Source organism: Myodes glareolus, chromosome 17 (assembly GCF_982192425.1).
Source record: "Myodes glareolus chromosome 17, mMyoGla1.1, whole genome shotgun sequence".
Taxonomy (NCBI): domain Eukaryota; kingdom Metazoa; phylum Chordata; class Mammalia; order Rodentia; family Cricetidae; genus Myodes; species Myodes glareolus.
Window position 1 is genome coordinate 13,465,597 of NC_142042.1, and position 144,179 is coordinate 13,609,775.

The 144,179-nt window shown below is 41.7% G+C and overlaps 3 protein-coding genes, 3 long non-coding RNA genes and 1 pseudogene across 11 annotated transcripts; 3 read left to right on the forward strand and 4 right to left on the reverse strand.

Annotated features, from left to right (window-relative positions):
- Positions 1–15,445: 15,445 nt before the first annotated feature.
- LOC148119321 (uncharacterized) lies at positions 15,446–20,096 on the reverse strand. Its single transcript, XR_015735289.1, has 2 exons — positions 18,738–20,096; positions 15,446–16,914 (listed from the first exon to the last, which is right to left on the reverse strand). It is a non-coding gene; the product is annotated as an uncharacterized LOC148119321 (long non-coding RNA).
- A 4,342-nt stretch (positions 20,097–24,438) lies between these two features.
- Positions 24,439–58,307, reverse strand: Odf2l (outer dense fiber of sperm tails 2 like). 5 transcript variants are annotated; one of them, XM_048453671.3, is made up of 17 exons: positions 58,168–58,307; positions 54,847–55,008; positions 53,261–53,393; positions 52,344–52,472; positions 49,404–49,463; positions 49,210–49,281; positions 48,263–48,379; positions 44,160–44,345; positions 41,096–41,205; positions 40,145–40,280; positions 36,855–36,965; positions 34,718–34,822; positions 32,856–33,014; positions 31,194–31,279; positions 30,909–31,071; positions 27,922–28,047; positions 24,439–25,089 (listed from the first exon to the last, which is right to left on the reverse strand). In XM_048453671.3, exons 2-17 carry the CDS (start codon positions 54,951–54,953, stop codon positions 24,961–24,963), a joined length of 1,929 nt encoding a protein of 642 aa, XP_048309628.3. In that variant the 5' UTR covers positions 54,954–55,008; positions 58,168–58,307; the 3' UTR covers positions 24,439–24,960. The 5 variants fall into 5 exon arrangements, with proteins under 5 accessions (XP_048309628.3, XP_048309631.3, XP_087753601.1 ...); XM_048453674.3 differs by lacking the exon at positions 32,856–33,014; XM_087897475.1 differs by lacking the exon at positions 32,856–33,014 and having other exon boundaries at positions 54,847–55,055.
- On the forward strand, positions 46,965–57,177 carry LOC125412817 (uncharacterized). Of its 2 annotated transcripts, none has more exons than XR_014997521.2 (3): positions 46,965–47,199; positions 48,438–48,531; positions 56,755–57,177. It is a non-coding gene; the product is annotated as an uncharacterized LOC125412817 (long non-coding RNA). The 2 variants fall into 2 exon arrangements; XR_014997520.2 differs by lacking the exon at positions 56,755–57,177 and adding an exon at positions 53,989–54,581.
- Positions 58,308–59,364: 1,057 nt separating the features above from the next.
- On the reverse strand, positions 59,365–61,764 carry LOC146891163 (uncharacterized). Its single transcript, XR_015735290.1, has 2 exons — positions 61,533–61,764; positions 59,365–59,551 (listed from the first exon to the last, which is right to left on the reverse strand). It is a non-coding gene; the product is annotated as an uncharacterized LOC146891163 (long non-coding RNA).
- Positions 61,765–67,627: 5,863 nt separating this feature from the next.
- Positions 67,628–68,296, forward strand: LOC148119322 (large ribosomal subunit protein eL18 pseudogene; annotated as a pseudogene).
- Positions 68,297–72,510: 4,214 nt separating this feature from the next.
- Clca2 (chloride channel accessory 2) lies at positions 72,511–99,559 on the forward strand. The gene is made up of 14 exons (XM_048453744.3): positions 72,511–73,104; positions 73,919–74,056; positions 75,938–76,088; positions 78,246–78,354; positions 80,034–80,193; positions 82,715–82,942; positions 84,651–84,881; positions 86,535–86,712; positions 87,620–87,726; positions 90,578–90,802; positions 91,663–91,933; positions 93,939–94,109; positions 96,991–97,221; positions 98,371–99,559. Exons 1-14 carry the CDS (start codon positions 72,919–72,921, stop codon positions 98,811–98,813), a joined length of 2,829 nt encoding a protein of 942 aa, XP_048309701.3. The 5' UTR covers positions 72,511–72,918; the 3' UTR covers positions 98,814–99,559.
- Positions 99,560–106,473: 6,914 nt separating this feature from the next.
- On the reverse strand, positions 106,474–128,198 carry LOC146891164 (calcium-activated chloride channel regulator 4A-like). Its single transcript, XM_087897478.1, has 14 exons — positions 127,997–128,198; positions 124,278–124,418; positions 123,939–124,086; positions 122,726–122,834; positions 121,153–121,330; positions 119,194–119,412; positions 116,837–117,064; positions 115,771–115,948; positions 114,535–114,641; positions 112,319–112,534; positions 111,499–111,766; positions 108,667–108,837; positions 107,457–107,687; positions 106,474–107,118 (listed from the first exon to the last, which is right to left on the reverse strand). Exons 1-14 carry the CDS (start codon positions 128,156–128,158, stop codon positions 106,661–106,663), a joined length of 2,814 nt encoding a protein of 937 aa, XP_087753604.1. The 5' UTR covers positions 128,159–128,198; the 3' UTR covers positions 106,474–106,660.
- Between the last annotated feature and the right edge of the window lie 15,981 nt (positions 128,199–144,179).

Below are 144,179 nucleotides of genomic sequence, written 5' to 3' on the forward strand. Positions count from 1 at the left end.
GTAGATTTCACATATTTTTGCTCCTCCATCCACTATATTTTTATATGTGAATTTTCTGCTAGTAATGATCACCAGCTAGTGAGAACTTTGGGTATATATCACATGCTATTAAATATACGTTAGGAGCCAGACTATGTTGTGATTGCGATTATACTCAGTGGCAGGCCTTCTGTCCTGAGTATGGGGACAGAGGAGTGAATGAGCCCCGTCCAGTCTTAAGTGGTCAGTTTAGGATACCAATCTTCTGTCGGAGCCATGATGGGAGTTATTACGGACACAAAGTTGGTTGTCTTTTTCAGTGTTGTAGCTTGAATGTGGACTACGCCCATAGACTCCCACATTTGTTCCCAGTGGCGGTGCTGTTTGGGAAGAGAATGGAACCTCTACGAGGTGGGGCTTTCCTCTAAGAAGTGGTCCACTGCAGGGGGGCCTTGAGACTTTACAGCAGGGCCCCTCTTCCAACTTGGTTGCTCTACTTCTTCAATGTGGATGCAATGTGACCAGCCAGCCCCTCTCCTTACTTCAGCCACTGAGGCTTCCCTGCCTGCTGCCATGTCTGCCTCGGTGTGGTGTACTGGAATCCTCTGGAACCATAAGCTAAAAAATCAACGCTTCTCCCCTTAAGTTGCTTTGGTTGGGTTACTCTATTCCAACTACAAGAAGACAAATCCCATGTCCGCACAGCTCCCTTCCTGTACTGCTGAGCTGGGCAGCTAGCGGACTGCGAGGAACCATGGCTTGGAGCAGCGCTAAGGGAAGGGGCGGGTTTCACTGGAAGTGTTTGGAAACCTAGCATTTCATTGGCCACAGCCTCTTAGATCCATTTCCACCTCCCTGGACTTCCCTCGCCATTTCAGGGAAGAGAGAAATTGTCATATGCCTGTCTTCTCTACACATTCTTCTCGGCTGTTTCTCGGAGACAATGAGCTGGTAGGAAGTTGTCAGAGATGAGAGTGAAGGAGACTCCCTTCTGGAAGTGGCTTGACATAGACAGCAGCAGCCAGTGTGAACGTTCTGTGGAACAAACAACATGGGGACAGCAGCCAGTAAGCTGGACTCCAGGACTCTGGGTGCCTGTGAGAGAGCGTTTACTTCCCACTTCCTGTTGGAGTCACAGTGAGTTCCAGACGCACACAAGGATGGACTCTGGGTAGCAAGCTTGCTCTTGCTTTCTGAATCTCCAGGGATCGCATAACCTTGACTTCTGGACATCACTGTTACAGATGAACACACCCAACCTTTTTTGGCTCCCCAATCCCTCCCAACAATGTGGAGCCAGTTTTCAGCCAGAGACACTGCCTCTGTTGGTTCTGATTGGCGGGGTGGACAGATAGACAGTGGCCCTTGATGATGTTCGGCACTGTTGTAGGTACTGTAAAGTCATAAGAGCGTTGCTATCTAAGGAACTGACCTGTTGTGCTAAAATTAAATAAAACCATGCATTACAGATATGTTGTGTCTGTAGAGAGGAGGCTAAGAGTCCATATGCTGGGGAAATATGATTAGTGCTTCTTTCTGGTCAAGACTGCAGGCTAACATTAAGTGGTGAGGCTTCACAAATGTCAGAATCGGGCTCCGTTAATGGGTCTGTGAGTAAACTTGTTCAAATAGCCCCATCTCAGTAAAATCCTTCAGATTGATTCATTGTTTATTTCAGGGCCTGTTATTTTCAGTTTGCTCTAAATTGGGGTAGGGAGATAAAAGTACACTGCCCCTTAAAGGGCAGCATCTTAAATGTTAAAATGTCCAAGAATAATATTTTAATTTAGACCTAAGCCAAGGGGCTCTGGCAAGAGCCCATGAGTGCCCATGTAAATGTAAATGGGCAGGGGAGGGGATGAGATATTGATTTTTCACTAAGCTTTTGTTAAGACGGGTTCTCATGTGTATCCCAAGTTGGCCTTGAATGCTCTATGCAGGTAAGGATAACCCTGAACCTTTGGTCTTCCTGTGTCTACAGTCCTTGGATTGCAGATGTGCACTGCCAGCCCTGGCTTTTGCAGGGCCTGATGCATACTAGCTCAGCCCTCTACCGGCTGAGCTGCCTCCCCGGTTCTGCTTTCACTAACTTCTAACTAACATCCAGCTTGTCCTACAATCTTGGATGTCAGTTGAAGATCACATTACAGTGGACAGAACAAGTGATTCTGTCACCAATAATAGCTGCCTGCTTTCAGTTGCTGCTGCAAGTGTGTCTGATTCCATGTGTACTCGTCACTGTTTTGAAACCATTCTTGTCATTCTCCTGCACATGGTGGCAGCTTCTCTTGCCTGTGCACATGGACAAGGTAGCTGGCTGCCGTCCTCTAACTGTATCCCAGGAGGGCTTCACCTCCAGTCACTGAAGTCCTCTCTTCTCAGCAGGCGGCCCAGACACCGACGACATCTTCCATAAACAGCCTATTTTCATTGCTACCGTTGTGCAAAACCAAATATCTTAAATAAGGATTCCTAATTCCGCAAAGAGCGTGAAAGAGGGACAAGCAGAAGAGCCGTGTGCAGACAGGCCAAGTACACAGGCACTCGAGGCTTCACCTCGCACCTGCCGTGAGCAGCAGCTCCCTGTTGCCAACAGATCCCGACCAGGCAGGGTTGGAAGGCTAGAGCAGCAGAATACCTTCATCTACTTCTCTCCCTTGTGCTTTGACTGGACCAAGAACTAAAAGTGTGCAAGTGCAGGGTGTTGGTGCAAAAACAGTGCTTTTGCACCAGTCTTTCATGAACACACCAACAGTTGAAAACCAACTGCAGCTGAGCTGCCGCGAGAGCTCAGCTGAGAATGCACTCCCTTGTGCAAGCCTGAAAACCTGGGTTTGGTTCCTGGAACTCACTATGGAAGCAGGATATGCTCCCTAAGGTTGTCATCTGAGCTACACACACACACACACACACACACACACACACACACGCACACACACACATCCATACTCACATATACTCATATTCACGGTAAAAATTTTAATTTAAAATCATAAAGCCAGGCACAGACTTGGAGATGAGAGGTGGCCATTCTCAGAGGCATGGAAAGCCATGTGGTTCTGATGCTGGCCAGAGTGCTGAGCCAAAATGAATCTGAGGCCCAGAGCTGTATCAACTTACTTGAAAAAAGAGAGAAAGCGCTGCTCTGCAGCACAGGCGAGCTGTTCAAAGCTGTTCCCAGGGCAACCCGTGCGTAGTTGACAAGTTAGAGCATCGTCCTGGGGTGCTTTGCAGCACGCCGGAGCTAGACATGGTTAGTCCTGGGAGCTTCTCTGAATCTGTGTAATTCATATCAGTTATGGTGGTTCTCCTCAGCTTGACATAACAGAACATTAATTTGATTTTGAGAGTCTGTGATAAACTAGTCAACACTATGAATCCCAGAAATCTGTAGCCGCTCCTGAATTACTTCTTCTGCCCTGGCTTCTCTTAGAAGCAAGGCGGACAAATCCCAGCTCCGTTTTCTGAACAGTTTTCACTAAAAGCATCACAGACCTGTCTTTCTAGACTAGCAGGGGCTCTTCTCTCCCAAATACTTTCTCTTTAGCTGCTCCTAGCCCAGCTTAAGAATACAAACTCCTCATCTACTCGGTTTCTCAGATAGGGGTGGTGGGAGTTCTTCCTTGAGGACTGTGTGTCATCGAAGTTTCAGGTGCTCAGGCCTAATCCATCAACGATTGTTTCGACTTATGTTCAAGTTGTTCGCTCTTTGCTGTGAGCAAACACCCGACAAGAGTCAACTTAAAGAGGAGGATTTTCCTTGACTCGGGGTTTGAGAGGATACAAACTTTCCTGGTGGGGAAGGCATGTTGTGGAGAGCCTTCTGGCAGGAGCATGTGGTGACTGCCTGTTTACATCTCTGCAGACTGAAAACAGAGGAAAAACGGAACAGGAAGCTGCCAGTAACCTACTTCCTGAAGCTAGACCGATTCCTAAAGGCTCCACATCCTCCCAAACACAAGCAGCAGCCAGAGACTAAGTGTTCAAATGCACAAAGCTGAAGGGGCATTTCACATCCAAATCTTAACAACTTGTAGAAAAAAGGGAACATGTGTCCCAATGATTTTATCTCACTGGCCATCACACTGACCCAAGCATGTCAGTTCTCTGTTTTATTTTGCCACAGTGAACAGCCCCAGCCCCGGGAGAAGCTGCCTTGCTTGTTAATGTGCTCGGTGATTTGCCTCCCACATTAGAGCAGCGGTCTGGGGAAGTGTGGAACTTTCTCACCTGAACAAGGAGCAAGCAATGAGCGCACGTGCTGGGAGATCTCTAGGCCTTCAGCACTGAGCCAGGGGTAGGTGTTGGCATCAGTGTGTCAAGTCATGCATGGTAGTATGAACAAGAACATCTTCAGGTGCACAGGACACAGCCATTTCCTGAGCCTCCCCATGATGTCCTGTGGGAGCGTTCTCACCCAATATTTATCAATTGATGCCTTAACAGTATGCTCTGTAAAGCGCAGTAAAGAAGCCATCCCTTTAGTAGTTCCCTAGTGGTAAGTAATAAAGTCGCCCTTATGCTTGGCAGCTCATGACACAAACTTATTTACCATGTCACAGGGAAGGAGCGTCAAGAACCTGAGCGAGGTCAGCTGGGTGGTCCTGCTTCACAGTCTCTAGGTCTCTCCCAAGGCCGAGGCATCGGAAAGGACCACAGAACCAGTTCTCCCAGCCAGCTTTGGCAGGAGGCTCCAGCTTCTCCTTATGGGATCCCTCCATGATGGCAGACATTAGGGGGTGCTCACAAAGATGGCTGGTTTCTCCTGAGTGAAGGATGAAGAGGGAGAGAGGGGAGTCCAGGAGAGAGTGAACTGTAGAGTTTTGTAACGAGATCAATGAGAAGTCACACACCCTCATCGCTGTTGTATTCTATTGGCCTACAAGCTGCAAGAGGAACCACACTGGTATACAGGAGACAGAGGTCCTTGTGTGCTGTCTTGGAGATGTCACCACAAACTGAAGTATGATCTAGAATTATACCTACTACCATTTGATTATATTTTCTCACCAGTGCTCTGCTTAATCTATGCATCGAGAAATCCCGAAGTGGGCAAGACACAGATGCTGTGGTGGGGTCATGGGCACCTCTGAGGTCCCAGGTCTCTCTCACTCCTTGCTCTAACAGCCTCAGCACTTCCAAACACACTGGAAAGAGATGGTGTGACATCAATGTCCTTATCTCTACCTATTCATAAAGTATTTATTCGCAAGGGACTATGGAGAAATTGAATATTTAGCTAATACAACACCTGTAATAGATGAAGACAAGGAGAAACAATCCAGCCTGTGTATTACACAAAGTTAGGAAAAACAGGCATTGACAATGATAACAGTGTCTACTTCTGTTCTAAATTAAGGAGAGAGCCTTAAACATCATAGGTGCTAATTAACTATTTTTCAAATGAACATATTTGTTGTGGAATATTATTTTAAGATGTGTTACATTTATTTATGCTATGAAACATTTGCTTAATGATGCAAAGGTGTGTTGCATCCTTTTATGTTATATTTATTTAACTCTGTGAAGCTGTGTTATTGTGCCTGCCTAAAACACCTGATTGGTCTACTAAAGAGCTGAACGGTCATTAGCAAGGCAGGAGAAAGATAGACAGGGCTGGCAGGCAGAGAGAATAAATAGGAGGAGAAATCTGGGAAAGATTGAGGACTAAGATAAAGAGGCAAACTTCAGGGCCAGGAAACCAGTTACACAGCAAGCCACAGAGTAAGAAGTAAAGAAAGGTATACAGAAATAGAAAAAGATAAAAGCCCAGAGGCAAAAGATAAACAGGATAATTTAAGTTAAGAAAAGCTGGTTAGAAACAAGCCAGGCTAAGGCTGGGCATTCATAAGAAAGAATAAGGCTCTCCGTGGTTTATTTGGGAGCTGGGTGGTGGGTCCCCCTAAAGAGTAAAGAGCAGAGAGTCAAAGAGTTAAAACAACAACAACAACACGTACGACTCAAGGTCACATGCCTTGTGCATCTGCAATTAGCATTTCCCTGGTGCAAATAGTTCCCCCAGCTTTGCATGCTACACATTTGTATTAAAGGGGAAAACAGAATGTTGTCCCATTACTGAGAGTTAAATATAGTAAACAGAAACAGTAATTCTGTGTGATATATTTTCCTCTTATCTTTTCAGTTTGTACTTATGTTTTTGTCAGTATGTGAAATGCTGAGCCTACTTCCTTTCCAGTAAGATGTTTCTCGAACCATAGCTGAATCTCCTAACTTCCTCCCTCTCCCCTACATTCCTGCCCTATGAATATTTTTTTTTAAAAAGATATGTTTTTCTTTGATGGTCGCAAGGTTGAGGCTGTTGCTTTATCATCGAGTCAGGGTCTCATGAAACCCAGAATGACTTCTGACATACTAAGTAACTGAAGATGGCTTTGAACTTCCCAATCACCTTTCCTCTGCCTCCCAGGTGCTAGTATTTCAGGTCTTCCAGTTCCTTAAACATATATTCTTTTCCTATTATTTTATTTGCTCAGAATTTGTTTTGCAAAAAAAAATAATTCAAAAACAAAAAGGGATCAGGCAAATCAATTAAATATATCCACTTTAGGACAAAGAAAAGCACGCTCTAAGAAACTACCTAAGTTCTGTGAAAGGGACCCAAACAACTCAATGCATCCCCCAAACACCCTGAAAAGCTAGCATAGCATTTCTGTACAAAAAAACGAAGCAAAAAAAAAAAACTTTAATTTTTATACCAAAATTGACTTTAAAATTGAAGCTGTTAAAAATACACACTTAATTTAGTAGCTTTTAATTAACTGAGCTTTTTTCATGGGTGGGGTGGCTAAGTGGTGAGTTGATTCCTGCCACAGAGAAATATCCTGCCTCTGTGAAAGGCGTGCTGTTGACTAAGAATAGATGTGTGGGATACGGGATAATTAAAAAGCACTTGGCATAATTGAGGCTCTGGTGAGGAAATAATTAAAGTTGTGGCCTTGCATGCTGGGTGTACACAAACTACTTTAAGACTTCAGTACTGGAATGCATGGCCTTAAAAGGATTTTATTAAGATGAAAACGCCTTAAAACACCACTGATAAACCATACTTTCAGTCTTTAAATAGACTGGGATCACTAAAATTACACATTCTATGCATAGAAAGCCCTGTCGTGCCTACTGGAGATATAGAAAATCGCCCCTTAAACTCTGGGTTTCTGCTCTTATTTAAAAGAAACAATGGACTTTTTTGTTGTTGTTATTGTTGTTTTTTTAAAGTGATCACTTGGCATGTCATCTCCCGTCAGTCTCTCTGCTGCAGGAGTTCATCATTTCAAATGTAAGTGACTGAAGTTTCTCCTCACTTATAAGAGTCTAAATAGCTCTCCCCCTCAGCGGATTATCCAGAGAATTGGACTTTCTTTCAAGATTAGGGAAACACAAATGGCAGCTAATTAGGGAGTGGAATCCAGATGAGAAGCAGCTGAGGTCTACTTTCCAGACTCAGCATTGTTTCCATTTATTTTCAAGTTAAAAAAAAAAAAGTAACTTTCATAACCGTTAACAGCAAATGAAGTTGGAAGCTTTGTGAGAGCCGAACACTGCTGAAGAAATGGAAATGAGTGAAGAAAGGGGGAGCTGCCTGTTTCGAAACTTGAACAATCGCTACTCATGGAACACAAATAAACACGTCTCAAAAGAAATCCAACCCCAAGATGTGATTAGATTCAAACGAGAAAACGCTGGGATATTACTGCTGTTTGGAGTATCTGTTGGTTGTAATGTAAATATACCCAAGTGGATCTGTATCTGCTCCTTGTCCTGTGGAAATTCACCAGAATAAAACAAAGGAAAAACAAAGACTGCCTCGGTGGTGGACGCTCATTCTTCATTGCTGACTCAAGCAGCCATCTTACTTTCCTCCCGCAGTCCTTAGGTCAGGATAAATAACCAGTCGCAGAAGGAACTTTCCACATTTGACTAAGCACAATGAATAAATGTAGACAAATAATAGGATAAACCATTTTTACTACTTTTACTATGTTTTACTACTCCTTAATGGAATAATGGATTTGGGCGAGAATCAAGAGCTGCTTAAAGGCGTTAGGTAAAAAAGCTGACCTAATTCCCTTAATGGACTGGTCAGTCTGACGTCACTGAAACATAACCATTTTAACATTAGTGGATGTGACAAGCAAACATCGCGGGGCCCTAAGTGATGCTGCAGGGACTGAAGGCACAGCCGCTCAGAGAGTAGTTATGCCAAAAAGAAAAAAAAGTAAAACCTGAATTCAATCAAGGTCTTGGCCCTTATTGCTAGTTTACAGGAAATAGAGATGAGGAGACATATTTAATAATGTCAGGAGAGTAAAATAACCAAATTCAGAGTATGGGAATTATATATGGTGAATGATCCTGCGAGTGTCTTGAAAATAAAGGCAAGGATGATTACAGATGACAAGGACTCTTCTACCAAGACAGCGTGTTAGGTCCTGATCTGAACAAACCCCTTTATAAGGACATTCGGAGCTGATGTTGAACAATGGTGCAACATTAATGACAATCTGGACAGTCTATCTGTTTGTTTGTTTGTTTGTAGAGCCAGGGTTTCTCTGTGTAGCCTTGGCTGTCCTGTAACTCACTATGTAGTCTAGGCTGGCTTCGAACCCACAGAGCTCTGCCTGTTTCTGCCTCCCGACTGCTGGGATTAAAGGTGTGTGCTACCACCACCTGGTTGGACAGCCAATTTGTAAAAGTCACAAAAAGCCTGTCAGAAGACTGGCAAAATGAATCAGTACTATGCCTATATCCAAGGTAAGAATCGCATCTTCCGTAAATTTTAGGAACTATGAGGAACTGTGAGTTAGAAATAAACACTGCCTCCACAAAAGCACGAAAGGCTGAAGACAGCTCTACCAACAAGTAGCTGTGAGGAGATGGAATGAATGAAACTAAGAAAATATACTTATCTGTCAGTGGTGCGGGAGAATTGTCTGTATTCTGTCAATCATATTTTAATAAAACGCTGATTGGCCAGGCAGGCAGTATAGGCGGGAAAATCAGACAGGAAGTAGAGGTGATGCAATGAGAACAGGAGAATTCTGGGAAGTGGGGAGGTTCCTCAGCCACTCCTGCCCAGACCACCGGAGAGGAAACATGTAAGCTGCCCAGCTGAGAAAGGTACCAAGCCATATGTGCTAACATAGATAATGATAATGGGTTAATATAAGTTATAAGAGCTAATAAGAAGCCTGACCTAATGGGCCAATCAGTTTATAATCTTATGGAGTCCTGTGTGTGATTTTCCTTGGGGTATGCCTGTTGTGGGGTACCGGGAGGGACAGATACCCCAACAAGCCGGCCCTCATGTTACATGTCAGTATAACAGAGTATCATCAGGAATCATTGCATTGACATTTTTTATTTTATTTTATTTATTTATTTATTTGACAAGCTGTGTTTGGTTCTACTGTAAGTCTCTGAGCCATTCAGCCTCCAGTTCCTGGCGATCCAAGCAATGCTGGGCCTGAGCTCCCACTTGCAGCTTGGGCCTTAAGATGGGTTTGCCTTTCTCACAAGCTCTGAGCCACCACTCTTTCCTTTGCCTCTTGCTGGGTTGCTTCCTTCAGCGGTGATGTGAGAGTTTGGGACCAGTCTTAGCGCATCTTGTTATGCCATGGACAGCTGCTGTCACTGGGAAGCCTGCCCTTTTATCAAGGGGAAAAGATCTGGGGGAGAGGGGAGGCGAAGGGGTCTGGGAGGGGTGGTAGGAGGAGAGGCTGCAGTCATGATGTAAATAAAAAGAGAAAAGAATGGCTAACCAATGACTGGTCACAGCTCAGACCCATGCCAAGAGGGTGAGCCCATACCTGCCACTCACTGCCTGGAGCGCCAGGACCCAGAGGCTGATGGCACAGACCAAACACGACTGGAGGTGAAACTTCCATGGAACAATGCCTAGACATATTCTGTAGGTACCCAGATCTTTCCCCCTTTTCTTCCTGGCGATTTGCAGGGCTGTTTGACCTCTGGCTCCCTGGCTCTCCTGCACCTGCACTGGCCTGAGGGTATAGCTTAGAAAGAACTTGGCTCTCTTTTGTTATGGTAATTCCACCTGTGAACAAGGTTCCAGCTGCAGGCCCTACACGCCTGCCACGCCTGCCTCCCCCCCCCCCCCCCCCCCCCCCCCCCCCCCCCCCCCCCCCGCAGCTGATTCTGCCTGAGGCACCTGTCATCTTCTCCCACTGCTCCTGATGGGAGGGGGCCGTGCCCTTTTGCCCCCTTTGCCCACTAATATAAATACCCGACTTGAGTTTAAAAAAGTTGCCATTTACTCTTTGGTAAATGAGCAGGTCTCTTTGTGTCTGTGTGCTTAAACCCTTAGGACAGTCGTCCATTCTCATGGACTTGAGTCAGAAAAGCGTGCGCCTGTTTTGAGGTCTGGGTATTCACAGAAAAGTGCAGAGGCTAACAATATTCTGCTCTACTCATAGACAGGTGACCACCCCAATTATCATCAGAGCCTACGTCCAATAACTGATGGAAACAGATGCAGAGACCACAGCAAAGCAGTGGACCAAGCTCAGGGGATACCACTAAAGAGAGGGGAAAAAGGCTGTGTGAGCCAGGGGAGCCAAGGACATCACAAGGGAACCCACAGAAAGAGCTAACCTGGCCTTGCTTATCGGCACTCAGAGTCTGAACCAGGAAGCTTGCGTGGCATCAACCTAGGCCCTCTTTATGTGTGTAACAGTTGTAAAGCCGAATCCACTGGTGGGGCTCTTAGCAGTGGAAACAGGGCCTGTCCCTAACACTTTGTCTGGCTTTTGGGAACCTATTCCTTATAATGGGTTACCTTGCCCAGCCCTTAATACAAGGGAGGAGACTAGTCTTAAGGTAACTTGATATGCCATGCTTTGCTGATATCCACGGGAGGTCTGTCCTTTCTGCACAGAAACAGGGGAAACAGACTGTGGGGGATGGGAGGGTAGAGAAAGGGGGCGGGGGGGAATGGGAGAAGAGGGGAAACTGTGGTTGGGGTGTAAAATAAATGAATAAATTTAATTTAAAAAGAAAGTATACTAATAAATATTTAATAAACCTGATTTTACACTTTTTCCTCCAATTGTCTTAAAAATCATTAGACATGAGCGAGGCTGGAGGAATTTGCACAGTGGTTAAGACACGTGCTACTCTTGCAAAAGAGCCAAATTCACTTCTCTGCACCCACAATTGTCTATAATTCCAGCTCCAGGCGACCTATGGGCCTCGGCAGTCACCCACACTCATGTGCACAGACGCTACTTATATGTATATACACACACATATGTCTGATTAAAAATAATAAAAATGAATCTTAAAAATACCATGTAACATTAAATAAATTTTGTTCATCTTATACTTAAATCGGTGCCAGTTTATGAATGTGATTACTCTCTGCAACTTAATTTTTTGTTTTGGTAACTATAACTCTCCCTATGAACCCCAAAGCCATATACTGAAGTGTGTGGCTATACAATCACCTAATGACAGGAGGCTGGAGAGTCGCAACCCAGATCCTTTCACCTTTGATGGGTTCAGGGTTGCCAATTCATTTGTGGCACTGGGATTACAGTCATAGCAGCCTTGTAAAGTTTTATATGGGAATCAGCCTTTACCACGTCCTGTGGCCTTGCCTTCAAACAGCGTTAGCTTGGCTCAGGCTTGCTCCTAGCATACCCATGCAGCCCATCACTGGTGAGGCTCCCTTCAGCACCAGCCCTGCAGACTTGCTGTGAGGCCTTACTACCTCAGCCATCCCAGTTTCTCAATGGACGTGTTTGTATGATTGTGTTGTCAGCTATAATCTAATCCCACCAAGATTCAATTCTATAAAAGGAAATTACTTTCCCTACCTATTTATCTTACAAGAGATATCACATCACATCAAATAGACTTCTCATATACGAATACATGCCGTCAGCCTTGCGTATCATCCCTCAGTGAAGTATCACAGTAATATTCTAATATTCACAGTTTATTATTGGTTCAGCAGAGTCGGGAGGTTGTGGATGGTGTGTATGTGTGTGTCTACATGTGAGTATACGAGTGCACTCACTTATGCCTGCACCTGTGGAGGTCAGAGGTCTATATTGTGTCATCCTCTACCACTGTCTACTAGCCCAGTAGCCAGCAAGGACCAGCGATCTGCCTGGTTTTAGCCTCTAGGACTGGGGTTATAGTGCTGCTGCATTTTCTGTGGGTGCTGGTGATCTGAACTCATGTCTCCAAAATTGGACAGTAATCAATTTACCCTATGCATAAAATGAGCTCAGGTCTCCAAAACTGTACAGTAAGCAATTTCCCTAATGCATGAGCTCTCCAGTCCAGCTCCAACATCTAGTTTCAATATGGCTTCTGTGGAGAGGGAAAAGACAGGGCTTAGGCAAAAACAGCCTGCTAAGAACCTGTTTTCTGCTTCTGTGCAACTAAGTGTTCAAAAAGTGCTATAGAACAGGAGACCAGATTGACAACAGATGTGAAGGGATCAGGCTTATTGGGGGGTGGCTGGGGAGTGTGGGGGTGTGGGTGAGTGGGTGGATGGGTGGGTGAGAGACAAAGGAGAGGAGTGAGGGATAGAGAGAAGAGAGAGACAGAGAGAGAGAGGAGAGAGGATGGGTAGAGGGAGATAAAGAAAAGGAGGAGAGAGACACACAGAGAGAGGGAGAGAACAAATATGCATGTATGATTTCAGGCCCAAAGCCCTCTATGCACCAAAGCTATGGATTGGTACCATGCTTCCCCTAGGGACATGAGACTATGCTCACAGGGTCCTTGCTAAGGAAATCCTAGAACATAAGAGCAAAGGTCAGTGATGGATTCAGACACAAATGGGTTAAAATGTGGAAGGCCCTACTCTCAAAAGGAATACAAAATGGCCTGGATCACATCAACCTATACTGACCAGAAAGAGAACTGGGCCAGAATGCCTAACTATAAACAACCATATGGACTTTTTAAAGCAAGTTTTTCATATATATATAAATATTTAGAACTCTGCCTAATGTTTGCTGTTAGGCTGTATCTGCGTCCATCAGTTGTTGGATGAAGCCTCTCTGATGACAACTGGGCTAGAAACCAGTCTGGTCACAGGAGATGGCCAGTGCAGGTTATCTGAACTGGTTAGGAGTCTTAGCTGGGTTATCCTTGTAGGTTTCTGGAGATTCCCTTGTGCCAGGTTTTTACCTGACTTCAGAATGCTCCCCTCTTTCCAGTTGTCTCTTTCCGTACTCCCACTCTGTGGCCCCCAACCTGTTTGCTCATGGGAGCAGGGGCTGTCTCTGACTTGTTTTGCTGCCTTCGGGGACCCTATTCCTCATACTGGGTTGCCTTGCCCAGCCTTCATACAAGGGGAGGTGCTTAGTCTTACTTCAACTTGATGTGACATGTTTTTATGATATCCATGGGAGACCTGCCCTTTTCTGAATAGAAATGATGGAAAAGTGGATGGAGGGGCAAAGAGGAGAATTGGGGACGGAACTGGGAGGAGAAGAGGAAGGGGAAACTGCAGCCTGGATTTTACACACACAACACACACACACACATACACTGTTTTTTTTTATTTTCCTCAATGGCTTTCAAAAGGTTAAGAAACTTCATCATATGTCACAGAAAGAGGCCTGAAGCATCTTCCTGTGTTCAGGATCAAATCCAGCCCTTGACACATAAGGTTGTTTGCGAGTTTGCCCACTTCCTTATTCCCCTTCTGCCTTCTGCCTGACGACACAGAACACAAAGGACTCGCCACTCCTTCCTGTGGCGTAAAGGCCACATCTGTAGCTGGAAGTAGGATTTAAGCCAGCAACACGCCCACTTGGCCTATTTTTTAGCATACCCAACCATGACAAGTTCACAGGCGTGGATACAGCACAGAATAGCTAGTTTAGTGTGAGCCTTCTCATCAGAGCTGTATTCTGTGGAAACTGCCATTCCTTCTTGTTGTTTAACAGTATGGGAAAGCAGGAGTGTTTTTCCTAATGCTGGTTAGTTAATCCATGATAATTATGCCTCCCGTTCTGAGTAGGGACAAAGAGCTTTGCAACCATTCAGACTTCTTGCAGATCTTTAGCTCCTCCAACAATCCTGGTTTCTCCAAAGTACTCCCAGTTTTGACACTGAAAGTCCTCTATCCCAACATATCTCACTCACAAGCAATCTTGGATAGGTTGCCACTCCATGATAGCAAGAAAGCCCAAATAAAGTGTACAGATCTTTTTAAAAGGCAATGCAGAGCCATGGAAGCTAAGATGACTGAAGGAACTCATTTTCAGAGGTAAGCTAAGGATTCTCAGCCGCGTTTTCCCAGAAAGGTCACAGGCTAAGAATTTCAGCTTGGCCAGGCACAGAGCCGCAGCTGGTGTTCAGCACACTGGCAAAGGTGTTGGGGATCTCATATGGCTAAGAGTGACAAAGTTGGAGGCAGAGGAATCAAATGCATGGCTGGTTTATACTTCAAAATATTTGTCAGGCTCTGAAGCTACACAGGGTGGGAGACTAAAGAGCCAAGCAGAAAACCACAAAAGAGAGAAGCATAATTTCATGCAGACTCACACAGTGATGAAAGACAAAGACCTACTGAGGGAAGAAGCCCTCCAGCAAATGGGAGGCAAGGGCTGGAAGCTGTGGAGGGAGCTGCTTTTGGAGGGGACAACGGCCAGTTCTGGACATGACTACACTGGGGATTCAGGCATGGTCCTTAGCGTGAGGCCACGTTTGGAGGGTAAGGGATATCAGAGGAACTGGCAGAGGCTTTGGTGGGTGGAGTGGAAGACAAGAAAAACTGAAGGTAAACACAGCTCATGGTTTCGGAACGTTGGTCTTGAGCATATACACTGTGTGCCGATATCAAGACTGGGGAAACTGGCTAAAGTCTTAGGCTGAAAAGTTGCAAAGAGCAGGGCAGAATTACATGTGCTCTGTTGAAGCTAAAGAGAAGCCAACTCATTAGGCATTCAGACCAAATCCCAAAGAACACATGGCTTCTCTGGACTGTAAATATGTTTGGTCCTTCCTCAACTGCTCTTTCTTTGTTCCCTGGGTATCTCTTTCTTCCACAGACAGATTGAATTAGGTTGTACTCCAATGTTCCTAACAGCTTCATTTTAACTTGGTTACCTTTCAGATGATCTATCTCAATAAAGTTAAATCCTAAGATGTTGGGGCTAGGTCTTCAACATATAAAATGTAACACACAATTCAATCCAATCATTGGGTTAGGATTATCAGTGCCTCTTTTCACAGTCTACTTAACATTGCCTCTCCCCACAAAAGGGAACTCTGTCCTGCTGAAAGTATGCCCTGGTTTAAAAATGCAAGATAACATCTGGAGCTCTTATGGCCTTTTAAAAACAAAAGGGAAAGTGAAATGTAAAACATTTGACAATTTACAAGTGGAATCCAACAGGAGGAAAGGGAACACAAATGGATGGATCGAACATAAGAATACAAATAACTAGTAAGATGGTATATATAAGCTGAACTATGTTTAAATTATATTAAACATAAACAGGCTAATTAATTAATTAAAAGGTAATGATTGCCAAACTGAAAAAGCAGGCAAAGAAATAAAAAACAAGCCAGCTAACAAAAATAGCAAGTTTGAGGCTAGCCTGTGTTGCATGGGATCCTGCCTCAAAAACATAGATGGATCCAAGTTTACAGTCTTCTCCGATACTCAAGGAAGGCAACTTGTAGCTGTAAGCCTTTATAAAGTAAAAATTAAAGTGCATACTTGCAGCTTGTAATAACACAAAATAGCTGTTCTCATCTGTAAGGAAAAAAATGGGAAAACAGCAAGGGACGATTAGACAGAAGACCAAAATGGAGTAGGGCACATATTAATCCTGTAGTTTCATGATTCCCACAAGTTGTTCTCTGATATCCACATATAAAATAAAACAATATTTAAAAGTATTATGAGTGTGCATGTTTAAAAAAAAGAGAAAAATACAACCACAGAGCCAAGCCCAGAAATTACTCAGATACTAAATTATCAAAAATGAACTTAAAAGTTAATTATGATTAATGTTAAAGGAACTAATAAAAATGTATATATAAAATGCTCTTTTGTCAGGCTAGAGTCTTTAAGTATCTTCTATACTACCCAGTATTAACTTTGGTATTTCTTGAGGTGCTTTACTTGTCACATGAATGACTTCAGAAAGGCTGAATTAAATTCTGCAAATAATAATGCAAATACAAAATAATAAAGCTGATAACTGTTAGCCTAGAAACACAAATTTATTAGCCTATATGTTAATTAGCTATACTTACCCATAGAAACAGGAAAAAATTAAAATATATAAATAAGAAGTCTCAGAAGGCTTTACACTAAGTTACTATCTAAGAAGTTTTGTTGAAGTGGGGCTACAGCTCAGCTTCGAGTGCTTCTCATACAAGAGGTGCTGGGTTTCTTAGCACACGAAAAAAGAAAGCCATTATCTTGTCACTATTATAATGGAAACTTTCAGGAGCTTCTGAGTCCAGGTCACAATACTACTTCTCAGAGTTCAGATCCAAGGCCAGAGTGCAGCGAAGGGAACTTAGAAAGTTCCCGACCTGAGGAGTACAGAATGACCTCACACATGTGCTGAGTCGTGCTCTTTTTTCTTCTGCCTCTCCAACTCTCTTCTAGTGATCTGTAGTTCTCTAGCTTCCAACTCTTCAGTTCCAGTTCTGCAATCCTAAATCTTTGGTTTCAATTCTCTGTTTCAATTCTGTAGTTCTAAATCTTTTTTTAAATCCTCTGTTTCAATTCTTTCTTCTAATTCTGTCTTCTGTTTCTCCATTCACCTATCTTAAATACCTTTTTTTAAAAACAGGAGGCTTGAAGCAATAATAAAAATTACAGGAGTCGCATCTCATTGGCCAAAAGCACATTCCTCTGGTGAGTGGCAAGGGCAGAGCCCTTCGTGATGGCAATGCAGAGTTCCAAGGTTTCTGAAGTGAGATTGTGCCCAGAGAGAAAAGCTTTGAGACTTGAAAGACAAAACATTGGCATAATTTTTCAGACTTTTTTGTGTAAATAACCTTGATTAGACACCTGCAACTCTGACCTTGTGCTTAACTGTAAAGTTTTAACTTAAGATCCACTTACAAAAACCTTTAGTCTAGTTTGAACTTGCTCTGATGTAAAAATGAGCCAAATTGTGTGCCATTTGCCTTAGACTGAGGAGAAATTGTCATTTTCTTGTGTTAGTCTGAGTAAAAGGAGCAAGGCAGGCTTTAATATCTTATAGCCTCATGAGACAATAGATCTAGTTATGAAGCATGTCCTAGCATATTTTTTCCATAACAAAATTATACAGATTAATGAGAAGTCATCTTCCTGACCATCCACAAATATATGTGTGCCCAGTAGATGGAATATTTTCATGAGATAAACATACAAGCAGTGGGAAATTGCCCAAAGCTGCTCTTAGGGAGGAAATGAAGTGACTTCTGAGAGAATTAACAGACAGAGACAAACAGTTATCTACAGCCAGTAACCCCATAGCCCTTCCAACTGGGGCTCCCCATCAGAGAACCACTCATCTGGCAGGTCAGCCTGTTAAACACTAGTTGTCACCTGTTGTATACACCCATGGACTCTGACAGAAAACATTTTTTCCCCTAAAGATCATTTGCATTTGCTTACTGATTTGGGTTTAGATGCCCTTTCTCTTATGTTCCTTCTTAAAAAGTGATTTTTACATTTAATTATAAAGAGATTATTTTTAAAACGTTGTAAAAAAAAAAGTTGTTCCCTGTATACAGTTACATCTCTAGCTAAATAGTTACACAATAAATTTGATCAGTGAGAGCCCACATATATGACCGTAGGTTATTTCGCCTACATGGTTGCCTTAGTTTGTGTAAGTCTACCTAATCTGGGCAAAAAAATGAAGCTGCCCAATGGTACATTCTTGTTACTAAGCAATACAATAGGAAACCAATGATTTAATCTCTATGTTTTAAAAGTAATTATCAATAGCAACATCATATAATAATAACAATATTTTCCTATTGTTAACCCCTACCTAAATAATGCCAAAGTATAAATTAAGTGAGAAAAATACTTCAACTATTATTGAAAATACATCTTAAAATTTGAAGTTTTAAGCAAAATTTAAGAGTCACAATTAATTATAGTAAATAAGCACAAAATATCACACAATTTTTTGAGAGCCAAGTACCTTCTCCAATTCAGTAATCTTTAAAAGGTATTATGAAACACACTTAAAATAAATTTTAAAATAAAAAAATCTTTATTTTATTACTTTTTATTTTATGTATATGGATATTTTGTTTGATGTGTGTCTGCACACCATGTGGGTGCTTGGGACCCCAGAGGCCAGAAGAGGTCATCAGATTGGGTGGAATTCTAGTTAACAGGTGGTTGTGAGCCACCCATGGGTGCTGGGAATAGAACCCCAGCCCTCTGCAAGAGCATCCAGTGCTCTTAACCACTGGATCGTCTCTCCAGCCCCTCAGGATTTTCATTCATCAAAAAGAAAAAGAAAGTGGAAGGGAATGAAAGGAAAAAGGGAGGAAGGAGAGCAGGGAGTTATATAGCAACATCTTCTGAACAGTTCCATCCTTAAGACTTTAATTCCAAACTGAAACATTCCACAGTAGAGGAAAACCATTAAGCTTCAGGAAGTAAACAACTCACAAGTCTCAGGAAGTCCCCTCAAACTTGCAAGAATCACAAGGCCCCTTCCTCCTCGATACTTTGTAATCAAAATAGAGAGCTGGGGAGAAAAAAAAAAAGACAGACTTACCTGTCCCATTGAAACACATTGTGTGGAGAGTTGGGGGTTCCTTTTCTGAGACCTCACTCACTGGAGGAGGCTTTTCATTAACGCAGTTGCCTTTTAGCCTCCCATTCTCCTGAAGAGAAATTTCAAGAAAACAATAGTTGGTCGAGTTCAACTTCAGTAGAATTATTTGGTTATTGGTCTGTTATTGGTGCCCTGTAGGACCCAGGGAGGAGGAGAAAGGAAGGGGGAGGAGCAGGAAGTTACAAATGTCTGAAGTTACAAATTCAAATTGCCTTCAGGACTCTCTCCCACAGCTGTTTCCGACATTTCCCGCATGGCCTGAGGAATGTACAACTGATTAAATGCAGGGTGTCCTGCACTCTGAATCTCTACCTCTACCAAAAGCAAAGGCTCGCCCTTTCGGAGAGAACTTCCCCCTTTGGTGATGCAGCGGTGGTAGCCGCAGTCAGGGTTTGGTAACCAGTCCTGAGTAGAAGTTGTGGGACCTTCACAGTCGTCCTGAGACCAGCAGGCTACCACTTAACAGTCACAGCAGCTGAAACATCAGAGCTTCCCATTGTGGCAGCCAGGAACCAAAGGTCTGGCAGTTGAAAACAAATTCAAATCTCTGGCACAGCAGGTGACAATTGGAGCCCTGACGGGAACCCAGGGAAACCAAGTGTTTTGCCTGCCACTTTACCCACTCATGTTATGACGTCATGGGTGTGGGTTGGCCCCGAGTGAGAACACTCTTGGGGTTTGGTGGGCTTTTCTTTCTCCTCTCGGGTTAGATAGCTCTTTCCTGATTGGTTCCACTTACACTTTAACTGTCCGTCAGTTGGAACCCTGCTGCCACTGAGGGTCTATTGCTACTTTCCCATTCAAAATTCTACTTCCTAGTTTGAACTTATCCTAGGCTTGTGATTCTGCCCACTCCATTCTTGAAGGGAGGTCAGAGGAGAAGCCATGATAGAACTGGCCACTTTCTTGGGGGCCAGTATTGGTCATTCTTTCACATTGCAGTATCCCCAGTTTTTTAGGCAAACCCTTCCTACTTTGCAGCTCAGAATGGTGATATCCTCATCCATTTGCCTATTCATCCATCCCTTAGATCTGCGATTGCTTCGTGCTGTCTGCCAGCCTCTGTTAGATACTGCCAGAACAGTGAAGAGTATCAGCAGCTAAGAGGGGTGGGAACAAATGACCACGAAAGTCACCAACTGTCAATCATGAAAGAAAAGAATAGAAAAATACGTGCGAGGAGCAGGACTTCAGCAAGACAAGAGCCAGGAAAGAAGCATTCTGAGATGAGAGCAGGAAGGAAGGAGCTTGGCTCTCAAGGGAAACAAGCTGTTTCTACTGTGTGAGGGTGCTGGGCAGCACTGGACCTGCAGCCCTCGGGACCATGCTGAGGACAGAAAACTCCATTCCTTATCAGCCACCTGCTTCTGCTCAACTGTCAGCATGGGCACCTGTTCTCCACTCCAACTCCTGGCACACCAAGCCAGCTTCACCACCGTTCTTTTCTTTTCTTTTCTTTTCTTTTCTTTTCGGGGGGGGGGGTCTTTTTCTTTTTTCATTGATTTTTATTGAGCTTTACATTTTTCTCTGCTCCCTTCCCTGCCCCTCCCCTCCCCTTCAGCCCTCTCCCAAGGTCCCCATGCTCCCAATTTACTCAAGAGATCTTGTCTTTTTCTATTTCCCATGTAGATTAGATCCATGTATGTCTCTCTTAGGGTCCTCATTGTTGTCTAGGTTCTCTGGGATTGTGATTTGCAGGCTTGTTTTCTTTGCTTTATGTTTAAAAACCACTTATGAGTGAGTAATATTATAATTGTCTTTCTGGGTCTGGGTTACCTCTCTCAAAATGATGTTTTCTAGCTCCATCCATTTGCCTGCAAATTTCAAGATGTCATTTTTTTTTCTGCTGTGCAGTACTCCATTGTGTAGATGTACCACATTTTCCTTATCCATTCTTCAGTCAAGGGGCATTTAGGTTGTTTCCAGGTTCTGGTTATGACAAACAATGCTGCTATGAACATAGCTGAGCACATGTCCTTGTGGCACAGTTGAGCATCCTTTGGATATATACCCAAAAGTGGTATTGCTGGGTCTTGAGGAAGGTTGTTTCCTAATTTTCTGAGAAATTGCCACACTGACATCCAAGGGGCTATACCTGCTTGCACTCCCACCAGCAATTCAGGAGTGTTCCCTTTGCTCCACATCCTCTCCAGCATAAGTTGTCATCAGTGTTTTTTATCTTCACCATTATTACAGGTGTAAGATGGAATCTCAGAGTTGTTTTGATTTGCATTTCTCTGATGGTGAAGGATGTTGAGCATTTCCTTAAGTATCTTTCAGCCATTTTAGATTTCTCTGTTGAGAGTTCTCTGTTTCAGTCTGTACCCCATTTTTTATCTGACTCTAGTGGCTGCCATCCTAACCTCAGGGAACTCTGTCTTCACTGCCCCTCTTGTCTAAAATACTACAGCTCCGAAAATCATATCACGGCACTTCATTCTTGAACCACGACTTCTCATCAACCCTTTTTTCTCTTTTTTTTCTCATTCCCTTTTTCCATCTAACAGGTCTTCAAGTTTGTCATTTATCTTAGTAAAAATTAACATAAATGTAGTAAAATTGTGTTAGGATAAGTAAAACAAAAGAGGAAGTTGAGTGGTTTCATCAGCCTATCAAAGCATGGAGGCATGTCCAGATCCCTGCATCTCCAAACATGTCAACTTACATGCAAGCAAAAAATTTTTGTTTACCATGAACACAAAATCTGAGGTTTTTTTAATTAAAAAAAATGAAGACACCACTGGTCAGCAGGTAAGACCTGAGTCTTTGAAGTGATGCAGATTCCTTCCAAGATTCCTTCCACAATGGATCGTACTTTCAGCTCACCCCCACAGAAGAACAAAGACTCCATTGGTTGTGTGGCCTGCCTTCCCAGACCTGTTGATCCCAGAACTTGAAGGGGCCTCTCTCGTGAAGTAGTTCCAATCTTTGTAGTTGAGAAAGAATGGCTGCTCCTAACCGAAAGAGTCTGTGGGCAGAAAAGCTCCTCGCCGAGCCTCGGCAGATGGCAGCGTGGCTCAGAGTTCCCTGAGAACTGAGGTCTCCACACCTCTCACCACTCGGTCTGCGACTGCTCAGCAGATGTGCGCAACAGGCTGTTGGCAGGTGCTGAGGAAACCGCAGCCTTAAGCAGGCAAGGAAAATGGAAACTCACTTGTGAGGCTTGGACGGCAGGAAGGCCAGCAGACCAAAATAAGAGAAACCTACTTAAGTAGAACCAATGGAAGAGACAGAAAAGGACCCTGACGAAAATGAAAATATAATGGAATTACATAACTCAAGAGTACTTTTAGGAATTAAGAAACACATAAGTTTTAGATTAAAAACTCCAACGTTCCAACTGAAAAGGGGAATTACAGTATTCCAAAACTTTATTAGTGGTCAAAAAATCAGGTGGACCCTTCCGAGAAGCCTAGTGACAGATCCTGATCCAGAGAACCAAAGGGAAGGGAGGAACACAGGACAAAATGATAATAAACTGAGCAGAAGAATAAAACTTATATAAGTTAATAAAATCTCAAGGCCTGGATATCAACAACAAAGAAAATCCCCAAATCTGCTACAACAATGGGGAGACAGTTTGCTGGGGTGGTGGGAAGCTGAGACACAAAAATCACTCAGAGACACTGGGCACTGTTGAGGTCTCAGCGGTGCTGGGACTCAGTGCTTCACAGGGAAGCACAAAGCACGCAGACTGTGAAATTCTCAGGATCTGGCAAATTTCTATTGTTAGATTATATCTAGATACTCTTGCAAAGTGCCGACTATAACGATGTTGTGAGACAACATCCTTCCTTTCACACCCCTGCTAAAACACTGAAGGTGCAAATACTTAAAGGCTACAAGCGAAAGTTACTCTGATGCAGATGTGTAGTGAAGAACACAAACCAACCACACATGCATAGGTGTATCCTTGTTAGAAGTCGCATGAAGACGGACAGCCAGAGCAGAGACTGCATGTGGAGTGGCAGGCCTCCCGACTGCCAGCCGTGTGAAGAGGGTGAGTTCCTTGACTTGTAAGTTCTCAGTTTCCTGAAAAGGGAGAGCCACTCACAGATCACATTTAGAACGGGACTGCATCAAGTGCTTCCTAGCTAAGAGCCACCCCCTGCTTTGCCACTAGGCCAGGCCAGGTGGTCTTTGATGAGTAAGTGCTCTGTGGACAATACTCAGCCACTCCCCAAGAGGGGTTATAATCAGTGAACCCTATGGATCAGTGTGGCACACTGTGGGTGAGATGACAGCAAACAGATTCTTGAGCTCCCTTTGACTTCATGCTAATAGTAATAAAGACCTTATCCCAGAGCTGAGGACTGGGCTCCTCAACTCTGCATTCTGACTAGCTGTAGTTTTCTGTTACAAAGAGGAGGTCCCTTGATGAGGGGTGAATACCTACTACACTTACTTGTGGGTTTAAGAGCAAATGTCTGTAGATGGCTGTTAGGAATTATACTGGCTTAGTAAGTCAGTAGTTGAAGATTCTCTATGATTTTACTAGCACTGCATAGTCAGGTAAGTTTCTCAATACACCTACCAAACACGCAGGCTTCTCAGGCTCAGGGAACATTTTGGAAGAGGGAGCAGAAAGCCTCTCACAGCAGGGGAATCAAGGAATTTGCTATGAGACTGTGTCTCCTAGTAACATCAGAAGCTGTACCCTCAAGGTCTCACCAACATGGCTGCCCAATCATGAGCTGAACAAAGATGACACCAACAGTCAAGCCAAAGTGGACAGGGCAAAGCTCATGAGGCCTCAACCCTACACAAAGAGCTACAGGCAACTGAGGAGAGCAGGAAGAAAAAAGGCAGTCCTCCCCAGGGAAGAGCATGCCAACTGGTAGTCCAGTACCAGAGGTCAGCCCTGGAGACATACATATAAGTAACATTATACACACTGAACTGCTGTGGGACAATCACTGTACCCTGTCAATCGTACTTTAATAAAACGCTGATTGGCCAGTAGCCAGGCAGGAAGTAGAGGTGGGGCAATGAGAATTCTGGGAGAGAAAAGCTCAGTCTGCAGGCAGTCTGACCCAGCCAGAGGAAGCAAGATGTGACTGCCTCACAGAGAAAGGTACCAAGTCACATGGCTAACACAGACAAGAATTATGGGCTAATGTAAATTATAAGAGTTAATAGAGCCTGAGCTGCTAGTTTATAATTATCAGTTTATAATTAATGTAGACCTCTGTGTGTTTCATTAGGACTGAATGACTGCGGGAACTGGGCAGGACAAAAACCTCTGTCAACACTGAACAACTTATATTTAGAAACACACACACACACACAGATGAAATAGCAATTTGTGGGAAAAAAAAGGTCACAAATTTGAAGGTGAGCAGGGAGGTTTTGGGGGGAAAGAAAGAAGAGGGAGAAGTGTAATTATATTATAATCTCAAAAAGAAAATAAAAGGCCTTATCCCAAAGCCTCTTAGTGTTAGGAATGAGTAGTTTCAACCATGCCCTGTGATTTGGCCATGGGAAGGGCAGAGTAAGCTGTTCTCCTCCTGATCCTCTCATTAGCACCAAGGCTCTAGGTATCTGCAGTAGCAACATCAGACAGCCCCAGCACAGCATGAAAGGAGCGCTGGCTTCGCAGGATGGCCTGAATGCCTATAAAAAGAAACAGGCTAACAACATGTTTTGTTCTGCTACCATCAGCTGGCACTGAATAGTTATGATTTAATAGTTTACGTATAAAGTCTCAAAGAAACGATGATGGGAACTCAACATATACTTGGAGCAATATTAAGTACAGTGAGACATTTGCTATCTTTAGAACATGTTATATCATTATCAAAACTAAATTTCTGAATATTTTATTTATATAGCATTACAATATAAAACAAGCAAACAAATTATTTAAAACCATGTATTTGGCTCATAATTGGCCTAGATCATTACAAATTTATTTCAATGGTTCATAAGAATAATTCTGATTCTTGCATATATAGATAAAAATACTTTAAAAATTAATTTTTAAAAAGAGAATTAAACCAAAGTTCAATGCAAATTATCTACCATAAAGGAATACTAAGAGTATCATTTCTTAAAGTTCCAATCAGATAATAAATTATGTCTCAAATATCTTCACATACAAACCCTAACACTGGTAACCTATAAACCATAAAGTATGACAATCAGCGGTCATGAATTTAATAACTTATCTAAACATCGTTACATAGGAAATCTGAAGAAACTGCAGGTAATTCTTAATGCTCTCATTTTGATTCTCCGACTTCTCAAGACTGTGCTGTATTTCTTTCAAACAGATGTCTCGGTGCTGGGCTTTCTAAATGAAGAGAGGGCAGATACTCAATATGGCGTTCATTTACAAGATGAAGTTATAAATACATACGAAATAATCAAATGTGTCAATTTTACCAAAGAAATTTTAAATATCTTCCTTAAAACGATATCCTTAGCAACTAGAACATCTACGGTTGATCATTCTACTTTGATCATTTACTGTAATATATTTACTTATCCCTAGGTTATTACAGATAATGTGATTAAGATAACTTTATTTAGGGCAGACATTACTAGTCCCTGTCATGCTTCATATGACATCTTTTCATATTCTTGTCATTTTTCTGCTAAAATCATATTTTATCCCATAAGACCTTCAATGTTTTAATTTTATTTTATAAATTGTATTATAAAAATTTTTTCAAATAATTAAAAATAGCAAGTATCAAAATTAACCAGACCCAAAGTCTACACAGTTCAAATATCTGTTGTACCATTAGAATATGCATCCAGAAAGGAAGCTTTTTTAAAAACTGACAAAAATCTAGTTTTGATAAGGTGAACCTTTTCTCCTAAACTCTTTAAAAAACTTAATTCATGTCATTTGAGGAAGAAGTTCTAAACGCATACAGTTTTTTGAACTTTGGCTATGACAGGTTTCTAGGTGGGCAAATGCAGCAAGCATTTAGAAGACGGGTTTCAGCTAAAACTGAAACACCCCAAGCACAGAGACAGACCCTGTGGGTTTCTCATAGCAGGACTTACTACACAGCAGCTGAAACTGAGCAGTACCCAGCGGAAGCAGGCCCACACAAGTCACAGAGTGAACATGGCTGCACTAGACTGGACCATACAAGTCACAGAGTGAATACGGCTGCACTAGAGCAGACTGCACATCACAGAATGAACACAGATGCACTAGAGCAGACTGCACATCACAGAGTGAATACGGCTGCACTAGAGCAGACTGCACAACACAGAGTGAACATGGCTGCACTAGAGCAGACTGCACATCACAGAATGAACACGGATGCACTAGAGCAGACTGCACATCACAGAGTGAATACGGCTGCACTAGAGCAGACTGCACAACACAGAGTGAACATGGCTGCACTAGAGCAGACTGCACATCACAGAGTGAACACGGATGCACTAGAGCAGACTGCACATCACAGAGTGAACACGGATGCACTAGAGCAGACTGCACATCACAGAGTGAACACGGATGCACTAGAGCAGACTGCACATCACAGAGAGAATACGGTTGCACTAGACTGGACTGTACAAGTCATAGAGTGAACACGGCTGCACTAGAGCAGACTGCACAAATCAGAGTGAATGGGGATGGTCTATGGAGCATCAGTTTGGAGGAAATAGTAACCACACAATCACACACTGCACAGCAGAATGCAAATGCAAATGAACTCTGAAAGACCCCGTGGCTTCAGTAGGGTTGTCATGGCTGTGAAGCTCTGAGGTCACCCTTTCAAACTGTGCATCTACCCCACCTCCCGACCAAAGTATTCAACCAAAACCATGAGAAGGCTTGTCGGAGAGGCAGTGTACTGTGGAAGACACTGGAAACGGTCAACTATAGCCTGGCTCTGAGCACTTATGACTTGGTCTGGCTAATGTACGTGCATGTGAATTCTAATTACCAACTGAACTGTCTGTGCCCTGGAAGGCACAGGACACATGAACTCATCGCTAACTCTTTCTAAACATAGGCTCAGAATTCCAGATTGTGTACTAGCAGGACAATTATGAGGTCTGACATCAGATCTTAACCCATTTATTTTAGTAGATTTAGCAAAGTCCTAAATACAGCACAGAGAAATCCATCTCATCTCAGTCTATTTTTTTCAGGGGCTTCAATTGCACAAAGAACATCACACATATTTTACAATACCTGGAATCCTAAAGAGGATTTTGTTTGTTTATTTTTAAGTTTAGAAACCCAGCAAATAGCTGTGTTAAATTAAAAATGATCAATGTTTTACTGATTAAGTTTTCATTAAACATCTGAAGGCAATAAGACTAAACAATGTATGTCAAAATAATTTAACTTTTTGAACCTTTTAGGTTTACATCTTTTTAAAGGAAATTGAGAAAGAGTTTTCAGAGCCTCCAACTCCTGGAAAAATAAAGCACCAACATTTCCTATGGAATTATCAAGTAGACAGTTATTAAGTAATTTAAGCACGACCCGTGCCAGCTTGAAGATTATCCCATGCCAATAGACTATTTCATGAATATTCAGGAAAATATGAGACTAGTTAAACACAGCCAATTTGGTATTCTCATTTCACGGTTGAGTGGACCAAAGCATCCGGCACTTACGCAGATTGAACAGTGAATATTAAAATCATATCTTTCTAAGATATACTCATTAATCAAGACAGATATAAAATCCAGTTCATAACTTTAGATTGCATGTATCTTTAAAAGATGAAAATTTAAATTTTCTCATCAGAAGCCTTCCCTGATGAGACTCGGAGGCAGAGTGACTGAAGCTGCCGCCCAGCAGGGCAGGGAATCTTCTGGCATGATGGTGACAGCAGATTCTTGCATTTTTATTATTTATCATTTCTAATATTTGCAGCAAAACAAAAGTCTTGACTCACCTCCTTCTACACTTTAAGATCTAACAAAGTTACAGAGAATGCATGCTAGATGCTCACCCTTAGGATACAAGCCACGCTAATACTTACACTTTTATAATATAAGCCATGCTAATACTTACACTTTTGTAATATAAACCGTACTAATACTTACACTTTTATAATATAAGCCATGCTAATACTCACACTGTTCATTTTTCAGGAAATGTACGTTAGATGCTCACTCTTATGATACAAGCCATGTTAATACTTACACTGTTCATTTTACCAACAAGTTGATTTTGTTCTTCGTTTTTCTTTCTAAGCTCAGTTTCCAGATCTAATATTTTAATTTGTAAAGCCTTCTCTCTAGATGACATTTTCTCTACTTCTTCAGAAACCTGTAATTTTCATTAAAAGAATAAAGTAAATAAATGTGCTTTTCTTAAATATATTTTTGAAGCCCATATATAGCCATAGTACACTACTTTTTTCCGAGTCGATATTAATTGGGTGTTAAACAATTCCATTATAAAGTATCCAATGTATTTTATCTTGAGTTGGGATATATCTTAGTGGTAGATGCTTTCCTAGCTTGTGCAAGGCCCTAAGTTCAGCCCCAGCAGTGCAAAGGGGAAAAGGAAGAGTTTAATCTGAAGATGCACAACAATATATGCATCATAATTATCTGGAAAATTAACTTGAGATAGAGAGGTGTGCGGGCTTGCACTGATTGTAACCTGGGTAGGGATCTCCTGACAGTTTTCAGACATACTAAGCCCAATTGCCACTTTTGGTGGTATTTATTTATATTCATGTGGTAACTGGGTAGTGGTGGAACATAGCAAGGTCTCACTGAACACCGATTCCATGTCTGGATACCCAGTGGAGGGGCAGTGTGCACACAGCACCTAGACAGACACGAGAATGGCGCTCCATCCTTCACTTTCAGTGCAGCCTGCATGTGAACTTTTCTATTTCTCTTGCTTGCTTATGCTAACACAAAGTCTAGCCCAGCTATGTTCATCAGAAATTTGAGTGAGAGGAGGCCCATGTGTAAGAACTTTGGTTTGGAGCCACAAGTGTGAGCGCAGAGGTCAAGGCTAGACCAGAAGAAAGAGCTAAGCAGGAAGAACTGCTCGGACAGTACCCTAAGGACTCAGGTCTAACATACTGTGAACCAATTCACAGACCTCGTCACAATGCAAATGTAAGGACAGCCGTGAGCTCAGAAGCCAGGAAGAGAGGAGAGAGCTCAGAGAAACCCCTATGCCCTCAGTGCAGACACAGATAACAAAGCAATGATGGCCCTTGTTAAGAGTCAGAAATGAGAAACATTCCACCAGTACAGGAGAGGAAAGGGCAGGCACTTCTGACCACTTTGGGAAAAAGCTGGAGAGCGTCTGGTAATGACAAGGTCTCATTTCTTCCCAGAGGCTGGTGCAGCCGAGAAACCTGCACCGCTCTTCGTCACTTAGCTTTTAGTCAATGATGTGTCCCTTTGAATCAACTTGGTTCCTGGGGCTTAGGAAAATTCAAAACTGCAGAAGATATCAGAGTTTAGCCTTGACAGAAGTGACACTAAGGACTTGGAGGGACAGAGTAAATAAAAGACAGTTAGGAGGAAGGATTCAAAGTTTAGTTTTAGACATGACAGGTTTGGCAAGTCAGTGTTAAATGGAGATGCCAAGCAAAGCAGACTTCAGTGGGATCAGGCCTGAGTCCCCAGGGTAGAGATGGTCACTTCTTAGGTTCACATACTCTACAAGTGAAACCCACAAGACCCGTTTGCCAATTAGAGAGGCAGCCTGCCCTTGGTGAGGGTACCATGCATCAGAGTCAGGATCCAAACCCAGGTACTAGGACTCTAAATCTCACCGTGCTATGGTCTTTCAATGTGAGATTTCAAGTTGTTGGTTTTGTTTTGTTTTAATAAATTTACTCATTTATTTGTTTTACATTGTGGTTGCAGTTTCCCCTCCCTCCTTTCCTCCAAGTCCCTCCCCCCACCCCCGTTTCTACTCCCAATCCACTCCTCCATTTCTGTTTAGGAAAGAGCAGGCCTCCCACGGGTATCAGCAAAGCACGGCACATCAAGTTGCAGTAAGACTAAGCACCTCCCCCATGTATTAAGGCTGCTCACGGTGACCCAGTATGAGGAGAAGAATCTCAAAAGTCAGTAAAGTGTCAAAAGCAGCCCTTATTACCACTGTTAGGAGTTCAACAAGAGGACCAAGCTACACAACTGTAACAAATATGCAGAGTGCCTAGGTCAGTCCCATGGAGGCTCCCTGGTTGTCAGTTTAGTCTCTGTGAGCCCCCATGAGCCTAGGTTAGTTGAATCTGTAAGTTTTCTTGGGTTGTCCTTGACCCTGCTGGTTTCTACAATCCTTTTTCTCCATCATGTGTAGGATTCCCCAAACTCCACCAAATGTTTGGCTGTGGGCCTCTACATCTGTTTCCATCACTTGCTCGATGAAGCCTCTCTGATGACAATTGGGCTAGGCACCAATCTGGTCACAGGCGATGGCCAGTTCAGGTTACTTATCCACAATGCTAGGAGTCTTAGCTGAGGCCATCCATGTAGATTCCTGGGGATTCCCTTGTGTCGGGATTTTACCTGACCCTGAAACATACCCCATTTCCAAAAGTCTCTTTCAGTCAAGTTGTTTGTCAAGACCTCAAGACTTCATCTCCTCTTTGAGGTCTTCCTGCCTTTGCCTTCCACTCTAATTGGAATACCCTCTTTTTCTGGTGCCACCTGAGCTTTCCTCTACTACAGAACCTGCAGACAGGATGGTACCCCAGCTACACTAAGTGCCCCAGGAGCTCAGTCTGGCCTGATGATCCATGCCTGTGAAGCACTATCAGAGTGCCCACACTCCAAGAGGCTGGGTAGGCTGAATGCTGGCTTCATGGATTTAACTGCACACACACACACACACACACACACACACACACGCACGCACACACACACACACACACACACGCACACGCACACTCAGGACAGGTGTGTGGAAGGATGGCGCTCTCCAAATCATTCCCATCTCTGCCCACTCTCGCCACATCGCCACTCATCTGGAAAGGCAGTCCTGGCCCAGGGATATCTGGGTTTTGCTCTGAGGGAAAATTAAGTAAAGAACAAAAACAGAGCTGCTCCCTCCACCCTGCCATCGGCATCCAAACAATAGCTGTAGGTTTGGCAATGGGAGATGACTCTGGCAAACTAATTAGAAAGCTTCTAAATAAAGGCCATCTGTACCTTTTGTCTCCCTTCTTCCAAAGCGGCTTCCAGCTGCCTGGACAGCACCGTGTACTCTGCAGCCTTCTCCTTCAGCTCCAGGTCGCTGCGCTTCAGATACTCCTCCTGGTCGGCCAGCTTCTTCTCCAGCTCTTTATTCTCTGCGTCCATCTGCTCTAACTTTCTGTTTACAGAATGATGTATATATGACATACATACATATATATCTCACACACATACACACACATACAAACTACAGTGCATGGGGAAAATGCACCATCAATTTTATATCAACTTGATACTTACTCTTTCAGGTTCTCACACTTTAACTGAATGAGATAATTCTCTTCCTCAAGAGAAAGCTTGGTTAGAAGGCTATGGTTCCCATCAACCTAAGTGGGGAAAAAAAAACAACACTTTTTCAGTTATTTTTTTATTGACTTCCAAGAAAATAACACTTTATTTAGAAGCACAAGAAACAAAAAAAATTATATAAATACACAGAAAGACACCAAGCCATACCTACAATGCTAATTCCCAAGTTCTTCAACTCCTCACTGGGTTGTAAAACTGATGCCGTCTATGGTAGACAATTAACTACATTTTCCCCTATGTGATGGTAACTGAAAATATCCTGGCCAGTGTTTTCCCGAAGCCAGACATTTAGTTATGCAGGGCCTAGGGATGTGGCTCAGCTGCCGGCAGCTTTCCCAACACTATACAAAGCCAGGTGTGGTGGCTCCTGCTTGCAGTCCTGGCTCAGGAAGTAGAGGAAAGGGAATTAGAAATTCAAGTTCATCCTCAGGCTACAGCCAGCCCGAGCTACAGGAAACCCTGCCTCAAAAGCCAAACAATAAATCCAAAAAAAAAAAAACTGTGTGAAAATCTTTAACATTTTTAATTAGATATTTAAGGTTTCTAATATCAGCAATGCTCCACTGTAATCACTGACAACTATCTGTGAAGATACAACTGAAAGTCAAACCCAAATAAATCAAACACACAGCTGCTCAAGTCAGGACCATTCTTCCCACTGCCTCAAAGTCTGATTTAAATAGTTTAAGTAATAAAAATATTTTCTCATCAGGGCTGGAGAGATGGCTCAGTAGTTAAAATCTCTGGCTGCTCTTCCAGAGGATCCAGGTTAAATTCCCAGCACACATGTGATGGCTCACATTCATCTGCTAACTCCAGTCCTAGGGAATATGATGCCCTCTACTGGCCACTTTGGGCACTACATGCATGTGATACACAGACATGAAAAAAAAAAACACCCATACACATAAAATAAAAAAAAGATTCCCCCCCCACATTAAAGTAGCAACTTAAGTAAAATATAATGATTATTTTTCTAGAAAAATTCTTCATGGAAATTGGCTTGGTATTTTTAAGAGGTGAACACGCTCATTTGGAAGACACAGAGTGAAGTCTTCCTGAAAGTGTAGCAAGTACAGAAACAGATTGGCTGCCAGACTCAAACATGCAGTCACCCTAAAACACGTATGAGTGCTTACTGGGTGATAAGTGCTGAGGGAGGAGCTATAGCATGGCGATTTAAAGGACACACATGGCCCCGGTTCTGATGGGTTGAGAGGTACTAAGTAAAAGGATGGAATCAATCCCAATAAGCTTGACCCACAATCCTAACTAAAGCGCATTCTACTTTTTGCAAGGTAAACTATTACTTCTCTTATGCTGATGTCAAGAAGCAGACATGCAAGTCCCCTTTGCCCCTCTTCTCATCCATCACTGCACTATGTCCTCCATGTCCAGTCACAGACTCACACAGAAGCCTGGATCAGCGACTTCAACCCCCAGTGTCACCAGGACATGCTAAAGGTAACAGGAGAGTATCCGCACAATATAGACAGGAATAAAAAGTTCAACCCGACCCGAGTGCCCTCAATGGGCGAAACGACGTCAAACATTCCTTTAATGCATCTTCCAAGACTAAGAACGATGGGACACCTGGCCCTGGAGCTCCCTAACGGTGTGCGCCTGCTCTGCACACTTCTCCTTGCAGCGCTGCAGCTTCTCCTGACACTCCTGAAGTCTCTGCTCGGCTGACGTGAAGGAGTGGCGGGCTCGCTCTACCTGCTTCAAGTGAGACTCCACCTGGCCTCTCATCTGAGGTGTGGCATCAGGGGAAATAAATGCAAGGTCACACATTTGTCAGGAACAGGCTTTCTATCTTAAAGATTAGGCAGGCTTGTTATCAATAAGCACTTTACAAATGTTAATTTACATGAGACATAGAACCAGAATTAATTCATTTTCACAATGGTTGTCAGGTGAGGGAGTGTGGTGACATCAGCCAACCTCAGGTGTCACACGTAGTGGATGTGACTGAGGAACCAGTGTGCTCAGCCCTCGGGTGACCATCCCTTCAGAACTCATAACACAGGCCCTTTTGGTCTTGCTGGCCCAAGCAGTGTTCACCGAGCACTGCTGTAGACAGCTAACCCATCGGTTCTCACTCAATATGGTTACTGCCCTGCCCTGTGAGCAGATCTGATCTTACTCACAGCACTCCCCTCACCTCCCGCCCTTCCTCACTCCCTCACCTCCCGCCCTTCCTCACTGCAGTGCTTTTGTAAACTGGAGAAGAGAGCCGCGCGTGATGCAGCCTCAAAAAGGCCACACTGCTCTGTGTAACTGTAAACAGCTAAAATGTGGCGTTTACGATGTTCCCATAAAGGAAACGCAAGAGGGCTAACTTGCCTGAGTTGGCGACACCCACAGGTTGGGTGCAACGTCCGGCCATCTTCAGAACAATAGATGAAACCAGAATGAAGCACACCTCTAAATCCCTGGAGCAGCTAAGAAGCCATGAGAAAATCAGGAAATTGAAGCAATGGCTAAGTAAAAAGAATTTCTTCTTGAAGACAACACACTCTCCCAGTTCTTAACCAGAAAATGCCAGCACACCAGCTGGAAAGCCAGGTTCCTCCCCTTGCGCCTCTGAAGAGGGTTTCGACAGGTTTTACTGTCCTCCCTCGCAGGAGGGAGCTTTCACAACTGTGTCCTTTGAGAGACAGACAATGTGAAATGGCATCTTCTTTGTCTGCTAAAACGGCTGAGAAACAGTTCTAAGAAAGGATCAGGCTCCTCATTTGGTGGCCTGGTGGCCTGCCCTGGCTGACCTTGTCGTAGCGGTGATATCTCCCTCTTAGTTCCCAACCTCCAGATGTGCCAGCCGCGCAGCGACAGTAGCACGGACTCCGGGCCAACCGCTAACACCCCGACCTCTTAGCCAGAAACCGGTGTCCTGTGACTCTCTCACTGTTTCCTTACCAAAACAATGTGAAATCCAAAGGGGAATGTGGTTCCATCTAAAAACTAAAAATATTCACAAAAACACCATCACCTGCCAACACTGGCTTTTCCTGCTCCTGTCGCAACCGGGTGAATAAAAGGAGAGGATTTTCAAGATATCATTTTTCTTCCCAAAATGCATTTACCAGAGAAATTTTACTTTGCAATTTTTTTAGAAACAAAAAAATGTAAAAAATAGAAAAAAAGAGACTAGTTTGCATTTTACTGTTGATAGATCTCAGTAATAAATAATTGGGCCTTTACTCCTGTGCAAAAAAGTAAAACATTTACACTATTTCTCAAACATGAATATCAAAAAAGATATTCTCGCAAATAAACAACATTTCAAGCCTGGGAGAACATGATCTCTTCAGAGGAAATACTGAACTCCCACAGAGACTCTGCAGGGCCACTCCCAGGCACGCACTTGGGAAATGGCGGAGAGACAGCACAACAGTCAGGGTCAGACGGATGCACACATGTGAGACACTGTAGTTCTTCCACTTCACACTTACCTTCTCTAACTTCTTGTTCTTGTTTTTTATTATCAGGTTATTCTCATGTAGCAAATTTTTACATCTGCTTTTTACCACTTCAGCCGCTTCTTGCAACTTTTGTACCTTAAAAAAAAAACAAAGATTGTAAAGTACCGTGTTATTATTTTAGGTATAGCATGAGAAGAAAGTTAAGCATGTGTTTCCATTTATTTCACTTCGAATTTGTATTCTAAAGAACTCACCATTTCTCTCTCAGCGCTTGATGAACATTACTCCTGATAGGACCTCTTGGTGCCCAGTCCTAACACCCTTCCTCAGTGGTCTTCTCTGGCCTATGCTCTTGTTCTCTCAAGCTCTAACTACATCAATCTTCGCTTTCAGGTCCTTGCTACTTTAAGAAACTGGTCTCTCATTCCCTCTTACACCTGTCAGAGTGGCTAAGATCAATAAAACAAGTGGCAGCTCATGCTGGTGAGAATGTGGAGCAAGGGAAACACTCCTCCATTGCTGGTGGGAGTGTAAACTTGTACAGCCACTGTGGAAATCAGTGTGGCAGTTCCTCAGGAAGATGGGAATTAATCTATCTCAATATCCAGCTATCCCACTCTTGGTCATGGACCCAAAGGATGCTCCATCCTACCACAGAGAGACTGGCTCAATCATGTTCACTGCTGATCTATGCATAATAGTCAGAAATTAGAGACAAGCTAGGTGTCCTCACAGAAAGGGAGCAGATCTGGAAGAGAGGGAGGGCAGGGAGGAACTAGGAAAAGTAGAGGGAGAAAAGATCATAATCAGGATATATTATGTGAAAAAAATCTATTTTCAATGTAAGAAAAGAAAACTAGTTCTCATTCCAATAATTTTCCATTTCCATCAAAATCCACCCAAGAACATGGGTGAGCTGTGCACACTGGCCAGCAGCTACAACAGGGACATTCAGATGAGGCATTCTTGCTGAGGTCTTAAACCCAGTCAAGCGGGTGGGTCACAGACAGTGTGCTTGGCACCACAGTCCTCCAGACTCCATGTGTACCCCTACCTGCAGTACTTCAGCTGGGGATCACAACTGGATTTTACCACCCAACCCATCTAAATGCAGCCCCTCTTGCTTGCTAGACTTTACTGCACCTTAGGCTTTTACCTGTAATATACTTTCCTTCCTTCCTCCTTACTTAGTCCCTCTCCTTCCCACAATGCTGGGGACTGAAGCCAAGGCCTCATACTTGCCAAGCAAGCAGTCTCTGACTGTACCACACCCCCAGTCCATCACTATTCTTTAATGCACACTCTTCCAATAACAGCACATTCCTTAAGGACCAATTTGTGTCCCATCACACAAGCGTCTGGACACATCCAGTCTTTCCCATGAAGTTCTCCCTCAATACTGCATTTCCAAAACTGGAAGCTTAACTAAAACTTATCACTGGACATACATTCTGTTTTAGATAAACCACTGTGTGTTCTTTTGTGTACCTGTGGCGCATATGTGTGTGTACATATTTGCATGTGTGTGCACTTTTGTGGGGATGTCAAAGGTCAGTACTAGGTGTCTTCTCTATCATTTTCTACCTTATTTTATGAGACAGGGTTTCTCATTGAAATGAGTTACTAATTTGGCTGAGCTGGCTGGAGAGGCGCTCCAAAAACCCTAAGTCTCTACCCCCACGCCCAGTGCTGGGTTACAAATACACACACCTGCACTGGGGGTCTAAACTCAGGCCGTCATGCTTGCCATAGCACACTGCCAACTGAGTCATCTCACCAAACCTCACAGGTTTCTTTCTGTGCATTTCATGTAGATACATTTTAATTACACATCACTTATTAGGAAAAATAAGTACTTGGTGACAGTTATTGTTTTAAATCAGTGTCATTAAATATACTAACAAGATTCCACATTAATATTCTTATCACACCTTTGCAATCAGTTTTAAATTTCCTCTTAGGAATATCTAAAATTTTCGTAAGTAGTGCTAGCACCAGGAATTGGCAGGACTACCTTTATGAAGGCATGGGGGGTCTTCAGGAATGTTTGAGATGTGCTGTACTATGTTACAGATATTCATTCCGTCTCTTCAGTTCTGTCGGCTTGAAACACAGTGTTTTAAATCATCTATGGATTTTAGCAAACATTAAAACAGATGCAAGTCACCTGAGTTCTATAGACGTCAATCAGAGCTTTCTGTCGGTTTTCTACTTCCTGCAATTCCGCAAGTTCATTTTCAACAGAAACAACTTCATCCTTCAAAGCATCAAGCGTACTCTAGAAAGAAATTCATGATTGATGGGAGTTTTTCAGTCAACAGAACATTATAACCCATGTTAAAGAATTATTAGAGCATAGCTCATTCATCAACATTAATGAAATAATCATTTTGATGGCATATAATTGCCACTTAAAATTAATGACTAATACTCATGAATAATTTCATCAGTACACAGGACAGAATTTTTTTTTTTAAAATTACTGACAAATAAAAGAAAGCTCAAAGTGAGCTGTGTTCTAAATAAAAAGAATCAATAATGTTGGCATGTCAAGTTTTCCACATTCATTTAACACTTTTCAATCTCAACTAAAAGTATGGCAGCTGGAAGGCATATGACAGTGTTAATTCAGAATTCACATGGCAGCTGGACGTGGTGGCCCTGACTATAAACCCAACACTTACAAGGCACAGGCAGGGGAACTGCTGCAAGGTACAGGCCGGCAGAGGCTGCTTAAGAAAACCCAGTCTCAAAGTTAAAAACAGAAATAAAAAACCTTATATGAGAGAGTAAACAGGAAAGACCAAACAATTTATAAATGATACTAAGTGAACAACATCTGTGCTTACTACATATTGAAATATATAAAGAATCACATTATCAAGACACTAAGAACAAAGAAGACAGCAGAAAAAGAAAAGAAAAACACACACAATACAGTTTTATGATGATCAAGGCTGGGTTTTACAACACTAGGGAAAACATGGGCTGTAAACAAACCTTGGACAACCTGCAACTGCTAGAAAAACTGGCTAACCACCCGCCTTGGTCCACTGCTACGGAAACATCAAATGAATTAATGCTTGTGATTATAAAGATAGGAAAGAAGATCCCGAAAAACCGTGTGTGACTTTAGAACAGCACAGTCTACTGAGATGTGAAGGCTGGCAAGGATACGCTCCTCATGTGCATGCCAGTCAGCCTTCCACAGCTTCCCAGACACTAGTATAAGGTGGACCGGGCAAGAGGCCGGGAGCCCTATTACCGATAGCAGAAGCGGCAAAACCATAAGGATTACCTTAATTTCCTAAGGCACACCTCCAATGGGTAAGACAAAGGATCTGATGACAACTACATATGGATTAGGATGTATTAGAAGAAAGCAAAGTTTAAAAACTCAAAATCTCCTAATAGGCAGAGAGCATGTCTGTTCTTTGTATGAAAGAAAACTACTGGTATCTCCTGAGGATGGTGTCCTCATCGGCCTTGACTGTTAACACAGCCTACAGTCAACTGAGGGACTGCCCATTCAGGCTGGCCTGTGGAGATATCTGTAAGGGTTGTCTTGATTATTAATTGATGAAGGACGGCCCAGCCCACTGTAGGCAGCACCACTCCCCAGGCAGGTGGTTCTGAGCTTTATTAAAAAATCTCTCCCACCCACCCGCAAAAAGCTGAACAAAAATAGAGACTGAAAACAAAGTATCAGTCCAGGCCAGTAACTCATTAGTATAATGAGAAGAGTACCCTGAACTCAAGAAAATGGAAAGGGAGGGGAGAGAGCATTCCAAAGAACCAAGGCACGAAGACAACATACCTATACAAGTGTGTATAAAATCTTTTTTCTTTTTCTTTCCTTTTGTGTGTGTGTGTGTGTGTGTGTGTGTGTGTGTGTTTCAAGACACTAGCTGTCCTAGAACTTGCTCTGTAGACTAGGCTGCCTCAAACACACAGAGATTCACCTGCCTCTGCCTCCCGAGTGCTTAGATTAAAGGTGTGCGCCACCACTGCCCAGCGTATATGAAACCTTAAGACAGCAAAGACAAAGGAATATTTTGAAAATCCAACGTAAATTTGACGTAGCATTTCCACAGAATAATAATCAGCCTAGTAACAGATTGTTTTCTATTAACAACTATAACTACCAAAGACCCTCTCCCTGGGATATTGTATCTACTTGAAGGCAGGCAAATGAAGGCAGAATAAAGGTATTTTCAGACATAAAAAGGTATATTCCAAACCTTTTTACATGCACTTCTTCCAGTTTTCTCTATTCTAAGGTTTAAAAACTTGAACAATATATTCTAACAAAATGAGAGATACTAACTAAGCTAGGCTGTGCAGGATCAAAAAGGAGAGGGGAGAGGCAGCCAGGACACCTGGAGACCAGCCCACTGAGGAGCTCCTGCACACGGCATGAGTGTAGATGGGTTTCCAGGAACACAAATATGAAACAGAACTTCTGGAATTTTCATCTTTTAAGAAATGAAGCATTTTCTTTTCTTTGCATTAGAAACACACTTGTTTCCTTTCCTTGAAACGATTATGACCACGGAATGTTTAAAATTATGTTCACATTAGGAAAATTTCAGTGGACTTTTTAGGCATTTATTGATGGGTTAAAAAAAAAAAGACAGGATTCCAGACTTTGAATTTCATAAGTGTTGAAGTTCCCTTGCCCAGGGGATGGGGGTGGAGTTGACATCCAAATCTTTCCTGCTCTTTCTAAACTTCTATTTCTGTTTCTAGAACATGGATCTTGTAGAATTTTATGATAATTGCATGGCTCAAATGCTTCTTTTCTGAGTTCTGTTTTGTTGAGCTGAGAATGGTGCCCTCATGTTCAGTCGAGTCCCGTCCAGCCACAGGCAGGTCTGTGTCTAAAAAACTCAGGTTCCTTTTTTTCTCAGAGAATCCAAAATCTTCCTTGCCCATCCCTTCCCTGGGACACATATAAACCATTCACTCCTGGGACTTGGCTCAGCTGGAAATTCTTTCTGGTTATAGAGCAGCCAAGGACATACTTTTGGGTTTCAAACAGACCTGGCCTGATGGTGTCATATGGGGACCACGACACCTACAGAGAGCTCTGTGCAGTAAAACTAATGCAACTCTGGATGTTCCACAGCTAAAATCAGAGTCAGTACACTGTTTTAAAGCTGAGACAAAGAGAGACTTATTCAGCCTCATACGCCTTGCTTTGCCCTGCTAGATGCAATTTAAACTTATTTTTGCATTCTCACTAAAAACCTTAAAACTTATTTAAATGAACACAAACACTGTGTATCTAGAAATTATTTATCTTAATAATACAAAATCATGAGAAACATGAAACACAAAACAATACATTAGCATTATCCAATATTGCCTTACTCCAAGTTACTGCTTCTAAGTGTGCACACATGCATGTACACACACACACACACACACACACACACACACACACACACACACTACCTTTAATTTCACATTCTCAATATTTAGGGCTTCATTTTCATCTTCAAGTGAGTGAAGTTTTCTAAGAATTTCTTCACATGATTTCTTTCCATGAGTTTCCATTTTCTTCAAATCTTCCAGAAGATTAATGATTTGCCTTTATAAAAGAAGCAAAAGCATGGAAAATTTCACTCAGAGAACAGACGATGAGTGGTTTGGAAGTCATTCTGGTAGGGTGCACTGGCTGAAATGGAGAAGGTACGGGAAGGCTGCAGGATGGACGGAGCAAGAAACAGAAACAGGAGTGGCCCAGGGCTGTGCTCGAGGCAGCCAGGATTAGAAAGAGTCACCTACTGACGGCGCCATCTGCTATAGCCCACAGGATGCATGTCTGCCTGTCCTTCTCTCTCTCTCTCTCTCACACACACACACACACACACACGGAGACAAGTTTACAGGAAGGATCAAGGGAGGCAGTGACACCTCATCTTTAGAAGTAAATTATCTGTTAGTTTCCATGATGAAGCACAAGAGCACAGAAACGAAACTTAGAGCAAACCGTAGGGTCTGCTACTGTCCCTTAGCAGCAGTGTCAAAGAACAAAATGAACACACTTTACTCATTAACTTTCTCTATTACACACTTTAGTCCCTTGGATTAAGGGGTAATAATTTTTAGAATTGTGAAACACTTATGTTTTAAACTTTGCTTTGTTCATATCCTTGTTTAACTGATAAACAACACTTCTACTTGGAACTATTTACCTATTTATAAGAAATAACAGATACATACTCAAGCATAGTTTTGCCTTTGAAATGGGAACAGCAATGCATGTTAAGGAGTAAGCTCCCGTTTCTATTGGAGGAAGAACAGCCTAGGTACACCACAGGACAGAAGAGCCGAGACATACAGCGTCAGGGAACAATCAAGTCACCTCTCATTAAGACAATGACAATCTAAATTCTTGCTTACTTTTTCATTGTTTCGATCTGAACTTCCAGCTCAGTTTTTTCTATTACAATTTTCTCATAATGACTCTTCCAGGCATTGGAAGCTGAAACCGTTTCAGACAACTTGGCTTCCTAAAAATACATAAAGCATTCATCTTGTAACTTAAAAGTGTTTTTTCACAGGTTTTAGACACAAATATACTGTAAATAGGAAAACACTCTTCCAGCAAAGCATGCTTTTCTTGTAGAGAAGCTAGGTGTGCAGCTTCAAATATAGGAAAGATTTTAAATAAGCGATAATAAAAATTACTTTATATACACACAGTTAAGTTTCAACTTGCTATTTTACGATGTTGATGTGACTAGTTTTAAGTGATATTTCGCAATTAACAAAATAATTTCTATTTTACTTATGAATGAATCTTCATTTTTCCATTCTTGACACGGAAGAGCTAACAACCACCTACATACGAGAAGAGGGTTTCCCACAATATATAGAAACTCCTTCAACTCCACAGCTCACAGCATCTCCAAATAAGCCTTATTTGTCTGTCTAGAGGTCACCCATCAGCTTGCCAACACTGCTACTGTGCAGAGAGGGGCAGCAGTGGCTCAGCCAGCTTGAATGTGAGATCCACAGAGGAGGATTTTTGTCTGTTTTCTTCATCACTGCTTGCAGGGTTTTGAATGGTGCCAGGAACACACAGCAAATGCCAATGGCTCTTTGCACCACTCTGTGGCTTTGTCCGCCTTCTACAGAGAAGCAAACTCACTCGCTGTAAGAAGGCCAGTTACCCATGAATCAGAGGACCCACAAACAGTTTGAACAGCAGTTAACATACTATTTTCCTCTGTCCTTCTATCATCCATTCATAGAGAAGAGTTTATTGGTCATCTACTATGTACAAGACATTGTCTGTTTTTCACATAAATGTTTGTTACACTGAAGACTAGTATATCATATATTGTACAAAATAAATTTTAATATAAATTATGAAGTAAGATGGCTATAACATATATTACAAAGTCAGTTCCTATTATAATATATTAATACAAGATACTGAGGAATTAGATCCATGGAAGAAATGTATATATTAGGTATGTAAAGCTCTCACTTCTTCTTTCACCCGTCCTTATGGAAAGACACAGACAGGAGCCCCTCGGCTCCCACCGCACTGGGCTGCTGAACTAGCAGTACGGCAGCCTCCTAATCACCGCAGACCTCACAGCCCCTTCCTAACCCCTCCTCCTCGATTCCCCTGTGCTGTTCTATTGCACACACATGCATGGCAAACCAAATAAGAATTCAATAAATGTCTCACTGTGGAACTCATTTGTGTTTCAAGCTTAAGACATCCTTGAGGAGGGAGGATAGTAAAACATGAGATAGCGTCGGCATGAAATAAATACCATAGAATTCAGACATCACTATGATTAACTGTTAAAGGTCTGCTACTCAATGGGTATTTAGGGAAGACCATCTCTGGAGAGAAGGAGGTTGGAAAGGGGGAAAAGAGCCAGTGACAAAGAACAAGGAAGAACTCAAAGCCAGAGGAAGCAGCCAGCCAACAGGGCAGTAGCCACACCCACTGAGAGGCGCAGAGGACACAGACAGTGCAGAGCAACCCCATCTGTTTTCTCACGCGTGCTCCTACAATCACAAGGTGAGCAGCGCTCTTATGCCCTAGCTTACAGAAGTGAAGGGCAGAGAGGCTGAACGCCTCTGTAAGTCCCCAGGGCTAACCAGTGCAGGAGTCTTTCCAAACTGGCGTGGCGCTCTGGCAGTGCTAACTCAGTGGGAAGGCCTCAAGAGCATCGTGCCAGGACTAGTGTCCACCACTCCGAGCATCTGTAGGTACTCAGCCCGGTTACAACCTTGCAGGCGCTGAGCCTAGTCTTCAATTCAATATCCAGTTATACTCCAGTGAGTATAAATTAAATATTAGAGCCTTAAAATGGTGACATTTGAGCTTATAAAATATGAACTTGTTTTGTTTGTACAAGCTTTTATACAAGTCTGTTTTCATTTCCCAAAGCCACTAATAAAGCTATAAGCCTTAGCGCACGTTCTTAAGAGGTGGGATGCTGGTGAGCCACAGAAACAGTGAATATTTGAATGGTTGGCAACTGAATAAGAATAATGATTTGTCAGGAAGAACAAAGCCACTGGTCCATTTCTCAGCTCTGTGTTATACTCAAAGATATCTTTCACATGTTTTGTTTACGTCAGCATATGGCTTCAAATGCCTTACAGAGGTTAAATGAAGTGAATTTCTGAATAAAGTCATATGGTCTAATAACATAAATCAGCATTTTCCAAACTGATATTTCTCAGAACCACTTCCAAGAGCTGTTTTGTGGGTAGAAGAGTCCTGTGGTTAAGTGTGGGAAATTCCTACTTCCATGCACTCATTGCTGCCTTCTGAGAGCCTCTTCAGGGCCTTTAATATGTTAACATGCACTGTGGTTTTCCAGTGGGCAAGATGGAGCAAGCCTTACTCTTAGCTAGCCACAAAAGCTTTTGGTGTGTGTGTGTGTGTGTGTGTGTGTGTGTGTGTGTGTGTGTGTGTGTTGGGGAAGGGACATGGTATACATTTACATTCCCTTTCAATAAGCCCCAAAAGTGCCATATAATTCAAATGTTGTATTTTATGATACATCATCTTTCAAAATAAAAGTCTAAAGCAAAAAACTGAGCAAATTTCTATAGCATTAAAAGTAAGATGGATAAGAATAATACCATTATCTAAAGCTTCCCAATATTAACTATGCTGTCTACCTATACTGTCCAACTAACTATGCTATCTAACTAACTATGCTATGTACCTATTCTAACTAACCATGTTATCTAACTATGCTAGATACCAATTCTATCTAACTAACCATGCTATACATGCTATCTAACTAACTATGCTATATACCTATACTGTCTAACTAACTAAGCTATCTAACTAACTATGCTGTCTAACTAGCTATGCTATCTAACTAACTATGCGATCTAATTAGCTCTATTATGCACCTATTCTGTCTAACTAACTCTGGTATTAAAGTGCCTGCAGCATCTTACACAGAATGGGCACACTCACCTGATCTCTGATCTGGGAAGTGAGGAGTTCAATGTCCCCTGTAAAGTGCTTTAGCCGCTGTCTGTAAATTTTCGAAGCCTTTTGCAGAGCCGCAGTTTTCTGCCGACTTGCTTCTTTGATGGCTACAGCCTCCTGCTTATTCATTTTCACCTGCAAGTTCCACTTGGCTATTTGGGCTTCCAAGCTCTGAAAAACAATAAAAGCAATTAAATTATATGAAAGCTTCAATATATAATCCTGCAAAAACAAAGCCACCTGCCACACAGATTTTATCTAAACAACTAATTATGAATAGTTAAAAAGTTAAACAGTGATAAGAGGTGACATAGCCAAAATTTCCTGTAGCAAGTTAAAAACTGAAAACTCAAAATATCACAGTATACATAAAACTAATGTGCTATGACTAGAGAGGCTAATATTTGTGATTGTGCAAAAACATCAGCTTCCTTACAGCCTCCATGATAAGACATCATTTAGCTCATGTAGGAAATATAACATCAAACAGCTGAATACATGATCTTAACCCTAGGTATGTAAAGCCCAAAAAGAACTGGTAGCTTGACAAACAGGAGTGCCTCAGGGGACAAGATGCGCAGGGCTTGGAGGATGGAGACAGGGTAAGCAGAGACCCGGTGGCCAATCTTAACTCTAGGATCGGAAGGCTCTGCTGATACTAGGAAGGTAGAACCAGGAGAGTAAAAGTTCTGCTTCATCCAGCAATGACAAACTCATGAAACGATCGACTCCACAGTCAAGCAGTGTAGATAAATCACTGGCTACCAAGTCCACACAATCTAATGAAGCAGGCCAAACAATGTCTACAGGCAGGCTTGCAGCCACTGAGTGGGATAATGCCAACAGGCAGGGCCAGTTCCTGACACACACCTCATAAAACATGAGAGAGCTGGTCCGGTGTGACGACTGTTACGGTGTCCTTTCAAATCATTCCAAGTATCTGAGCATCAAGTGCTCTGCGTAAATATTAATGAATATTAAGTATGTAAGAAATAATGACTACAGAGTGTTATGCTTTTGTATGTTTAAAATTACATACATGTTAAATCTGACATTAGAGAATCCAAGTTTGACGCTTCATTCCTGGGGCAGTCATTTCAACTAAAAATAAATTTAAGACACACAGTAGTAGACAGGCTTTTCTACTTAATCCTGTGACCAAAAAAAGCTATGGTTCCCTTCACTTCCTCCAACATAATTAAGAAGCACGTCTTTGGATTTCATCTCTGCAGACTGGTTAGGTAAACTTTGAAGCAGCAACTACCTCTTCACCTCTTCAGCTGCCTCTACAAATCTATCTTAAACAAAGCAAAGGGAAAAGAAGGCACATGGAGCACTAGAGTAAATGGGAAAAAAACAATCTAGAAGGTCAAGTCCATACCCGTCCACAAGAAACGCACCAGTCATTCCCCAATATGGCCACACGGTGTCACCACCACACTACACTGTTTTTGCATTCTATTTAAGACTTAGAAAATTTTAAAAGAGACCATAAAGTTAGGAGGAGTACGTGTTATAGGGTGGCAGTGGCTGGGGGTGGATATAATCAGAACACATTGTATACACATAGGAAATTCCCAAAGCCTACACTTCAGTATTCCAGGCATAAACTGAAACTGACAAACTTTAGTTTCAAAATAAACCCTCGGTCATTTGCCAAGAGGATGGACACAGATGAGATAGCACGAGATGCTTGTATATCATGTATATCTGCATAAAAGGTTATATAGTGTACTGCACGTAAGTTCTGCTGTGCACATAAGTGTGCATAGACACAGTAGGACATATATCCTGCCATACAGATTCCTTATTTCCTCTAAAACTATTCTAAGTCCAACTGACATACAATAAAAAATTAGGAAGAAAAACTGGAAAAAGCATCTTTGGGATATTCTGAAAGATTCAAAATGTAAATTTTTAAAAGGCCCAATGAAAGACAACAAATAAAAATCTGAGATTTATGGCTGCCAGACTGAGTTTTTATATACTTGAAAAATAAAATTGTTAAACCCAAATTCAAGTAACTGAATTCCCACATCATTCGCTGCTTTAAGTTCTAAATCTTACGTATTTATTTCAGATAATATAACTAATGTGTATGAATGAATTAAAAATGTAATTAAAGTGTATGAGGCAGAAAAGCAGGGCAGCGAGGCCCTAAGGCCACCTCTGTTCGCTGTCCCTTAGCAACGGCAGTGCGGAGGGATCTGCACCCAGCATCATCTCAAAATGGGGATGCCACAGCAGAGCTCTGATTTTAGCCTTGTGTTCTGCCTCCAGAATGATCAAGTATATTTAAAAAGCCAAAAATACTGCTAAAACTTCTATTAGAAAATAACTCATTATTTCTTTTGGAACTAAGAAAACATCCTCAGCTGCTATTTGAGGGCCCTGTAAGGCCGTGAAAGACAATCTGAAGTGGAGACTGGCAGGTTAGGTCGCACTGTTGGCCTGCGATGCCTACACAGCCCTGGGACGCACACTGGCCTGTGTCCGTCTCACCCATGCAGAGCCAAGAGGACCCACCACGGCTACGGCAGGAAATTCTGGGAGGAACGGGTACTGAGAAGGAATGACTACTTCTCACTAACAGAGTCCAGGGGAGGGGAAATCAATGCCTTCAGTAGGCTACCACCACTGACTCTGCCAGACACTGATGGCTACGCGGATGGCCAGGGTTAAACTGAAAGCAAAACTGAACATCAGGCATCTAGGGAAGGGGGTGGTAGACGGGGAGGGGGTGATAAGGACAGAAAAGAGATAGCAGAAGCCAGGGGGAGCGTAATCAGAATACACCAGACACATGGATGAAATTGCCAAAGAACAAAATTAATTAAAACAAATTACGTCTTCCATAAACCTGCTTAATGCCCTTAGAAAAGCAAAAGCTCTTTGCCACTGAAGGACAAGCAGGGCTCTTAAAGCAGGTGATACAGGTTGCACACATCTGCTGAATTCAGGACAAGAAGAACTAACTGAGGTCTACCTAGACATCCTCACCCTTGGTCTGCAGAAATCTCTGGAGGTAGGTACACTGTTTCTTTTCCTTTGGCAAAAAGTAAGATAGTGGGTCCAATTAGGTTGTGATACATAGTAGCACCCTCAGACTCTGACCTCAAAACAACTGTGGCTTGGACACCTTTCTAAACCAAGCATCCCTTCTCACTGCACAAATACAAAGGGAGCTGCTCAGTGCTCTAAATACAAATCCAAGCTCTTTCCCAATTTCTATAACTGGTAGCAAAAGAAACAACTTACTGATTGCCTATTAGATACATGTGAGAATACGCCTAAAAGGCTACATAGACATGGAAAAAGATCAGAATGCTCTGCAGCCAAATGGTAACAATAGTTTCAGTGTCCTTAAACTATTTTAATTTATGTTTTCATAATTTACAAGTGTTCATTGTAAACATAAATTAACTGTACGATGAGAAAGATTTAAAGTCTCTACTGGGATAATCTTTCTGAATGCTATGTGATGATGTGTCTCTGGTCTACCTCACCCGCCTAAGGCACCTTCTGATTGATTTAATAAAGAGTTAAATGACTATCAGCTAGGCAGAAGAGGATAGGCAGGACTTCCAGGCAGAGACAGGAACTCTGGGAAAGAATCTGAGGTGGAAGATTTGCCAGCCAGATGCAGAGGAAGTTGGACGGATGGTACTGAGGAGAGGTAACGGGCCACGTGGCAGACTGTAGATTAATATAAATTAATTATATTAATGATAACTTAAGAGCAAGTAGGGTTAATTTAAGTTTTAAGAGCTAGTTAGGAATAAGCCTAAGCTAAGGTCAAGCTTTCACAATTAATAACAAGTTTCCAAATCATTATTAGAGAACTAGTAATATAAAGAAAGTCATTCTTCCTAGATTGAATATAAAAAGAAACATTTTCATACAGTGATCTGAACCTACATATTCAGAAGGTTAGACACCTTATGATTAAGATTTATATTCAATGTTTTCCACAGAAACACCAAAATTACATGCTTTTATTATCACTGAATCCCACAATTAAACAAGGCTGTTCAAGTTAGTTTTTTCATTCATTCTATTACTGAGACTATAAAATGGGTATTCATAACCTTCACATGCTCTTTTAACTTGTCGTTCTCAGCTTCCCTTTTCTGAATCTGGAGGTGTAGACGGTCATGTACCACTTTGACTGACTGAGAAAACCGGTTTGCTTTCAGAGCACCTTCCTGTAACAGAAAAGAAAAATGATAATAGTAACCTACAGTGTCCGTTTGTCTTTGTTAGAGCCCAGAGCCCGACAGCAGCCGAGCAGACACTGAGGCAGGGCAGTCCTCTCCATACACTGCGGCCCCACAATGCACCTCATATAAAACTGCAGGTAAAGCTCCCATGTGTATTCAGTGCCTTCTGATTTTCTCCTACAAACCTTCCCATCTCTCCTCCCAAGTAAAATTTAAAGTATGTACAATATCTTCCTCCAAATAACAAAACTATTTAATTTTTCCAAAGAAACAAAAATACAATGTATAGTTCTAAGACATGCGTGTGTATATGGCAGGTGTTTTCAGCTGTGTACAGGTGTAGAGACACAAATACACACGCACAAATATGACGTGTGTGGGATCACGGACGAGCTTGAGTATCATCTTCAGGACCATCACCCAGCTCCTGCGACCTGCCCCTCGCTGCCCTGGAGCTCACTAGGCCAACCCCAGGGATCCCCCCGCCTCTGCCTTTCCAGGATCAGAATTACAAGGGTTCTGGGGACTAAGCTCAAGCTGTGCTCTTCCGACTGGCCCATCGCCCAGCCCAGGAGCACAGAGTTTGTGGTGACTTATGCCAAGAAGCCTAAGCAGCACAAAACGAAACTAAACAATCAGAAAACTTAAAAAGTGAAGACGCTCTATTTGATACATAAAAATGAACACTGATCTAAACTGCCAAAACATCTTCATTAAGCTCATAACTGAGGACTCGAGAGCAGGGAGGGAGGAAGAGAAAGGGGGGCAATACTAACAGAATAGAAGTTAAGGTTAGAAACTCAGGACGTGTTTACCTTTTCATTCTGAAACAGACATGAAAGCTCTTGGATGTAGGTGTCTTTTTCAAGCACCTTCTTCTTAAGACTCTTCAAGAAATACAGAGGAAGAATGAAAAAGTCAAAGTGTAAATAATGCCAGCTAAAACCAAACAGCATACAAAGGCACCAAATGTGTCACAAAGAACGGCTGTCAAGTGGAAAACACTCACAGTGTTCTCACTCTCGTTGTCACTGAGGTCCTTCAACAAGCCGGGCGGGTTCTCGTCTGTCTGTGAGGGAGAGATGCAGAACATCAGTGTTAAAAAAAGCACACATCTCTGTTTTAAGCCTGATTACTGTCAAGTTTGAGAGTTCATTTTCTACTGATATCAACTCTGCAAGAAGTATAGCTTGCAAATATTTTCTCCTATTCTGTAGACTGTCTCCATGTTGTTATCTTACTTTATTTAGAAGCTTTTTAGTTTGACGTAATCACATTTATATATTTTGTTTTCTTTCCTGTGTTTTATGTGTCTTTAAAAAAAAACTTCACCTATTCCAATGTCCTAATTCCACTATATACATATATTCATTCTCTTCCCTCCCCTCTGAGGATTGAGCCCAGGGCATGGCATATGATATGTAAGCATCCTGCCACTGACCTACATCCCTAGCCCTTACCTTATTAACTATTTCGGGAAACTAATAGTAAGGAATTCTAATTCAACTCTGTGGATAGTTAGTGAGCCCAGAGATGGACTTTGTAGACTCTGAAATGGTGTGTGCAATCCTGCACTGTATGTGTATGTGCTTTGGATGAAAAGAATAAAACATAGCACAGGCCTCCTTTAAGAGACCAACATGGACAGCTACTATACACAGAACAGATTCCATTGCTTAATTTCTGCCTGAGTGCTCAAGATTTTGCACATAATTTCTGATATTACTTTTCTAAATTAATCTCAAAAGAGTGCCTCAGAAATTATGGCCAACAATATACAAAACTCTCTCTCTCTCTCTTTCTTTCTCTCTCTCTCTCTCTCTCTCTCTCTCTCTCTCTCTCTCACACACACACACACACACACACACACACATTTTCTTTTTTTTTAAATATTTATTTATTTATTACATATACAGTGTTCTAGCTGTGTGTATGCTGCAGGCCAGAAGAGGGCACCCAGACCTCATTACAGATGGTTGTGAGCCACCATGTGGTTGCTGGGAATTGAACTCAGGACCTTTGGAAGAACAAACAATGCTCTTAACCTCTGAGCCATCTCTCCAGCCCCACACACACATTTTCTAAGGAATCTCAGAATACTGCTTAGAAAGAGGCATCGGGGAAACAGGATATGGTAATGGGGACTAAATGATCAAAATGCATTATACACATATTTGAAATGTCATAATGTAAGCCATTATTAATACAACTAACAAATGCTAATAGAACAAAGTTAAAAATAAAACAAATTGAATAAGGTACTAAATTTCTTTAATCAGCAATACACCTAAACAGACATTTCTCAGGAGGATACAGGTGGTTAAAGAGGTACAGGGATGTGCTCAGTGTCACTGGTCATCAGACAAAAGCAAAGGAAAACCAGACTAGGCTGGTGTGGGAAGTCTTTCTGTCTATATGCTGGCTTTTACTGGTTAATGAATAAATCTGTTTTGGCCAGTGGCTTAGCAAAAATAGAGCTGGGGGAAAACTAAACTGAATGCTGGGAGAAATAAGGCAGAGTCAGGAGAAGCCATGTAGCTGCCGCTGGAAACAGATGAGCTGGAACCTTGACAGTAAGCCACAGTCACATGTATACACAGATTAATGGAGACGGGTTAAAGTGAGATGTAAGAGCTAGCCAATGAGAAGCTAAAGCTAATAGGCCAAGCAGTGATTTAAATAATATAGTTTCTGTGTGATTATTTCGGGAGTCTGGGTGGCCAGGAAATGAATAAGTGGCCTCTTACAGCACTAGGTATGAAGGTTATGAGAAAGATGAGAAATAAAGCACTGGCAGGGATATGGAAACTCGGAAACTTATCCATGCTATTTGGAGAGAATATGAATTGGTCCAGACAACTTAGGGGTCTATGTATTGATGAATGGATAACACATATAGGTGTAAATACACAATGGGATACTGTTCAGCCACTTGAAAAATAATCTTGTCATTGCTTTACCATGGATATAAGTGAAAATCATGTTAAGTGAAATAAAACAAACACAAAAGGACAATGTCATGTCACTCGTATGTGGAATATAAAAGTTGATTTTATAGAAATTGAGAGTTAAAAGGTAGTTACCATATGTCAGAGAGAGTAGCCAGGGGAGAGGGAAATGGAAATGGTTAATCAATGAGAACTATGTCACAGAAAGGAGACAGAAGTGCTGTGTGCCCTTCACAGTGGGGTGAAAGACAAAAGACCATGTATAAGACCTCTGATGGTGGGAGAGGGTGTATAATGATCCACAGGAGAGCTTACACTATAAGAATTTTAAACTTCACAAGTAGTAGTTCAATAATTATATATCAGAGAAAAACTCAAATAATTACTTCAATTTCAATATACCAATATTTTAAGATTCACAGTTAGAGAAATAAAATATCCTCCAAGAGGAAGGAACACTACCATAGGAGTACACAGCATAGGAGCACATGGCACGGGAGCCCACGGTATGGGAGCACATGGTACAGGAGAACACAGCACAGGATCACACGACATGGAAGCACACGGTACAGCAGCCTTATAGAGGATCACTACCACAGGGGCACACTGCACGGGAACACACGGCACAGGAGCACATGGCACGGGAACACATGGCACAGGGGCACACGGCACAGGAGCACACAGTACAGGAGCACACGGCACAGCAGCCTTATGGAGGATCACTACCGCAGGGGCACACAGCACAGGGGCACACGGCACAGGGGCACACGGGACAGCAGCCTTATAGAGGATCACTACCACAGGGGCACACGGCACAGGGGCACACGGGACAGGCGCACACGGGACAGCAGCCTTATAGAGGATCACTACCGCTGGGGCACACAGCACAGGGGCACACGGGACAGGCGCACACGGCACAGGGGCACACGGGACAGCAGCCTTATAGAGGATCACTACCGCAGGGGCACACGGCACAGGGGCACACGGCACAGCAGCCTTACTTGTTCGTCGTGTGTCTGTTTGAGAAGTTGTTCTAAGGCTAATTTCACACGGTTAAAAGTGTCTAATTCTTTTGCTAATATTTCCTGCTGTTCAAAAATCTTCTTCAAACTGGATGCAGAAAGATTAACCTGATGAAATAAAAGAAGCACATATGCACATGTTAAGACAACACTAAGTAAAATACACTAAAATGGTATCAGTAAGGAACTGTTTCCTAGTGTCAGTTGTAATCATTATTTTGTGTGTAGTATTGGTGAGCCCTGGCAAGTTTACCCATAGTAGACAGGATGCACTATGAAGTATGTTAAAATAAAATAAGCTGGACAACTCCACAGCTTTGCAGTATTTGTTATATTAAACGATAGAGTACTATCTGTTCTTGTCCCAAATGGAGTACAGCCATCTTCTGCTCCAAATGACACCACAGAAAATAGGTAAAGGCATCTCTCAGAGTTTTATTTTTTTTAAGATCTATTTATTTTTATTTGATATAAATGAGTATTTTGCTTGCATGTTTGTATGTGAACCATGTGTGCCTGGTGCCCATGGGATCTAGAAGAGGGCATCAGATCTTCTGTAACTGGAGGGGACGGTCTTCCAGAAGAGCAGCCAGTGCTGTCTCTCCAGCCCGCAGTTGTGGTTCTAAATGAATTCTTCAGAAAGTCTCCTTCTCTCTTTCGAGGTCAGGTAAAGCCACACATCAATCTGCAGTTTCCAGCTCAGTCTCTTACTAGGTACATGTCTGAGAGATTTCTGCCTTTTAATGGAAGGAATAAAGAACACTGTCCCCCAACCCGATTTTTGGTATCATGTACCCATATGTGGGCATTCCCATTAAGATCTGAGTCCCTAGTCAGGTCATGCTGAATGTTATGCTTGCTTTCCATGTCATTACCCATTCAAGTCTAACACTCACATTTTCTAAACTAATTCCTTCCACAGTGTTCTTAAATAATGGCAAAAGTAATTCGACTGAACAGGATGCCGACTCAGCTTCCTTAAGCGTGGCCTCCAACTCCGTCTTTTCATTTACGCTGTCTTGCTTGAGGCTAATAACAGACAAATAAACTTTCAGTTACTTCTAACACAAAAACTGGAGACTTTTTAATGTACAATAAGAACAGACAAGCCTGCCTGTAGACTGCCATTAATTTGATTTTCAGATGCCCCTAGGGGAAGCCTTATCATCAGGACTATAGGTGTCCAGGCCAAATGTGGGTTGAGAAGAAGCAAAAAAGAGGTGGGCCTGGGATACAGAAGATAATAATTCACTTTACTCACATTCTGCATTTATGGAATCATAAGTTATGAGCAATTTAAAGTTATCTATAGGGCTGGAGAGGCAGCTCATCAGTTAAGAGCATTAGTGTTCTTCCAGAGGAACCAGGTTCTAGTCTCAGCACCCACATGATGGCCCACAACTGTCTTAAACTCTCTCGTTTGGCCTTCATTGGCACCAAGTACACACATACATGGAGGCAAAATTTTCATATATATAAATCAAATACATCTTTACATTTTTAATAAATAAAAAGCTATGATAACTAAACTTTAAAGAAGCTTTAGCAGTATGTATAAACAAAACAGCAAGTTCTGTGAGAGCATTGTGCCCTTCCGTACTCAGCACTGTTTCTTTCTTTACAGACGTCATATTTACAACTGATGGGGCAGGAAGAGGCTCAGCAGGGGAAGGCTCAAGCCGTGCAGCCTGGAGATCTGCTAAGACCCCGGACCGCATGGTGGGAGGGCAAAACAGACTCTGAGCATTGTCCTCTGACCTACACAGCACAAATCTCACACACACACACACACACACACACATACACGAAAATAGAATTATTGGCATCTTACATATATGTTAAGGAGAAAATTTTGTTCTTAAATACCACTGGCTTAAAGTAAAAAGTTTATGATAAAAAAACTGTCCTTCATTCAAAACCACGGTCCGAAAATCAACAATTATATTTGATGAAACACCATCTTCTACTTTCCACCAGCTAACCTAGACACTAGACTATATTACCAATAATGATAATAACAACATTTTAAGTTACATATTTAAGATTTACTCTATTAACTCACACAAATAACAAGTAATTTCCAATTCAAACAAAGCAAAACAAGATAATCATTTGTTACACAATAATATACCAGGCAATAATATTTGTTTTACAAAGTTTTAATAGGTTTGGTTGGCTTTCCTATTGCTTTCATTAAGAATAAAAACTTAAACCATACACCTGTAATCCCAGGGTAAGTAAGGCCCGAGGGTTCAGCATCACCCTAAGCTGCACAGTGAGGTCTTGTCTCAAAAAGTAAGGCAAACAAACAAATAATAAAAAATATAATAAAAAGACTGGCAACTGCTCTAAATTGCTAAATAAGTACTTTTATAACTAGGTTATATAGGTATATTTTAATGACTGAAGACTACATGTGAGAAGGATATTCCTGACTGACTAGTGCACTTGATCTGGAAGTTAGGAAATGAGGTTTGGATACCTGCTGAGGTGGCTCCCACTAGCACACTGTAGGACGCGTCCTCTCTCCGGTGTGAGATACGACAAGGTTCCCTCTGAGCGACTTCCAACACTAGTAGGTATCTCCATCAACTCAGTAGCTCTCTTCTAGGTGCTTCAGCAACTTTTCCACGGATGCTGAAAGCTAGGGACCGTATGTTATCACACATCATTTCTTCCTGCTGGTACCCTCTGAGATAAAGACCCAATCATGTATAAAACGTCTCAAAGACAATATCAAAATCACAACTGCTGTCTGGGCATGGTTTCACATATCTTTAACCTTAGCACTTGAGAGGCAGAAGCAGGCAGCTTTCTGTGAATCTGAGACCAGGCTGGTTTATTCAACATGTTCTATGCCACTCGAGGCTACTTAGTGAGATTCTATCTTAAAATATATATATTTTATATATTAGGATAGTGCTACTCACTATCCTACTCACTATCCTACTCACTATCCTACTGACTCAAAATAGTATCAAAATTGCATTGTACAGTAAGTTACCAATTTCAAGTTCCATACACATTTTTAAAGGTTTGCTATTATCACATATTAATAATATATGCTATTATATATATACATATATATACATACGGTTACAAAAATCTTTTTTTAAAGATGATTTTTAATTAGGCATCTGTGAGTGGGTATGTGCATAAGAGTTCTAGGGATTGGGGACACAGAAATCAGAGTCCCCTTGAGCTGGAGTTACTCAGGGCTTGAGAGCAACCCTACATGGGTTTGAGAACTAAATGTGGATCCTCTGCAAGGTCAGTAAGTTGCCTTAACCACTGTGCTATCTCTCCAGCCCCCAGTGCAGATATCTTTATTGATCTATTTCTTGAAGTATTATAGTAATTCCTCAATAATCACCAAACAGGACTAGAAAACAAACGTGCAAACTACAGGTTTGGAATAGTTCCATTAGGCCTCAGCAACAGACGCCAGTATTCCCACTTAGAACTGTACAAACACAACGTGCCTCTGTACACGCTTTTTTTTAAATTTTTATTGAGCTCTACATTTTTTTTCTGCTTCCCTCCCTGCCTCCACACTCCTTCACCCTCTCCTAAGGTCCCCATGCTCCCAATTTACTCAAGAGATCTTGTATTTTTCTACTACCCATGTAGATTAAATCCACGTATGTCTCTCTCAGAGTCTTCACTGTAGTCTAGGTTCTCTGGAAATGTGATTTGTGGGCTGGGGTCATAGCCAGAACCCGGAAACAACCTAAATGTCCCTCAACCGAACAACAGATAAGGAAAATGTGGTACATTTACACAGTGGAGTACTACACAACAGAAAAAAAACAACAACATCTTGAAGGTTTTCTACATTACTTTCAAATATTTATGATTTAGTCTTAGCTATCCATATCAAAATACATTATGCTCAAGAACCTTTCATAGTTTAGGTACATGTTAAAATGGTAGGTTGAAACTACTCATGATATTTAATTAGCAATTAAGAAATCTCCCAGATCACCTGCAAAAACTGCATTATATTTTGTCTGATGTTTCTATACTCAATGCAGCAACAAATATTTAGTAGCTAAAATTCAGGAGGAACAGTAGCCCAGAGAGCCCGTGCCACTCTCCCTGGATCTCTGGCTTCTGAATTATGCCACATCTGTTACCAAAACATCACACTGCAGAGAACACACAAGGCTATTTACAGCCCAGAAGAAGTGCAAACATACAACATCACACTGCAGAGAACACACAAGGCTATTTACAGCCCAGAAGAAGTGCAAACATACAGATCACACGAAAAGCCAAAATAGGATAAGGAAGAACACGCTCTGCAAAGTCATTGCAAACACATCTGGGCGCCTGGAATTCGCATTTGTCTTCTACTCATTCACGTGTTTAAATATTTATCTCTCCACAGGCTGGAATCTCAAGAAAGAATGTCTTCTTTATAGTTGAATCCTAAACGCCTACAAACTTTGGAGAACTAAGCAGTGCCCGGAAAGGCATAGTACTCTCATGGAACATGACAGACTACTGCTTTTCACTTCTCCGTCCCTTCACCGACCTTTCTGAGGAATTAAAAGAAAAAAAAATGGTTTCTATATTTAGAAGTAAAACTTAAAACCAGCATGAAATAATAGGGACCTTCCATTCTTAGGAAATACTTTCTAAAACGAGAATCACGATGGCATCAGTGTGTTAAGTGAGTTCTCAGGTAGTTTTCTGGGCTATTAGTGAGTGTGCATAAGACAAATTATAAAGCAAAAATGTGCTTCATCACTTACAATCATTAACTACATCTTTAATGGTAAATAAAGTCAATGTGTGGTAAAAATGGGAATCTGTGATGGTTAACTTTAATTATCACCCAGACACAATCTAGAATGACTAGGAAGACAGTCTCCATGAGAAATGGTCTTGATTAAGCTGGTTAGTGGGCATGCCTGTCTGGGATTGTCTCAGTTGGGTTGACGTGGGAAGAACCATCCAGGCTGTAGGTGGCACTATACTATGGGCTGGACCCGGACTAAATAAAACAGAGCAAAGGGAAACATGCATGCCAGCATGCATTCAGTTTGCCTCTGTTCGTGGTTGTGGATGTTTCTAGTTGCTTTAAGCTCCTGCTGCCTTGACTGCAGTGATGAGCTATAATCTCCAAGTGTGAGCCGAATAAAGTTTTCTCTCTCACAATTGCTGTCAGGTTATCTTATCACAAGAGGAAATGGAAGTAGGATGGGCTCTAAGAATGACTTCGGCATATCCTTACAGAATCCTCAAAACACAAGGCTGGGCACTGGGTGAGTGTCAGAAACGACCAAAGAAGTTACAAGACGTCATCTTCACCAACACGAAGATTATCCGCATGTTCAAAGACACTTCACTATTTTTGTGTTGTGACAATTCTATAACCAAAATTAGATGAGCAAAATGTAATACTTTAATACAAAAATATTTATATGCTACATAAAATGTAACACTTTCCTTTAATATAAAATATATTCTATCTTTATAAACTAAACTCTCATTTCAGTTGAGCAAAGGTTTTTTTGCAGAAACCAGGTGCTGTCCAAGCGTTTTCAGTTAAGTGCAAGGCATTAGCAACTGACAAACACTGCACTTTATACAACTTGTTAGTGGTGAGACAAAGGCCCGTGCTATACAAGTTTAAGCAAATACTTAAAGTTCAATAATCTTAATATTTTTTTAACCTGTCAAGGTAGCCCCGCTGCCCCGTGCCCCCAGCTTCCTAGGATCAACCACGGCCCGCGCTCAGAGCCCGCCCCCGGAACGCGTCCAACGTCGCCGTGACGTCATCTGCCCCCGCCGCTACCTGCGGTGGCCGGGGCGTCCTCTGAGATCCTGTCCGGCCCTGGGTCGCCTCGGCAGGCAGGGAGTGCGGAGGGAAGAGCAGAAGGCCAGAAGGGAGGACAGGGCGCGCGAGGCAAGGGCTAAGGAGTCACCAGAACAGGCGGCGGTGGCCACAGGCGCGCTACGGAAGAACCAAGCGTTGCTAGTAACCGGCCCGCGGCTTCTCTGGAAACGGACGCCCCGCCCCTCCGTCGGGCGGCTCCCACGTAGTTGATTGGCCAGGGCGCTAGAGCGCGGCGCCATTCCTGCTGTGATTGGCGGGAGCGAGAGGGCGTGGCCGGCGGGGCGCTTTGTTTCTGCGCTGGTTTCTCTGGTGAGGCTTTTGAAAGCTTTTACCTTGAGAAAAAGCATAGCATTGTGTATAGTTCCCGAAAGTCTCAACCGCTGTCATCCTGGTGGGGAAGAAAGGTCCGTTCCTAGTCTCCTGACACTGGATCGAAAAATGCCCTCTCTGCTTTTGCTTTTCTGCAGGAGAAATTTGAAAAAGGCCAAGATAAGGTGACTAAAAACCTCATTTCCGGTGTATGGCATTGTCTCTGGGCGTCAGAGGTTTCCCTCTTCATTCTCCAAAATGCCTTCCAGGTCCCGAATGACTTATATAAAGCTGCTATACATCCTAAACTGCGAAACCAGCAAAACAAGATCTTAGTGAAGAAAGAGGAGAATCTGGTAGTGCATTTAAAAAAATGATATTTCATTTTCTTGTGATTGTATTGGTGGTTTCGGGCAAGATCTCGTGTAGTCCAGGCTAGCTTCATACTGTCTATGCAGCCTAGGGTGACTTTGAAACCCTGGTCCTTATGCTTCCAATCCAGGACTGAGATTGTAAGCATGTGCCATCATGCCAAACAAATAGAAAGTTGTGGACTCTATTACTATGTAACCGAAACAAAAAAGTAATAAACAGAAACTCTTTTAGCCCTCAGAAGACCTAAGTTTCCCTAAATAGTATTCCACACACTGTATTGACGATATAAGATTATAAACCAAGGTTTTGCACATAACGAAGCTGCGAGGCCAGCATAGTTTTTCTTTCAAAAGCCAATAGTAATGGTTTAGATTTTCCAGGTCATATTGTCTTTGTTAAAGTACTTAATTCCACGTTGTTGCAAAACAGAAGCCACAGAGAAATAGAGACCCATAAACATATGAATGCAGCTGTGCTTCCATCAAATTTTATTAAAAATGGTAAGTAGTGGCCTGGATTTGGCCAGCAGGTTTTGGTGGGTAGACTGCTGATCTAAAACGTAAGCTACACAAGTGTCTAGTAAGTGCTGAACTCATTGGCCGTGCATTGGGATAGGCCACATCAGTACATCCCATTGGCTGTTCCCTCATGGATAGATCTGTAAGAGCAACAAATAGGATAGAGATAATTGATGACTGCACATCATATTTTGGCAAGATAGAAAAGACAGATTAAAGAACAATTTGGCAGTGACATAAATTGTCTCCAAAAATTGTTTTCAAGTAATTCCCTTAATCCCTAAACACACAAAAATGGAGTCTGTTTACCTTATTTGGAAATTTACCAGGAGTAAGGGTTTTCCTAAATTGTAAAACCCTTATTTTGGTCATGTTCAGTGTTGGTCTCTTGAACCCTGCCTTTATAGAGAGAGACAGCCCATGTACACGAATTAAAAACCCGCTTTAATCAATTTGGCCATGATGATTTGGGATTAACAGTTTTATGAGATATTTTGTTTAGAATGTGGCATAAGTGGTCTTGCGAGTTATTTTTTTTCTCTTAGAAATTAATTAGAAACTAAAAATAACTAGAAAAGCAAAATATAACCAAATTTTCTTAGTCACTCTGATAAGGTGCCAGACATGTAAATCCCAGAGTTTCAAGGCCCTGTGTTGGGTCCAGATGTGAGCACAATATGAGGGACCCTGGCCAGCAATAAAACTTAAAGTAAAGCCAGGTGAAATGACTGTGGTTTAGAGGTGATAACACAGTATGTCTCAGGCCTCTTAGCCCCGGAAAACTCACCAAGGTAAGGGCTCTGGGTTTTCCTAGGGTTCTCACAGAACAGATCTACATCACGGTTACTGGATAGAGTGGACTGTGAGTAGGTATTCAGCCAAGTATAACAAAGTAGCATAGGCTGTTTAAACAACAGAAACTTGTTTATCACATTTCTGGAATCTCAGAAGTCCAAAACCAAGAATCAACCAATTTGGCTGCTAATGAGGTTTCTATTCCTAGTGCTTGTAGATGGATGGATGCTTCTTGCTTTATTCTCACTTGTATCGAGAGAAGTAGCAAAAGCTCACCTGTCTTCTATAAGGGCACTGATCTCATCGTGAGGACTCTTCCGTAATCTAATCAAAGGCCTCACCTCAAAGTGCCAGTACACTGAGGTTTAGTGCAGATGAAAGGAAAAAACATTTTGCACAGCAGTTGGGTGCTCGCTACTGCTTGTTGAAGAGTTGACCTTCACTGAAGGCAACTCTACAGGGCTTATCTAAGTGTGGGAAACAATGATTTTATTATTGTCCCTCACTGAGACTTCCCAGGCTATTCAAGATGGTGTCATGTTGACAATTAAAACTAGCTATCAAGGCATTGAGGTATTTAGTTACTTAACAAGTTCCACAGCTACTAGCAGGCACAGACGTGATTTCCATCTGGGTAGGTGAACTTCACAGCCCAATTTCTTATTTGTTTAACCACTGTGTTTACATGAGTATGACTGTACAAGTATGACTGTAGGTAAATGCCAAAAGAAGATTTTGTAACTGAAAGCAGAAAAAGTGGAAGTTTTTAACATATTTAAGATTCTGGAATTTCAATATTTTGACTTTATCACCTGCCTAGTAACATTTAATCTACAATCTACAATGCACATTTCATTGCTATGATCTATGTTATAACAATCCAAGAATAGGTAAGACATGAATGTCATATAGTGACTTTTAGGATGCAAAAACTCATTCTTTTACCCTTGACTGATAAAAGACAAAATGGTCCTTGAGAAAAGCCCCCTCCCTGATTAGTCAGTTGTCCAAAAACAATACTTAAAAATGAAACTAATATTTAATAGTATGTTTTAAATATTTTAACTTGATCAAAATATATCTGCCACTGTCCTTTTTTAGTTGTAGTATTTAATAACCAACTATAGCAGCATATTAAAGAATTAATCGATCTATATTTCCTATTTTTGTAATTACTAGAATTCCTATTCAAATGTTGCTTTCTTCTAATAACCTTAATTGTGTGTGTGTGTGTGTGTGTGTGTGTGTGTGTGTACGCATTCAGACAGAACAAGGTCATGATGCACTGGTGGAGGCAGAGGACAGACTCCAGAAAAGGGTTCTCACCTTGCACTTTGCCGAGGCAGGGCCTCCCCTGATGTTTCCATTGGCCAGCATGCTCCACTTGCCACCTCCCCGGCCCAATCCTGTTATAGTCTAGTGAAGAGACAATTAAAACCATCTGTGATACGTGATACGCGCTAAGAAGTTATCTTCAAAGTTGTTCTCTTAGAAACAGAAAAAGACAGAAGATACTTCAAGAAGACGCAGAAAGGACTGCTGCATCACGAGGAATAAAGAAAAGTGATGGATGTCACAGCCCAAACTCCGATAATCAGAGTAGTAGGTTATCCATGAAAATGGAGAAAGGTAAAGGAAGAGAAGAAAAGCGGATCGCGCGGAGTGCCAGAGTCTGTGGGATACAGGGAGAATGCTGGGACCTCGGCTGTAACCAGTTAGAAGAAAAAGGTTTGCGCTCACCAGCCACAGTAGGAAGAACGGTGAAGTAGTTACTGTTTCGCATCAGGTTCAGAAAGGGAGAAATAGAAATGAGCGGCCTGAGCTTTGAAGCGCCGCCGCTGGAAGGGAAGAAGCCACCCACCCTAGGATCCCATTTGCCTTTCCTGCCAATCCAGAGCAAAAATACAACAAAACCGAAGGCGCATACAGAGATGGTGTGTGTTTATATAAGACACCCCAAACATGGAGGTTAAAAAGCAACAAATGAGTTATTTTTACTTTGGGCCAGAATGTTTGCAACCTTTAACTTTAACATAACAATTATGTCTCAATAGAAAGGGAAAAGGAAAATTTCTAGAAATATAAAATTATTTTTTAAAAAAAAGACCTCAAAAGTACAAAAAACTGGGATCAAAACTGTGTTCTGAGCTCTGATCACCTCCACTGCCTCAGTTACATTCCGCAGTGACTCCCAGCTGGACTCCGCTTCCATCCTTGCATGGGCTTCTGCCCATTTTCCATGCAGTAGCCCGAGTGGTCCTGACAAGGGAGTAGCACGAAGTCAGTGTTAGCTTCAGGGCCACAGCTGCTTTCCCATACCGTGAACTGCACTCTAAGGTGCTGACCTCACACCACCTGTGCCTTCAAGGTTTCTCCTGCCGCTGCTGCATCTTCTATCCTTGAGACCTCTCAGTTGTGTGATGTGCTCATCACGTTCTGGCACTCCGGAGACCAACAGGAAAGTTTACTTTGAAACAGAGGGTGACATCAACTACTAGCCTACCGAAATTACCATAGAGGTTTTGGAGGACTGAGGACAGATAGACAGAAGTAGAGAGGATCTCGGCACTTCTGGATGGAGGAACAGAATAGATAGAACACTGGTCGCATTTTCGCTGCTTCTCTGATCATTCAGGTTCTTATCCTGATATCTGGCTCTTAAGTTTTTATTGATAAAGAATAATTAGACAAACGCTTCACCTTTCACCTCGTCTCTCACTATGCTCTGCGTCCCTGTGCTTACTACACTCCAGTTTCAGACTCTGACCCCATCTACCAGATAGTTGTCTCAGATAGTTACATGATTCCTTCCCTAGCCTGGTAAACAACCAATCTAGGAAGGCATTTGTGGACAAACTGATACAAGCCTGCATATCCCAGCATATCCATCTGTCCCCTCTCCAGAGTCAGCCCCTCCAGCAGCCTAAAAGAGATATCACATTCTCTGTATTGTCATTTCCAGTCTCTTCTTTGGGATGTAAATCTCATGAAATCGGGACCATATTAGTTGACTGTGTCCCCCATAGCTAACAGTGACTGGGTCTGATAAGAGCATGACTTCATTTTTAACAGCTTTAGCAAAGTGTTAGTTTTAAAAGAAGGAGTAAGTGAATTAAAAAAGATTTGTGAGAGCAGTTCCCTGTGCGAATGAGGCACATCACAGAGTGTTACTGACTAGAAGCTAGATCTTAAAAATTACTGAGAGAGAGAGAGAGAGAGAGAGGAGAAAGAGAGAAAGAGAGAGAGAGAGGTTATTAAAAAGGAAAATAAATAGACTTTGAAGTATGACTTTAATAATAGAGTAGTACTTTAAGAATAGAGTTATAAGGGCTCTCGGAGTGTGGCTAGGCTGGCTGTTACAGGCTAGACTCACAACCAAAATGTCAAGAATAGAGTTTTAATATTCTGAAACTTAGTTGGACCTGATGATGAACATGTGACTTTGTGTTTGTGTGTGTTTGTGTGTGTGTATATTAAAGTGGCACTTTGCAGTTCTTTACAAAGAATTTAAATTATAGTACCACCATAAAAATTAATAATTAATGCAATGTTTTTCTCCCCGGAGTGCTGAAGAGAACAATCTTTTTTCATAGATAGAAAAAAAATGGGTTTAAAGATGACACAGAAAAATAATCCCGTTCAAAATATGTGGTGGGATATTTCTTTACACTGTGAGAAGATATGTTACTGTGATTGGTTTAATAAAGAGCTGAATGCCCATTAGATAGGCAGGAAGACGTTAGATGGGACTTCTGGGGACAGAGAGGTCTGGGAAGAAGGAGTTGTCAGCTGGATGCAGAGAGTGCAAGGCATGTAGGAGGAAAGGTGAAAACTATTAGTCACATGGCCACACATAAATGGGTAAGGTTATAAGAGCTAGTGGAACAAATTAAGCTATAGGTCGAGTCTACATAATTAATAACAAGTCTCCATGTTATTTTTTTGTGAGCTGGCAGCCCAAAGAAAAGTCTGCCTACATTTGCTGACCAGTGTCTGGCCACATATATCCACATAAGGCCTGAGAAAGCATCAAAAATAAACAAATGAAGTTTAGACATGGAGTCTAATTTGGCTTCCTGGTGACCACAGGCTCTTGGGTAGGCTTGGTGGTGTACAGAAATGCAGTTATCAAATGCTGCCTGCAGTCTGGAGCTAGCCGCCAGTGCCATGTACTGAACTGAGCTGCGTGGCAGCTGTATAGTGGTCTAAGATTTGTCCCATGCAATCACAGAGGGCTGCAGATGCTCAGTAAAAACAGATCCAGACTGAAGAAAGCTCTAAACAGGTTAGAGTGTGTTTAAAAAGGTGCACAGGCTTCAATGAGGAAAAAAATGGGTATAGACACATAGAAAAAATAGTTTATAAATAATAAGAAAAAGTCTTTAAAGAGAACAAAACAATATAAAAAGTTAACCACATAAAAATGTGAAATTCACAGAGCATCTGTTGTTAAATATGCAAATGAAGGTGAAGCCCATGAAAATGGTGGGACAACAGCACCCTTTCAAGATAATCTTTTCTTGGGGGTGGGGGTGAGGTGGGGGTAAGGGAAGATGGGGGAGAGAGAAGTGAGAAGGGAAGGATGGGGAGAGCTTGGGGGAATGGGATGGTTGGGATGAGGAAGAGTGGATATGGGAACAGGGAAGTATAGATCTTAATTAAGGGAGCCATTTTAGGGTTGGCAAGAAACTGGACTCTAGAGGGCTTCCCAGGTGCCCAAGGAGATGTCCCCAGCTTGTTCCTTGAGCAGCTGAGGAGAGGGCGCCTGAACAGGCCCTATTCTATAGCCACACTGATCAATATCTTGCATATCACCATAGAACCCTCATCTGGCGATGGATGGAGATGGAGACAGAGACCCACATTGGAGCACTCGACTGAGCTCCCAAGATCCTTATGAGGAGCAGAAGGAGAGAGAACATGAGCAAGGAAGTCAGGGCCGTGAGGGGTGTGCCCACCCACTGTGATGGTGGGCTTGATCTAATGGGAACTCACCAAGGCCAGCTGGACTGAGACTGATGGAGCATGTGATCAAACCAGACTCTCTGAACGTGACTGACAAGGAGGGCTGACTGAGAAGCCAAGGACAATGGCACTGGGTTTTGATTCTACTGCATGGACTGGCTTTGTGAGAATCCAGTCTGTTTGGATGCTCACCTTCCTAGATCGCATCATGTTTTATCAGTATAAGCTGATAGAGAATGCTGAAGAAGAACCCAGGCTGTTTCTTGTGCCAGGACTACAATGGGAAGGCTTTTGTCCCCATCCCCTGCAACTCCTCTCACATTCAGAGGACTCCCAGTGTGACCCGCGGACCCCAGGCTTATACAGATGCATAGACACACATTGCCAAAATATATTTTATGTATTGGTCACACTACTGATGCTCAGCATAATAATTCACTGGTCCTCATTGGTAGAATTCACTAATTAACGATGATATTGGTTGAACTAAAACACAAACCTCCTTTTCACTTATGCTTCCTCTGTAGGTGGTGAGCATATAGTGAGCTGTATTGGAAATCTACTGAAGTTCGATAAATATGCGGAATAATGGTCACACCTTGACTTGCAGAGTCCGAACTTGCTTTGAAAAGGTGATAATTTTAAATATAATAGAATTTGGAAAGGTCTCAATGTATTTTGTTGCATCATAGAAGTGAGATCTGTGTGTGCCAGTTCCCTTGGCTGAGAATTTGCTCTAAAAACTCAGAGACCCAGAGGCCTGCACCACGTGAGCAGTGGACAGAGCCCTAATCCAGGCCGTTCAGCTGCTATTAGAACCCTAATTCAGAGTCTGGGTCTTTCATCTGCTTGAGTGACTGTTCACAGGGGTGGCTGGGTGAAATGAAATACTAAGGACAAAACAGAGGAAAGAAAACAGACATGACCTGCCACTGCTCCTCAGTGTGACTAGAGGCAGCAGGGGAACCCAGCAAAGCCCTGGGATGTGAGGGACACACTGATGGCAGGGTCAGAGCAGAAAGCAAACTGAAGTAGGGAGCAGAGAGAAACTTTACACTGACTTTCGAGTCCTTCTGATTATTCTTCATTTCTTCTAAAAATCCCCTTTAGTTTCTGCTAATTTTCATCTCTGAAAAATATCTATAGTAATAATAATAACATCTGATATCCAAGATATGATGTTGTATTCTACCAGGTTCAGATAAAGCAGTATTTAATAGAAAGTAATTTTATGCCTGCTTTTCAAATGGGTGCTATTTAATACCATTTATCCAATTGTCTGTATTAAATTGTTAATAGTAATTCTTATTAGCCACTTATTTGACAAAAATAATCTCTCTCTCTTTCACTCTCTCTGTCTCTCTGTTTCTCTCTCTCTCTCTCTCTCTCTCTCTCTCTCTCTCTCTCTCTCTCGTGTGTGTGTAGGTGTTAATAAGCTATTTCCACAGTGAAGGTAGCAAGAAATGTGGGGAAAATAATTCTCAACAAGTGAATCTCTTCATTTTGATCCAAGTCTCAAAAATTTAACTGCTGTGATCAGACGTCTATAGAAGATAAATGCAACCAACACTTACTTCCGGCTTTTTACATCACATGGAACAGTCTACTGATCTTCACAGAATTATTTAGAGCCCCCATGACCTTTGTTCTATTTTTGAACTCAAGACAAGTTCAAGACTTGTGACTAAAGATTTCAGATCTGTTCTCTTCCCTGACATCCATCAGATGCTTCAGTGGTTTGCCCCTTGCTGTGTGCCAACAGTCTTCATGAAAAGAAGCACAAGGGTCAAGCTGGCCAGCAGACCAGACAGTGAACAAAGATGGGTTTTGATTCTTGAGTTAGTGAAATAGGATAACTTATTTTCTTGCAAGCAGATAAAAACAGAGCAGAGGTACAGTTCACAGAATGTTGAAATGAGCCCTGGGAAATCTCTGGACCAGTTTTTTCCTTTTTCACTTCAACAGGCATCTTCGATTCTGTGGACACAAAAAGCTCAATTGTTCACTGAGAGTCACTTCAGAATAGAACACTGTGCTTAGGACTTATTTTTAATTACTTGGCCAAGTCACTTTTCCCAACTTTTGTTTTTGTTTTGTCTACTGTAGGGTCAGCAAGGTGAGGGAGAAAGTCATAAAAAGATCTCAGTATGTGGTCTCCCCCCAACCCCCGACAAGAATGCTGACAGCAAAGTGGATTCCAGAGGGCAGATCTAGGTTTCAGAAGTGGGTGAGATTCTCAAGGTGTAGTGGCATTTCAATTGTATTTTAATAAAGACTGCTGAAGATCCTAAAGTAAAACAGTTCCACTGGTCAGCCTTGCAGACCAGGTTATGGTGACACACACCTTTAACACCAGTAGCCTCACTAGTTGCCATAGAAGTCGGGTGGTACACGCCTTTAGTCACGGTGGTGCACACCTTTAATCCTAGCCCTAGAGAGGATTATAAAAAGGGGGGGGGCCCTCTGTCTTTCCGGACCTGGCCGAGCAGGAGGCGCCATCATGGGTGTTGACATCCGCCACAACAAGGACCGAAAGGTTAGGCGCAAGGAGCCCAAGAGCCAGGACATATACCTGCGGCTGCTGGTCAAGCTGTACAGGTTTCTGGCCAGGCGAACCAACTCCACCTTCAATCAGGTTGTGCTGAAAAGGTTATTTATGAGTCGCACCAACCGACCACCTCTGTCCCTCTCCCGCATGATCCGAAAGATGAAGCTTCCTGGCCGAGAAAACAAGACGGCTGTGGTTGTGGGGACGGTCACAGATGATGTGAGGATTCTCGATGTGCCCAAACTGAAGGTGTGTGCACTGCGGGTGAGCAGCCGGCCCGAAGTCGCATCCTCAAGGCTGGGGGTAAGATCCTCACCTTTGACCAGCTGGCCTTGGAGTCTCCCAAGGGCCGTGGCACTGTGCTCCTGTCTGGACCTCAGAAGGGCCGAGAAGTGTACCGGCATTTTGGCATGGCCCCAGGAACCCCACACAGCCATACCAAACCCTATGTCCGCTCCAAGGGCCGGAAGTTTGAACGTGCCAGAGGCAGAAGGGCCAGCCGCGGCTACAAAAACTAACCCTGGATATTACTGTTATTAAAAAAAAGCTTTGGATGTTGAAAAAAATAAAATAAAAAGGGGGGAAACCACTCTCAAAACACGGTCTCATTCTAAGATTCCTGGAGACAGGATCGCCATCTTGGTCTGAGGTCGAGGTAAGAGCCAGTGGCTGACTGCTTTGTTTTTGGATCCACAGGATGAACCCCCAAATTCTGACCCTGAACTTGTATTAGTCATGCTTCATCAAGGTACCCTCAGAAAATGAGTGAGTGGCTGGGAATCTTGTAGGGAGCAGATGATGAGAGCGAAATCTAGAACAGTGACCAGAGGGAGGATTTGGTCCAGAACCAGGGAGATAGAAAGTAGAGACAAGAATGAACGCCAAGGCTAAAGTATCAGAGCAACATAAGAAAAGCCCCAAAGTACCTGCTTGTGTTTAACCAGGTGAGGTTGGACAAGACTACTTACTGACTTAAGGTCTTCTTTGCAAAGCTGCACATATTCTGTATAGCCAATAGCAGCCTTACCCACATCCTAATACAGTCATTGTTAACTGTTGACAAAAACAGAGAGAGACTGAATGTGGGATTCCCCTCTGTATACTGTGAATATCGTTGGTTAATAAAGGAACTGCTTTGAGCCTATAGCAGAGCTATAGGGGAACAGAGTTAGGCAGAGAAAACTAAGATGAACGCTGGGAGAAAGAAGGGCGAAGTCAGAGAGAAGCCATGAAGCCCTGCTGGAGACAGATGCCAGAACTTTAGCTGGTAAATCACAGTCACGTGGCAATACACAGTTTAATAGGAGTTGGTTAAATTTAGATGTAAGAGTTAGCCAATAAGAAGCTAGAACTAACTAATGGACCAAGCAGTGATTTAATTAATACAGTTTCTGTGTGATTATTTTGGGGTTAAGCAGCCGGGAACCAACAAGTGGCCTCATTGCAACAACTGAACACGGTCCTCAGTTGTCCTCTCATCCAATGAGTGATTTCTATACATGATGGCAAGAAGCGCTTCTCACAAGTTATGAGTTTCAGTTTTGTACTTTTCACTTCTTTTTGTGTTGCTTTGCTGCTGGGGCTACTTTTTCTTAAAAAGCACAAGAGCCTGGCATAAGCACATAAGCTGGAAGAAAAGTCAAAACGAAGAGCTTTGTCTTGCTCAATGAGTCACCATCCCCTGCTTCCCTTGGGAGTTGCCACAGAAGACAGTGGGAAAAAACCCACACTGCAAAGGAGCCTCAGAGAGCAAGGTGTGCTGTGAGCTGCAGGTGAGCGAGTCTGGCAGTCACACCGTGAACCACATTCCATTCTCCAGCACACCCAGGGAAACAGAAGACCCAAGAGCTGTCTGACAGGCAGCAGCGAAAGGGAAAACTTCCCTGACAAGAGGCACTATTTCTAGGAAAGAGAGGTGGGGGCGGGCATTTCATGCCATAATCCAGGCTCCTTCATGATCTAGCTCTTATTTCTCCGGAAAGAATTTGTTCATTCAACAAATATTTATGCAGAGTTGACAGATCGAGGTGCTGAGAAAGTAGTAAGCGAAAGTAGATACGTCCCTTATGTCATACCATAGGAATCCTGCATCAGGACGTAACGTAAATGGACCCAGGATGGTGCATCAAAGGAGAAAGCAGATAGCTGATACTTTCAGAGTAGGAAGGAGGGAGATTTAACTCATGGAGACACTCATGCAAGGTTTTTAGTCTGTAGCTGGAAGCTGAAGGAAAAGCTGGTGAACGGTCTGAAAGGGGGCTCTCAGGGAAAGGACATCAGGGAAGTGGCCCCTCCCTATCTCTAGTGTTGCAATGAGCTCTTCACCCTGTCCCTCAGGCCTGGGCTCTTGGAGTGTGGTTCTACCCTCTGGATGATTGCTCTGGAGATTCCCCCACCCCCAGGCTCTCTATATCACCTACCATCTACTAACCTTTCCCAGCTCAACTTGTGTGGAGACTCTTTCCCTTCCACCCCTCTTGAGCCACAGAGAAATACTTCCCAATGTGATGCAGTTGTATCTGAGACTTAACTTCATAAGTTAGCGTCTGTCCTGTTAGACTGTGAGCTCCCTGGGGACGGAAGTCAACCTTATTCTTTATGATCCCAGCATTTCCCATAGTACAGGAGTCTATGGACAGTAAGTGTTAGTGAGAAAAAGAAAACAAAAAGAATTCCATGTCTTGACCGTGGTAGTAACTGTGAATGTTAGTACTTGAATACCACTCTCTGCATGCTAAAGCTGCTGTAAGCATTTGAACACTCTGATCAACCAGCCTAAATGGTGGCTGTTAACCTCTCTCTTACAGACGTTGTTTAAGCTTTTGATTCTAATCTGTAAAATGCAGATGCTAATAAAATTTAATTTTGAAAATGAGAATTACAGAAAGTGTTTTGGTTTGAATATGAATTGTCTCCTACTGGTTCACATATTAAAGCCTTGGTCCCCCACTGGTGGTACTAGCTGGGAAAATTCCGGGTACAGCGGGAAGCGAGGTCTACCTGAAGGAAGCAGGTAACTAAGGTCACACCTATGAAGTTTAAGGTCCCCAGTCCCCGCCTCTCTGCCTTCTGCCGCCTGGGAAATAAAGACGTTCTTGAATGGCATCCTCGGCTACCACGGCGTTCTACCCAAGCTCATGGAGTCAAGCAAATGTGGACAAACCCTCAGATATCTACAAGCTAAAATAAATTGTTTATATCAGTCATTTTATCACAAATCCAGCAAAGGAGATGCGTGCTCGGCGAGTCCTGGCTAAAGACTGCACGCTATCATGACGACATGCAAGAGCAAAGGCGGGAGCCCAAAGTCCTGGGTCATAGACTCCACTCTTTAGGGAACGAAGAATGACAACATACCTACCCTATTAGAGCACAACACAGGCTTGGTGTGACCTCCACTTTGAGAGCAGCGGCAGGTTTTCTTCCTGGGCCTGACACCCTCCACTCCCTAGAGGCCCTCAGCTACGGGTCACAGCCGGGCAGGATGTACAAGCGGCTGAAGGGCCGCAGATGAGCTCTCTGTGCAAACAACTTTCCCTTGGCTCTGGAAGACTCACAGCAGCTGTCGCTGTGGGTGGAGCCGTCAGCGGGTCCAGCCTTGTGACACCGACACAGATGTTGTCCTCTCCGCAGTTCCACAGGCCGCAGGTTGGAACGCCTATGAGAGAAGACAGTCTAGAAAGGTAAACAAGATATAGTGATCAACAGCTGCAGCTGAAGCCCATCGCTCTTGCTGAACAGTATGCGGCTACTCCCGATTTCAGCAGGTCTTTAGGCTTTCCTGAGCCTTAGCTTTGATGCAGTATTCGTTACTTTTCTGTTGCTGTAATAAAAACACCACGACCAAGGCAACTTAAGGAAGAAAGGGTTCAAAAACAGAAAAAACTAAAAACTCTAAAATGAAGAACGTGCCCATTTGGCTTCTGGTCCCAGAGGTACAAGAATCCGTTGTAATGGGATGGCATGGCAGGGAGCAGCAGGCAGTGCCTGCAGGAACAGGAAACCAAGACATCTTAGCCTCAACCATAAACAAGAGTAGACAGAATTAGCTGGAAATGGCACGGGACTTAAAACCCTCAAAGACTACCTCCACGGAAATTCTTCTTCTCCAGCGAGACTGTACCTCCTAAGCTTCCACAAACAGCGCCACCGCCTTGGAACCAAGTATTCAGATACCTGAACCTACGGAGGACATTTCTTATTGAGCCACCATAGTCACTCACAGGTAGGGATGATATAATCCACCATTCTCTACTAGTATGCATTCCTTCCCCCCACTGGCTAATTATCAGAATTTGAAAAGCAGGGATAAAAATGATGTCTGCATCCAGGGAATGGCATTTAAAAGGGTTCAGCTGCAAATTCCACAGCACTGGGTCGTTCACAGAGATCATGAACAAGGCATAAAATATTTGTGAAGCCTGCTACTTCATTTTGTGATGTTGCAGGAGACACAAGTTGATTGAATCAAGCCCTTATTCCCAAGAGAGCCTTGCTTAGAAAGAAATTCATTCTTCTCCCTGGCACTAGGAGAAAAGGCATTGGCGACAGGGGAAAGGCCTTGGCCTGCACAACATCCAAGCTCCTGACACTTGGCCTTCCCTAGGGGGGTATCTGGTCTCCTAACTCTAGCCATCAGCTCAGAGTTTGTCCAGAGAGCCTGGCCCAGGGCTCTAGGGACAGGCATATGGGATAATTTCCAAATCTTCAAAATAAGCAAGCAGGGGCCTCTGACAACAGGCACAGTGTCCTGAGTGGAGAAGGGAAGTGGTGTTGATGGAGAAAGCTGCCAGGGACTCGGGAAGGAAAATCACTGGGTGCTGAGGTGGCTTGATGGATTCTGATGCTCTGATTGTCATGCAGACAGGCGCATTGCTCTTAAGCTTCTTCTTGCCTCATTTCCCTTTTCCCTCTGAGAAGATATGAAGTTAGTAAAGGGTGGAAGTTTTCTTATTCAAATATGATTCAGGAGGAAGCTTAGCCACAGAGCAGGAGAGTATTAATTACTGCCTTAGAGAAGAACTTGTAGCGACAGGTCCCAGATAGATCCACCCCAGATTTTTCAAAGAAGGCAACTCCGTCATCATGTATTGCCAAGAACTTCCAAGTTCAGGAAGAAGCCATCTGCTTCCACACTGATCACCTGATTGAAGGTACCCAGCAGGTTCCCTGTGAGCAAACCAGAGGCTTCAGTACAATATGGCCCACAGGAGTAACACAGGACCTGTCTGCAGGCTGAAACTCGTGACTCTTCTGTTTGCCCTAAGTCCAGAGCTACTTCTCCCGGGAGCCGGAGTGAAGCTTCAAGACAATGGCTACGATGAATTGCTTATTGCGATTAATCCTCGGGTACCCGAGAATCAGAACCTGATTGCAAACATTAAGGTGAGTGTCAATCATGTAGTCAATACCATTAGCCCATTAGTTCAGACCTGTTGCCGTGTTAAGGAAGTTAACCCCACCAGGTTTGAACTTGAGCAGTACAGAGACCAGTATTTCTTAAAGACAGCGCAGACTGAAGGACTGTGAGTATTCTGGCTAGATCACATAGTTGTATAAAGTCTCCACTCGTAGAGCCCTCTCTGTCTTTTTATTAGTTACCATCTGTTGGCTGTAGGGTATAATTGTAGGTTTTATATGTGACTCTTCTGGAGAACAGCTTAGAGAAACCAAAGTTGGTGATGGTGAAAGCAAACCGGATGGCTGAATGACAGAGGAGCATGGGGGCGTGTGTTAAGATCATCCTGTGGTATCTCATTTCGAGAATTACCAGGGAAGAATTAACATGAATCTGTGTAGACTGCCAGAGAGAAATTCCTTGTTTTTTCTTGATGTTCTATGAAATAATTGACAGTTTTTACTGTAGCGTGGTAAGGAAGGTTCATTACCTAAGAGCCTCTTTTTGAAAATAATGTTCTCAGAAGGTGCAGGTCCGGACATGCCCATAGGTGTGACATCAGGATGTATTCAGTGAAAGCTTAAAACCCTTTCAGAAACTTCGGGGAAATCGTGAGGGCAAGTTCTGACATATAACCAGGGTACTAACAATCTCTTACAGGTCACCATTCAATGTCTTTTCTAGAAAAACCTTCAGGGCTTCATTCAGAATCTGTTTATGTGTTTTTCACTGTGTTTTATGTGTCTTCAGAGAACCAGGCATTTGTATACACGAGCCAGTGTTTCTTCTGCTTGGTTATAGGAGATGCTAACTGAAGCTTCCTTTTACCTGTTCAATGCTACCAAGAGAAGAGTGTTTTTCAGAACGATCCAGATTTTAATTCCTGCCACTTGGACAGCTCATAATTATAGTAAAGTCAAACAAGAATCCTATGAAAAGGTAAGGATTTGGGATTCACTTAAAAGAGCCTAATTCAAATTGAGGGAGAAAAACTTTCCAAATCTCCTTTGCCATTGATACTGGGACAGAGCTATGTTACTGCAAAGAGTGTTGCTGAGAAAGTGTGTGGACTTTATCCCATAGACCTCTATAAATGATTATTAGAAAAACTGAAAACAGTAATAAGTGTGAATTATTCAGTCACAAACTAAGCCATGTGTCACCATTTAACCTGCTTCTTGGGACATCTCTATTCTGTAATGCACAAGATCCTGGCTCAGTATTTAGTAGAGGAAAGAGTCAGGTTTATCCTGCTGAGGGTGAGCAGGGACCAGACCAATCTAGCTCTGGTAATCTTCACTTGCATTGGGTTGGGAAAAGTCAAGCCTATGCTGAGAGCCATCCTTACATGTAAAACTGTGGAGTAAAGGAGCATGCTTTTGTCTTTAACTAAGACCGGCATGCTGTTCAAAGGAGAATGGAGAGAGGCGAGCAAGAATGAGGGGCAAGTGGTTCCATCTTCTTTCTTAACCTTGAGGAACACAAGCAAACTACAGGCGATAGGCAAATATTCATTGCTGTGCACCCATAAATAAATACATGCTAAAACATTTGAAAATTACTGTGACTAAGAGTCCATTGCATATATGAGAAGAGCTAGGAACAGAGCATGGGGAAGAACATATGGCTTCAGCAATAGAGTGGCCTTGCTGTCTGTAGCTATAGTGCCATCAGGGTAGCTAGGGCATGAAAAACGTGTCTTAAAAATCTGTGTCACTTGACATAAATTTCCTCAGATTGTTTTGATTTTAGCTCTCCCTTTAAGGTTCTCTTAGAAATTGAATGGCCTAGCAATGTAGACTGTAGCCCAAAGGCATGAAGCCATTGAGAGGTTTACAAAAGCATTAGGGTTTTCATCAGATAGAAGCATTTGACAGTGCTTGCATGAAGATAAACAGGGAACTGGGAATAAACTGGAGAAAACACACAGTGTATTAAACTTCCATTAAGTACCTTCAATTTGGATATATATATGGTGTGTGTGTGTGTGTGTGTGTGTGTGTGTGTGTGCGCATGTCTATAATTTAATGCCTATGCAGCCCCAAGTTAGTTACTATTATCAAAATTTAATAATTATGTTCACAAAAGGTAAGGACTTTGTTCCATGCAAATAAGTAAAAATTACGGATCCACAGTTTGAATATCTATTCAACTTCAAAACCCATACTGTTTACACCAAGCTACGCAGTCTCAAAAGAGTACATTAGTGAACTTTCCCTTCAGTTCTAGTGAGAAGTCAACGGTTGTACCCTGATCCTATGAAAGGTTTAAATTCAGCATATGTAATATCATCAGATGTCTTGGATACAATTTTTCTTAATATCATAATGTCAGTTAAGCAAAACTTAGAGAATGATACTGATCTACCTGGCTGTGGAAATGAATGCTGGGGCTACAATATTTTATACTCAGTACAGAAGAGGCCTCCCAGGCGCTGTCCTGCTGCCCTCGCTGATAGAGTAGCCGTGGAGACTTGGGTGAAACTGCCACAGCTCCTCCCTGTGCGGTCCTGGGTGATGTGCAGATACTATTCTATGTTCCCAACTATTATAGTGCCATACAATCATAATGTTACAGTGTTGATGGCCGAGAATATTTTGCTCTGGAAAATGGGAGGGTAATAAAGGAGGGAAAGAAGTTCCATGGAAACTGGTTAAACTTTTAAAGCTCTTTCTGAAAGCGTCAACGAATTCAGCTAATGTTTAGGTCTCAGAGTATCTTAACTCTTAAATTCAAGGCGCTCCTTCTGCCTTTAACCTGTTGTAGAATCAAGCATAATTACATACAACAAAATTGTAGCTTAAATTTGTTCTGTTTTAGGCAAATGTCCTAGTGACGGAGCAGAATGGGGTACATGGGGATGATCCATACACCCTACAGCACAGAGGGTGTGGAAAAGAGGGGAAATACATCCATTTCACTCCGAACTTCCTGCTAAATGATGAGCTGATAGCGGGATACGGCTCAAGAGGTAAGTTCAGATCATAAAAATCCAGCCCCTCAAAAGTACAGTAGCTTGTGTTTGGTACAGAAGAGACCTCATAAAACCTTCCACCTATCAGGAGGCAAGCCAAGTACACAAGGAAGGAAAGGGACAGAATGAGTCAGGAAGACCAAGAACCAGCTAAGGTATAGAGTAGCGCTCTGAGAATCCAGGGAAGACAACTAAGCCGAGGGTTGTCGGGAGACGTTTCACGGAGGAGAGCTGAGCCATACTTTGCTTAGTGGAAAGGAGAGTATCAGGAAGCGTGTGAAAAATACGGAAGCTGCACAGAGACACAAGGCTGTTGAGGGAAAAATTAGACCCATGGACAGGGCATGAAGGGAAATGCCAACATGTCCCCTACAACCCGGTGATGGGGTGAATCATGGAATATCCACACCATGAAGTCCCCACTGAAGGCTCACGTGTGTGGGAACAACAGGACCATATCGTTTTCAGAAGGTGGATCTGTCCGTGTGTGTAAGTGGGCTTGCTAGGATCAATGAAGGAGAAGCTGGATGCGGAAGGATACATCGGAACCCTGCAGGGGTGGGATCAGGGGGCTTGAATTGGGCATCAAAGAGGAAAGAACCACAGTCCAGGATACAAGCAACAAGGATTTCCCATGCCCTGAGGCTCTGCCAATTTCATTTAAAGTATTTTCTTATGAAATCTGAGTGGTCCAAAGTACTGAGTAGTCCAGAAAGAAGTTCTGGCAGGCTGGCTGCAGAGTAAAAGACAAGAACTGTGTGCAGATGACGTTGGGAAATAGGGGCACCAGGGGAGAGGGGAAGTCATGGGTCTGGGTTAGGCGAGAAGATGGTGGGGAGCAGGGGAGTGTCCTACAGATGACTGGCTATGGTCAGATATTGGTGTATGACACTTAGGAGAAAGGTCACAGTCACCAGCCTGCAGGCTAGGGGACTGTGGGTGAGGTCTACCAGTCTGAGAGAAATACTAGAGAACAGGTCAGCCAGCCCAGTGCTGGCTCTAATTTGCAATTTTATTTTTGGTTAAATTTTAAATAGGGGGCCAGGCAGTGGTGACACATGCCTTTAATTCCAACACTCGGGAGGCAGAGACAGGCAGATATCTGTAAGTTTGAGACCAGCCTGGTCTACAAAAGCAAGTTCCAGGACAGGCTCAAAAAAAAATTAAGTAGGGCCCTTCAAAGATTTTTATTTTTTATGAAATTTAAAACTAAGTAGACTTTGTTATTCCTGCTTAGCAAGCAGGAAGTAAAGCAATATACCATAGAATATTTTATAAAATTCTTAAACATTGGATTTCCCTCTATCTGGTAACTAACCATGAGGCTGGTGTTCTCTGGTTCTACATAAGACTTCGTCAGTGTCTCTAGATTCATGAGTCAATACATACTTTCCCTTGTTACTCTCAGCTGTGGCTGTTTGCTCCGAACATGCAAACATTGCACAAAGTACCCCCCGAGTTACAGGATCTAAATTAATTCAGGCAAAGGGAATAGGTGCTTTGGTTTGGGAAGGGAATTGACCTGGAAAGTTTCCATGGAGAACAATTAACTTCTGAGCTGAAGTTGTAAGGAAATGAGATCTAAGATTAGAGAGGACAAGATAAATCTGTGAAGGACTTGATGTTAAGAATGAGAATTTCCAAGAACTAGAGTTAGAAATCAGAATCAAAGAGAAAGGAGCATCAAGGCTGGAGGGGGCTGCTGTGATCTCAGTTCCTTCCTTCTTCCCTTGTTGCTAGGTTGCATTCACTAATGTAGACAGAGGAATGCCCACAAGAGAACAAGCATGCTTAGGCACAGACTAAACTTTGAAAAGTTATTTAATTGCGAAGATGTACGTCTTCCCTCTAAGTCCTGAACTTACTGGGTTGCATGCAAGATGAAAAACTAGTTAGACAACTTCAGGGAGAAAGAGAGTGTGGGACTCCTTGTCTCTTCATCAAATGGGTCATTGGAGGAGCAATCATTATCATGCTAACATTTCTATGATGATAGAGGATGAAGTAGGTAAGAGGGAGGAAAATGACCAAAAAAATCTGTCTTCAACTGTTTGGAGCAAGAGTGTAGTCAGCTAATACTACATTGACGTTGACTAGCAAGAGCCATTGCTGAGACTTTAGGTGCTCAAAAGGCCACAACTCCCTCTTCCACAGGCAGAGTGTTTGTCCATGAGTGGGCCCATCTCCGCTGGGGAGTGTTTGATGAATATAGCAAGGAAAAGCCATTCTACTTGAACGGGCGAAATGAAATTCAAGTCACAAGGTCAGTGTTTTCTCTCATATTTAAAATTCACTGCTTGTAAATGGGTTTTTCTGTCCCGCCCTGCCGCATCCTGTCCCACAGTAACTTCTAAATAATCCCTTAGAGGTTTAATACTACAAATTGTTTGGTCTATAGTTCAGGCTTATTACTAAGTAGCTCTTACGTTTAAATTAGCCCATTTCTAATCTATGTGTTGCCACGTGGCCATGGCATTACAGATCTGCTGGCATCTTGCCTCTTCAGCTGCTGGCTTGCATTTCCCCCAGACTCTGCCCTTCTCCTCTTTGAATTTTCAGTTTGGCTTTCTCACCTGGCCTTCTTCTGCCTCGCTATAGGCAAAAGCAGCTTTATTATTAACCAATGAGAGGAATACATATTCAGAACATATAGAAGGGTTATCTCACAGCACTGATGATTGAGTGCACTGAATAAAACTAGAAGAGTTTTAGAATATTTTTCACAATAAGTGGCTAGACACATTGATACATGCTGCTATAATCTCAGCACTAGGAAGACCGGCACAAGGTGTGCCATAAATAAAGGCCAACCTGGTCCCACACTGTGAGTTCCAGATCAGCCGGAGCCACATAGTGAGGCTTTGTCTCAAAAGACTAAAAAATCAAATGACAAATAAGAAAATAGACATTTTTGTCTTGACTTATAAGGTGACATAAAAATAAGACATAAAAATAGATTAAGGACAAGTAAATAATAGCAAGTAAAATAAATTATTCTGTTTTTTATTTTTAATTTTCATTGAGTTTTAAAGTGGGCAAGTATTTATGTAATTCAAATATGAGCAGTGAGGAAGTTGTGTCCTTCACTGTCTTACTGACCACATCTTCATTCTGCTTCCTCTATGAACTATAAAACGTTATATTCTTCACTGTTTGACCACTGTCTTCCTTCTACCTTATCACCTTTGAATAACAATATTGATTCATTTCTTACTTATTTTGCCTCATCAAGAAAATTTAAATAAATAGGAATATATATTTTACTCACCCTTTTAAAAATTATCACACAATGTTCCATTGTGTTGTTATGCCGTAACATACTCAATCAGTCCCCTATTGTTGGACATAGTGATTAATAGCAACCTTTTGTGGTTTTAAATATCACTGCCGTTTATAGCATCATATATATGCTACTTCATATTTGTGCATGGAAATCCATATATCTAAAAAAACTTCCAAGAATTCTAGATCAGAGAGCATCCTCACTAGTAAACAAACATGCATCATCAGTATCTATTCTAAATGGCACCATTTCTTACTCACGTAGAAATGCTCAGAATATTTTAATGAAATGGAGTCTTTCCAAAGTTCACTCTCTTTCCCTGATGTCCAGTGGAGCATAGGATGTTGCTGCCCCTGTCCTTCCTTGGTCTTCCCTCTCCCATAGTTGCTATGAGCTCCTTTCCACTTTTTCTCACTCTGGTTACTAAAAGTTTTGACAATACAAAACTCCCTCGCCCAAACTCAAAGCTTTAAAATTAAAGAGAGAGACTGTATTTCTAAGCTAATAAACTTCCTTAAGAGAAGACTCTAAAATGTTTATACATGTCTACTGAGTTAAAATTCTTGAAACAAGCTGTTAAAAAAGATAATCAAGAAAAAAATATTTCTAAATATTTCTAAAAGATACCCAATTCCTAGTTTCTCCTTCCATTTTTTTAGGTGTTCATCTGGCATCACTGGGGTGTTTGTATGTGAAAAGGGCCTTTGTCCCCATGAAGACTGTATCATTAGCAAGCTTTTCAGAGAAGGATGCACATTCCTCTACAACAGCACCCAGAATGCAACTGCATCAATAATGTTCATGCAAAGTTTGCCTTCTGTAAGTATGTACTTGGAATGACAAACTCCTATAGGCTGCCACATCTTTCTAAGACACACAGATCTGTTGGAGGGAAGTTGCTTATTGGTTCCCGGCTGCCCTGCTAGCTTAGACCCAAAATAATCACATAGAAACTATATTATTTAAATCACTGTGTGGACCATTAGCTCTAGCTTCTTATTGGCTAACTCTTACATATTAATTTGACCTATTTCTATTAATCTGCATATCACCACATGGCAGTGGCTTACCAGGTAACGTTCCCAGTGTCTGTCTCAGGTGGGGGATCCATGGCTTCTCTCTAATTCCACCTTCTTCCTCCCATGCTATAGGCCAAGCCAGTTCTTTATTCATTAACCAAAAAGCAACACATAGACAGAAGGACCTCCCACACCACAGATCTGCTTAAAGTGTGTAAAAATCGGGACAAATTAGAGTCACTATAAGAGAGTCTGAGGGGCTCTATTAACTTAGTCTTTATTTTAAAAACAAAAAGAAAATCTGTCTCCTCCAAATGATAGCCAATACAGATTGTTTTTAAAAGTGAAAATCCACTTTCCAGGAGAATGTCCAAGAAGAGGCCCTTTGAGGCCACAAAATGAGCTGCCCATGTGGCGCCATTCCTTTCTTGTGTCATTTCAGAGGAAGAGGTATGAGGTTTGCCAGAATGATGGAAAAAATAGCAATATTCCTCTCCCTTGAGGCTCTTTCCTTTAAAAAACCATCTAGAACTTCAAAGACAAGCAAAGTAGCCCAGGGAAGTGAACTGATCCTCAGCTTTGCACCTAAGTCTTGTCAACTAATATTTCATATTAACTTATGAAAGATGAATGTAACTCCATTTTAGAGCTGATATTTAAGAGTATTCAGTTACAGTATTTCTCTCTGACCAGTTCATTTTCCTTTTTCTTTTCTTCTTCTACTTCTTCTTCTTCTTCTTCTTCTTCTTCTTCTTCTTCTTCTTCTTCTTCTTCTTCTTCTTCTTCTTTTCTTTGACAAGGTTTCTCTGTAGCTTTGGTGCCTGCACTGGAACTAGCTCTTGTAGACCAGGCAGACATCAAACTCCCAGAGATCTGCCTGCCTCTGTCTCCCAAGTGCTGGGGTTAAAGTTGTGTGCCACCACCACTCGGCCTCAGTTCATTTTCTTTAAGAAGGATGTCACACATATACTTAAACTGTCACACGAATCTTGCACTAGAAGAAAGCATAGAGTCAAGAAGGAGGGAGTTGGCTAGTTCATAGATATAATGGGACCAGCCTGTGTGGCTCCATTTGTCTATTGCATTTTCCAAAGACTTGAAAGTCATTATCTGAATATCTTTTCTCTCCTGGGCAGGGGGTGTGGTGAGCACGTGTTTTTCTGGAGTGTTCTCCTTGTTGCACTGCCGATCAATCCTGCTTGCATTGAAAACATTCCCCCTCTATTCACCCCTCTTTCCCCTCCATTCCTCCCTTGAGTCCATCTTTTCTTCCTTCTTTTCTTCATTTTACTAGCTTGTTTCAACAGCCTGGTTTTAGTTAATGGTAGGAGTCCTTTGCAATATGAACATGACTGTTGGTATTTCTTGCCTTTATCTGTTCTATTTTTTTAATTTATATCTTTCATATCTGTCCTGAACCCAGTTCTAGATAGTTGATCCATGTTATCTGTGATTAGATAAAATCTTTTTAACCCCTTGAAAATAAAACCTACTCAAACATATCCAGTCACAAAAATTTAAAAATCACCTTGTACAGTCATGAAATGTCGGCATAAAAACGCTCAATGAAGCAGCACAGGTGCCCCTGACCCCACCCCACTGAAAAACTAAGCAGGTGTTACCCAGCTAAGCTTCATCCTCTGTGGAATCAGAGATGGAGTCAGGCAACCCATAAAGTTCTTTCAAACTCTAAGCTCCCGTGGCTCTTTTCTTTGTTCTTCATAGGGCCAGAGCCACTGAGAATAGACAGGCATTTTCTTGCATTGCAAAACCTGTAACTTTAATGGGGAATGCTGGCATAGGTGGATTATCCTTAAATGAATTAACACCAGTTCAATTTCCAAAGCGAAAAGAGTTTCAGGAAGGAGATTTAAGTTGTTTTGCCCTCCTCTTACCCTCACATAGATCAATATTTGCACTAGATCAATGTATATTGACTGATCCTTAGAAAAGACACAGTGTCACATAATGGGATTCAAAAGAATGGGCTGGCCAGGTTGACATATTCACCTAGGGTGTTTCTTTAACACAGTATTATCCAAGGGAGGAGGGGGGTTGTTCTATTTAAGGCTAAGGCATATATACACAGTCTGCTCTGTTTTCTTAGTGCAAACACGCTTTTACAAGCGATTGCTCCTGTGACCTCAAGGCGCTACTCTGTCAAACAAAAGGTGTCAAGAGTTATTTGCAAACTTGCTGTCACTTTTGAAAATAAGGACACAGGAGACCGTGCTTTCAGCTCTGTCCTTCTTTTACCTGTGGCCTACAGAGAACGAGAAGGGTTCTGGTCTGGGAACTCAGGGTGCTTTTTGCTTTTCTAGGTGGTTGAATTCTGCAATGCGAGCACCCATAACTATGAAGCCCCAAACCCACAGAACCAAAAGTGCAGCCTCAGGAGCACTTGGAATGTAATCACGGAGTCCTCTGACTTTCATCACAGCCTCCCCATACGCGGGGTTGAGCTTCCACCTCCTCCCACGTTCTCCCTCATGCAAGCTGGGGACAAAGTCATCTGCTTAGTGATGGATGTGTCCAAGAAGATGTCAGAGGTAACACACGGATTCCAAAGGACCAAAGCCCATTCTTTCCATTCCCCATCAGGTTTTAGCTCTATTTTGTTCAGAGTATGATGAGGGAAGACACTACAAGTTTTTAAAGAGTCCAAGATATCTTATTTTCTTGGAAAATGGGTAGGGCACACTCAGAAGGAGGCCTGGAATTTGAGATGGTGAGATAAATGAAATTCACACAGAATCCCTAAGCCCATTAGCAGCCCTGTGCTGCTGTTAATTGTAGCTTTTCTCCCCCAAGACTGTTTTCTAAAACTTAAATGCAATAAAAAGCTGTTGCCTGGTCACACTCCAGTCACTCTTAGGGGCTGTGACTAGGAATGATGGCACAGCCACCGTGATGAAGGCAAAGGCTGGTGTGTTCCCCCTCAGTCCCTGTGCTCCGTGACAGAAAGAATCAAAGCCACCAAGTAGTAATGTTTTCTATGCCCACATAATTTTGAAAGGCCGAGGCAGAATTCAAGGTTCGTGTCTCCCTACTAAACTTCTTCCCAGCTTGTAAGAGAAGTAATTTTTGGGAATAGGGGCAATAAATTAAAATGTTATCTAGTCTGCAGTATTAATGAGATATTAAATTGGTGGTGGGTCCTGAGAAGGGGGAGAGGCAGGTCTGGATAGCAAAGAGGATATCAAAAGACAGAGGTCACAACCATCTAGGAGCAGGTGATCACTGGGATTCAGCAGACTGCTTCCTTCTCTCCTTTCAGAACCACCAAAAAAAGTACCCAAGAGAATTAGTTGGTCGCATTATCTTTGTGTTTGATGAGTGCCTGTTATGTACAAATCCAGCCAATGAACATAGCATTGTGCTGACTCTATAGGCACAGAGTCTAGCCTCAAATGGCCACCATGGCAGAGGGATGGACACTGGTGTGCAGATCAGCACACCTCTCTATTACCAGAACTCTGTGCGATGCTGCCTCTCACTTGGACTGAATTTAAAAAAAAAAGTTACAAGTCTATTCTCAATTGACATCATAGGTTATTAAAATCTGAGCAGGAAGGAGTGAAATGGGGAGGGTGTGTCATCTTAATTGTGAGCAACTTGTTCCTCAGCACTCTCTCTTCTGCACAACCAGCACACTGAATCGTATGTCAAGTATATGCTTAACCGGAAAAAGAGGTTCCAGCGCTATGCCACTCTTTCCAACTCAAAGACCTGTCCAGTGCCTGTGAAAGATGAGCAGACATTTTTGCTAATTGAATCACGTCATCATCATTGGTCAACCAATCACATATCACTTCCCTGGTGTGGGAGAACTGTCTGTATTCTGTCAATCATGTTTTAAATAAACGCTGATTGGCCAGGCAGGAGGTATAGGCAGGAAAACCAGACAGGAAGTGGAAATGATGCAAAGAGAGAGAGAATTCTGGGGAGGAGGAAGCTGATTCCTCCCACTCCTGCCCAGACAACCAAAGTAGCAGTATGTGATCTGCCAGCTGGAAAAGGTACAGAGCCATATGGCTAAAATAGATCAGAAAAATGGGTTAATCAAGATGTGAGAGTTAGCTAATAAGTAGCCTGACCTAATGGGACAATCAGCTTTATAACTTATAGAGATCTCAGTGTTATTTTCTTTTGGGATTAAACAGTTGGGGGGGCTGGGCAGGACAGAAAACCCCAACAAACAGGCCCCTTCATGTTACACTTCTCCTCCTCTTTTGTTCTTTTCTCCTGGGGACCAAGGCGGACAGACTCCTTCGACTGCAGCAAGCAGCTGAGTTGTACTTAACGCAAGTTGTTGAAGTGCACACGTTCGTGGGCATTGTCACCTTTGGCAGCAAAGGAGAAATCAGAGCCCAGCTACAGCAAATGAACACTGACGGTGACCGGAGGCGGCTGGTTTCCTATCTGCCCACCAGTGTGTCCACCGAAGAAGAAGCAAACACCTGCGCAGGCGTTAAAAGAGGCTTCGAGGTAGTGTACCCTAGGTCTCAGCTGCCATGACGGCCTTCTTTTTCATTTTGAATCTCAGGTTGGGGGGGGTTGTTTGTTTGTTGCATATTTTTGTTTTTGTTTTTGAAAAGAGGTGTTCTGTTATAGTGTGGTCACAGCAGCCTCAGCTGTTAGGGAGTAAAGGTGCATCATTCCTAAAGTCAGGACCCCATTTCTTACTCCCATTGCACTCCCTGGGCTTAACGAAGTAGTCAATGTCATAATTAATTAAGAACTGCTTGCTAAAAGAATGAGTACCTATAAAGTACAATGGGCATGGCTAAGGGACTTAAGTGTCATCCAGAGTCTTTACAAACTGTCCCTGCTTATTCTGAAGTGGCCCCAGCTGTGGCGATTGTTATCCTTGTATGTTTCAAGGCAAAATTAGCATTTTTGGTCTCCTGCTTACAGACACACCAGATTTCAAATGTAAGAATCAAGAGAGTCTGAGAAGATAAATAAATCAACACTCACACAGATGTGTGGACCCACAAACCAGGGCGCGCGTGCGTGCACGCACACACACACACATACACATACACACACACACACACACACACACACACAAAATTAAGCCTAGATATATGTTTCAGGATTGACAGGATTTATCTAAATCAGCATCTGAAGCACACATGTATAAATCTGATAGAAAAAAAGACACCACATAGGACTATTTCCATCCCTAGCCAACAGTTGTTCAACCTAAGCTGCCCACTGACATTGCCTGATTGAAAAATAGGAGGTGGTGATGGGCTCAGTGGTAGAGTGCAGCTTAGTGTGCACTTGACTTTAGGTTCAATCTCGGCATACAAACAAAAACAAGCCCTTGATGCCTGAGTTTCATGTCTTGCGGTTCTGATGTTATTGATCTGGGGTATGGCTTGGCAATGAATTGTTTAAACACTCCCTTCTAATTCTACCATGTAGCTAAGGGTGAGAGCCATTGCTCTCAGCCCTCTTATGGGTCACTGGCTGGGTTGTTGGAGGGAGGCCCCTTTGTTGGTTCCCGGCCACCTGGCTAGCTTAGACCTGAAATAATCACACAGAAACTGTATTAATTAAATCACTGCTTGGCCCATTAGCTCCAGCTTCTTATTGGCTAAGTCTTATATTAAATTTAACCCATTTCCATTAATCTGTGTATTGCCACATGGCAGTGGCTTACTGGTAAAGTTTTGGCATGTCTATCTCCGGTGGCAGCTGCATGGCATCTCTCTGACTCTGCCTTCTTCCAATGGTGTGGTAGGTAATTCTATCTATGTTTTGCTTTTATTGGTTAATGAATAAAGAAACTGCCTTAGCCTGTTCATAAGGCAGGACATAGGTAGGTGGAGAAAACAAGACTGAATGCTGGGAGGAAGAAGGCAGAGTCAGAGGAATGCCCTCCAACACTGGATCTTAAAGGCAAGGGTCTCGTCCCATAACGTGCATAGTACCTTCTATGAGGCCAAGTCTGTATAACTGCACTGTGATGGAGTGAGGTGGAGCCAACTTGGAGGTGGTCACAGAGCACAGCAGACCTCGAAGAGGTATAGGCAACACTGGTAGCCATTGTATATGAGCATGGATTCCTTTGTTTAGTCAGACAGTTTGAATCACATTCCCTCCTAAGCAACGCTGGCTATCTCTGTTCAGGTACTTGAGAAGAGGAATGGGAGAGCCGACGGCTCTGTCATGATATTGGTGACCAGCGGAGCAGATGAGCACATCAGCAACTGTCTGCTCAGCGCGGTGGGCAGCGGGGTCACCATTCACTCCATTGCCCTGGGTTCCTCTGCTGCCGGTAAACTGGAGGAATTATCACATCTTACAGGTAAAAGCCTCTCAAGAAGGTATCTTTCAGAGCATGCCCTGAAAACTGAACATTCAAAGTTCAGCTATGAAGTCCAGGTTATGTGTCTTTATTGGGGGAAAAAAAGGGAAAGATTTCTTCTAAAACACACAAATCATTGCTAAAATTAGCTAAAAATTTTTCCAATTTTAAAATGTTTTCCCTAGATGGGAGGAGGGGAGGAAGTGGAAATTTTTATAAATAAATAAATAAGTAAATTTAAAAAAAAGAATTTAAAAATAAAATACAAAATGTAAAATATAAAAAAAAGTTTTCCCTAGAATTGAAGTTTTGTACATCTAATGCAAATAGTATTTTTTATGATTTTATTAAGCCAGCTTGAGAATGCATATTTCTGAAACTGAAATCATATCAGATAACTGCAACAACTTCTAGCATACACATACAAGCGCCACTGTGAGATTTACATGTCTTCTTTTTTCTAGACAAGGCAAAGAATAACTTCATCGTACATTCCATAAAAATTAATCCAAAAAAATGAACCACTGAAAATTAAGATTTATTGGATATTTTAAAAATGATGATCTCAGAATATAAGTACAAATACAGAGCAATGTAACAACTAGCAATCAATCTAGATTATTTAGGAATTATTTTGATCTAAGACTAGTCGGTAAGTATTTACTAAGTTCTTCTATAGTGGGCAGAACACTAAAACCTGAAAAAAAGAGCCATGAATTGACAGCAAAAAAAAAATCACCTCCTTAAGGCCATTTGCCAAATGATATATGAGATGTCATTCACAATGAGACAAGACCATCTCCTACGAACTCCAGACTAACACACTAGTACAGACACGGTGTGTCAGGGAAGATGTCGTCTTTATTTTTTCTATCTTAATAGTTGGCGTTCAAATCATGTGTTTCAGGAGGGTTAAAGTTCTTCATTCCAGATAAATCTAATCCCAACAGAATGACTGAAGCTTTCTGTAGAATATCATCTGGAACGGGAGACATTTTCCAGCAAAGTTTACAGGTCAGAATCTCTATCTTCTATGTATAGAGGGGGTAGACCAGACGGACTGCGCCGTCCACATTTTTGTATGCATTGTCCTTCTGTATGCAGAAGGTTCTACTGTGCATCTTGGTGTCCTCAGAGCCTGGAGTCATTTAACCTCGTGTCTGTGACTTTCTGTAATGACCACTTCAGCTTTCAGGGTCCATGACACAACTTCTTTATGCCTGATAATGCAGCTAGAGGTGGGACAGGGTAGCATAAGGTAGGATTGAACAGGTGGAGTGGGCCAAGGTCCAAAACAAAAAGAAGAAGCTGTGTTTTCATTTCTTCAATTCAATCAATTTTTTTCCCTCAACAACACTGTGTTTCATTCTGGCTGCTTCAACATCTTTAAAGCTTCTCATCTTTATTATGAATATTAATTATTTCATGAAGTTCTAGACATTTCTAGATCTTTACCCTTGTATGCATATGTGCGTGCGTGAGTGAGTGCGTGCGTGTGTGCATGTGTGTGTGTGTGTGTGTGTGTGTGTGTGTGTATTGTTTTTATAAAAGGTTCATATGATTTAGGCTGTATGTAGCCCAGGCTGGCCTTGAACTTCTTGAGCTCTGCCTAGTTCTACCTTCTAACTACAGGAAACACAAGCACAGCCACCAGCCTCAGCTTTAGATTGCCCCTTTAACTAGCATACTCTATTTGATTTGGGGCACAAAAACATCCATTAATCAAGCTACCATTAAATTCTCTTCCAGTCTAAATCCTTTAAAGAGTTTAGGCATAACTGAGCTATGTTTCAAACAGAATTTCACCTGCAATTTCCTCACAGATGGTGAGTAAACCTGCCAAGTTATGTTTGATGTAAACAATGAACTCAATGAATCATTGTCAGGAAATATTTAACATGCAACTTAGATATGTGCAGTAAAGATGGTAATCGTCCCATCACCAGAAGTCAAATAAATGTCTCAAGAGATACTGAAATCAAGTGTTCAAAGGTCAAAGATAAAGTGAAGATTCATAAAAAAAAAAATAAGCAAATATCACATAAACTTGGCAGACAGTAGCCATCTGGGCGGAAACTCTATAGGCCTGGTGAGACAGTGAAAGTGCTATAGAACAACTCTGCCAACCAGTAGCATTCTGCTTAGCCAAACTATTTTTTAGGCTAGCCCACTAGCCCAGGCTGGCCTTAAACTCTCAGCTGTCTTCCTGTTTCAGCCTCCCAAGTGCTGGGATTATGAGCATGGACCACTGTGTTCAGCTAGCCAATCAAATTTTGACAAAAAGGATTGAAAATACGCAACAAAGAAAGAACAAACTTTTTAATAAATGTTGTTAAAAAGTTGGATGCTTGCAGGCAGAAGAATGGAAGTAGACCCACCACTCACCAGTTTCAAAACCCAAGTCAACAGAGACAAAATTCTTCCTAGTAAGCCTGACCTAGAAGATAACGTAGTGGAAATAGTTCCGCACATGAGGATGAACATGGGTTTTTTTGTGGGGTGATGGAAGCAGGGGATAATGTTCTCAAAGCTTGGGAAATAAAGACTAAAACTGACCAATGGGGATTGCATCAAACTAAAAATATGCTTCACGAAGGAAACAATCAGTCCAACACAGACGGAGCCTGTGGAAGGAAGCAGTATTTGAAAGCTCTGTTTCTGACATGCGACTGATATCCAAAATCGATGAGGAACTCCAATGACTCTACAGCAAGAAGTGAAAATACCCCATCTTTTAAAAGTCGAAAATAAGCTGGATGTGGAAGTGCACTCCTTTAATCCCAGAAATCCAGAGGCAGACGCAGGAGGATCTCTGTGAGTTCAAAACCAGCCTGGTCTATAGAGCAAGACAATCAGAGGTACATAGTGAGTCCATATCTCAAAAAGGAAGGAAGGAAGGAAGGAAGGAAGGAAGGAAGGAAGGAAGGAAGGAAGGAAGGAAGGAAGGAAGGAGACAAGGCAACAACAAAAACCCAACAAGAACTGGACAATAGACCAAGCAGACAATTGTAAAAGGGAGACATGCAAACAGCCAGTAGGTGTATGAAAGTATGTTTAAAATAATTACTCATCAGAGACATAAAGATTAAAACCACACTGAGAGGTCACCTTGTTCCAGGAAGAAATGGCTGATGACAAAAAGACAAAGATGAAGCGCTGGTGATAACTGCACTCTGTTGACAAGAATGTGGGTGGAGCAATTGAGGAGAATGTCATTAAGCTTCCTTGCAAAGCAAAAATGCAATCACCATATAATTTTTAAACTCCTTTTTAAGTTTCTTCCTAAAACTTGTAAAAGGATGTGGATATAGTTATACAAATCCAAACCATTTGAACATTAACGAACAAAATCTCCTAAGAGCTCATTATCATAACTGGAGATGTAAAGTCAATACCTATATTCATGAGTTCATGACTAAGTTACGTGTGAAGTGCGATGGAGTGGGCTGGGGTGTCGCACAGTGGTAGAACACTTGCCGAGCAGGCACGGGCTCTTGCTTTAGTCACAGTACCACAAGAAAACATTCAAACAGATAAATAGTGAAGCCAGGCAAGGTGACATGCAGCTGTACTCCCTGTATTTAGAGATAGAAGCGTCAGCAATTGAAGGCTAGCCTGAGCTACCCGAGGCCTTGTCACACACAAACAAAAATAATAAAGCATTATACTTGCATTAACTGTAAGAAGGTATTTTGTAACTAGTTATGTAATGTGCAATCATCTGCTTTGATCTATATATGTGCAGTACACACCTGAAGTAAATGTATTTTACTTTTACTCAGTCATTTCTTCATTACAAAAGCAAGGTAAAGGAAGGGAACGTGAGGGGTTCACGGGAAACCGTCACATGCATTCTCTTCAACAGCTTGAGAGCGTGTATGAAACTGTGCCACCTCGGCGGCAACAGACAAACTCTGTGACTGTGGATGGGACCGTGGGCAATGACACGGTTTTCCAAGTCACGTGGCAGACCAGTGAGCCCCCTGAGATGGCAGTACTGGATCCCAGTGGAAGAAAGTATAACACTAGCGACTTTGTCATCAACCTGGCCTTTCGGACAGCTAGCCTTCGGGTTCCAGGAACTGCCAAGGTCAGTGTGGGAGCCTCTTCACACCTGGCCATGCTCAGGCAAGTGTAGGGTTTGCCAGTAAGTCACATGCTTGAATGTGTGACATTTGCCGACTCATCAAAAAAAATATAAAACCATTTTGTGGATATTTATTGTTATTATTATTTTATTACTTAAAAATATCAATCCAAATTTCCACTCCCTCCCCTTCTCCCACTCCCCTTCCACTCCCTCCACAGACCCTCCCACCCCACCCCCTCCAATCCTAAGAGAGGACCATGCACTCTGCCCCATGGAAAGTCCAAGGCCCTCCCTACTACATCTAGGTTGAGCAAGCTGAGAATAGGATCCCAAGAAGCTGGTACTTGCTGTAGAGACAAATCCCAGTGTCACTATCAGTGGCCCCTCGGTCTGCCCCAACATCACTGGGCATAGGCTCTATTATGTTCTGGTGGTGTAGGTATTTTTTGTTCTTTGAAATGTCTGGGCCTTGAAAGGCACAGAACAAAAGAAAGTGACTGTATTAGCCCAGGGTGTTGGTGGATACCACAGTGGTCCATTTAATATATATAATTTTATCAGTGAACTAAAGTATTTAACTTTCTTTTGAGTAAAGGCATCCAGATTAATCCTTGCAAAAATTTTTTTTTTGATGCTGTGATGGTTGCCATGATATTCTAAAACTGGGAGGCAAAATGTGTCCTCAAATAAATTCAGGATGTATTTATTCTCTGGAGCGGTCTAACAGTGACAGTGACAGGCTAGACATCACTTAGTTAACAGTACCTTTTCTAATTTCTTTTCTTCAATCAAGAAAAATTGCAGCATCAATAATTTTCTTTCTTCTTCACACTTGACAAAAACAACCCCTTGTTTTTCAGCATGGGCACTGGACTTACATGCTGAACAACACACATCCTTCTCCTCAAGCCCTGGAAGTGACAGTGGCCTCCCGTGCCTCTAGCCTGGCCATATACCCAGCCACTGTGGAAGCCTTTGTGGAAAGAGACAGCACCCATTTTCCTCAGCCGGTGATAATTTACGCGAATGTGAGGAAGGGTCTATATCCCATTCTTAATGCCACTGTGGTGGCAACAGTGGAGCCAGAGGCTGGAGATCCCGTTATGCTACAACTTCTGGATAACGGAGCAGGTAACAGGGAGTAGCATGGCATGGCACTGTGACGAGGTTCTGTAGGTGTTAATGATCCCCGAGAAATCCCTTCAACCCAACTGATTCTCGAGAGCTTGTTTGAAGGGGAGCCCAGCAATTCATACAACCCTTGATCAAAGATAGGTTCTGCTCAGCTGGGAAAGGAAAGGTCCTTACTTCCGCTGAGTGTGCATCTTTTGGGAGCGATGCTCTTGGAGTAGTGAGAAGAAGGGGTCCCCCACCCATTTTATAAATATAAAATGGAGGTTCAGGGGCAGTCAGTTTCAAAGCTGTCTGGGTACAGATCCGTAAGTTAAACCCAAGATCCCTGACTCCCTAGACAAGGTTCTGTCCTGTTTCCTTCTGACAGCTGTGAGAAGAGATGGCCATGGTGGCTATAGGATGGATGGATCTCCCTTTGCAATATCTCAACAGAGGCAGAGCATCTAAATGCCAAGATTTGTTTCTCTTGCCCTTGTCAAAAAAATTCTAAATCTTCATGGGTAAGATGGTTGCCACTTATTTTATATAAACAGAGCCCTAGTTTTCTCACGTGACCACGATTGTCCCTGTAGTGGGGAAAGCTGGTTTCAGAGCACTTTAATAATAACACAGTATCAATATCTGGAGCCCAAGGTGTGGTGTGAGGATTGAAATGACCTTGGGGGACATGACAGGGTGCTTGCTCGGTGTGGTAGGCTGCCTTGAAGGCATTGCTGTCCTGAGGTCTAGTGCTTTCTGTCTAGAGCTGTGCACTTGACTCTGGATTGTGCTGTCCTCTGAGAATCACAACACAAGGACGGCAGACTCTCAGAACACTCCCTACAGCGAGGTACAGTGACAGGCACCAAAGCCTGCCAACTGCAGCTCAGGGAACTCTTTCCACTCTAAATGGCAGTCTAGTCCCTTCCTAGTGAGGAAATCAACTAGCTGCATGCTGTTTTATCAGCTACCAAAGCTGTTTATCATTTCTTTCAAGGCTCATAAACAAAGGCTTCTCTTGCACTTAACAGGAAAATTTATGTGAGTGCTTTTGAATTTATCTTTTGGCGACAGATTTTATTTCAAAGGGGTGAATAAATATGGCCATGTGACCATAAATAATCTTAAGAATGCTTTGCTTCTCTAGAAATTATTATTAGTTTTGTAATTAAAGATAAATTTTAGTACAATACATTCTATTGTTATTTGGGATCATACAAATGAGAGCGTCCAAGATGATTTTCAAGAGTTCCTTCTGAAATAGGTGTCATGAGGCTGGGTGCATTCAGAGTGATCTCTTCATAGGCTGTTCAGCTCTAGAAAACAATTTTCAGAGCTAAAGTAATCACAGGAAGAAATTATGGTGCCAACTTATTTTAAACTACATGGTAATATCAAAAGTAGCTACAGTAACATATGTCAAAGGGAAATAATGTCGCAGGGGAGGGGAGTATCTCTGAGACCTTTGGGGACCTGCAGAGAGACCATCTGCAGGGGGCAAGAAGGTAGTTCAGTTCCAATGTCAATGGTCTAACACACTGTGCTTCATTTGGGGCAGATGTAAGCACAGCACAATCTGATTAAAACTTTTCTCATGACAATTAACTCAAACTTGTGTGCACAACAAAGCACGTATAAATCTCTTTGAGGAACAAAAGAAGCTAAAGAAAGATCAGATGTGACTACATGGAAACTCTTCATGGAGTACATGTGATACTTCCCATAAAAAATGGTGCTAGAGACTGAGAAAAACTCATGATAAGAGTCTGAGCGAGGGTCTGGCCACACAGATAGCACAGAGGTTACCAGACTAGAAAGCACGCCTGCTCCCAGCCTCCTGGGGGGAGAGCAGGTCTTGCATTCCTTCCCTCGAAAGAACAACCCTGTGTGCTTACCATTCTAGCTTCCCCTGTGCTTATCCGTGAGCACAGAGAGCTCTTTGCTTGCTACAGATGTTTAACATTAAGTATTAGTAATCAACGCTGAAGACAGGCTAACCCTGAATTTCTGTCTATCTGCACAGGTGCTGATGTTATAAAAAATGATGGAATTTACTCCAGGTATTTCTTCTCCTTTCCTGTAAGTGGTAGATATAGCTTGACAGTGCGTGTCCGTCACTCTCCCAGCATCAGCACCCTAGCCCACTCTGTTCCAGGAAGCCATGCCATGTATGTACCAGGTTATATAGCAAACGGTAAGAACCATCTGCACAGTGAATGTGTGCAATATTTGTGTGTGTGTGTGTGTGTGTGTGTGTGTGTGTGTGTGTGCAAAGATAAAGGAAGAAAGAAGGAAAAAGAAAGAAGAGGAGGAGAGACAAAGACAAGACTCAGGGAGGTAGACGGAAGAAGAAAAAGACCTGAGAGAGACATGGAATTTTAAGACCATCCTTGGGTCTGTGGCTACAGCTCAGTGGTGAATCACTTGCCTGGCGTGAACTAAGACTCAGTCCCCAGTAACACACAGTAACACACACACACACACAATCATACTCAAGCCACTATTGACTGCTCCTTTAATTCTTAATTATTTGTGACAGAGAATACAGAAAATAGGTATTTCCTATAGATTGATCTTTTTTTAGTATTTTTTTTTATACAGCCTTGTGGTTATTTGCTTGCAGTAACTAACAGACAAAGTTATTGGGTCCCATATTTCCTTTATAGAGATTTGTGCAAGAGCAAAGAGTTGAAAGTGTGATGCTAACAGCCCCAGAGATCAACACAGGAAATGAGTTCCTGAATAAACATAAGTTTGGCTATTATACACAGTTGAGCCGAGGTTCTGCTATCCCACAAAAGAAAGTGCCAAAGAAACAGAAGGTGTGCGCTCTCTTTATAGGAAAACACTGTTTCAGTTCTCATTAGGAAGCATTAGCTAAAATAAAACAGAAATAGGATGTACTGTGCTGTTTCTAAAAACAATCCCTCGGACCATTTCTAATCATTTTTATCTCTAAACCTGGAGGATTTTGAGACAAGCACCACTCGCCTCATCTTGATTGGCTTTGATTTGTCTTGCTTGTGTTTGGCTTGTTTCACGGTGCTGGGAATGGCCCCAAACACTTGTGCACACTTGGCAGGTGCCCTCTGGCTGAGCTACTCCACCTCTCAGGGTCTTCCCTACCTTCTAGAGTGGCACTGCCCAGTCCTGAGACCCAGCTCCTCCACTTGCTGCTGTGTAACATGGAGCAACTCTCTTAGCTCTGGGTCTCTCTGTTTCATTACCAATAAATGCATGGCAAAATAATGCCCCCTTCTTCATTGCCTTGCTGGGGGAATTGAATATTTTGATATAGCAATATATTTAAAATACCTTGCCATAGTAAACACACAGTGAACACTACTTCTTAAAGTTAAAAATCATCATTAGATAGCTTTATTAAGCCATATAGTTTTGATAACATTTATATGCCCACAATCTCCAAATTCATAATTTTATAATTATCGAATCTCGCTTAAATATTGTTAAATATTAAAACCCATATCTACCTAGTTCTATTTTAGAGGAATCATAAACTTAATTTTTCTCTCATTCCTTGGTCACCGTCTATCAAATTACACCAACTAGAAACTATTTTAAAAACTACTTTTAAAATATTTGTTTGTTTGTTATTGTGTGTGTTCACACCAAGCAAGTGTGTGGAGCTCAGAAGACAACTTGTCAAAACTTGTGGGACCCGAATCTGCACCACCCTCCCGGCACGGTTCGCGCATGCCTTAGGTACCGATCACGAGCTTGAGGCAAAGGCCTAGGGATTGAACAAAAGACACGACACAAAGAAACCAGGGTCATTCATCAAGAGATAGCCAAATGCCACTTTATTTAGCTTTCTGCAAAGTTAATATACCTTTGTCCCTGAAGAGGAAATTCCCTCCCACCCAGAAGGGAAAACACAGCCTGGCACTCTGTCGGTAGATACCTACCCAGGCGGTAGGTAGGGGGCAGGGAGAGAGCGGCAGACAGTGGAGAGGAAACTAGGCACCGAGTTCTCCTGGGCAGGTGGGAAAATTACCATACCAAAAGTAATACAAAGCCCTGCAGCTAGATCCCCAGGCTGGAGCAGAGCGAGCACAGAAATTAGCAGGAAGCTTATTTGGCTAGCCAAAACAGTCCTTCCAATTTGCACCTCAAGGAGTAGGGGGAAAACCCGGGATCCTACAGGGTCTCCCCACCCGGGGTCTAGGAGCTGCTTTTAACCAACTTTCTTTTCACCATCCCACATTCAAATCTATCAACAGCTGTGCTAATTGTGTGAATTATTCGTGGGGCTACCCTTCCCTGCCTCGCCCTAAAGTCCTCATCGACGGCTGCCACTGTCTTCCCATGTTTCACTCTGCTCCCATTTCTCACTGAGCGCCTCTTTCTAAGTGGCCTCTTGCTTACTGAAGCCTGATCCATTTCCTAGGGACCTGTTGGAAAGCCAAATGATGAATTGTAATCTCTGCTTCCCCATAGCCCTGGGGTTCAAACCCAAGCCCTGCACTGATCCCTGAGGATGCCTGCTCTGTTGCCTCATCTAGACCTCTTCTCCTGCTTTCTGTTGTTTGTAGTGCTGGAGATGGAATCCCGGGGTGCAATGCATGCTAGGCAAACACATCACTTCTGGGCTGTAGCTGGAGCCACCCTCTTTCTTAGTTTAGTCTCCCTCACCTGCTACTTTCCTGAACCAAGGTTTTCATGCGAGCTGTTCTCTTTGCCCAGGGTGTTTCCTCTGTCACGCCTTACCTGACCAACTCAGCCTTTGGGAAACCTGCATGTTACTTCTTCAGTTCCACCCTGGATGATAAGAGCTCGCAGAACACCGTGCCTTTTTATTACTCTCTATTAGTCACAGATTATAAATATCTATTTACTGATATGACTTCCATGGCTGTAAATCTCATGCATGAGAGAGTTTTGTCTGATTCATAGCACAGCCGTCTGCCCCCAAAGAATACGTGTGGAGGAATCAATGGATGAATGGACACATTACTGACTAAATAAACTCAGTGGTTCTAATGACGGGGCGGCCATCTCTCAACGCTGTGCAGAAGATCTGTAATTTGCTATTTGGCTTTTCCATTGTGCTCCAGATAATATTCAAATGAATGCTCCAAAACAACCAGGACGCAGAGGTGTGGAGGAGCAGTGGGGCTTCAGTAGAGTGAGCGCCGGGGGCTCCTTCTCAGTGCAGGGAGTTCCAGCTGGCCCCCGTCCTGACATGTTTCCGCCGTGCAAAATTACTGACCTGGAAGCTGTAAAAGTGGAAGAGGATGTGACCCTCTCTTGGACTGCTCCTGGAGAAGACTTCGACCAGGGCCGGGGTAAGTTTGCTGACTTTGTTACGTAACTACCTTTCCTCCTACAGAATCTCATTTTCAGTGTGTGTGTGTGTGTGTGTGTGTGTGTGTGTGTGTGTGTGTGTGTGATCATTTTTATTGTTTTCTGTAGCAAGCTTTCTGGTCAGACTTTTTTGGGGCCACCAGCCTCCAAACAATGACATGGAGACTTATTATTAGTTACAAAAGCTTGGCCTTACTCTAGACAGGGAAGAGCAGCTGAAGGCCAGGACTCATTAGTCCCAACAGGGTTTTCTGTTTTGGTTTGAAAATACAGTATGTGGTGTATCAGTCATTTTACTTGACTCATGTGTTTTTTTCTCAGCACTTTATGCAGAATTGTGCTAACACAAGCAACACGAAAGTGTACCTTTTCCTAATGTTATAGAGTCCTGGATAAAACACAGTGTAAGCTATGGCTCGAGGCTTCAGGAAATATGCCCCAGAGGTATTTGTTACCATTTCACATCAATAAATACAACTTGAAAATTAAAAAAAAAAAACAAGCTTGGCCTTAGCTTAGGCTTGCTATCAACTAACTCTTATAACTTAAATTCATTCATTTATACCTAATTATGCTCTGCCATGTGGCTGTTATCTCTTCTCCATAATGCACGTTCAACTTCCTATGTGTCTCACTGGTGAAATCTATGTAAAAGCTATGTGGTCTCCCCAGAAATCCCACCTAGCCTCTCCTGTCTAGCTACTGGCCGTTCAGCTCTTTATTAAACCAATCAAAAAAAAAAAATAGAAAAAAAAGTGACACATTTTCACACAGTGTGATCAAATATCCCACAACAGTTTTCTGTATAAACTTTACAAAAAGTTTCACTACTTAAAACAAAACCTAGAGGCAGCTTAAATAAAACTACCTAAAATGTACAATGTACGTAATGACCTTGGGAGGATGACATATTGATTATGTTGCATCTTGCTTTCGAAAACCACCAAGTCTTCGTGGGTGTCAGATTGTAGCATGAATCTTTACATTTTGACTTGCTAGTTAGTGCTTTTCCAGTTGTGAATTCCTTGGTAGTTTGATTTTTTTGTGTGTCTATTTTCATTACTCATTTTCAATAAACTAAAAAATAATGCTCAGCGACTAAACTTCCCCAACTGTATTCTTAATTTCAGCTACAAGCTATGAGATAAGAATGAGTAAAAGTCTATGGAGAATTCGCGATGACTTTGACAAGGCCATTCTAGTGAACACATCGGAGCTTGCCCCTCAGCAAGCTGGCACCCGGGAGACATTTACTTTCTCACCCAAGCTTGTCACCAGTGAACTTGAACCTGAATCTGACGGAGAAACGCAGGAAAACCACATGGTGTATGTGGCCATGAGAACAGTGGATCACAACTCCCTGAGGTCAGCTGTGTCCAACATTGCCCTGGTGATGCTGTCTACTTCCCCCAGCTCTGCTCCTGTACTGAGCAGAGATGATCTGGTACTGAAAGGGGTTTTAATAGCAGTCGCTTTGATTGCGATCATCTGCCTTGTTATAGTTGCAGCACACTGGACTTTAAACAGGAGAAAGAGAGCTTTAAAGAAAGACAATGGACCAAAATTGCTGTGAGCAAATGTGCATAGTTCCTTCCTCACTAGATATGATGCCCATGGCCTTTACGTTCATTAAAAAAAAAAAAAGCCAACAAAGTCAAATTAGCATCAACACTGTGTTGAAATGCATCTGGGCATTTATATAACACGGTTCAGGTTTTTACATAGCAGATAGATACTCCCTGCCCCTTCCAAAAGAAACAGCTTTTATAATACTCATTTGAAGGGAGAGGTTAGAAAACAGTAAGGATCCAGTTATGGACAAATAATTTTAAAAAATATTGTTCAAGGTAATATCTTGAAAGACAAGGTAAGGGCAAAATCAAATCTGAGTCAAGAAAAGCTATCTTATTGAAGTTGGGGGAAGAAAATGTCCCAGACATGGGAAATAGGCAGGGTAACTGTCTGTAAGAAGCAACTGTGGTACTTTGATGAATTTCTCATCTCTGCTTATCTGTACAGAGCAGGCTGCATGTTTATAGCTGGCAACCAAGCTGCTATATAGACGGGGTTCTCACTACAGGGCTCCTTATGTCTTCTCCTTTGGTTAAATACACGATGGTTCGCATTCCACCACCAGCGCTTGGACAGATCCTTTCTCACTGTGCGAGGAGACCTGAGAATGTGGCTATTGTCCTTGCCCCTCAATGACCTGTGACAAAAGATGCCAGAGTTTATGGTTTGTGATATTTTAACCCCACTGAAACATCTTTCTAAGGTGTTGTCTTGGAAATAATTGAATAAAAATGCTTACAGCTCTCATGAGGCTTTAAGAATGAAAAACATTATTCTGAAATATGTGCACCATACAATTTTATTCTATTTCAAAGGAGAGGTCATGGAAGAATAGGCATTTAGGAATAACTAGCAAAGTCGGCCCTCTAATTAAATCAACTGTCTATAATAGCGTCTTCATCAAGGGCAGAGGAAGGAGACAGCAGAGATAACAGGGAAGAAAGACCTTGGAAAGTTGCTTTTCCTTTTTTTAAAAAAATATTATTGAATAGTAATATCATTTCACTTCTAAATTCAAGAACCCAAAACTTTATTGAATAAATATAATAATATAAATGAAGGTTTGGGTTTATAACCAGGATTAACTAAGAATGATTTTGCTACATTTGGGGACATGTTGTTGACGAAATGTGGGGGCATAGGATAAATAAAAATAGGAAAGAGAAGGCATGAGGCCAGGAGTGAGAGGTACAGCGGTATGGAAAAACAGCCAGGGATTCTCTCTGCCCCAGCTCTGAATTCTTGTTACTGTCCAGGTTTGCCTTTGCTGTCTGAGTTTCCAGTCCCTAAATCTCCAAAACTAGAAGCCTGGTGGCCTCATCAGCCCAGGTTCCAGAGTGGATTGAGTCCTTCTGCCCTGTGCTGCCACTACATCTGATAGCCTGGACTTTGTTTCTCTGTGGCTTCAGATTGGACTGGTGAAATACAGAGATGGGGCTGTGAGTGAGGGGCTCGAGGTCTCAGATGGTTTTATTTTTAGATGGGAAGACAGAGAACCAGGGTGGATCAAGAGGATGTGCTGGAGGGTGGCAGCGCTGGATCAGTGTAGAGTTGGGCTATCAGCTAATCCACCGCTTGGCTACTGAAGAAGCCATGAGAGTGTCAGGAGATACCTCACCCTTCCACGGTCATCAGCAGGAGGGAGCCACTTGTGTTTGATGTATGCTCGAATCCCAGTATCCAAGAAGGTGACAGAAGGGTAGGGAATCGGAGCCAGACTAGACCATATAGCAAGACTCTGTCTCAGAAAACTAAAATATATGAAAAGGAAAGAAAGAACTTGCTTTATCTCTTGTTTTTCTCCCCCATTTTCTGCGAGCAAGTGTAAACAAGCACATCTGACTTCCGTCTAGAATTTAGCAACGTGGTAGAGGCAAAAGGTAGGATGTAACGTTAACACACATGCAGGGCAGAGTGGTCTCATGAGATGGGAAGGGTAAACAGTACTCAGTAACAAGAAAGATGCAGTAAAGAGAGGAAAATTGTGAATTAGAGACCCCAGGCACCAACAGCACAGAGCTGTGTGGTGCGGGAGAATTGTCTGTAATCTGTCAATTATATTTTAAATAAATGTTGATTGGCCAGGCAGGAAGTATAGGTGGGAAAACCAAACAGGAAGTAGAGGTGATGCAATGAGAACAGGAGAATTCTGGGAAGCAGGAAGCTCTCTCCACCACTCCTGCCTAGATCACCGAAGAAGCAACATGTGAGCTGACATCTGGGAAAGGTACTGAGACACATGGCTAACACAGACAAGAATTGTAGGTTACCGTAAGATATAAGAATTAGTTAATAAGAAGACTGAGCTAATGGGCCAATCAGTTTATAACCTTATGGAGTTCTGTGTGTGATTTTCGTTGGGGTTTGCTGGCTGTGGGGTACTGGGTGGGACAGATACCCTAACAAGCAGGTCCCTCATACTACAGCTGTGGTAAAGTTCCTGTTGATCATTAATAAATGAAAAAAAAACCAGAAACAGAAAATTGGAACAAGGAGAAAGAGGAAGCAATAAACATTAGTCACTGGCTGTATTCCATGTGAATAATGATACCATTAAAGATTTGACCTGAGATTACAAGAGGAGGAAAAATATGAGCTAGACTTTCAGTTATCTGATTGGGGTAGAGAAGTCTGGGAAATGAGAGCAATACAGGCAAACAGAATAGTCTTTAAATGCCAGAATGGTGCTGGTTATACAGTAGCTAGAACTGTGTTCTAGGGATCAAAGCCCTCTCACTTTTCCCCCAGCTTTTAGTGGTAGCAAAGAGAGATTAAATTTCAAAGGAAGCTAGGCAAAAGTAGCAAATGATGGCTTCTTGGAGACCACAGACAGAGCACACGCCAAGCACCAGAGAGGCCCTACTGAGCAGAAACTGCCATGCCTGCATGTTGTTACTGGAAAAATCTGCCCTAAAAGGGTTTATTTGCCTTTGTCTGCTGTTTAAATGTATTTGCTAAGAAGTATTGAACCTGCTGCATCATTTATTTCCAAGTTTAAATCCAATGGCATTAATAAATTTATTTGCTCCTTCCAAATGAATTTTCTCGCTGACAACAATTAAAACTACAGACAAAATATGAAATAGGATTTTTTAAGACACTGGACATTAACAAAAAATGGCAGAAACCGGGGAAACTGTGCCACTTCAATGGGGAGGTCGTGGGGTGAGATCTGGTTTTAGCCGGCTCTCCCTGGAAGACTCTCGCTGTGCGAGACAGTAGACAGCGCCTAAACAGAAAGCAACAGTTTTCTGGGGATGAATGAACTCGGCTCTCAGGACAGCAGAGCTACTGAACTGGAAAGTGAAATCTGAGAAGGCAGGTATCACAAAGGGAGGAGGTCACAAATCAACACCCCTTCCATGTTTGCAGGAGTCTTGCGTTATACAGAAAGCTTGTGGGAGAAAAAGAGCAGAAAGGCCAAAGGCCTGGATATTTAGCTACTGCCTCATCTGGGGCAAAGGTGCTGAAGACTCAACTGCATCTATGTGAGAAAGGGGTAAGTACGTTGGGTTTTCTCTGGCCATGGTAGAGACCACGTTACTCAGTGAGATTATGCTTAGAACTAAGGGCAAATCTGCAATCTCCTCTAAAAAAGCCTGATATCAGGTCTTTCTAGAGTCAAGATGACTAATAATTAAACTAGTACTAAAATATAACTCAGAGAAAAATGATAGGAACAATCCTGCATGCACACACACACACACACACACACACACACACACACAAACACACACACACACGTACAAGTAAAATATAATATTATCATCATCATCATTTATGCTCCGGCAATACTTAAGCACGCATGGGCAGCCCGTATGTGGCAGTTCTCCAGTTGTTCCTATCCTGGGCAGTCCTAGATGCATGTGTCATTGTCATGCCCAAGGTTCCCCAGTCTTCCTGCATGCTGTCTATCCCGCGTTTTGGGGGTCTTCCTCTTTGCCTTATCCTGTGCACTCCTCCAAGCAGTCAGGGCTATCTTCAGGTTATCTGCCATCGTTCATTCTCATAGCATGGCCGCAGTATCTCAAATGCCATTGACGAGGATGTGGAATAAGGGGAAGACCCATTCCTTACTGCCCAGAGTACAAATTTGCACAGCCACTATGGAAATATCATGACAGTTTCCCAGAAAGACAGGAATCAATTTACCACAAGATCCAGCTATAACTCTCTTGGGTACATACCCAAAGGACACTTCATCTTACCATGAAGACACTTGCTCAAACATGTTCATTGCTGCTCTATTCATTATATCCAGAAATTGGAAATAATCTAAATGTCCCTCAACAGAAGAATGGATAAAGAGAATGTGATACATTTACACATTGTAGTATTACTCAGCTATGTAACATGAGGGCCTTCTTGGGGTTTCTGGTCTGCCCGGTTTCTGTCCTCCCAATAGGTCCTACAGCCATTTAACCCCAAAGAAAATCACACAGAGGTCTCCATAAGTTATAAACTGATTGGCCCATTATCTCAGACTTCTTATTAACCCCTATAACTTATATTAACCCATTATTCTTATCTATGTTAGCCATGTGGCTCAGTAACTTTTTCAGTGGGGCATATCACACCTGTTTCTTTGGTGGTAAGGGTAGGACTGGGGAAAAAGCTTCCTTCTTCCCAGAATACTCCTGTTCTCATTGTCCCACCTCTATTTCCTGTCTGGTTTTCCTGCCTATACTTCCTGCCTGGCTAATGACCAATCAGTGTTTATTTGAAACATAATTGACAGATATAGAATTGTTCTCCCACACCAATGAGGAGGTTAGACAAAATATAAAAAGACCAGGCAGGGAGTACAGTTTCTATTGGCAGGTGATAGAGACAGGCTGAGATGGCATAATGAAAAGAAGAGGAATCTTCTTTTAAAGAAAAGCTGTTTATGTGATTTCATGTGCCTGAGTGTATGTATGTGCAGCACGTGTGTGCAGAAGCCCTTGGAAGACGATGTGAGGGCAAGACTTGTTCAGTGACTGAGCGTAAGTGGTGAGGAGCTTGGCAGGCTATAGGATTGGCTTGTGGTCTCTGATGCAAGTGGCAGGGTAGTGAGATGCTTTTCTTAGCCTAAGAGAGAAATTCATAAGATATGGATGAAGATGGTGAATGCAGTGTTTTAGAATTATAATATTTTCCCACCAACACTGACAAAACATCTAACCAAACCAAACCAAATCAATACCCAAACAACTTTCTGTAATGTATTCCTAAATTTGAATGTCTACTTTTGGTTAAAAAAATTAAGCTAGTTCACCATTTGCCCAAACTCTAAACTATATTGTTTTATTGTTTCGGGAAGACATAGCTCTGACTCTGCAACCAGAGTGAGAAAAGACACAACCGTGGGATTATGCGAAGGTGACTCACCAAGGCATAGCAAGAAATTTCTATATGAGGTGGTCAGTGGATACTGCCTCATAGAACTAGTCAGCAAGCTGGAAGCTGTGAGTGCCTGTGACCTTATGACTGCTCACCCCTCACTAAAAGCCTTGACTTCAGAAGCACAATGATAGTCTCTGAGCATAATAACACATTTGTTAACTGTAGTTAGATTTTCCTTGGACCATCAGCTCCCAAATAATGACACAGAGACTTATTAGTAAGTATGAAATCTTGGCCTTAGCTTAGGCTTGTTTCCAACTAGCTCTTATAACTTAAATTAACCCATTTATATTAGTCTATGCTCTGCTGTGTGGCTCATTACCTCTCCTCCATATGTCCCACTTTCTCCATGTCTGGCTGGTGAGTCTCTACCTCTTTGATTCCTTCCCAGAGTTCCTATCTCCACCTGGAAGTCTTGCCTATCCTATCCTGCCTAGCTATTGGCTGTTCAGCTCTTAGTTAAACCAACTGGGAGGTGACCTGGCAGAGAAACATCTTCAGAGTGTACAAAAAGATTATCCTACAAACGTTAATGACTTTAATGGGATTGATTTTAACAGAGAAAGAAGAAAGAGTAGGTAAACAGAGTGTATATGTACACATAATTGTTTCAATCATTTTACTGAGACATAGCAGACTAGTAGAGATTTTATAGTTAAGGGAAGTTTAACTTGAAGAGGCAAGAAGTATTAGAGGAACACACACATAAACATAGAATTGACATATGAGGGAAAAATGGGAGAGATTTGTATATATGAGTCTGGGACACTTTATTTCCATAATAATTTCCAATTCTATCCATTTTCCTGTAAATGCCATGATTCCATTTCTATTTATGACCAGTTATATTAAACTTGATGTGCATCATGTACACTATGTAATCTTTGCCTGTTCATGTTGATGAATATCTAGGGCACTCCACTTCTTAGCCATTATGAGTAAACATGGATCTACAAGTGTCTCTGTCATAGGACCTAGAGGCTTTTGTGTGTATACCCAGGAGAGATTCAGCTGGATCATGTGGTACTTCTTGCTTTAAATTCACCAGTTTCCATTCTCACCAACCACAAGGAAGGGTTGCTCTCTCTTTACATCCTCTCTGGCATTTGCTGTTATGTGAAATATTACCTTGTTCTAATTGGAGGATTGTGATACCTTGTGCTCATTGAAGGATTGTGATACCCTGTTCTCATTGGAGGGTTGTGATACTTTGTTCTCATTGGAGGATTGTGATACCCTGTTCTCATTGGAGGATTGTGATACCCTGTTCTCATTGGAGGATTGTGATATTTTGTTCTCATGGGAGGATTGTGATACCTTGTTCTCATTGGAGGGTTGTGATACTCTGTTCTCATTGGAGGATTGTGATACCCTGTTCTTATTGGAGGATTGTGATACTTTGTTCTCATGGAAGGATTGTGATACCTTGTTCTCATTGAAGGATTGTGATACCTTGTTCTCATGGAAGGGCTGTGAATACTTCCTGCAATAAGAATCTACTCTTCTCAGCCTACTTTCTTTCTCTCCTTAATTGAACTTATCAATAGGTTTGAGCCTCCTAGGTGTGCCTCTGAGTGATGGGTTAAAACAAGTCTTTGACATATTTTGCTTTGCTTTTCTCTGGAAAAAAGTCAATAGACTTTAGTTTCAATAATTCTTTCTTAAGATGAGCAAAAAAGTGCATAGCTAGGTGGCTTTCTGAGGAAAGAATTATTTATATTGAATTGAAAGACAAACAGGTAGAATCTGATTTTTAAAATGTGGTATCTTCCTGGGCCCAGTGAGATGACAGGGAGTAAAGACATTTGCTGTCAAGCATGTCAGCCTGAGTTTGATCCCTAGGACCCACAGGACAGAAAGAGAGAACCCATGCCCACAAACTGTCTTCTGATATCCACATGCATGCAACAGCACACACACACAGTGCCATAACATAGTATGTATACCCACATGAACACATACATGCATACATGAGCATGCATACACAAAATAAATAAAATAAATAAAAATAATTAAAATAGCATCTTCCGTATCCACGAATGGCAGTAAGTATGACCTTCACTATGATAGTGTGCAGTTGCCGATTTGAGTTACTGTACTGCCATTAGCTTATATTGATAACACTAAGACCACATTCATTTCTTCCCTATAAATATTGCTGATTTGTTCTTTTACGTTGTGTCTTGACTACTTGCATAGATACTTTTAATTTCTCCAGGAAATTTGAAGCATCATTTCAGAAAACTTTGGCATCAGAAAAAATTCAGAGCTAGAGATTAATATAAAAAGGTTTTGTCACTATTTATTTTAAGCGAATAAAATTTTAAACTTTAATATTTGTAGTTTTTCATGAATGGGTGTGCTTAAAGCATTCTTTTAAACCCTCTTGAAATTATTTTTGAGTTCATGATCACATAGGATGTACTCAAAAACTCAGAAGTGTCCTTTTATTTATGTTGCTTTTCAAAAGGGTGTTTCAGCATTCGATGAGGACCTTCTTTTCTTTAGGACACAAACAGTGGCACTTAGAATAATACAGACAAGTACAACAGAGCCCACCACAGACAGCACGATAGTGGAAACACTAACTCCAGACTGTGGACTTCCACCAGCACTCCCGGGGCCGTCAGGACTCCCAGGGACATCAGGAGTGTCAGGACTAGCATCTGCCTGAGGGATGAATAGTATTACTTGTGCGATGTTGGACAATTTTGAACTCAAATTGCTTTTGTCGACACTTTTCATGGCAATGAATATGTAGGTTGCATTTTCTTCTGAGATGTTTTCTGGTTTGAAGGCAAAGGTTTCCTTGGAGTTGGCCTCCTTTGGTAACAGGTCAGTCGTGTTGACTTGAAGAGCCTCATCAAAATTGTCTCTTAGGTCAGTGATATTTTCACTTATTCTTATGATATACTGTTGAGCTAAGAGAAATGTTATGGGTTAGTTGCTGCATCTTACCATGTTAAATTTCTTTCTAGTTTTTCTAAAAAAAATATTTAACATGTAAAGTACGCTCATATCAAAAGTTTTACCCATTTTTCAATAAAAACTGAGTCTGACTTTTAATCACTGCTAAATGCTACTATCTTTGCATAGAAAGCAAGATATGTTTGATAAATTATAAAGTATCTGATCATAAAATTCCCACTTGGCTGAGTTCTCAGTGAGAAATCACTCTCTCCTGTAACCTGTCTGCTATTGCGTCATCACATTGGACACCTCTTACCTGAGTCAAACCTGCACGACTCTTTGTTCTTACCTTTTCCAGTATCATAATCATCTCCCGGTGCTGTCCATGTTAGGCTGATCTCTTCCCCATCAAGTGTGGCCTGAAGGTCTGTGACTTGACTTGGGGGGTACTGGTCCAGAGGATCAGCTGGAACATCGGATATGATAAAGGCCCCTCCAGGTGCTGCTCTGCTGAAATTCTCCAGGACTGGCTGAGCAGCCTCGATCGTTTCAGGTCTGGGTGGGTTCCCTTCAATTTCACCTGCATTTAAAATTCTCTAGTTAGGATGAAGCTGTGCTAGTGTTTTTGGAGCCTGGTCAGCCAACTTCCTGACCCTACCTGTTTTTCCTTTTTTCTTTCTCTTTTCCTTTATACGGCTGCATTTTATTATGCGCTACAATCATAAGCATTCAATTAATGGGAAAATTCTTCCTCCAGAATCCTTACCAAGATGTTACCAAATACAATTGGATAACAACTTTCTTTGAAATGAAAACTGCACCGAATGAGAATGTTATGTGATTTGTTATATGAATTAACAAAACAAAATAAAAACAAATCCAAAACCAAACAAAGTGGCATTCTTCTTAGGCTAGCCTCAAATGCACGTAAGTAGCCAACATTAACCTTGAAATCCTTATCCTCCAGCCCCTGTCCCCTAAGTGCTGAGGTCACAGGCGTGTGTCACCATGCCTCACTAATATATGCCTTAAGAAAAGTATTGCTTTATTCTCAAGTCATTTCCGATTAGAAACGCATCTAGAGAAATCAATGTCAGTTCTATCCTTGACACTCAGATGACATCCTTCGCTCCATGCTGGATGTGCTAAGGAATAATGCTCCTGATTTACTCCATTTAAAAAGACCTCCAGAGTCACAAGATAAGGAACAAGGAAAGGAAAACTTAAAACCATTGTAGCTCATGGAACCCAGAGGACAAATTCTCCCACTGACTGGCACTTGCCATATCATGGTGGGCTGCTTCCTTTGTCCTGAGCTGAAAGGTTAATACATCGTTGTTGACATGTCAGGGTGTTCCGCACTAACCTAATAATAGCTGGTAGGTTTGCTGTGTCTACTGTTTATCAGACTTAGATTGAGTTAACTCAGAGACAGTTATATAAAGATCTCATTCTAGAAATGGGAAAAGTTGTATTTTGAATTGTAAAATGTTTGGAGTCTCCATCATATCAAATCACAAATATTATCCCCTGGGTTTATGATAATGTGAGCTACTCACCATTCACTACCCAGCCTGGGATGTAGGCGGCTCTACTCGATGGATGCCACAAGCTTTTCCTGACAGAATTTGTTCCTCCGTCAGCCCGCACCTTTAAGCTGTATATTCCATTTTCTGAATAAGCCGTGAAGTACCTGGAGTAGACGCCATCATTCTTGTAAGTATCAGCCCCTTGTTAAAGACATAAAGAAACAAATTACAGTCATGGTGACAAATGAAGGAGCTGGTGTGCTTTCCAACCACACATGGGCTGCTATGGGCATATTCTCGACCCTCACTTACTATTTCACATTTGAATGGAGTAAATTCCCTCATGCTCTGCCTAAATAATAGATTATTGAATTGTATGTCCTTTGGAATGAACACATCTGCATTCATGTAACACACTTATGCACAATGATAATTGCATGTATATAATAAATATTTAATGTCCATTTTTCTGTGTCCTACAAACTTACACAGAGGCCATAGACTCTTCTTACAATTTCTCTGCCAATTGGTTGACTTCCAATTTTCTTAATTATTATTATTGATTATCATTTCTTTTTATATATGAGGTCCCAGCTACGGTAAATGTATCTTCATGCAAGATTTAATTGTCATCATTCATCATAGACAACTAAATATACTTATTTTGCTTCATAATCAATAATTTCTGTGTTTCTCTCCTTTTCTTAAAAAAAGTCTGTGTTCTCTTATTTAATTATTTCTCTAGTTCAACATAGGAAAACCCATTTTGCCACTGGAATAAATACTTGGAAGATTTCAGAAATGCTGTCTTATAAATACACTCATGAAATCACCAGTATTGAGAGTCAATACTGAGAATATTATTCAAAACCTGAGAAGTTTTGAAATGTATTTCCCATTCTAATCAGAAGATGAGAAAATAAGGACCTTGCATTAGCAGTCTCTGTATTGCTCTAGAAGCCTGGGGATTTTTAGACATGCAAATTTCCAGCACTATCTATGGCAGTACCTCTGCTAAAAAATTCTCTTTTTAGCAAGTCCTTCAGATGATTCCTCTGTATAAAAAGGTGTGGTGATGCCTGCACCAGCTATTGTTAGACAAAGTCTTATTTGTTCTTCCAGTAAAGACATTTTCAATTAGCTTATTTCCCAATGAACTAAATGCTTATCTTTCTTCAATAAATGAAGCAGGAAAAATGCAGTTATATGCAGTGTAGTTGGGTTTGTGGGACTGCAAAGAGATGGGAGGTAGTTCTAGAATTATTGCTGCAATTAAAGAAACCATGGAAATCAATCCAAGAATGTTGGAAGACATTGCTGACTGGTAGAGGTTGCAGTCCCCCCATGGCCTGCCAGCTTATCTCAAGAGCTGGGCAACATGAGGCTACCTCCCTCCAACAGAGCTTCCTGTCTCTACCTGCTCTGTCTGATCTGGAGAATGTCCCTGGCTCTGGAGGACTGACCTTATCTGAAAACTGTTTCTAATTCAGATGCCTGCTTCTCTAAACCAGACGCCTGACTTTTTTTTTAAGATTTATTTATTTATTTACTTATTTATTGTGTATACAGTATTCTGCCTACATGCATGCCTGCAGGCCAGAAGGCACCATATCTCATTACAGATGGATGTAAGCCACCATGTGGTTGCTGGGAATTGAACTCAGGACTTTTAGAGGAGCAGGTGGTGCTCTTAACCACTGAGCCATCTCTCCAGCCCCCCTTTTTTCTTTTTCTTTTTTTTCTGACTTTTCTTTAGCTGGACCCCTGAAATAGATCCCTGCTAGAAGGCTCCCTTGCTGCACATGTGGTAACTAAGACTTGTGCTAGGTAGGAGCTGGATGATCAGAGCGTGCCACTAAAAGCAAATTAGGGTTTGTCTCCAGGCTCCCCAATCCTATACATTCTTTATACTTTGAAATAAAGTTGAGCTGATTCACTGAAGATTGTCTTCTGGAAACCTGTCTCTGTTCATGCTCATGGGTCTCATACAAAGCTTTCTCATACAAAGTCATAAAGGCTACTGCCTCTTGCCCTCTTGATCTGGTGACTGACAGGCCAAGAGAGAAATAGGACTCCCCCGACACAATGACAGTCAAATACAGTTAAAGACAAAATTATAAAATGATATAAAATAGCATTACAAAATGCACTGATAGACATCTTTACTAATTCCAGTGTGGACCAGACAGGTTATTTTGTTCACTGACTTCAACACAAGGTTCCACTTACAGAACACACGGAGTGCAGTGAGTGCCTCACTCACCCTACAGACCGGAGGAGAGAGAACAGCCAGCAAAGGTCCTAGCTTCCTGCCAGAGAGACCTGGCATCTGATGCTGCAGGGCTAAGTCTTTCTCTCTGTGGCGCCTCTACTTTCTCCTGGGTCCTGGCTCTCATGACTAAGTGCTTTGTTTCAGCTGTGGGGACTCACTCTTGCTTCTCTTCCTTTTTCTGTCAGGATGCCAGGTTCTGTACCCCTCCCACCCGATTATGTGTTCATTGTCTCCTTTGACCATGCTTTCGTGGTGATGCACCCCCAAAAAGCAAGTACCTAGAATTCTTGCTTATGTTCTCAATCTTCTGCATGAGCCTGTCTTAACTGGAGACAGGCATTGCCTGCCAAGATTACAAACATGATTTTGGCAGTATATGGCATTTATTGAATGATTATCAAGTGTGAGATGCTTGTTAAACACTTTGTTGGACTTACCTAATTGCATTTCCTGCTGGTCTTGCTATTCCTTCAGAATCTGTCTGTCTTAACTCTTGAGGTTCCCATCTTGTTTTACCCTTTGCCTCAAGATCCCTTGAAACAATTTGAACTATGAAAATACAGACTTATCCATAAAAGGCTGTGGCTTACCTGCACCATTGTCCAGCAGCTCCAGCTCTTTGATGTTTCCACTACTTGATTCTATGATAGCTGTCACGTGGGCTCCAATGATGGGTGTGTACCCTTGTAGAACTTCTGCATAAACGATCATAGGGCTGGGGAAACTGCCGGTGTCTCTGTTCATTTTAGCATTTACAGTGATGGGTGGCACAGAAGAATTTGCTGCTCGGGAGCTTACTGTAATTGTTAGTATTTCTTGGTTTGCTTTGGCTTCAAGGTTGTAAGTCCAAGTGCCCGCCTAAAAATTTCAATGGAAACATGCAGCAAGCATTTAGAGTCTGACTATATTGTTTTTCCATTGTGTGATTTTAAAAATAGATCACAGAAGTTTTGGGATTTTAAAAAGTTCTTAATTTTTCAGTTACCACGCTGAAACGGTACAGACAGGGAGCCCAGCTAGTGCTGAGCATGGTGTTCAATTTCTGTGATTTCTCCATTGGAAAACAATGTTCTGATAAGTCTGCCTTGGCTATGCCCTCGTTCTTTGGCCTCAGTTTCAGAGAGTCTATGACTCCGTGAGGATCAATGAGAAAAGACGGCACACTGAATCACACGGACTCTTCATGTTTCTTCCTCAGTGTTCTCAGATACCTCTCCTTTCTATCAACCCATAAATTAATTGTACCTTTACCTGGACCTCATAGTTTTCAGGATCATAAGGTAAAGGAAGAATGTAAATTTTGCTTTCACTTTGAAGATGGTAAAATTGTCGGCACTCATTTTCACGATTACTTTAGGGTCTCTTTGAAACAATGTTTGTTCAGGGGAAGTTGAAAAGCTAGTGACTTACCTGAGCTATTCCTGGGATACTGATATAGGCCATTTTGGAAGCTGTGTCCATTGTGAAATCTGTGACTTGTGTTCCGTTGGGATCCCATAGAGAAATGCCAGGAGCTGATTTCATCCACGTAACAAGAAAGACAGTGTCCTTTCCCACAGTGCTGTCAATTATCACAGTGTCATTCAGCCTGTGACTATTGTCCAGTGTGACTCCCTTACTTTCAAGCTGTTTAAATGCAAAACATACAAATAACAATAACAACAAAACTTAATGACTACAGAATAAAATGGTTTTATTTTTCTGTCTCCTCGAGATAATTCTTTATATTTGCTCTGGAAACCATCTTACGTATGCTTAACTCTCTTAGACTTCTCTCTCTTTTCCTCTCCTTTCTTCCCAAAAAGGGTTCTTATGTTGTCATGGTTGACCTGGTTGCCCTATGTATTTCAGGGTGGATTCAAATTCCTAGCCTTCTCTCTGTCTCTTCCTAACAGCAGACTTGCCACCTTTCTGAAGGCTTATTCCTATGTGACAGCTGCAAGGGTTGGAAATATAGGTGCTGAGGAAAGGACAGGGTATAATGGGACATTTAAAGTGGAAACATCAGTTGAAAAGTTGAGGCTGTGACCCTGCTATGTGTTCTTAGCTTTCTGGGAGAATGCTCATGCTGACTTTTGGCACCAGAGGATGCTAATACCCACAGAGGGTTGGTCTAAGCTATGTGTATATGTGACATGCTTACTCGTCTGGCTGATGACCCAAAAGACAACTCTTGGAGTAATTAGAGTATTTTAATTGAGGCAGAGTAAAGGCTTCCAAAGAAAAGCAAAGACAGGTAAGACTCTGGGATAGCACACTTGTCTAGGACATTGGAGGCCTTAGGTTCAGTTCCTGGGAAGACATAAAAGGCAGTTGAGACAAGCTCTCTTGGATGCATTGTTAAAGAGGAATCTTTAAGTGATTTTTTTCACACAGGATTGAGGTTGAAGCATTGCACATGGAGTCTGTTTAAAAGAAGGAAAACTGGTTGTGAAGGACAGAATCCTGGGAAGAGAGAAAACAAAAATGGGTCTTTCTCTGAGAGGAGACATAAAGGAGTGATTCATCTTTGTTGAACATTCTTAGCTAAGGAGAGTCAACATATTACACTATTTTAAAGTCACAAAATTGCAATTCATGTTTATCATGTAAACATAATGTTTTGAAATATTATAAATGGGTCAAGAGCTAATTAACACAAGCATTTTCTCTCTCCACATTGAGAACACTTAAATTCACTTTCTAATCTATTGCACCAAATATGATATGCATGCTATCAATTATAGTAGTCACTATACTTAATAATACATCTCCTGAACTTATTTATTACCTAACTGAAAGTTTGTATCTATTTTCTAACATCTCTACAACCCTCACATCTTACCAGGTGATGTTTATTATAGATTTCATTCTTTTGTATGAATTTAACTATTTTGGATTTTATCTACACATGAGATCACACATCCCATCGTTCTCTGCCTAGCTTATTTCACCTAACATGAATTCCTGGGCTATCCAGCTTCACCCGTGTAGGTGCTTCCTAGGGGTGTCATTTTAGGAAGAATAGAACATACCATTTTCACTCCATCCCAACCTCAACCCCAAACAGCTTCAGTCCTAATAGAAAGTAAATTCTTTCAAGCATAACTGTTGCCTAAAATTTTGGTCCCAGGTTAAGTTGGCAAGTCTTTAAATGAATTCAGAGTAAATTTGAATGTGAATGTCAACCACACATTTTGTTTCTTCATTAGCAAAGTCTTTGAAAACAAGGTCATTTAGGCATTAGGAGAAATAAATGTGGTGCACAGGTTTTCCTTTGTATTCCAAACACCACCACCCAACCCAAATTGCCACCAACTCAAATGACTGTACCACGCTTCCAGCTGGTCCCCGTTTACCTTCGTCATTTTCACCCAACATTCATAGAAATACAGCTTGGCTTTGAAAATCTGTGCCTTCATTTTGTTTTTCTCTATTTAAGAACTTACCACAGGTATCTCAAGGGAGGAAGACAGAACTTGTCTATACTCTTTCTACACATTAAAAAAGCCAACACCTAAAGTTTTGAACATATCTTGTACATAAATGCGTCCTTTCTGCATGATTTCAATGTGCTCTGCCCTTATACTTTCTTTCAATTATGACAAAAGCAACCCCAAAACCTCTAGGGATGGAAAAACGCTGACCTGAATTGACTTCTGGGTGACAGCAGCATTTTCTGAAGTAAGAGCTCCAAAAGCATCCATGAGACCATTGTTCTCAGCATCATCTGAAGAACTCCAAAACTGTCCTCCTACAATGTGAATGAATAAGCTATGTTGTTTTGTAGAAAGGTGTACTTATCACATTTTAATGATTAACAAAGTATCAGTTAAAATAAAGTCAAAGTTTCCATATAGATCAAATTAAATTGTCAGAAAATCATTAAGATCATCTCTGAAATGTTAATTGACTACAATGTATCCTAACTGTGAAGCAAAGCCCACCTTATCGCCTCAGTATAGAAACCTCTGTTGAATGAGGTGTGTTATTTTGTTGTAGACAATGAAAGGTACGACAGTTGTGCATAATTAAGCTCATAAATTTTACACAGTCCTTTAGGGGAATTATCAACTCTTATTTCTATCATTTAGATCTTTTTCAGAAGAAAATAGATGAGAAGCAGAGAATTGGAAAGACGAAGGAGTTGCTGTATTGAGGTATCTTGACAATAACTGGAGCTGTGGAGATGGACTGATAAGCAGTGGGGACAAGTCCAAAAAAATCACTATTGTTGGTTAGAGTATTCGTGACAAAATAAACTGTATAGATGACCATAAAAGTGTTTGAAATGGTAGGAATTTTTATAGCCAGCCACAAAAAGCAAGTATATATATTTGTTACCATAAAAGCCAAATCAGAGTAGTAATTGATACTTGTATTATTGGCTCTGCATTCTCTACTGTGTTTAAGAAGGTACTAGAAGTATGTAATCAGTTTTCATCACATATGTATATTAAAATAGCAGTTACCATAGTTAATACTTATCAAGAAATTTTGTATTTTCTCATTGTCTTTTGTTTCTGGAAAAAATCCAGACTTTGTTCAAGGCCCAGCTTGGAAACCTTTTGATTCCTTATACCTCCCTTCCCTCCACTTTCACAACATGTCAGGAGCATGGAAGGCTTGTTTGCCTCAGTTTAACTCTATTCTATGCTCGTGCTGTTATGAAGGAGTGTGACCCATGGGTTTGGATTGACAGTTTTATGTGCTTTTCCAGTCAATTTAACTATGAGGTAATGAGGACAGAGGTTGTGTCTGTTTGACTTTGTTCTCCAATCCCTGGGCTAACTATTGCAGAATGAAGCTTAGAAGTGGTTGAGCATCAGTTATATATTCATATATAACAATTGGAAGTCTGTAATATGGAGATCATGTTTCACCTGTTAGAATGCTCATGTCTGGTACAGCTGCCTCATAATTTGGTCCCAAGGCAATGAAATGAACTATGGATCCGCTCTTTTTCACCTCATCAACACACTCCTTCGCAGTGCTGTCCTCCCCATCGCTCATCAGCAAAATGTCAGCCCCATCGGTTTGGAAACTTTTACTTTTAAATACCTGAAAGTATAGTTCAGAATACCATTATCATATTAGATGAATTATTCTGAATAGAAAAGTGTAAGAAAGAAGAGATAATTTCTATTTTAGAATCATAGAATTTATACTCAATGGTCCTGGGAGAGCACAAACATATTATTTTTCTGTTCCCTAAATCCAGGGGATATTTGTTCAACTGAAAGATAGGTGGGCTCAGGCATCATGAAAAACTCCCATGGCTAAATGACAGAGGCATCTGAAAAACCCAAGCAAACAGATATTCAAAATATGGACCACATTTTCTTCCCCTGACACACTCTGAACAAGTTTACAGCATACGAAATCAGTTGTACACACAGCCAGTTGCATCAAATATCAATATTAAATATCAGTGTTTGGAGGTGATAGATTCTGCCAGGTGGTGGTGGTGGTGCACGTCATTAATTCCAGCACTTGTGAGGCGGTAGCTGGTGAATCTCTGATCTGAGGCCAGCCTGGTCTATATTTCAGGACAGCCAGGGCTATAAAGAGAAACTCTGTCTCAAAAAAACAAAAGAAAAAACAAAGCAAAAATGGTGATGGACTCCAAATTTGAAATCTTTTGGATACTTAAATGAATGTTCTAAGCATGTTGAAGTTAGAGATTATTTATTAACATTTACTTGAGACAAGGTCTCATGTTTCCCATGCTGCTCTCAGATGATCTAGACAAAGATGATCCTGATTTTCTGATCCTTCCAAGTGCTAAGATAACATGAATCAAAGTTTCTCTTTTTTGTGTGTGCTTTGTCCCAAGCCTTTTAAGATTAATTATGCCAAAATGAGGAAACAAGTAAGAACAGTAGCTTCACAAAGAAAGGCCCTAAAAGCAAAACAGAGAACAAAATACATTTGCAGTAGATTTTTCACCTCAAATGCACGTCGGATTCCACTGCAGATGGAGGTCCCTCCACCGGAACTTGAAGGCAAGAGTTTCCGAAGCTCGTTTCTGTCAGCGTCACTGTTTATTTGGATCAGCTCACTTTTAGTAGTGGCCACGTTATTAAAGTGTACCATTCCTAACCAGGACCCATTTTCAATGATCTGCATTAGAAAATATTGTGCTGCTTGTTTCAGTCGATTGAGGCGATCATGATTCTGATTGAAAAACGATAAGGAGAAAAAACCTAAGTGATTTTCATTTGGATGGTAAGGGCAGACCTCATAAAAGGGGTGCATGAAGTTTATTGGCAAGAGTTGTCTGCAGCTGTTAAATGTACTGTCAAAGAAAGCAATTGTAATTCTTAAACTGGTAAATATATAAAGTGTGGTTATGTGTAACATGGAACACAGAAGAAAGGGCTTCCAGTTGTTAACTACTCAAGTTAAAGGTGGAGCTTGCATTGACTCGAAGGCAGTGACTCTCATCTTAGTGGCCCAGTTCCCACTGTAGCCACTCCTGTTAAAATTTATAACCTACGGTTCAAAACCCCAGTCAGACTCTCCTGGTCTCCAAACACAGCTGGACTGACCAGTTCAGTACGAAGCAGTCTCCTCAAGGGTGAAACTTACCTGTGTTCCAGGTAATTCCGAGAAGGCCGGCCTGCCCTGTCCCTTCTGCTAACCTCCCCCACTGCTTCTCCTCCAGTGGGCTGACTGCATCGGCTTTCTGCTAACTCACCAGCAATCATGTCTCTCTTCACTAGATGAATACCCGGATGGTACACTTTACGTATTTTTTCTCGATCCTCCATGCAACCCTTACCCAAATTTGCTTGGGACCTTCTTGAACCAAATCATAACAAAAACCCTACAAATCCAGAGCTTTGCTTTGCCTGTTTCTCTGTTGCTCTTGTCTTCTTTCTCTTCTGTTTTGTACTACGTTTGGTTTGTGTGGTGAGTGTGTGGCTGTCCAAGGATACTTGTGCCACAGCACACATGTCACGGAACACACGCAGAGGTTAGAGGGCAACTAAGTCAGATCTTACCTTCCACCATCTGAACCAGAGTTTCCTTTAGTCTTGGCTACAAGTGCCCTTACCTTCTGAGCTATGTTTTCTGACATTATTATTATCATCATCATCATCATCATCATCATCATCATCATCCCACTAGCCCAGTTTTGCCTTTAACCCAGATCTCCTAGTGCCCTGTCTGGAGTAGGCTCCTCATCTCTGAATCAGCAATCTCTTCTCTCCTCAGACATCTCTAGGACTACTCATGTGTGGGAGTTCTGAGCATTCTTCTATTATTGAGGTTCATTTCACCAATTTCTATTGCTCGTTGCCCTTTCAGCAACCACCTTCCCTCATCCACTGAAGCTTTAATCTCTGCTTTAGCATGCCCGTCCCTCTGCCACTGTGCAGTCATCTGAATGCTTTATCACACGACATCTGATTATTTGTGTTTCCCGTTCATTTTGGCAGCTATCTGTTGGTCACACATATGTTATGAGCTCTGGATTGGATGTGGTTCAGGTTCCTAGTAGAATTCTTGATCTGACTGGGAGAGGCAGAGGCAGTATTGATCAAATATTCAGAAGCAGAGAGATGCGAAAAGATCGGCAGCTATACAGCACCCTACTAGTCCTGTCCTCCTCCTGCCAGAAACCAGCCTCCCTCCTAAGTTGGTTTGCTTTCTGAGACAGGCTCCACTGTGCAACCCACAGACATTGATCTTGTCTAGTCTCCCAAATGCTGGTATTACAGGGACATACTTCCACAGCTCAGTCGAAAGGAACCATGGACTTCTCAAGAACATGCACCTCTGTTTTCAAAGTCAAGCACAATGCCCGCGTTTCTGTGCCTGATAACAGAATGAAGGAAAGACTCCATGGAGCCATTTCTTCTTCATGGTGATGCTGTTCTTTTCATGTCTGAGGAGAGCACTTGAGCAGGTTGGAAATAAGATGATCCCATGCTAGGCATTCTGCTCATTGATCCTGTTGCTTGAGCTGAAATGGAGTCTAAGCATACACTAATATACCCCAGTCTCATTTTCCCTCATGTGGAGGATCCATGGTTAAAAACAATTTTATTTCAATATCGTGTTCCCACTAAAGGGAATCCCTTAGGTTAGCTGTTCTTAGATATCTTTCTCTAAGCAAAATATTTTTTCAATGTCTTTCAGGTTATGATCTCAGGAAAAATAGTATTTTATGACATCATACAGCTTTTAAAAATTCACAAAACAAGTAGTGTTGAGGGTGTTTTTTCGTTTTGTTTGTTTGTTTGTCTTTCAGTTATCCCCATTCTTACACTATAAGACAAAATGAGCCATGAACTTACACCCATACTCCAAGATACATCAAGAACGAGGCACGCAATTCTCTCATGGATTTTCAGCAGTGAGAAGGTGGGTGGAGAGGGTGGCGTGTCCATGGGCACATTGTCAATAAAATCCTCGGAACTGCTGATTACGTCCCATGTGCTTCTCTGATCGCACTTTTTATTATGTAGACTTGGAGCCTCTTTGTTATGGTTTTCATCTTTGCAGAATTCAGTCACCTAAAAGTGTAGTAAAATGTAGAAAATTACTATTTCATGTGCTTAAAAAATGATCTGAAAAATAAAGCAAGTGTATGTTCGGTGTTAGAATGTCAAAGTAATTAAGCTGGTCTAGAAAAATGGCAGTAGTTGATTCTTTGTTAAGGTCCAGGACCTCACTAGCCACGGAAGCTGATGATATTGACAGTACCAGCCTCGACTCAAATCCAATTAGACAGCCGTTGGCCGCCACCAACATGTGAGTGACATTATTGCAACTTTATGCATATCTTGCCATGATGGTCATTGTCCTGGCTCATAGGTGTTGCAGCTAGAGAGCTGTTTAATTTGTTCCCTCTCTTGGCAGCTTGCGTAGTATTTTTCTGGAACCATAGAAGTTAGACCACAGGAAAGAGGCTCTTAGGTTAGAAACAGTTTAGGTCATTTGAGTCCTGTGCCCTGAATGTGTGGTGTATTCAGCAATAGGGGCTAATTATCAAGGCCTGAAATGTAATCAAGGGCTACATCAGTAATATATTGATTAGACTGCCCTGGTCAACCATTTGGAAAGTCCCTTCCACATGCTACTGGAGTTCTTCTTAGTCTGTGGCTCTTGTGTGGGGGCACTGCTAGCCCAAGTATATTAACCTCTCTCTCTCTCTCTCTCTCTCTCTCTCTCTCTCTCTCTCTCTCTCTTTCTCTCTCTCTTTCTCTCTCTCTCCCTCTGTGTGTGTGTGTGTGTGTGTGTGTGTGGTGTGTGCGCACATGTTCTTAGAATCTTATATAAATAAAATTATAAAATAATATGATTTCTTGAGGCTTAAACAACCATGATGTGACTTGTCTCTTGTCCCTCATCCTTACATCCACAGATAGGTGTAGCAACCATACTTTATTGAAGAAGTCTCTTTTTACAACAAATAGGGTCCATCCCCCAAAACCACAACTAGATACAATGCAGAGATCAACAGATCTTGTAGAGCCCAGCCCCAACGGATACATCTACATTACAGCTCCTGTATCTATTGTTGTGGAATATTATCTATGTAAAGATGTGTTACATTTGTCTATGTTGTGGAGTATTACTTTAACTGTGTAAAGGTTTGTTACATTTGTTTTGGATGCATTTGTTTAATTATAATGATGTGTTGGTTTGTCTCACTTTGTCTGCCTAAGGCACCTGATTGGTCTAATAAAGAGGTAAATGGCCAACAGCTAGGCAGATGGAAGGATAGACGGAGCAGGCAGGAAGAGAAAATAAATAAAAGGAGAAATCAAGGCTCAAGAAGAATGAGAGAGAAGGAGAAGAGAACAAGGGAGAGAGGGACATGCCTGGGGCAGAGCCAGGAAACAGACAGTCGGATATGGAGACAACAGGAAAAAAAACTAGAATGAAAGAGAGAGAGAGAGAGAGAGAGAGAGAGAGAGAGAGGAAATGTATTTAACAAATATGCATTGCTCAAGTGAAATATAATTAACCCTGAAGTAGATTTAATATTATAATAGTTAAGAACAATTATCTACGTATTAATGTACAGAAGTGCTAATAATATATAATAGCAGATGAGTGCTTACTGTGTATCATTGAACTCTACATTAATATACTGATTTCTCATGTCATATTTAAGATCAACTGTATCCCAGGTTGTGGAGTGCTTGCCTAGCAATGTAAAGTGCCTTATTTTCATCTGAATCATCATTGTAACTCTAAGATGAATGAAATCAGACATGTCACTTTGACACAGTGACTGGCGTACTTACAGACTCGATGCTTTGCATGTACATTATGGATGCCTTTTCTGATTGATCTTTATCCGGGAAGAATTGACAGTCTCTTTCATATAATTTCGTGGTGGAATTAGTTCTGCAATTTCTGGATGAACAGCTGGGTCCTTGGCATTTATAGACCTTATTCACACCTGTAATATCCACGGTACACCTAGAAATATAGACGTGAATCTTAGAGACAACTGTCATTTATAGACAATTCACACCTGTGATACCTGCAGAACCCCTAGAAATATAGATGGGAATCTTAGAGATAGCAGGCATTTATTTGAAAACTGGTCCTGCTCACACTGAGTTTGTGATACAGTATTTCTTGTGTATCTGCCATGACCTCCCCACACTGATGGCAAAGGTTAAGGAGGGCATCACAAAACTACATATTCTCTGGTTATTCAAGGAGTATCATTTTATCTGGAGGAAAATGTGACTGCAATCAGAGTGAGGTGCTGCCAAGAAAGACAATGGAAAAAGAGTGATGGGTTTGTGTGTTAGTGCATGGGGTGGTCCTAGGTGGCAGTGATCCTCACAGACAGAACAACTTTAGCCGCAAGCCATTTCATTGGCTTGCAGTTCAAATCCAGCAAGAGAATTGTAGATCTAGGCATTTAGGGAAGCACATAAATATGCACATGCCACTATTGATCCAAAACTGAGGAACATAATGATGCCATCCACATGACCAGTTGTAATGACGTCGTTTAGCACAAATGACATGTAACAGCAGCATGGCAAAGGTAGAATGTACCCAATACCTTCTAACACTTGGCGGGGGGCTTGTGAGGCAGGTCTGCATCTTTCACCTCACCCCCTTCCCTGTGACAAGAACCTCAAACCAGGGGGATTTCAACAGTGATGAGGATGCCGACACCAAGTTTTAATTCCCCAACTATTCTGATCTCTTAATTTCAGAATCAAGATAATGGTCGGTTATTAGCTATGATGCTACACTGATAGTTTAAAATGATATTTGTAAATCCCAAAGAAGTTCTGAATCGGCTCCTTGCAGTTGCTTGATTTCTCACACAGCCCACATTTCACATTACTTAGCCACGTTCACTCGTTATGCAAAGTGAATAACTTTGATATCTCAGCAGCTACCTGGTCTAGATGAGCTCTGGCATCTATGGGAGACATGTGTAAATAAAATATGTCTAATAAGCATGCAGATGCTTGACAATAACATTGAGGCTATATTTTTTGTTTGTTTGTTTGTTTTTGTTTTTCCCAAGAAAAGGTTTCTCTGTGTAGCTTTGGAGCCTGCCTGTCCTGGAACCCTCTCTGTAGACTAGGCTGGCCTTGAACTCACAGAGATCTACATGCCTCCGCCTCCTGAATGCTGGGATTAAAGGCTTGCGTCACCATCACCAGACTCAAAGCTATGTATATTTTATAGTCATTGTCTCCAAGGATAATGGTCTAAAATAAGCATAAAACAGGCTTGTAATATTGCATCTGCTATGTGTGTTGGGACAAAAAGGAATGCTTGTCATTGGAAAGTAATATAAGCCTACTTGTGAGGTCATTCCAGGGTACTTGGGATTCATACCTTGTTGCTTCAATTTTCCTTGATGAAGCAGCATAGTATGGCTCTTCTTCATTGTACTCATCAAATACTCCCCAGCGAAGGTGGGCCCATTCATGGACAAACAGCCTTCCTATAAGAAAAAGTTTCAAATACATAATCATAATTCAAGTGGAAAATTTCATATCCCCAAAATTTCTGGGCCAGTGAGATGGCTCAGTGTGTGAAGGTACTTGCCACCAAGTCTGACAAGCTGAGTTCAATCCCATGTGGTAGCAGGAGAGAACTGACTCACAAGTTGTTCTCTGGTCCTCCTAAACATACACACACATGCACACTCACACACAAGCACATACACATGCACACACACGCACACACACACAAGCACACACACACACACACAAGCACATGCACACACAAGCATATACACATGCACACATACACACACACATGCATACACAAGCACACACACATATGCACACACACACGCACACACACACACATGCATGCACACACACACACAGATTGCATTTAGGCTGAGATTTTCTGGAGCTCTTGAATTTTATATTTTGTTTATAAAAGGCTTTTGTATTGGGGGCTGGAGAGATGGCTCAGAGGTTAAGAGCATTGCCTGTTCTTCCAAAGGTCCTGAGTTCAATTCCCAGCAACCACATGGTGGCTCAAACCATCTGTAAAGGGGTCTGGTGACCTCTTCTGACCTGCAGGCATACACACAGGCAGAATATTGTACACATAATAAATAAATAAATATTTTTTTAAAAAGGCTTTTGTATTAAATGATAATACATTTCTGTATAGGATACTAATTTTTAATTACACAGCATGTTAAATCAATGGAACATTAATGAAACATAGGCTGCAGTCACACTAAACTTGCATTTGATTTTCAGTTCTTGGGGAGAGAAAGGTCTCACATGTTTTAATGGTTTATGGCCAACCAGGACAACACCCTAGTCATTCTACTTTATAGCTATTTTGAGGGTGCAATTTTAGGAAAGATGGCCTGAAAATGCCCCGGAAGGTGTTGGCAATGAAAAGAGGTTGAGATATGTTATTATTGATTATATAGAAAGGAAAAGTAAATCACTTGTTTAATGCCACCCAGCTAATAAATAGAGCAACCCGGACTCAGGTCTAAGCACTTCTGCTCCAGAGTCTGTTCATTTACTCTGAGTAAAGAGTTGGTTGTTGCAAGCGTGTGATATTTAAGCCCCACCTGTAGGTCCATATTCAGCTTCTTTTTTCCCCAGCACGACGTCGGGAGTGAAGTGGATGTATTCTGCTCTCTCTCCGCAACCTGTGAACTGCCGGGTGTATGGTTCATCTCTGCCCGGGACGGCAGCGGGTGCAACTTTAACATCTGCCTGAGAATGTTTAAAAAGATCGTTAAAACTTGAAGAGCAGAAGAAACAAGTTAGAAAGACTACGAATGAATCAATTTGTGCCCAAACTAGCAAGCACCAGAAAACATTCTCTCTCTCTCTCTCTCTCTCTCTCTCTCTCTCTCTCTCTCTCTCTCTCTCTCTCTCTCTGTAGAGAAAAGATTGACACTTACATGTGCGTAGCTCTCCTGTCCTGGTCGCCGGTAATGAGGTTTGTTTCCCCAACTCTCAGGAATTAATATAAATACATTTTTTAAATAAAATCTTTTTTCTGTGGCTTCAAACATGTACGCAGATGCTGCGGTCACCATTTTCTATTATCAAACGGAAAAGGAACATGTAAAGGGATATGTAGAAATGGCCAAGCAAGGGTGGTGTCACACTGCGGGACCTCCTCAGGCATTCTCCCATGAGCAGTTACTACAAAAGTACACCATTCATCGAGACCCTTCCGCAGTGGTCTCCACCCACACTTCTAACCTGTCAATCCCAAACTTGCTTCACCCTGCAAGGATGGCTAGCTGCTTGGTGATTACAGTAATTGATTCATATGAATATGTACTTTAAAGTCATTTATTTGGTTCTAACTTTGCGTTACCACTTTCCGGATGACTTATAGAATGCTCTGAAGTCCAGTGACCTTACCCTTTAATGGGCACAAGTCTGTAATGAACTGAGAAATATTCTAAGAGTGCTTGATGTCTTTCCTGATTTCAAGAAACTTGAGTCAAAAACATCTTTAGCAGATGAAAGCGAAGGAAAATAGCCCACAGGAGTCATCAGGATGGGACTCTCTGTACCCGTAGAAGGGCTGGGAACGCTGCACACTTGGAGGGAGGTGCAGTGGAAAATTCTATAGCACAGAATTGTTGCCCTGCTACCAACGTGAAAATACATGATTTTCCTCAGTATCTTGAGCCCAAACTCACTGTAATTTATTAAGAGAATTTTTCATTACAGAGTTCCTGTCAAATAAAGGTAAACAGTAGGTGAAAACCACACAAGGCAGCCTGTTTCTTACAACCAGACCTCTCAGAGGTAAGTAAAATATAAATAGATATATAAGAAAGGAAAACAAGTTAAGGTAAAAATATCTTTTTCTCTCAGGAACCATCTTGCTCTCCACTGCCGTATTTATCAGGACAGACCCCTCCAGTGCCCCCAGCTTTAACAAAAGCCCACATCAGAACTGCTTCTCAAGGCTTCTATCTTTCCCACTGCTCACTCTGAGAGTTCGGGGTTCTGAATCACATGTGTGGCAAGAAGTCAGCAAATTCATTAGTGAGTCATCATGAGGTGGTGAGTCAGAAGACTGGAGTTCAGAGACATGAAGGCCTCGTGCAAGAAGGCTGTGAAGAACTCTAATGCACGCGGGAAGTTGTTCAGAACCCACAGAAGGAGCCATAAATGAATTCTCTCTCTCTGCCTGTATGCTACCCCTCCCACATTTTAAAGAGAGATATGTGGTTTATCATGTTCTGTTGGAAGAGGGGGCTCTCTATATCCAGGAAACAACAGTGTTTGGATGGCTCAAATTGAATTATGGATAGGACCAGTAGGCTTGCTGTGTACAGTTGTGTAGGTTGGGTATATATATATATATATATATATATATATATATATATATATAGCCCCAGGGGACTGCATTTCCTTTAGAGTCTCCATGGCCACTGGCTATCTTAGCTAGCAGTGTGTTCTTAGGTCATGGAGAGATGTCAAAGACCCTGTAGGTGATTGCCATCTCCAGGGATACCTCAGGTGCCCAATAATGATTCCTCAGAGCTTTCTAATTGGTTTTATAACCTAAGATAGTCCTTCTAAATTCCTCCTCAAAATTCCTATAATGTTTTGATTTTTAAAAAGTGAAATATCAGTGTTTGCAAACGTGATCATGTTTTAAACCCAGAAGGAACACAAACACAAGATACAAAGGAAACTTAAAATGGAGACTCTCAGGCCATGAGTGATGGGAGTTTTGCAAAAATCATTGTGTAATAAGTGGATGCTGGCCATTCACAAAATTACTTGATGATATAGGACTTTGCAAAAGGTCAAGTTTCAAAAACCACTAAACTATAGATATATTGGCAAAGGAATATTCAATAGAAGACCATGCTAAGAATACATTATTTTTTGTCTCTAAAAATACCTAGCAAGTGCCTCTTTCTGAATTCAAAAAAGGCTGAAACCGACCCTTTACCCCTAAACACCAAAAATCTTTCATTCAGAGTTCATTCTCATTGGCTATAGAAAAAACAATCTTTATCTTTTAGAGCTCAAAGAGTACCAGCAAGTATCATCTCTGGGTTGCAGTGTAGTTTCCAGAATGACAAGAGGGTACCAAAGGAAATCACCAGAGACAGTTCAGTTCATGCCCAGTAGGGAGTTCCACGGGCAGCAGTAGGAACCCTAGTGGGCAGGATCTGAAGACAGGAAGTAGAAATGGTAGATGTGGCTCCGGGAACATGACAAGTGACCCGTGGAGCTGTAATGCCAGTCTTCACATGGAATGCTAGAGTTGGAAGAAACTTCAGCAAACCAAAGTCCTCAGTTGCGTGACCAGGTTCTTCCTTTGTTGCCAACCATCTGGTTGACTCATATTCTCTACACGCTATTGTCTCTGTGTTATCTAAGCACACATTTTACTGTTCATTCTGGATTCAGATCACTGTCTCTTTGTCCTGGATGTCTGAAAGGCACCTCAATCTGAAACTACACTAAGCTAAGTCCTCCTCACCACTCCAGATTGGTCCAGCTCTTTCTTACTTGGAATATTCCTTCCCAGCTGATGAAAGTTCTACCCAAGTATTTAAGTCAAAGTTGTGAAGTTTTTCTTGACTCTTAACATTTCCTCCCTACCTGTCCCTTCCCACACATGTAAATCAACAACAATGTTGCCTTTGATACGCTCAAAACAGGTTCAGAGTCATACACATTAGTTATTACTGCTACCTCATTGCCGTCATCAACATCCCTGTTGGCTAACTACAGCCTAGATCCTTCTGCATCCCTACACTACAACGTTCATACAGTGGATGTGATAAGTGCAAGCCTTCTACAGTTTTAAGTAGTCAGGATGGTCTTAGAATAGATACCAAAGTGTCCATAACCTCCGCTAAGATCTCCTTCATAGAGTCTCATATACTCAGAGGGAAAGCAAAAACATCCTTTTCCAACAGTCTGGACTCTGCCACCATATGTGACCTTATCTCACCTCCTTTAAGCCTCCCTTCCTGATGCTTAATTAGCTGTTATTTCCTTGATCACACAAGATGCTATCACCCCCATGATGTTCTCATCTCTTCTCTTACTCATCTTGGGGTCTGCTCAGATGTCACATCATGAGGGAGGGCTTCTCTGGGTATCCTGAAAGAAACAGTTATTTGTGCTCTTGCTAAATGCAGCAGCACCCTGCCCTGTCACCCTTCCCCAACTTTGACACTCCTGCCTACAAACATCACATCTGCTATCCCACTCACTTTGGTAACCGTGATGACTCTGAAAAAAGAATACAAACCCTATAGTTCTTTTTTATTTTAACTTATTTCTCTTCCTTCAAGGATATAATAAACATATGAGTATATACACACAACTAATAAGTAGATTACAAAAACTGAACAAGTCCAACTTCTAAATTACACACCAGGAAACAAGATCAGAGAGGCCTCAGATTTGTCTTGGACCTTAGGCTGGAAAATAAAGTCCCTTCTAGAACCTCTAGGACATTCCTCTAGAGCATTTTAGGGCCTTCATCTCACTCTGCATTCCCAAATCAACCACACCGTTTTTGACCTTGTCAGAGCACTCAGAGATCTCCATAGGAACTCTTACAACTGCTATTCACCTTTCCACTCCACAGAGCGTGAACACAAGCAAGCCCACCTCCTCTTACCTGTATTTCTTCAATTATTGCTTCATCTTCTGGCATAGCAGGATCGATAGCAACAATGACATCCTCATAGCCATTCCCATTCAGCTTCATCAGGGAAGAGTCTGACCCCTGAAGCTGGTACAGGAGAAGGAGGAGGAAAACAAGACCCCTGGGGAGCCCCATCCCTCCTGCCTGGCTTCTCTGTGGCTTCTTCACTGTGTCCCCAGCCAGGTCTATATATACTCCCCCCAATCACCTGCTGACGATGGAGAGATGCTGACTGCGTAGAGGTCAATGTTCACACATGGAAAGTCACTCAGGTAGTTTTATGGTTGGGCAATGGTTAAAGAGTTCAGAACCATTATAAAACACAAGGCACACTTTCTTCTCGGGACAGAAGATATTGCTTCCTAAATTTAGTTAATTTCCCAAGCATACACATAGTCTTTGTGCTTTCTATAGAATGGGATCTGAAAGGAAAACCATCATAAATGTTTAAAGGGTAATTCAATTATTATCTAGACTGTTATCTAAGCAATAATGGTATAAATGAAAAGTTAGGGAAGATGAACTTGATGTTTGAAGACTGTAAAGAGTTTGATTAAATTTAGGAAATTTGATAACTTCAAGTTATTAGAATAAACAAATAGAATTCCTAGTTGTAAAGAAATAGAATTTGTTTTTTATATCATAATTTGCTGGTCATTGTTGAGGGAGAGTAAATGCTAGAAGATTTTAATTAGTTAATTTTGTTCTTTGAAAGGTTCATACATGTACTTAATATGTTCTCTTTACTCTTGCCGCATCTTCTTCCACCTCCCATCCTGCCAATCCCACCCCACGGCTCCCTAAAAGTCCCTTTGCCACACACATGTCTCTTTGCTGTTTTGTGACCCACTTACATTAACCAGGGCTATCTATGTGATCATGGCATTGGAACTGTCTGTTGGAGGCTGGGGCACATCAGTGGCACACAACTGAATTAAATGACTGCCCCTCCCTTAGAATTCATCAATAGCCAGCATTTAGAGTAGGAAGTGTAGGGTCCCTTGAACTCCTCCCTGGTCCCTGATTGACTGTTGACAGGCTTAGTTTTGTGTGGCCTCATGCAGGTAGCCACAGCTGCTGTTAGATCACAATTGCAATGGCTGTGCCATTCTCTGAAGCTATAATTTAATCATTTTCCCTCTCTACCAGCGCGTCCACTCCTTCTGTTTCCTCTTGTGATGTTCCCTGACTCACTGAGGGGGTGGTATAAATATATATTTTAGGTCTGTATCATCAACCATCATGTATTCTCAGCACCTTAAGTCGACAAGAGTCTCTACATTCTCTCCATTCACTGGAAAGAGAGTCTCAGACGCATACGGTTTGGAGAAGCATTTGTTTTGGGTTATGTATAAGTATTTAAAAGATAGCGTGATGTTTTGTCAATTAAGCTAAACAACATATCTTTGTTAACAATTCTCTCTTCTGCTCACTTTGTCTCTCAGATATTTTATTGGATAAATACTAATTTTCTTTGAAGAACCAGAAAAGAAATGGATTTTTCCTTTCCCATGTCTAATTTATCATGAAAAAGTGTCTTACATCTTCCTTATAGAAAAAAAACACACCAGGAACATACTGAAGAAGCTCAAAGTTGGCCTGTAACCCCGCCTGCCCAAGGACAGAAAACTTCCTGGAGTCCAGGTGCTGTTGTTCATAGAAGATCACAAGTCATGTGTTTTCACATGTAAACAAGGTTGGTTGTCTCAACTGCACCGGATGTGCTTTACACATGTAGGTGGGAGGCACAGAGGTATGGATCATGTCAGGATGTATGCTTGTCAGGATTGTATGACAGTGGGAAGCCTTGTGGGTTCTGCCTTTATGAGAACCTGACTAACATAATTCAATGCCATTCTCTGGGAATTCTGGGAATGGACCTAGCCAGTGCTCGTCTTCCTGGCCAGCATTAAATGAAGCTTGCTGTAATCGGGCAATCATGGGTTTGTCTGTCTCGTAGTTTTCAGGTTTAACAACACAGTGGGGTATTAGTTTTTAGATTTTTTTAGAAACATTTTAGTCTAGGTTCTTCATGGTATTTCAAGTGAACAACATCAAGTTCTTTTTATTTAATTTTTTTCATACAATATAATTTGATCATTTTCTTCTCCACCCCAAATCCTCCCAGATTCTCCCTATCTCCTCCCCACCCAACTTTATAACTTTATTTTCTCTCTCTCTCTCTCTCTCTCTCTCTCTCTCTCTCTCTCTCTCTCTCTCTCTTTCTCTGTCTCTCTCTCTCTCATAGCAAAACATGAAAATAAAAACCAAAGTCGTCAACACCCAAAACAGATCTAATGCGTTTTTGTTGTTTGTTATTTATTTTTGTTGTATCATTTTGGTATGTTTTCTTAACTTGTAATTCTTGAGGGAGAGTTAGAAATGTTGATGACCATGTTTATGTCGGGGATCTCCCACCTTGACTTTTAAAGATAAAGGTTACACACATGTTAAGAGAGTAACATCAATTTCTCTCCTTGGAATAAGAAAATTTTGAATTATAGTTGAAGTCTCTTTTTCCTGGGAGAGTTTTTTATCTGAAGGGTGCTGGGTTTTAGTCATCAAATTTAGTCACCATTTACGTGGAATTTGGGCCCTAAGTAGGTTGGGCTTTACTGTTTGAGGCTTAATTTCCTCACTAAGGAAGCTAACATGAAAATGTTGCCCCCTCTTTTGATTTAATGTCCAGATTTCTCTGCTCTCTGCCCTTTCTTCTTTTCTGTTCCCTCTTTGTTGTGTTTTTAAATTCCTGTATTTTCTGTGCTATGAGCCAGTACAGAAGTTCTTTCTTTACCCTCCACTCACACCCATGAACTCATCCCCGTCAGCATGAGGGGAATATGTGTTTCCTGAGCTCTGGAGTCTGATACAAGCACAGGGAGACTTTTCCTACCAGTCTCAGTGTTGATGGAACGCCTCTGGGGATTCCATTTCCTCTTCCTGTTGGAGCTCTGTACTCTGATCAATGTTTCCTACAGTATTAGCCAAATGGCTCAAAACCCCCACTCGGCCAGGTCTTTTTTATGGATATAATTGGGCAGGGTGGCATCTTCTAGCCTGTTTGTCTCACACCTCACGAAATCACCTTACAGTATCACTTTTCCTTTCTCAAATTCTTCAAGACCTTATCTGTGCTTTGTCTTGGCACATGCTGTATTTTCTATTCAGAACTCTTTGCAAGTTGGTTCTAACTCACAGTTTCTAGTCTTAGTCCCAAATATTACCGGTAAGGAATTTCTCCTCCCATTGAGTTTATTACATAGTTTATTCACAGTCTATGAAAAATTATTTTTGTCATTATTATTCATTTAAATGAACAAATACACTTTTTAAAAGATTTACCTATTTTCATTGAATGTGCAGGAATGTTGGGCCTGAATGTATGTGTGGGCCTGGTTCCTGCAGAGGTCAGAAGAGGGTGTTGGATCCTTCTGGAACTGTAATTGCAATGTGAGTCCTGGGCATTGAACCCAGGTCTTCTGTAAGAGTAGCCATATGCTTAACACCTGAGCTAACTCTCCAGCCCTGTGCACGCTCATCTTTCTCACCAGCTTTCTCATTCACTTCCGATGAAAAGTCTGCTTTATTGTGAAGCTTTCCGGATCCAGCCTGTCATTGCCCTTCTTTGTAGTCCTCTACCTTCTGGATGACAAAGGAAGTCTCCCACCTCAGGATTTAGAAGATGCTCTGGAGATCCGTACTGTAAAAACGGTGCCAGGAAGCAGTTCCGAGATCAGTTAGTTTAGCCCATTTAACAGACAAGGAATCTGGGGCTGAACAAGCAGGTCTGAGCCAGGTACAGCCCTGACATTCTTCATCCAAGACCAGACCAGCCTCCACTCCCACCACTGCCCAGCAGTCCCAATGAGATCCTGTCAGCCCAACCACATCCACTCTCCTGCTATCCACCACAGCCACTCTGCACACCAGTGCATTCTGCATTTATGAGATGGCTCTGGCTCTCTGGGGATCTGTTACTGTGGTAGACAGGAAATAAAGATTGATGTGAAATCAGAGAAGTGACATCGGAGAGACTCTTCTTGTGTATGTTGTAGGAAGCTGAAGCATCCAGACCAGAAGTGAAGACCGAGAGGAATGGAAATAAAAGTTAGGGACACAGTTCACAATGCTTATGATGACAGCGAAGCTCTTGGGAATCTGCACAACATATGCAGGGAGGAGACTTCAGTCTGTGCCTAGGGACCAAAAGAAAGGAATTCCTACTCTATGAATCCCTGTGCCTTTAGACTGGAATGCTCTTATCTGCAAGATGGTTCCCGGGACAGGTGGAGAATGACCCAGATGGTAGAATATTTACTTCCTGCTTCCTGCTACAGACTGTTGAATCTTATCAAGAAGCAGCATGGGAGAACAACTGACTCAAGGGCATAGAACACAGCAGGGTAGTCAGTGTGGTAGGAAATCATGTCTTATCTTCCTGGTTCAGTGAACAGATGCAATATGAATGAAGGAAACCCCAGCAGGAATAACTTATAAATTGGCATGGTCTTAATTCTCTTTGGGGAGAAGAGCATGAAGACAACCCTGGAAGATGGAAGTAGGAAGAGGAATGATGAAGGGAGATGAGAGCATCCATAGAAAAGACAAGATTTTCATGGCCTCCAGTCCAGTATTTTTATTCATATTTTTCAATTATAAAAGGATGAATATTATAAACATTACATATGAGTAAATAAGATGCAATAAAGTTAATAGTAAATAAGATTGGTTTATTAATAGAGTAGTTAGTCCATTCAGTTTCTCACTAAGATAAGGAAGGCCCCATGAGACATCTTTACACATATAATTTCATTAGTCCATGTGAGCTTGTCTCTCATATATAAAAAGTCGCTAACCTAATGTATTTGCAAGCTAGATTTCCAAAAGCAGAACCATTGTTAAAACTACACACTTAAACTTTGATGGCTAGAACCCTTCAAAACATTTGTATATCTTTTTCCAATGTTGATGCTTAAATAAGTACCTTCTGAGGGATTAATTGGTCTTATCAAAAAATGGTGAAATGAGGGAGGTAGAGGCAGGATTCATATCAGGTTTTTGTGTAACAAAGAGTTCTGAATTAACACTTTAATATTGATATCTTTAAATTAATCCATGGGCATCCTTTCTTAATAGTGTTGGATATGAATCCCTAGCTTGCTTCAACCTATTGGCTACTCTCCCATCTGTTCTTCCAAAACAACTACTGGATAAATAGAAGGAAGTGAATGATACAAGAAAAATACTCACTGAATTCATTGAAAATCCAAGGCAGTGTGATAGATTTGTTATATTTGCTTTGATTTTTAAATCTTTCTGCACTAAAACAACAATATAATATAAATAATATAAAAGCCATAATGGAAGTAGAGTTGTTAGAAATAGAAAAGATAATATTATTAAATTTGTTTGCCCCAAATAATATAGCTTTAATACATTTAAAGCAAAAGCTAACATGAGGGATAGAGAAAGACAAATCCAAAATTATGTTGGTGTTTATTTTTCAACACTTCTCCCCCAGTAACTAAAAGAGCAAGCAGAAAACAAATTAGTAAAACAGAGATTTGAGTAGTGTGGTTAACTATCATGGCTTAACTGACATATATAGAAAAATATACCTAACCATTGTATAATACACATTTTTTTCAAAAGTATATAAAGTATTTTACCAAAATATACCTGAGCTGATGAAACATTCAAGGTTCACAACAAATTTTAAAAGGTTTACATCTCTGACAGGTGTAAGATGGTATCTCAGAGTTGTTTTGATTAGCATTTCCGTGATTGCTAAGGAGGTTGAACATGACCTTAAGTGTCTTTTGGCCATTTGAATTCTTCTGTTGAGAATTCTCTGTTCAGTTCAGCGCCCCATTCTTTATTTAGGTTAATTAGCATTTTAAAGTCTAGTTTCTTGAGTTCTTTATATATTTTGGAGATCAGACCTTTGTCTGTTGCGGGGTTGGTGAAGATCTCAGTCAGTAGGTAGCCTTTTTGTCTTAATGACAGTGTCCTTTGCTTTACAGAAGCTTCTCAGTTTCATGAGGTCCCATTTATTCAATGTTGCCCTTAATGTCTGTGCTGCTGGGGTTATACATAGGAAGTGGTCTCCTGTGCCCATGTGTTGTAGACTACTTCCCACTTTCTCTTCTATCAGGTTCAGTGTGTTCAGATTGACACCTGTCAGAATGACTAAAATCAAAAACACCAATGACAGCCTTTGCTGGAGAGGATGTGGAGTAAAGGGTACACTCATCCATTGCTGGTGGGAATGCAAACTTGTGCAACCACTTTGGAAATCAGTGTGGCAGTTTCTCAGGAAATTTGGGATCAACCTACCCCAGGATCCAGCAATACCACTCTTGGGAATATACCCAAGAGATGCCCAATCATACTACAAAAGCATTTGTTCAACTATGTTCATGGCAGCATTATTTGTAATAGCCAGAACCTGGAAACAACCTAGATGTCCTTCAATGGAAGAATGGATAAAAAAAAGTGTGGAATATATACACATTAGAGTACTACTCAGTGGTAAAAAAAACAATGACATCTTGAATTTTGCATGCAAATGGATGGAAATAGAAAACACTATTCTGAGTGAGGTAACCCAGACCCAGAAAGATGAATATGGTATGTACTCACTCATAAGTGGATTCTAGCCATAAATAAAGGTCAGTGAGCCTATAATTCGTGGTCCTAGAGAAGCTAAATAAGAAGGTGAACCCAAAGAAAAACATGTAGTTATCCTCGTGGATATTGGGAGTAGAGTAGATTACCAGGCAAAAATTGGGACCTTGGGAGTGGTGGTGGGGTGGGGGTAAGGGGACATGGGGAAAGAAAAGTGAGGAGGGAAGGATGAGGAGATCCTGGGGGAATGGGATGGTTGGGATGGAGGAAGGGTGGATATGGGAACAGGGAAGAAGATATCTTAATTAAGGCAGCCATTTTAGGGTTGGCAAGAGACTTGACTCTAGACGGGTTCCCAGGTGTCCATGGAGATGTCCCCATCTAGCTCCTTGGGCAGCTGAGGAGAGGGAGCCTGAAGTGGCCCTATCCTATAGTCACACTGATGAATATCTTGCATATCACCATAGAAGCTTCATCTGGCAATGGATAATGATAGAGACGGAGACCCACAATGGAGCACTGGACTTAGCTCCCAAGGCCCAAATGAGGAGCAGAAAGAGGGAGAACATGAGTAAGAAAGTCAGGACCACGAGGGGTGTGCCCACCCACTGAGATGGTGGGGCTGATCTAATGGGAGCTCACCAAGGCCAGCTGGACTGCGACTGAAAAAGCATGGGATCAAACTGGACTCTCTGAACGTGGCAGACAATGAGGACTGACTGAGAAGCCAAGGACAATGGCGCTGGGTTTTGATCCTACTGCATGTACTGACTTTGTGGGAGCCTAGTCTGTTTGGATGCTCACCTTCCTGGACCTGGATGGAGGGGGGGAGGACCTTGGACTTCCCACAGGGCAGGGAACCCTGACTGCTCTTTGGACTGAGAGGGAAGGGGACGGGAGTGGGGGGAGGGGGGAAATGGGAGGTAGGGAGGAGGCAGAAATTTTTTAATAATAATAAAAAATAAAAACAAAAAAAAAACAAAAAAAATTCTTTTTCTTTTCTTTAGGTGGAGTATTTGGAGGGAAGAAAAGGACATAATTATATATTCAAAAATTATTTTAAAATGTTTAAAATGTATTTTTAAAATAAGCACATCACTGTTATTTTAATGGTTATACAATGTTCTAATGAATAAATCATGTAGAAATGTAAAAAAAAGGTTTACATCTCTAACTGTGGGCTATAGAAACAACACAATCACTAAAGTGTTCAACACACAAACATGAGGACCAGGGTCTGGACTCCTACCTAGCACCTTAGCGGATTGTGCTTCTAACCGCAGCACTGTGTGCGTGCGCTAGGACGACAGGAGGATCTTGGAGGCCTGTTGTCTACCCAAATCTGTATTTCCCAACTCAAGAAGACATCATGTCTCAAGAAGCAAAGTGGGGCACAGTCAAGAGAAACACTAGAAGTCAACCTCTGACCTCCAGTTGCATAGAAACACCTGGCATCACTCACACATTGAGAAATAAATTAACAAATAAATCTCCACACATGTTTTTCTAACTACAATGGAATTAAATTACAAATCAACAAAAGGTCAAAAAACAGTACATCTCTATTTAATTGATAATCTAAAAAATTGAAAATTAAAAACTATAAAACATTTGGAAAAAAAATGATCATTAAAACATGTGATTTCAGGACAAGATGATGAAGGTACAAGAATGAAATGAAACTTAGTGAACTAGAAAATAATCATACAAACAATTCCAGAAAATGGAAAGAGAATCACGACTTCCCGAGGGTCTGTGCGAGGCTTGAGCAAGCATGGTCTCACTAGTTGGCAAGGGCATTGCAGGAAGGGAAAAGCACATGCCAATCTCTCACCTGAATACAAATGCAAAGATCCTGACACTCCCGACCCTCTTAACTCCCTGGTCAATCTTCAGGGACTGTTCCACCATGCTACGCACTCTTTCCACCTATCCCATCCCAGATTTCACCCAGGAACCCTTTCCCTTCTTCCTTCCTTCCTAGGGGCCATAAAATCCCTCAGCTCAGCCTGTTTGGGCACTGGGTCAGGGTGGTAAGTGCAACCCAGCAGGTGGGAGGGAGTTCCTTTGTTTCAATAGCCTGCCTGCAGCAAGGTAGGCCTTTTGTCAGTGAAGTCCCTGGCCAACAAGGGAACCTGACCCTGTACCAGAAGATCCATTAGAGAGCATTTGAAGGAAGAGATGGACAGGCGCCAAGGCAAGAATTCCTCCAACAATCTGAAAAACAACATGAAAACATCAGAACTCAGCGATCTTACAACAGAAGGACTTGAACACCCTAATCCAGAAGAAGTGGAAAAACTTGACATTATGAAAGTGATAGAGTCCCTTAAACAGGATATGAAAAAATCCCTTAAAAAAATGGATGAGAAGTATAACAAAAAAATCGAAGAAATGAGTAAATCCATAAATGATACCCTGGCAAACCAAGAAAAAACAATCAAACAGGTAATGGAAACAGTTCAAGAATTGAAAACTGAAATGGAGGCAATGAAGAAAACACAAACTGAGGGCCAGCTGGATATGGAAAATCTAGGTGAATGAACAGAGACTACAGAAACAAGCATAACCAATAGAATACAAGAGATAGAAGAACGAATCTCAGATTCTGAAGACATCATAGAGAAAATAAATGCACTGATCAAAGAAAACAGCACATCCAACAAATTCTCACCACAAAACATTCAGGTAATCTGGGACACAATAAAAAGACCAAACCTAAGAATAATAGGGGTAGAAGAAGGAGAAGAATTGCAGATCAAGTAACCAGAAAATATATTCAACAAAATTATAGAAGAAAACTTTCCCAACCTAAAGAATGACATTCCTATGAAGGTTCAAGAAGCATACAGAACACCTAATAGACTGGATCAAAAAAAAAAAAACCATCCCCTCACCATATAATAATCAAAACAGAAAGCATACAGATTAAAGAAAGAATATTAAGAGCTGCAAAGGAAAAGGTCAAGTAACTTATAAAGGTAAACCTATCAGACTTACACCGGACTTCTCTATGGAAACCATGAAAGCCAGAAGGTCCTGGATAGAGGTACTGCAGAAACTAAGAGACCATGGATGCAAGCCCAGACTACTATACCCAGCCAAGCTATTGTTCACTATCAATAAAGAAAACAAAATATTCCAGGATAAAAACAAATCTAAACAATACGTAGCCACAAATCCAGCCTTACAGAAAGTAATAGAAGGAAAATCACAACCCAAGGAATCCAACATTTCCAACACTGTCTACAATAACTCAGACATCTAGAAACCCTTCACAAGCACAACTCAAAGAAGGGAAACACACAAACTCTACTACCCAAAAAAAATGAAAATAAAAAAAATAACTGGAGTCAACAACCACTGGTCATTAATATCACTTAATATCAATGGACTCAATTCACCTATAAAAAGGCACAGACTAAGAGATACAAAAACAGGATCCAACATTCTGCTGTTTACAAGAAACACACCTCAACCACAAAGACAGACATCTACTCAGAGTAAAGGGTTGGGAAAAGGTTTTTCAAGCAAACGGACTTAAGAAACAAGCGGGCGTGGCCATTCTAATTTCTAACAAAATTGACTTCAAACTAAAATCAATCAGAAGAGATGGAAATGGACATTTTATACTCATAACAGAAATAATTCATCATGATGAAGTCTTAATCCTGAATATCTATGCCCCTAATATAAAAGCACCCACTTATGTAAAAGAAACACTTTTAGAACTCAAGGCAATCACCAAACAACACACACTAATAGTAGGAGACTTCAACACACCTCTCACCAATGGACAGGTCAATCAGACAGAAACCTAACAGAGAAATAAGAGAATTAATGGAGGTAATGAATCAAATGGACTTAACAGACATCTACAGAACATTCCACCCAAATAGGAAAGAATATACCTTCTTTTCTGCAGCTCATGGAACCTTCTCAGAAATTGACCACATACTCGGTAACAAAGCAAATTTCCACAAATACAAAAAAATATTAGTAACCACCTGTGTCTTATCAGATCACCATGGATTAAAGTTAGAGTTCAACAACAATGCTACCCCCCAGAAAACCTACAAACTCTTGGAAGCTGAATAGTCAACTACTGAATCACCCCTGGGTCAAGGAAGAAATACAGAAAGAAATTAAAGTCTTCCTTGAATTTAATGAAAATAAAGACACAACATACTCAAACCTATGGGACACTATGAAAGCAGTGCTAAGAGGAAAGTTCATAGCACTAAGTGCCCAATTAAAGAAACCGGAGAAAGCACACATTGGAGACTTAACAGCACACCTGAAAGCTCGAGAAAAAAAAAGAAGCAGACTCACCCAGGAGGAGTAGAAGACTGGAAATAATCAAACTGAGGGCTGAAATCAACAAAATAGAAACACAGAAAACAATCCAAAGAATCAATGAAACAAAAAGCTGGTTCTTGGAGAAAATCAACAAGATTGACAAACCCCTATTCAAACTAATCAAATGGCAGAGAGAACACACAAATTAATAAGATCAGAAATGAAAAGTGGGACATAACCACAGACACAGAGGAAATTCAGAGAATCATTAGATCTTACTACAAAAGCCTGTATGCCACAAAATTGGAAATGTAAAAGAAATGGACATTTTTTTTAGATAAGTACCATATACCAAAGTTGAACCAAGACCAGGTGAACAATCTAAATAGACCTGTTAGTCGCGAAGAATTAGAAGCTGTTATCAAAAACCTCCCTACCAAAAAGAGCCCAGGACCAGATGGTTTCAATGCAGAATTCTACCAGAACTTCCAGGAAGAGCTAATACCTACACTCCTTAATGTATTTCACAATATAGAAAGAGAAGAGTCATTACCAAAAATTTTTTTATGAAGCTACAGTTACCCTGATACCAAAACCACACAAAGACTCAACCAGAAAAGAGAATTACAGGCCAATCTCACTCATGAACATCAACGCAAAAATTCTCAATAAAATACTGGCAAACTGAATCCAAGAACACATTAGAAAAATTATCCATTATGATCAAGTAGGCTTCATCCCTGAGATGCAGGGTTGGTTCAACATATGCAAATCTATCAATGTAATCCATCATATAAATAAACTGAAAGAAAAAACCATGAGATTATTTCATTAGATGCTGAAAAAGCATTTGACAAAATTCAACACCCCTTTATGATAAAGGTGTTGGAGAGATTAGGGATACAAGGTTCATACCTAAATATAATAAAAGCTATGTACAGCAAGCCGACAGCTAACATCAAATTAAATGGAGAGAAACTTAAAGTCATTCAACTAAAATCAGGAACATGACAAGGCTGTCCACTGTCTCCATACCTCTTCAATATAGTGTTTGAAGTTCTAGCAACAGCAATAAGACAACCTAAGGGGATCAAGGGGATTCGAACTGGAAAGGAAGAAGTTAAACTTTCGTTATTTGCAGATGATATGATAGTGTACATAAGCAACCCCAAAAACTCTACCAAAGAACTACAGCTGATCAACACCTTTAGTACTGTGGCAGGATACAAGATCAACTCCAAAAAAATCAGTGGCCCTCCTATACACAAAGGATAAAGAAGCAGAGAGGGAAATAAGAGAAGCATCACCTTCCACAATAGCCACAAATAGCATAAAATATCTTGGGGTAACTCTAACCAAGGAAGTGAAAAATCTATTTGACAAGAACTATAAGTCTTTGAAGAAAGAAACTGAAGAGGATACCAGAAAATGGAGGATCTCCCTTGCTCTTGGATTGGGAGGATCAACATAGTAAAAATGGCAATTCTACCAAAAGCAATCTATAGATTCAATGCAATCACCATCAAAATCCCAACAAAATTCTTCACAGACCTTGAGAGAACAATAATCAACTTTATATGGAAAAACAAAAAACCCAGGATAGCCAAAACAATCTTATACAATAAAGGAACTTCTGGAAGCATTACCATCCCTGACTTCAAACTCTATTACAGAGCTGCAGTATTAAAAACAGCTTGGCTTTGGCATAAAAACAGAGAAGTCGACCTATGGAATTGAATAGAAGACCTGGATATTAACCCATAAACCTATGAACAGCTGATTTTTGACAAAGGAGCTAAAAGTATACAATGGAAGAAAGAAAGCATCTTCAATAAATGGTGTTGGCATAACTGGATATCAACCTGTAAAAGAATGAAAATAGATCCATATCTATCACCATGCACAAAACTCAAGTCCAAATGGATTAAAGACCTCAATATCAATCTGAACACACTGAATATGATAGAAGAAAAAGTGGGAAGTACTCTACAACACATGGGCACAGGAGACCACTTCCTATGTATAACCCCAGCAGCACTGACATTAAAGGCAACATTGAATAAATGGGACCTCATGAAACTGAGAAGCTTCTGTAAAGCAAAGCACACTGTCATTAAGACAAAAAGGCTACCTACTGACTGGGAGAAGATCTTCACCAACCCCGCAACAGACAAAGGTCTGATCTCCAAAATATATAAAGAACTCAAGAAACTAGACTTTAAAATGTTAATTAACCCAATTAACAAATGGGGCACTGAACTGAACAGAGAATTCTCAACAGAAGATGTTCAAATGGCCAAAAGACACTTAAGGTCATGCTCAACCTCCTTAGCGATCAGGGAAATGCAAATCAAAACAACTCTGAGATACCATCTTACACCTGTCAGAATGGCTAAAATCAAAAACACTAATGATAGCCTTTGTTGGAGAGGATGTGGAGTGAGGGGAACACTCATCCATTGCTGGTGGGAATGCAAACTTGTGCAACCACTTTGGAAATCAGTGTGGCAGTTTCTCAGGAAATTTGGGATCAACCTACCCCAGGATCCAGCAATACCACTCTTGGGAATATACCCAAGAGATGCCCAATCATACTACAAAAGCATTTGTTCAACTATGTTCATGGCAGCATTATTTGTAATAGCCAGAACCTGGAAACAACCTAGATGCCCTTCAATGGAAGAATGGATAAAAAAAAGTGTGGAATATATACATACACGTTATAGTACTACTCAGCAGTAAAAAAAAAAAAAAAAAAAAAAAAAAACAATGACATCTTGAATTTTGCATGCAAATGGATGGAAATAGAAAACACTATTCTGAGTGAGGTAACCCAGACCCAGAAAGATGAATATGGTATGTACTCACTCATAAGTGGATTCTAGCCATAAATAAAGGTCAGTGAGCTTATATTTCGTGGTCCTAGAGAAGCTAAATAAGAAGGTGAACCCAAAGAAAAACATGTAGTTATCCTCGTGGATATTGGGAGTAGAGTAGATTACCAGGCAAAAATTGGGACCTTGGGAGTGGTGGTGGGGTAGGGGTAAGGGGACATGGGGAAAGAAAAGTGAGGAGGGAAGGATGAGGAGATCCTGGGGGAATGGGATGGTTGGGATGGAGGAAGGGTGGATATGGGAACAGGGAAGAAGATATCTTAATTAAGGCAGCCATTTTAGGGTTGGCAAGAGACTTGACTCTAGACGGGTTCCCAGGTGTCCATGGAGATGTCCCCATCTAGCTCCTTGGGCAGCTGAGGAGAGGGAGCCTGGAGTGGCCCTATCCTATAGTCACACTGATGAATATCTTGCATATCACCATAGAAGCTTCATCTGGCAATGGATAATGATAGAGACGGAGACCCACATTGGAGCACTGGACTGAACTCCCAAGGCCCAAATGAAGAGCAGAAGGAGGGAGAACATGAACAAGGAAGTCGGGACCACGAGGGGTGTGCCCACCCACTGAGATGGTGGGGCTGATCTAATGGGAGCTCACCAAGACCAGCTGGACTGCGACTGAAAAAGCATGGGATCAAACCGGACTCTCTGAACGTGGCAGACAATGAGGGCTGACTGAGAAGCCAAGGACAATTGCACTGGGTTTTGATCCTACTGCATATACTGGCTTTATGGGAGCCTAGTCTGTTTGGTTGTGCACCTTCCTGGACCTGGATGGAGGGGGGAGGACCTTGGACTTCCCACAGGGCAGGGAACCCTGACTGCTTTTTGGACAGGACGGGGTGGGGGGAGTTGAGGGAGGGGGAGGGAAATGAGGGGTAGGGAGGAGGCAGAAATTTTTTAATAATAAAAAAAAGAATAAAGAGGCAGATGATCTCATTATCTTAGCAGAGATACAAAAGTATCTGATAGTATTCATGACCCTGATTTTGGGTTGGTGGTCACACTGTAGCTCAGACTTTCTTGGAACTCATTCTGTTGTAAATCTGCTCTTGGATTTGTGTTAGTTTTCCTCCCTCAGCCCACCAAGTGCTGGGATGATAGGTATGAGCCACCACGCCCAACTGTTTTCACGATTTTAAGAATATATTTTTGGTAGACATGAAAGATACTTTCTTAATCAGCTATCAAATATCTCTGATAATAGTGTGCTTCACGATGATATATGGAATATTTTCTGAATGCTCACTCTGAGATTGGACAAAGCAGCAGGAAGATATCCATTCTGTCTATCTGTGTGAAACCCCTCATCGAAACTGGAGATTCTGACTGGTGTGGTGGTCGAAGGAGAGTTTGACATTAGATATACGTTACCCTAAGGCCCAGCAGTTAGTACATGAAAATGAAATGTCAAATGGTACAAGATTTTAAAATGAGCAAACATGTCATAAATGACAGGGTCACATACATATAAACCCAAAAAAATCTACAAATTTCTAGAAACAAGTGAATTTATCAAGATCATTGAATTTGGGGTCAGCATACAAAATTGATTATATTCCAGTAGAGTGTCAATAAACAATTATAAAATGAAACTAAAAAGGTACCATTGGCAATTCCCTCCCATTGTTTAAGGGGCTGTGGCAATGGCCACCACTGCAATAGAGCTCAGCAGTGGGTGGCCACCACTGCAATAGAGCTCAGCAGTGGGGAAGAGAGATGCTACTTAACTCCCACTGCAGTCGGAACAAAGAACAGGGTGAGTGCAGCGGAGGAACACTGACTAACAGGAAGCATAAAGAATAAGGAGCGCCTTTCCAAGCCGACTTCGCAGGGTTATTACAGAAGGCTGGCCAGGGAGATAAGATGTTAAGATCAACCACATGCCAAGCGTGGGATTTTCCCTACACTATCTTAGCAGAATTCATGTTCAAACCAGATCCTACAAGGAAGTAACCCCTCAGTGAAAATAGTGGAGATTCCGACTGGTATGTTGATCAAAGGAGAGTTTGACGTTAGACATACGTTACCCTAAGGTCAAGCAGTTAGGGTTTTAAAATATATGAAACTGAAATCAATACTTCTATCTATGACAGTGCAGTCACATTAGCCCCAACAGAAACAATACAATAGTAACAGCAGATGGAGGATGCTCTGGGGCACATTTTTGCAGTGGAATATGATGGTAAGAGAACATGTTGCTGCTACTTAAAACAACAGGGATGAATTTCATGTATAACATGTTGTGTCACAGTAGCCAGATACAAACTTTCATAGTCTGAATCTGCACTCACTCATGAGAACTCTAAAACCAGGCAAGGTTAACCAATGTG

Excerpts from the sequence above, each read along its gene's own strand:
- Odf2l (XM_048453671.3), bottom strand. The coding sequence starts at position 54,953 with ATGGAGATACCTACTAGTGTTGGAAGTCGCTCAGAGGGAACCTTGTCG. Across the intron at positions 41,206-44,159 it reads CTTCCCAGATCAGAGATCAG|GAAGCCAAGTTGTCTGAAAC; the intron begins GTGAGTGTGCCC and ends ATGTATTTTTAG. Across the intron at positions 40,281-41,095 it reads CAGATCGAAACAATGAAAAA|GCAAATCATTAATCTTCTGG; the intron begins GTAAGCAAGAAT and ends TCTTTTATAAAG.
- Clca2 (XM_048453744.3), top strand. The coding sequence starts at position 72,919 with ATGGCCCACAGGAGTAACACAGGACCTGTCTGCAGGCTGAAACTCGTG. Across the intron at positions 80,194-82,714 it reads TCATGCAAAGTTTGCCTTCT|GTGGTTGAATTCTGCAATGC; the intron begins GTAAGTATGTAC and ends TTGCTTTTCTAG. Across the intron at positions 86,713-87,619 it reads GGAATTATCACATCTTACAG|GAGGGTTAAAGTTCTTCATT; the intron begins GTAAAAGCCTCT and ends CATGTGTTTCAG.
- LOC146891164 (XM_087897478.1), bottom strand. The coding sequence starts at position 128,158 with ATGGGGCTCCCCAGGGGTCTTGTTTTCCTCCTCCTTCTCCTGTACCAG. Across the intron at positions 124,087-124,277 it reads GACAGGAGAGCTACGCACAT|GCAGATGTTAAAGTTGCACC; the intron begins GTAAGTGTCAAT and ends AAACATTCTCAG. Across the intron at positions 107,119-107,456 it reads TGATTATGATACTGGAAAAG|CTCAACAGTATATCATAAGA; the intron begins GTAAGAACAAAG and ends CATTTCTCTTAG.